This window comes from Nannobrachium achirus, assembly GCF_963921795.1.
Source record: "Nannobrachium achirus genome assembly, chromosome: 1".
In the NCBI taxonomy this organism is placed as follows: Eukaryota; Metazoa; Chordata; class Actinopteri; order Myctophiformes; family Myctophidae; genus Nannobrachium; species Nannobrachium achirus.
In genome coordinates this window covers 56,897,347-57,019,316 of record NC_137810.1, presented here as the reverse complement: position 1 = coordinate 57,019,316, position 121,970 = coordinate 56,897,347, and the positions used below count along the sequence as shown (strand labels likewise).

Sequence of the window (121,970 nt, the reverse complement as noted above, 5' to 3'; positions counted from 1 at the left end):
CTAGATGTATTGAAATTAATGTATTTTTACAGCTGGCCTGAATGGTAGCCTTCTTTACACACACACACACACACACACACACACACACACACGCACACGCACACGCACACACGCACACTGAGAGACACACACACACACACACACACACACACACACACACAGCAACCACAAGCACGCTACGCACAAGTCACGCGCGCGCGCGCACACACACACCCACACACACACACACACACACACACACACACACACGTAGCTTTACCAGACACGTCTGTATCAAATGCTTGGCTGCGGATGTTTTCAAGACAGGGTAGTTTCCCTTCAGTCTAATGAACACTTCCAGGCAGGAATTCCTGAAGTCAGAATTTGCCCATTGTGATTCGACATGTGTTATTTATGCTCCGTGGCTGTCAACAATCAACCTGTTTTTTTTATGTACACCGAAGGATGCGTCATCAACACATCTGGGTCTGGAGTCTGGACAATGGCAGTTTGTATTGCACTGCAGGGCTGTAATCTGTAATAACCGATTAATACACAGTAGTGTAAATAATATATTATCATAATATTGTTAGGGCATAATATGCTTAGGGCAGGTAGAATGGGCTATATTTATTCTATGACTATCTCATCGTCATATAACTTCTCCATTGAGTACTGGTACACCATCTAGTGGTCACACCAGGTTAATGGCATAATGCAGATGGCTGGAATACAGGTCAACTGGGCACTGCTGTGAAGTGGGCTCAGACCTATATGGCTCAGCCTCAGAAAGAGTAATCTCTCAAGAACAGACTTCTATGCAAAGGACCTTTTCTTTGACGATGGCTAGCCAGATTGCTGACAGAGTAACTTCTGGGAACTCAGATTAGGAGAACTGGACACTTTTTGGACAGATTGGTCTCATTGGGGAAATGCAGTTGTCATGGCAATGCAGTAGACTAGTTACAATTACAAAGAAGAACACATGACGACAGTATAGGCCTACTACTACTACAAGGCTAACAACCTAATATTTTGTGTTAGCTGTTAAGTTTGTTTAGTAAAGCATAATAGCTTGCATGATGGCTACATTATTTGTCCAAATATGTATTTTGAGTTGAGAAATAGTGACAATCCTGTGTGTCTTAATTGACAGAATTCTGTCTGTCTCTCTCTCTGTCTGTCTGTCTGTCTGTCTGTCTGTCTGTCTGTCTGTCTGTCTGTCTGTCTGTCTGTCTGATTGATTGAATATGTTTTACTTTATTAGAAGTTTGCATAGAAAAAGCACATCGACAGTTGGAGTAGCCTACAGTTCAGATTCAAGGTCTACTAATATGGGAGGACCTGTCTGTCTGTCTGTCTGTCTGTCTGTCTGTCTGTCTGTCTGTCTGTGATCTTGTGGGAACAGGAACCATTATGAGTCAGCTGTAAATGTTAATAGGCTACACTGAAACATTGCACAACATTCTTCATCATGAGATTTTATAATGTAAACCCGGAAATGAATGATGAGGGAGTGAATGAATGATGAATATAAATGTGTTCTAAAATGTAAAACAGTACACAACCACAGTACACAGTGGGCGTTAAAGGAGTTCACCCCCAAAATGACTTATTTTCTATTGATTACTCACGCCATGGAGACTTGATTTCAATAACATTTTTGAAGCGGTGAAAGCCGCTTCCAATGAGTGGCTTTGTGTGTCCTACGCCCATATATGGTCATTTCAGTCCAGAATGAACAGGTTTTTTCAAAAACTAAATGTGTGTTTAATGTCCATATATGGTCATCTCAGTCCAGAATGAACAGGCTTTTTCAAAAACAAAATGTATGTCACCTCATGTCCATATATGGTCACTCCAGTCCAGAATGAACAGGTTTTTTCTGTCCCGTACGTCCAGAATATCAGTCCAGAATGAATAGGCTTTTTCAAAAAGCAAAATGTGTGTCCGATGTCCATATATGGCCATTTCAGTTCAGAATGAACAGGTTTTATCTGTCCTGTCCCGTCCGTCCGTCCGTCCGTCCGTCCGTCCGTCCATCCGTATGTGTGTAGTGTCCGTCCCGGTCTGATGATTGGATACTTTGAGGATTGGTCAAGCTTCACATGACAATTCGGCCCTCCAGATAAAATCATTAATTCATTCAGAATATAAAGAATGTATAGATCACAGAGTTCATAACTCTAGAACACATAGAATAAAAGTTCACCGCTTCACTAATAGGCTACAGACTTACTGTTTTTTTTTGTTTTTCTTTACATATCTACTGCATAGTACTGTGTTCTATTTGTCTGTCATTCAATGTTATATGAGATACTTCAATGGTTTCCAGTGGAAATAAGCTTAGTCTTTTCATGGATCTCCTTTTAGTAGACCTTGTACCAGTGAACTGTACCGTCATGAAACTGTACCTTTTCCTATGCAAACTTCTAATAAAGTCTTCAATCAATCAATCAATCACTTCGAACCGAGGTTTGATTTTTTGTTTTTTGTCGCATTCCTAAGACAATAATTTGATTACAATAAATTCACCCCCTTTGATTCCGGATGGGGACCCAAATGCATTGAACTCAAGTGTCCATGGCTTGAGTAATAAAAAAATATTTTGGGGGTGAACTACTCCTTTAAGTTCTCCCCAAAATAGTGCCCAATTCTCCCCAGAAATTAAAATAGAGCTCAATTCTCCACAGAAATTAAAATAGTGCCCAATTGACATATGGTTCTCCAACTTCTCCCCCAAAACCCAGGAGGACAAGTTCTTAAAAATCTAAAACGGGCTCTCAATTGCGTTACCTTTTTCTTTTTGTCCATGGGCCCAGATAATATGGTCCCCATCTATCCCCATTCCCATCTCTAGGGTAAACCACGGTGTAAACAAACTCCACATCCCACAAGCCTTAGCAGCAGGATGATGAGGAGGCGTGCGACCGACGACGACGACGTTGTTGACGTGTCAGCTGTAGAAAGTACAGTCAAGATGGCGGCCCAGCAGGGTGATGTTGACGAGCTCTTCGATGTGAAAAATGCTTATTACATTGGCAGTTATCAGCAGTGTATCAACGAGGCTCAGAAGGTTAAGGCAAGTGTTGGACTGCAAAGATTGTCAAAGGTTGTTAGGCTGACTTGCAAATTGTCTTATTATTCTCTAGTTCGTGCTCACGTCAGCTAACATTTTTAGCATCTTGTCACTGACTGGAGTCTGCTGAATGAGTTCATAGATACCCTTTATATACTGTACATTACGACAAAATGTGACATAGCTCTGTTTACACAATTGTATATTATGTTCCTCATTTTCAACTGTTTTTATTATATTTTGACACTTGTTTGGCAATGTAAACGTATGTTTTCTCATGCCAAATAAAGATCCTTTGAATTGAATTGAATTGAGTTCCTTACCAATATTTGTCTTTATAGCCTTCAGCACCAGAGAAGGAGATTGAGAGGGATATGTTCTTGTACAGAGCATACATTGCCCAGGTAAGCACTTGGAAGTAATTATTTCAAATTCGGAGATCAATGGCTTTAGGGCTATATGTCTTATTATATGAATTTGTATAAACTGAACCCAGTCCAAAATTGTGGACTAATTGTGACCTGATGGTGTTATTTATTGCAGAGAAAGTATGCTGTAGTCCTGGATGACATCAAGCCCAGCTCTGCACCTGAACTGCAGGCCGTCCGGATGTTTGCTGAATATCGCTCTAACGAAAGCAAAAGGTCAGAGCCCGTGTTAAATTATCCAAGGCGCTTTACAGAGATTGTGCATTAGATCCACCCATTTACATTCACACACACATTCATACACCGAAGCAAGAGGAAACCATGCAAGGCACCAACCTGCTCACGGGAGCATCTAGTGGGGTTCAGAGTCACTAACCCTAGGGAGCTCGGGATTGAACTGGGAACCTTTCGGGGAACCCTCTGTGTTCTGATGACGGTTTCTCTACCCCTGAGCCACTGACACCTGAGCCACTGTTGCTTGTCTCCAAAATAGGTGGAAAATGATGGAATGTCTGTTTATACTCACACACACACACACACACACACACACACACACACACACACACACACACACACACACACACACACTGCGGCTATTACTATTTAAGACCAGCTTGATGGTAAAAACGGTATACATCAGTTAAATAAGGTTATTTCACCAAATGTAGATTTGTCATATTCTAACAATAGTGTTGTTGTTACAGAATGAAGAAGAATATTTTATTTGTGTTGCATTAATCAAGGTCTGAACTTTCTTGTTATTTTGACCAGTTTCTACAAACAAAATGACACTATTTTAACTTGGGATTTGAGAGAAGTAGTAGTAGTACTTAATGTACTTGTAAGTAGAAGGTAACAAATAAGTTAAAATGAACGGTAATTCAAATTTTACAATAGTTTTTGGGCAAGTGCCTCTGAGACCTTATTGTCAGCCCCTGTTTAATCCTATGGAATTTATGGAATGCATATTTTAATAAATCATATTGATTTGATGCTCACATTAACGGGATGGTTTTTATTTTCACATGCATTGCATAAAATCCATAGGGATAGACCACAGATGGATATCATCAACTTGCGGCAGGCATTGCCCCTATTGAGTGAAAGATTAGCTATTTCAAGAATAAATAAAATAGTTAAGGTAAGGTGTTTTTTATTTTACATTGTAGTTATAGAGGACAATTATAGTGTATTAACGCGTATTTGGCTTGTTAGACAGGGATCCTTTTAAAGCCATTGACATTGCGTTGTATCACGCACATATTGCAAAGTCGGTAAGAGTTAAACTTCTCAATAGCAAGCTGTGTGTGTGTGTGTGTGTGTCCGTCTGTCTGTCTCTTTCTCTCTGTCAGACAGACGCAGACAGACAGTCTGTATTCCTGTCTTTAGTGGCGTTTCCATAAAGCCACTATTTGCGCATTAACGGCTTATTCGCAAAATGTTTTTATGGAAACACTTCAAAATGCGAATAAACTTTCATTATCCGCAAAAAAAGTTATCTGCTTAGAGGAGGAGGATTTTGAGCCTTTATCGAATAAACTAAATGCGCATAAGTGAATGGAAACGGGGCAGACAATAAATGAGAATAGATTATGACGTTCTAGGTCCATTTCCCCTGCCGCTTTACGTCCATGGTATAGCGTTAAACAAACCGGTTGTTTGCTACACACGGAGTGACACGGACTGTGTTTAAATTCCTCCCGTTTTCACCTCAAGCCATCGGTGGCGAACCCTTCCTCATTCCACAGTGTTGCGTGCCTGAAGTGCCCAATCTACAAGCTCACAGCAGCTCGCATCCACGTCTCTGCGCTGCGTTGTGAGCTTGCAGATCGGCCACCTGACCTTCCAGAGGACGCTGAAACTTGCAGGATGAGCACTGTGCAGCGACGCGACCGCGGTTTTCCCAGTGAACCGGTAGCTTTATGTATAGAGAGGAACTCTTGCCAATTTCGTAAGAGACTCGTCGCCAATTGTAATATATTTAAAAGTTATTTGGGGCCATGATGATGATGACTGATAACCCCTTCTTCCCACTACTAGACAGCGACCGAGTCACAGCAGTCAGACGTGCAGACGGTGCAGTGCTCAGGTTCGGTCTGAAAGAAATCAGCCCGATCAACTCTTGCGACCGTCGCTAATTCGAATGACACCCGCAAATGGAAACATGCTAAATTCGCTTTGTCTTAATGCGTATTTCTGATAATTCGCTTCCCTAATTCGAATAAGTTTATGGAAACATGGCTTGTGTCTCTGTCTGTCTGTCGTGTGAGAACTGAGGGTTAAAGTGACAGTTTTATTTTTACCATTTTGACTGACAAAAAAACTAAAACATTTTACAAGTTGAGGGCTGGACTGGTTCAATCAGTTGGAATTTTCTAATGGCTCTGTCAGTAATTTCAAGTGAAAATGTTTTTTCAACAGGCAAACAGCAAAAAACAAATGTTCCTTCAAAAATCTAATATATCCCTTCCCTTGTCATGTCATTAATGGTAAGATAAATGCAAAAATGAAACTGCATGCATTAAAAACTGAAAATGTATTATTAAAGCTCAATTTGCTACTCTACGATCCTCACCAATCACTGCTTTCATATAGTAAAATGAGAAAGTAAATCAAATCCACACATAAGACAAATCCGGGAACATGTACTCTTACTCCCACCGGGCTTGAAAACCCCTGTTTTCAGAGTCCACCTTTTGTTTAGACATTTTTAGGGAGAGGGGTAGCTGAATGTTGACCACAGGTGATACACTTCCGCTGCTGATCAATAGTGAAGATGAAGATGCAGGCTTGTGCTTGCAGGCCCTCGATACATTGTGGGACTTGTAGTACTATGTTGGTGCGTGCAATATACCAGCGGGCCAGTTCTAATAGTAATTACTTATCATCCCGCGGGCCAAAGGTAATTCATTCACGGGCTTGAGCTTGCCATATATGCTGTAGATGTACACCATCCCATCGCTGTATTTTAACATCAGTCATAATGGTGGTACTTTGAGAGACCCATATTTAACTTGGTGCAAAAAGGTTGAGAACCACTGCTCTAAAGTGTTGCAGAGAGATATCAAGATACTCTGAACTGCATTTGGACTTCGCCATTAAACATGTTAAATCCATATCCAAAATGTAAAATGTCTTCTCTTCGTGCTTCATGCCTTGCCTCCCCCATCTTGTGATTGGCTAGCTGCAATTTGGCCAAACCAATCACAAGGTGAAGCATAGAGCGTGAGAAACAACATTTTAAAATATGGATTAAACATGATGGCAGCCCCCGATCAACACACGTTTCCACGGGACCCTGATGCATCTTTATTTCTCTGCAACAATTTAGAGACGTTATATTTGTCAGAGAGACCAGAGAGTGGTACCAGTGGGTGATAAAGAAAGCATTGACTTTTCAAGGACCCCTGGATATCGTCATCCCAAATACAAAAAAGGTATACAGGGGTATACAGGATTCCGAAAGGAGCTAACACTTTTTTTTTTAAATCCGTGCTATTGAGCAAAGAATATTGAACCCATGAAAAGTATACTGCTCAAAGAAATGAAGGAAACAAAATGTTCCCTTAATTTATTTGAATTTATTTGAGTATAATATACTGTAGTACTGCTCAAAGAAAGCTCAAAGAATTAAGGGAACATTTTGTTCCCTTCATTTCTTTGAGCAAACTCAACTTAAGCTGGAAGTTTTTTCATTTCCTGAAAAATGAACATTTTGGAGTTAGCTGGTTTCTGCCCGACAGCAGAGATGTATAATCTATATATTTATTTTGTTTTATTTTTGTTTTATTTTTTTATAAACACATATTTCATTCAACTTGTGTTCAAGTGTTTCAACTGTCATTGTGCTTCAAAATCACCAGCCACGTCAGTCAACATCTTGACTTGATTTACTCTCTTCCCTTCTGTTCTGCTGTGTCCAGGGATGCTATTGTTGCTGATCTCGACAAAATGATGGCAAAGAGTGTGGATGCAGCCAACACAGCCTTTCTGCTCATGGCTGCCTCCATTTATTACCATGAAATGAACACAGATGCTGCTCTCAGGACACTGCACCAGGGAGAGAGTCTGGAGTGGTAAGAATCGATCAATGTTTACAATTTTAAAAGTCAGATTGCATTACAACTCTTCGCCACTTTGAAACTGGCGTTTCTATTCTCGGCTTGTCTTTGTTGGTTAGGATGTTTTGGAAAATGGCAGCTCTACAAGCTCACGATCTGTTGTTGCAACACAATGCAACACAAGTACTAATGCAACACAAGTACTACAACTTGTAGTACTATTCTGCCATGCAACAACATCACACAACAATGTAAATCAGTTAGGAATGAAGTCATGTAAACCAGAGGCATATTTTCAATGCTTAAATTTAACCAAAACTGAAATACCTACAGTTAAAAAGCTTTAAATTTAATTGGAGCCCATTAAATATTTATTCAACCAGATCAATGTGATTAAAAATACATATTTACAGTTCTGCTTACTTACTGATGTTCAGATTCAAAGAATCTGGCATTTGTCTGACAGCACAGTCAATAAATAAAGAGAAGAGACCATATTACTCTTAGCATCCCTCCTTTGGCTTTTAGAATACATTTCACAATTTTATTGATCTCTTAGAGTACAACTTGGCATTACATCGAATGGCCTCAACCTAACTTTTAAACCTATAAAGGTATGTACTGCCTGGGGAATAGTGTCAGGTCATCAGAAAAAGCTCTGCTGTTCTCTGTTCCATAGAATAGATCAGGGTTGGGCAACTTTGATGATGGAGAGAGCTTATATCTCCACACTCAGTCCAGTGGGCCACATTGCATATTGTTAGTCAGGCAAAAACCTCATCTCTAGTAAGAGTTGCAAAAATAGCCGATCTACAAGCTCAAAAGGCGTTGCACTGCGACACCTTTTGAGCTTGCAGATCTGCTATTTTTACAACTTTTGAATTGGGAGCCGCATGTGGCTCCCGGGCCACCAGTTTCCCAATATATGGAGTAGATAGATTAACATAACAACTACAGGGGATTGGGTTGTTTTGCCAGTAGGCAGAGTACACCAATTCTTTACTCAAGTAAAAGTGAAAATACTCATGTAAAACATGCTTTTGAAAAGAAATGACATGAAGTGAAAGGCAATTTCAAAGTCTTTACTCAAGTACTCATGTATAAAAGTAAGTAAGAAAATGCCTTTTCTAATGGAATTTCAAGGGTTGTTGTATATGTGAAGCGTTAATTTTATTGGAATCAAACGATAAAGGAATCTGCTATTTTAAATCACAGTGTTCACTGTTCATGTAGTAGTAGACTATTCAACATTGAGAATTCAAGTTATGTAGATCAAATATAACAATAAGATTTAATTTGACATGAGACTGAGAGCAACAATTTCACAGAGTGTTTGATAATCACCACACAGCTGGTTTTACTAATCACTTCTCTACTGTGTTGCTTCTGTCTTGGTCCCTTTCCATTGTATTTTTTGCAAGGCAAATAAATATACGAAGGGAACATCCACCCTTCCATTTTGTTGTCAGATCCGTGAGGGTTCTTGTTATACGTTTGGCATTGATTACCCGCCTCGATGTAAGACGATTGATGTGGGAAATCAGAGCAGATAATTTATCCAGGATTAACTGTTGTATTTCTGTGTGTATTTATTTTTGCTTTGAAATGTAGTGAGTAAAAGCTTAAAAGTCTAAGGTGAAAGAAATAACTCAAGTACAGATACTTTAATTTTAATTGAAGTACATTAATGAAATAATATATTTTGTAACTGCCAGTAGGCCACCAAAGTTGTGGAATGACCTAACTTCTCATCACCTGTTTTCTTACACTGTCATTGTCTGCTAGGGTTTGTCTAAGCACTTTCTAACATTAAAGGACCAGGTCACCTCTGGGACAACCAGATCTTATTTTATTGTTGTGTGGGACACGATCAACACAATCCTGAGTTATTTTTGTTTTCAATCTGTGTTTTTAGATATTTTAGTATTTCAGCCGATTTCAGCATGATACAACTGGTCATTTGATGCAAAATGCATCAAATGACCAGTTGTAGCATGCTGAAATACTAACATATCTAAAAACACAGATTGAACACAAAAAAAAATCAGGATTACAGTTTACAGTTTACAGTTTAGGCATTTAGCAGACGCTTTTAATCCAAGGCGACTTACAATAAGCAGATACAACATCGCAATAATAAACAAGATAATAGGTCAGTACATTAACAGCAATATAACAATGTAAATGGATATCTATCTAGAGAAAAACACAATATAATCAAGTTCTAAAGAAACCTAACAAACAAATGTTAACTAGCTTCATGTATGGTCATTGATTTTACTGTAGTGCTAAGGGTTTAGGTGGAGTCTGAAAAGGTGAGTCTTCAGTCCACGGCGAAAGGTAGCGAGTGAGTCCGTTGTTCTAAGTGCGACAGGGAGTTTATTCCACAACTTGGGAGCCAAGAGGGCAAACTGTCTCGGACGAGTGGATTTTTGCCCTGGAGTTTTTAGCGAGGGTTCGGTCAGCATCCCTGTGTTGGCTGATCTAAGTGAACGAGTGGGGGTGTAGGGGTTGATCAGCTTTTGGAGGTATGGAGGAGGATTGTGTTGATCGTGTCCCACACAACAATAAAATAAGATCTGGTTGTCCCAGAGGTGACCTGGTCCTTTAAGGACAGTGCTTATATATAAATAAATGTATTACTAATAGATCGTTTAAGGACCATACTGACCCAGGACCTGTACTGTGAATCACAGTAGTTACTGTGGACTTGATCATTTGAACAGTTTTGACATCTTGCTTTCATTAACTAGACTGTAGTACAATAACATTGAGATGTGCATTTAACAATGTTTTGGAAATTACTTGTGTGAAGAAGTATGCCTAATTCTCTAGAAAATATTAATAATCAAGGAATAATCCCTGATCCCTTGTCCATATTTTTCAGCATGGCGATGACCATTCAGGTGTTGCTGAGTCTGGATCGTGTTGACCTGGCAAGGTATGGATTCATTCCAAAATAGGTTTAACAGTAGATGGCATTCTATCATTGTGATATATTTTTTTCTTCAGTGAAACCTTATGTGAAGTTTCCAAGTGGCATATTAATTCATAATATATGCCCTGATGGAGACCTTGTGGTCAAAACATGTTGGCTTTTAACTCTTTTGCCATGCAATAAATCAGTGGTTCTCAACCTGTGGGACCACAACTATTTTGTGGGGTCCCCAGATGATTAGCTTAGTGTGCAACATTGTTTTCTCACACAACAGTAAACAAACCAACATATGGTTTAAGTGTATAGAGGGTTTATGCACATTTCTAAAGTGGCAATTTAAGGACTTTTTAATACCTCTAAAATGACAAATTAAACATTGGCCAAATTGTCAAATATTAGTGTCAGAAATTGTGAAAATAGCCAATCGACATGCTCACAACGCCTCTCAACGCGAGGCTTTGTCTGCTATTTTCACAATAGAACCGTGGTATACAAAATTAAATGCCTCAACTCTTAGTGCTCGTCAGGGTGGGGGTTTCCCAGTTAAAATATGATTATTTTGGGGTTCGTGGCCTGAAAAGGTTGAGAACCACTGCAATAAAGTACCGTGATTTTACGCCCGTCCTCTTTTAACTTTTTTGAGTGCTTGGATTTCTCCTCTTTTGGCATATTAATTCATTGAGTAATATCACAGGACCAGTGGTGTTACTCTTCATCGCAAGCTGCCACTTTGCCTACCCAATCGTCACTCTTATCTTTCTGTAGCCCAATATTGCAGAGTCTGCACTTGCTTAACAAATATGCTTCACCTGCATGAATTTCTGTGTGCTGAGAGCCAACACTCCCTGAGTTAAACATGTTGTCCATTTATCATGATGTGGTTATCCTGTTGACAGGAAGGAGCTGAAGAAGATGCAGGAGCAGGATGAAGATGCTACTCTAACCCAGCTAGCCACGGCCTGGGTCAATATCGCTGTGGTGAGTGGCATCAAATGAATCACCTAAGTGCAATACGCTATAGTGTGTGTAATTTGATGAACAATGATCGAATACAATGTTTCTACTATAATGTTTTAATTTGGCTAATTGCTTAATTAATTTGGCTTATTATATGGCTTTGTTGAATACTCCGTTCTGATGGGTCAAACAAGTAATTCTGCTGTCTGCTATTTCTTGAAAGTAGGCTGCTGAATAACAGACTGGTGTTCTGCCTCTGTTTACGTTGCTATGGAAGCTTATTGATTTAAAGGGATATTTCACTTTAAAAAAAAAAATTTGTTCATTTTATCGTCTAATCAGGCTTTTATGAACACTCTGGACAGTTTTTAATTTGCTTGATTCAATATTTAGATATTTGATGTAAATGCCATCGGTCCACCTTCTCCAGAGCTTCTCCCCATACACACCATTGTAACCATGATAGATTCATTAAAAACACCCATTATTATTTCTGGTGACTCGTACTACCCTTCTAATACATGAGCAGGCCATGTTTTTTCATTTTATTTTTAATAATATTTTATTTTATTACATTTTTTTTTCCATTTTCCCAAAGAATTATTAAAAATAAATGAATAAAGTTATTGAAAAAACACGGCCTGCTCACATATTAGGAGGGTAGTATGAGTCACCAGAAACAATAATGAGTGTTTTTTAAATGAATCTATCGTGGTTAAAATGGAGTTTAAAGTTACAATGTTGGTGTATGGGGAGAGGCCTTGGGCCTGGAGGGCCTGATAACATTTACATCAAATATCTAAATATTGAATCAAGCAAATTAAAAACTGTTCAGGGTGTTCATAAAAGCCTGATTAGATGATAAAAGATGATTTAAAGTGGAATATCCCTTTAAGTACCTTTCTAACGTGCTGGATTATTTAAAGTGATGCGGTCGTTATCGGAAGATTAAACCCCTTCAGGGCAAAGCAGAACTTCCATGTCAGAACGGTACAGATTTCCTGGGTTTATGTTCCATCAATGACCGCCTCACTGTGCATTATCCCTTATATGGGTCACTAAACTATTGAAATGTAATTCTATTCATATTCTGCAGTCAACCTTTTCTCACATTATAGATAGAGGAGTGGCAATGGATAAGGTTTAGATTACAGCAGTCCTCGCCAAGTCCTTGACATTTGCCATTTGTTGTTCCAGGGTGGGGAGAAGTTGCAGGATGCCTACTACATCTTCCAGGAGATGTCAGACAAGTACTCTGCAACTCTGTTGCTTCTCAATGGGCAGGCAGCCTGTTACATGGCTCAGAACAAGTGGGAGGAGGCTGAGGGAGTGCTGCAGGAGGCATTGGACAAGGTTAGACTGCTAATTTGTAACGTGCACTTCCTACATTTGAACAGTAGATGTCGCCACAGGATTAGTTTCTGACAATACAATGCAGTTGATCCATGTAGGGGCAAAGTTGGTCTCTGTCCAGACAGGCAGGAAACTAGTGGTGTGTTGGATGTCACAGAACACTGATCACTGGTTAAATTCTAACAGGATTCTGTGTCTGTGTTTTCACGCTTCTGTTCAGAGTGGAGAGAAGTGTAATGTAAAAGTGTTAATATAGTGATTGCGTCATACCTCATATCCTCCTTGGTTACAACGGGTTTTAGTCTGTAGTTTAAATGTAACATTGTTATAATTAAGCCTTTATACAAGTAATTGTAAATTTGTAACAGAGTGGCAAGAGTGATTTTACTTGTATCATTTCTTATATCTGAACAAACGTTTAGGCTATCCAGCCTTCGGCTGACAAAGACTGGATAGCCGAGACATTTGTTCATTTTAGAGACATGTAAGAAATAATAAAAGTGAACTCACTCTTGCCACTCTTGAGTGCAACCCATTGCTTGTATAAACTATAAATGTTGATCTAAGAGGATATCGCACTAGAGGAGGCGGTGGTAACAAAACGTTTGTTTATAATTCAGCCTTACAATTTTTATTGAAGAGCTCCTTGATATTATTTATTGGTTGTAAAGCACATTGTAACACACATTACTATCATTTCAGTGTGATAACCTAGTGGAATATTAACTTGGAAGTCGCCATGACCAGAGAGATCTCACTGTTATTGTCCATGGAACTTTATCAAAGATGAGATATAGTCAGCCAATGGCACAGATTAGGCTGCACTCACATACTACTTGCGGTCATATAATGCATGTGGTCCCATACTACATACAGTCATGCGTACTACTGTATGTTCAGTCACATACTACAGTATATACAGTCAAATACTACACTACATAGTCTCATACTATATTTAGTCACATAATTGATGCAGTCCCTTAGGACATGCGCATACAGGTCATGTGCTACACACAGTCACATAGTTTACATGCAGTTACACACTGTATTACAGTTACATGCTACATAAAATGATGTACTAGTCATGTGCCACAATAAATGTTTGAGATGTCTGCATTTTAAGTGTTAGGAGCTAGTAACTTTTTTTCTTTTCTTGTACAACGTATCCACTTTTATTTATCCGTTTTTTTCTATGTTTTCCAGTGGTATGTGTGTGGTTAAATCTCCTCCTCTCGCTCCCATCCTTCTATATCTATCCCTCTGCTATTTAGGATAGCAGCCACCCTGAGACGCTGATCAACCTCATAGTGCTGACCCAGCACCTGGCCAAAGCTCCCGAGGTGAGACTTTGCACCTAAAAGCTGTTACCAGGAGACTCATGAGACAGCCGTGAGCGTTTCTACCAGACAAACCCAGCCTTTAGTCGAACTAAAGATTTTAAACTTCATCCATACAAATCCATACTTTCACAGCATAGGTGAAACCCATTGTCAGTTTAATTTGCTTCTGTCGGTGGGATGAAACCAGGGGAATGTGGTCAGGAGCAGTCTAGTTTCCACAGGTCCTCTTGTGGGGGAGAACAGAAATATGAAGGGGTGTAGTTGCTTGTTATATTTTCGCAAGAGCTTTGTTCCCACAGACATACAAGCTTTAAATAAATAACCTCCTCTTAAGTTACATGAAATCCAGCCTGTGGTGCGTACTGCGTAGAGTATCAATCCTGTTGTGTGACCCCTTTAATTAATGCCGATTTGTTGGAGAATACATTTATATTTTGTCCACTCTGTATGTTAGAGTATTAATATAATATAACGTATACAAATTGAGGTGGTTGTATTTGGACTCCCCATTGAGACATTTAGATCCCGTGTCTAGGTTTGACACAATCCTGTTTCTGGTTTGACATATATTTTTACGTGAAGGTCAACATTCTATTTCTCCCCAGAGCAAGCAGGCAGGCTTGCTCTATTAGCTCAGTTGTAAAGAGTACAAATTCAGCACTTAGAAGACTTGTGTTCAAATCCGGAGTACAACAGGAAAGTTATGCATTGCAGCTTTAAGTGTTTTAAGTGTCCTACATCTTTATAATTATCTACAGTTCTGTAATGTTGCTCCTGTTAATGTATGTATGCGCCTACTGTGGAAAATATTGTCATCCTTGAGGGCAAATAATAATCATTTGATGTGTAATTTGCAATTTAGGAGATTAGCTGTTGCTGGTATCGAGAGCAACTTACAGTAGATAAATGCCATAGTGGTGTGAATTAGGTGTAGTTATCCAAGCCATGCTCCAAGAGAATAATAAACTTGGAAGCACATAGGTCATAAGATAAAGGCCCAACTATCTGTTTTACTTGTATTACATATATCTGATACACGGTAATCTTATCCCTTGACTCGGTCATTTAAGATAAGCACAGATTGGTCTATTGGTTGTCCTTCAACTAGGTTGAAACTGTTGCTCTTTATGTTAACATACTATTTAACCTTTTCTTGTCTGGTCCTCTCTGCTCTATGTACGTCTGTTCTCAGGTAACCAATCGGTACCTCTCGCAGTTGAAAGATGCCCACAGAGCCCACCCATTTCTCAAAGACTATTTAGCCAAGGTAATGTGCTGTTGATTGGATCTGGTCATGCAAAGTGGAATCGCATCACGTGGCATTTCAGTTATTCATATTCTCTCTGGTAAAATTATTGTTTTATGTTTCCACATAAAAACGGGTAACGGATTTGAAATACCATTCCAATTCATATCTTAGTATCATCAGTGAACAGTACTAATTAAATATACTTGATTAAATGATGTGATTTATTATTACATAATGCAATGTACCTGCTGTAACTACTATTACTATTATCTTATCTATATTGTACTTGCTGTATTTTATTACTACAAATATTTTAAAACGAATCATAAAAAAGTAGTAAACACTATTGTTAATTGTAAAGATTAGAGGTTACAGTTTCAATGTTTTAAAAAAACCGACGCAACCACCCTAACAAACAGTTGCTCTCATTTGAACTTCTATAACATGTACTTGGGAGGAGATGAGGGGGGAGAGAGAACGTGACAAACATGGGCCATGTTAGTTGGGGTCACCACTCACCAGATGCATTCAATGCTGGTGGACAAGTTCTTGCAACCTTTGTTTTCTTATAAGTTAATAAACCAGCTTGGTTCTCTTTATGGCTGGAAAGCAGCTGTCCTTGGAATGGAGCCATTAAACTTTGACTCTTATAACCCTATTGTGTGTACACACACACACACACACACACACACACACACACACACACACACACACACACAGTCACACACAGAGCATAGTAATTACACAAGACAGTATATGTAAATAAACATTGAAAAGCTAGGTTATATTGAGTCAAACCATGCCGTGCACAGCTGCTCCACTAGTCAAATATTTTCCTTCTGATTATTTGAACCATTTCCTCTTTTCTCTCTGTTTTCATATTCTGCAGGAGAATGAGTTCGACAGACTAACGATGCAGTATGCTCCCACTACCATGGCATAACAGGGCCAACTGTTTTTTGCTTGGATACCCAAACAATGGGCCTCAGTTTTACACCTCGAAGGCCATACACACATACACATTGTATATGTTTTCTGTTCTGTCACTCTGGATCACTGTTAAACTAATTCAATCTCAATTTGAAACTTGGGTTATTTAAACAACTTACACTGTATTTAGCCTCATAATGGTCAACTTCATTGGTCTTTTGTATTTGCATTTATCCTTCTGTTTCCTTTAAGCATTCCTATGATTTGGTAATAAATGCTTGATTACCATGTGGAAGTCCTCTGTGTCTTTGCTTGCGAGTGAAATCTCAATTACTACAGAATACTGTTTGCCCTAAGTTTTAGACAGCGAAATCGAGCCTAACTGAAGAAGAATTCTGAATAACAATTCTATGTACTAAATGTCATGATTCTGTGTGTGTGTGTGTGTGTGTGTGTGTGTGTGTGTGTGTGTGTGTGTGTGTGTGTGTGTGTGTGTGTGTGTGTGTGTGTGTGTGTGTGTGTGTGTGTGTGTGTGTGTGTGTGTGTGTGTGTGTGTGTGTGTGTGTGTACCTAGTAGGCTGTAGGCTATAATGCATACATGGGCAACTTGCGGCCAAGGGCCCCCACCTTCACATAATGCAGGCTGCAGGTTATTGATTGATGTTATTGATTCCAGCTGTTACAATTCCAAACATGCAAACATGACCCGCTTTAATTACTTGGGTCAATATTAGTAGCTTAATGCCTAGTGCCTAGTAGGCTACTTAGGTAATTGTAGTAAATATTTTACATCCAATGTATTTTTACCAAAGTTTAACATACTGTAAGTCTGTATAACTAAATGCATTTGCAATCAAATTTACTTTTCAGTTATTACGTCAGGGACATGCGTTATGTTAAAATATGGAGATAAGGGGTTTCTGTCAACAGCAACAATATGCAATGTGGCCTGCCATTCAGAAGATTGACTTCCATTATTCTAAATGAAGGTGTCACCTAAACCTAACCTTAACCCTAACCTCAGTGGGGTTATTTCTGAATGGAGATGTTTCTAAGTGGGGGTGTTTCTGAATGGAGGTCTGCCCCCTGTGGCCCCCTGGACTAACTACTGGGTGAGTGTGGAAATATAGTGGCCCTCTTCCCATCATCAAAGTTGCCCAATGCCCACCCCTTCTATTTTGTCTGTGTAGTCCATAGTCTGGTCAGCCAGCCTACTGTGCAGTGTGTACTGTCTCTTTAAAAACCATCCTTTTACGCAGCGGTTCAAGAAGAAGATAGCGGGCCAAGCATAATTACGTCACGCGTCTCCGGGCTTTTTCTTTGGTTTCCCATAAACTTCTAAATCAAATGGCTCAGTGGACGGCCGATGGAAGCGGTCCCCCCAACACCACCACGAGACGGAGACCAACGCTATTTTGACTTTTGTGTTTTAGGCAATAGAATTTATTCGGACTGTGCCGTATGGTGTCACGTTCTACAATAGACTCCCATTGAAGTAGCGCGCATTTTCCCCTCTCTCTGTCTGTCACACTGACAGCCCGGCCAGGACACGTTGACCAACACAGCAGCAGCACAGCAGAGGAGGCCGAATATTCACAGGATAATAATTCTCCTTCATCCTTTTTTTTTTCTTCTTTTTTTTTTACAGTACGTTTTTTCCTGCTGTAACGAAAATATTTTCGCCTCATGACCGCGGGTCTGGTAGGAATATAAGGCTTACACGACCACAGGAGAAAACGTTATTGTATAGGCTATCATTAACGACGAATAACGGAACGTAGCGGCACAATACTCGCATGTGCTCGTACTGTAACGTATTGCATGTTACAGCACATGTATGAGCTGGGGACACAAGAAGACTAGGCATCGAATTTAACCGTTTAATAGTGACGCGCGGGAGCGGCGGTTATCGACGTTTGTAACGTGTTGCTGTGCGGTACCATTTCAATTTCATTATTACGTATTATTATCCTCCAAATAAGCTGCTTGCAAATGCTGGTCTGTTCAGTATTGTGTGCTTTTGATTTAGCCAAGCGGCTAACGACGACGCAACGGGGGCCAGTGATGAAGCAGCGTGCGTAGCGGGATATTATGGTGCTCGGAGTTAGAAGATCCAATCATTGATGAGGCCACCGTTAATTGCCATAACGCTCATTAATAGCGGGGCCTAAAAAAACTGTAAATAAATCCTGTATAGGCCTATAGAGGGTTGGATGCGTTCTGGGCGTCATTCGGTTCGTCTTTTATCATCAATTTACTGTATCCTGTATGTTGAAGAATGGGCCCGTCGTGTCTTAATTTAGAAAACAAAGAATTAGGCTACTGGAGACGAGGCTAAGCTGGTTAGCTAAAGCTGGTTTCCGCGTTTTGAGGTTAACAGCCAGTTGGGAGAGATTAGTGACACATACAGTAGTCAGCCCGGGACCGGCTGCCTCCTAGCCTGCCCATCGTCCCTGGCTGTATCCCTGAATCGGGGTCGGTTTTTCCCCCTGTTCCTTTTTTTTTTTTTTTTTTTTTTTTAACTGTGCCGTGCAGCAATGGATAGTCCTATGGGTGACAGCGACAGCATGGGTGACAGCAGCAGCATCAGGGAAGTGGAGCCCATGCCGGGCTATGTGGACCTCATCACCAAAGCGTCCACGGTCATGTACGGTGCCTTGAGAGACTGTAGCGATGCGTGCGGGCTGGAGCTCTCCAAGCGGACTCTAGCTGAGAACGCCAAGATCACCTGGGTGGAGATCGGCCTCTTCTTCTTTTGCGCCTTCCTATGGACTCAAATACGATGCCGACTGACGGAAAGACTGTTCAAGGTAAGAAGTAACAAGTTCAGGTCCCATCACATGATCATCACAGTAGTGTTTCTCAAACTTTCACATTTCAAGGTCTTCCCTTAGATCTGACAGTGTTTACCGGTAACGGGTTTATTTGGTTCCATTTGTACACTGTCAAGAGTTACAAACCTCTTTGGGTCAAGTTAGACCCCTCTAAAGGAACCCACAGAGTCCCTGGAATCCACTATAGGGTTCATTTGGTTCCATAGTCCCTGGAATCCACTTAGGGTTCATTTGGTTCCATTTGTACACTGTCAAGAGTTACAAACCTCTATGGCAGGGGTCTTCAACGTTTTCAGGCCGGGGACCCCCAAACTGATGGGGAGATGGAGCAGGGACCCCCTACCACCTCGTAGGGTGGGGGGGTTGGGGCTACGACATATTTTTTATTTTAAACATGTACAAGTTACAGCGAGCAGGGTGGGCCGTACCACTACCATTTCTAAACATACTACTTATTAACTGAGAAGAACCAATGTCAATAATATCAACAATCTGTCAATTGCAATGAAGATACTGCAGTTAGTTAGCTAGATGCATTAGTATAGGCTGGCCCCAGGGCCCAGGCTACCCTAGAGGAACCCACAGAGTCCCTGGAATCCACTTTGAGAACCACTGCATCCCAGAACATCCAACTAACTGCCCCTCCTCGCTTCCATCATCCGTGCATCCATATCATCAAACCCATTTCCACACCATCACAGATAATTGATGCCCCCTCTTTAACTGGTTGGCCTAATAGCTCTGCTCATTCCTTTACTCTAATTATAGGGCCCTGGTATCAAAGCACTTGAGTGTCAATGCAGCCCTCTGTTGCCTGCTCACACAGACTACGTTTTATTGAAGGCACATGCTTCATATCATATGTCACACTTTTAGAAGAATAAAACAATCCTTTTTTATCCTGGGTCATCTTCTAAGCATGTTGCACAAGACTCAAAAAGGTCCCCCCTCCCCTTATTTCTGTATGATGTCCGGGGACATGCTTTATAAACATATGTCACAGTCAGTTTTAGAAGAAGAAAACAATCTTTGATATCCTGGTGGTCTTCTAAGCATGTTGCACAAGACTCAAAAATGTCTCCCCCTCCCCTTATGATGTCCTGGGAGTCGGGGACATGCTTTATAACATATGTCACAGCTAGTTTTAGAAGAACAAAACAATCTTTTATATCCTGGACATCTAAGCTTTTCGCACAAGACTCAAAAAAGGTCCCCCCTCCCCTTATTTCTGCATGGAATGTGAAAAATACATATTTTAGAGTGAGAGCTGTTACTGTGACAACTGCAAGTGGCAATTAGAATCCAGAATGACAGTGAGATGCATGGTCTGAGACAGTGTGTGCTGCAGAGTACAGAATAAAAACAATAGAGAACGCACGCACACTCACACACACAGCAAAATCCCCAGTGTTATTTTAACTCAGAGTGTAAGAATAGACCCATAAGTATTTCATTGTGTGTGCAGTCTGTGCACATGTGCACACCCTACCACATGTTTGTGTGCATCATGTTTTAACCAAGCTTTGCTCCAATAGTAGGTTTAAGCTATAGTAACTGAGTCATTGGGAAATGGGAATGGATAGCCATTACCCCTGTTCAGATAGACAAACCATGCAATCTGTTAGAAAATATTAACCTGTTGCACAAGGCACACACGCACACGCATAAAACAGGGATATTCTTTCCTGAGGAAATGCATATGGGCCATACACACATCAATTTTGCCCACTTGTTCACAGGTAATATGTGGTGTTGTTGGCGAGCAGCATGGATGCAAGTCTTGTATGGAAAAGAGCCGTGTGAATGTAATGCAAAGTCTTTGTATTTGTGGTGGGTTGGCACAAGTGTTAGTTAATATGTGACAAACATTGTATATTTTATTGCATCCAGAAGTTCACTTCCTGCCCCACATGCACCGTATACTATCATAGTCAACACGTGTACTCTTTTTAATCCACTAGCTGTGATCGAAAGGACTAAAGACAACAAACACTGAGTGAATCAATGATTGTGAGATCAGCTATCATTGTCCTTAAATGCAGTGACAGCACAAAAATGCTATAGTCGGGCAACTTTGGAGCCAGATATTTCCTGGCCGGCGGCACATGCTTGCTTACACAGTTCATCTCAAATTTCCTCATGAGAATATGCTTCTCTTGGTGTCAGTGTGTGAGTGTTTGTAGAGCCGAATCAACACTGTGTAGACCTGAGGACTTTGACCAGGCTAAAGACAATGAAAATCAGATGATTCTGAACTTTTGTCCCATATGGATCTCATTTTGTTTTTCGTCTATGAACCTGCAGCATCAGCATCACCAGCATCAATGGTGCTGGTGGAAATATGTTTAGTGCTGTCAAATGTATTTTTATTTTATTTAATTTTTCATTTTTGCCATCCAGTAGATATACAATAGCTGCTGCTATTTGGCGAATAGTTCACTTTAGGCTGGATCAGAATTGCAGAATAGCTCAGCAGATGAGAAGCCAATTCACCCAAAAACAAAGTTGTGGTGGATGGCCTATACGTAACTGGGCAGCCTAAAATGTAATTGGATATAACAGTGACAGAAACATGCCCAGGGGCAAATCACAACACTCTGAGCCTAATTATTCAGAAAAACCCAGACCACAGAAAAACCACTGAATGATGAAAGTTCTGCTTTTTTTTGGGTAGGTCAGGAAACCTAAAAGGTATGTGAGCACGGTAGGCTAACTAGCAAGGTAATTTGTAGCTCAGCAGTATTTCCCAGTCATCATAACCACACCATATTGCCACCGAATTGTCACCGAAAGTGACACGCTGCATAACATGAAGCATTATTTAAATATCTTGTATTATTTATTTAAATATCTACTGTATCCCTCCTACCTGTTCTTTTTGTAAGGAACCAGTCTGACAAACTGGCAAAGTCAGTCTTTGCATAAAGCCAAGTGATGGGAGCATAGCGTTATTACGACATTTGATTGTTCGACGTCACATTCGTCCGACGCTGGTGAATTCCAACCTGGTGAATGTTAACCTGGTTAATGAATGCTACTATGCCTAAATCTAACCCTAACCCTTACCCTAACCTCAGTAAAACTATGCCATAACCTAACCCTAACCCTAGTCGGATTAATGGGACATCGAAATATCGAGATTTGACCCCAAGTGATTGCATAATGTATGATACGTTTCAGATAATGACTTCACTGTCCCTGTGCACTCTCTCCACGGTATGTGATGTGAGGTCTATCTCTCCCATGTGATTTTGTGCAGTATGATGTGCACTAGGAAGACCATTAAGCAAACACTGTATTTATTGTACTCAGCAAATAAATTACTCTACTGTGCATACTAAAGGGACATAGAAGCTCACCAAACCTCGGGGCTCTGCTTTGAGAGATTGGCTTCTTGCCCAGATCTCCTATTTTATCTTAACCCATCCCGCTCTTTGATGCCTCCTCCACCCTGTTGGAGGTACCCAGTATTGGGGCCTAACTCTAACCAGGCCAGGGGTGTCACAAGGGGGGGGGGAGGAGTGGGACTGAGTTACTAGGGCCCATGGTGGAGGGGCCTTAATTATTTTATACTTTAGCTATTGAAAAATAGCAGATACAGCGTGGCTGTGCACTGCGCTGCGTGCTTGTAGATCTGCTATTTTTGAAAAGTCGTGAAAATGTGTGCAAATCTTTGAATATACCTGTATGTATTTTAAGCGAACATTTGTTACTCAAATTTTGCTTCTGGGGGGTCCCTGGAACTAAATGTTTTGGGATGGGGGTCCGCGGCCAAATACATATCATTTTGGGGGTCCTTCACATGAAAAGGTTTGAGCACCACTGACATAGAAACATAGGTTTTTCACCTTAGAAGGATTTGAAATATTCAAAGACTTGCACACATTTTCACGATTTTTCAATAGTTAAAGCACAAAATAATGCCTAATAATGTGTTCCCGGTCTAAATGGGTTAAAACCCCTCCCCCTATAAAGAACATTCATGGGGGGCCCGCAGTATACCCAGGGCTCAGAATTTGGTGCGACAGCCCTGGCCTCCTCCACCCTGTTGGAGGTACCCACTGAGGCCAGTATTGGGGCCCAACTCTAACATAGCACTCCCCCACAGCCAGCCTAACATGTGGCCTGTGTCTTGTAATTCAACCATTGAGGTGGGTGAGGGGGGGGATTGGGGGAAGTAATTTCTGTGGTAGATGGTCTGACATGAATGTTATAGTAGTATAGTGCAGCTCAGGGCTCCGCGTGTGAAGCCAGATGTGTCCTGAGAATGCAAGGAATGGGGCCTGTTTTTCCCTTTACATATAGTGTGGCAGGCGTGCATGCATGATGTGAGTCCAGGGGCGTCACACCAAACTCTGGGCCCCGGGTACAAGGATTCACTGCGGGGCCCCCCATGAATGTTAACTATTGAAAAATAGCAGATATACAAGCTCACAGCGCGGCACCGAGTGCCGCGCTGCGAGCTTGTAGATCTGCTATTTTTGAAAAATCGTGAAAAATGTGTGCAAGAAACGTATGTTTCTATGTCAGTGGTGCTCAAACGTTTTCATGTCAATGATAATATGTATTTGGCCACAGACCCCCATCTCAAAATATTTCGTTCCAGGGACCCCCCCCCAGAAGCAAAATTTGAGTTACAAATGTTCGCTTAAAAAAATACATATTCAAAGATTTGCACACATTTTCACGACTTTTCAAAAAATAGCTAAAGTTACTAGGGCCCCTCCACCTTGGGCCCTGGTAACTCAGTCCCACTTTCCTACCCCTTGTGACGCCCCTGTGTGAGTCACTGACCCCTATGGAATGGAAAGGAACAGATGGGGCTACAGTATATACAGCATGAGGTATGGATAGTATATATGGGCTGTGAATGTTGAGGGGCACGTCCCCCCCCCCTTTCATGACATGTATGCGGTGTTATGCATGTAATACCACCTATACAGTAGAGTGCTTACATTAGGGATTGGAAGGCGGGTTCAGCGCCAGGTCAGCTGTGCTGTACTAACGCCAGATGATAATGTGAGGTGGGCATTAACGCCGTTTGAATTCGCATGAACAGAACACGCACATATAGCAAAGATAATTGCAAATATTAATTAAATGTAAATCACGCATAAAGCGTTATGTTATTGCTCTTCAGCACTGATTAGATATTCAGTCTGTGTGATGGTGGAAAACACACTACTAGACAGTTGGGGGCGAAATGGCTGAGCTGTGAGCAAATGAAATATGATAATGAATATTAACTTCATATTTTATGGGATCATGGGCATTGTGGTTGAGCTAATACATCGGTGGCCAGTTCTGGTTCAATAGTTAATCAAAAAATAATGAATCGGTAATATTGATGACTGAACGAGGCTACAGGCTCACAGTGGCACAAAAAATAAATGTGTTATTAAAATGAAATGAATCATAACATGGCCATCTCACTTTACCTCATACCTCATCTTATTATTATTGAGCATTGAAAAATAAATTGCATTGAAATTGTACAACTATGATTTATCTTGCCATCACAATGTTGACAGCAATTGCAGAACACATTTTTAACAGCTTCTTACAACCAGGTAAGGTTTTCCCCTCGTGGATCACTGTGACAGATACAGTCAGTATGCAGTGAGTTTTATGAAGGAGGGAGAAAGGTTGATTTGAAGGCAGTCATGACTCATGTGACATGAAGCGTGGTCAAAAAGCGGTGTGTCCCCTGAAAACCGTTATCCTTTTAAGGTTCTCCAGCATAAAGAACTTAACAGTAGTGCAGCCAGTGCAGACCTTTTCTTTTTTATCTTTTAGGACTGTTAGCCACTTACAGTAAAATGCGTCCAGGCCTTTGAGTTGTGGATATTACTGTATATAAAATTCACAAGTCAAAAAGACATCATCACTAGCATCGTTTCATCACAACTGCTATACAGACCACTTTAGGATGGTGATTTTTCTCCATTTTGTTGAACAGATTAATGTTTTATTCACAGTGACGTTACAGTACCTTGCCAGTGATGTATATCACATCTGACATCATACACACGATCCCTTTTATGCCCATATATGGAGATCCCTGTCTGTAGAACCAGCCACACAGATACAGGCTGTCTACCTCCATATATGGGCACTCCCATTTATTTTGAAGTCCTGTTAGATATGGGCTTAATATTGATGACATAAGGGATCTCCATATATGGGCATAAAAGGGATTCTGTTAGTGTGGTTCCCCTGACATCACAGTGACGTCAGAGCGTGATGTCAGAGTGGCAAAGAGCACAGGGACGTCCGTCCGTCCGTCCGAGACATGATGTGCCGTTTCTCATTCTAAACTGCAACCTTTGGTTGCAAGCAATTATATCGTGATTAGGGCTACAAGGTTTTCTTCTTAGCAATTATTCTATGGATTAGCCTACGTATTCGATTAATCAAATAACCGTGAAGCACTTAAAAAACACGCTTAAAGGGACATTTTGTCATTTTAGGTTTTAATTAATGAGTTTTGTTCACCATTTGCTTGATGGTTTCTATTATAAAAGTGTCAGGGCTCGAGGCAAGGTTTTAGCTTCAGTTTGTACATAGAATACTAAAAGATAGATTTAAGTCTCCTAATGGAAACAGAGTGAGAAAGGGAAAAATGGCTTTACTCTCCTATTTGTCAAATGAATAATGTTTAGTGACCAAATTTCAAATAGCAGCTTAGCTTATCTCTTTGATAAAACAGTGTGAATAGAGGTTTCATTCCACCCTGAGTTTCGGGGCAAATCTGTTTTTACATTCAGGAGATTCTCTGCATTCTTTTCTATGCAGATGTGTATATTCGGGCAGAATTCTGCACCTGTGTGTTTTGGGATGTGCTTTGACTGCTTTCATGTGCATATTATGTGTTGCTGTTGCATGCATTAGTCAGCTTAAAGTCTCTGTGATAGTGATAATGAGACTGTCGTTTCCTGCTATGTCATTGCAGTACCTGTGGGGTAGGCTGCGAGCTGCTCATAGAGGATAATGGAGAAGAGAGAGAGAGAGAGAGGGAGCCAGAAAGACAAATGAAGGAGTAGAAAGAGGGGTAGGGATGGGACGATAAGCGATATTATTGTTTATCGCGATAAAGAAACACTCACGATAATCGTATCGTGGAGATTTAATCTATCGTGATTTCGTCCTCCGTCATGCACTGGGATCAATTCACCTTTTTATTTGCCGAGCTGCGTATCCTGTACCACTTAAACCCTCTATAATTGGTGAAAGGTACTTATAATATACGCACTTGATACTTTTTTTCATTCTCTATCAAATGTCTTTGCCAAAAAATAGCCGATCTACAAGGTCACTGTAGATCTGCTATTTTCTGGCAAATGTTCCGCCCCAGGATAATGGATTTTTATCGCGATAATATCGTAAATCGCGATTTCTTTTGCCACAATAATCGTGATATGAAAATGTCATATCGTCCCATCCCTAGCTGAAGGTTTTTTTTTTAAAGGGGAGGCAATTGGGGAGAAACTAAGTCAGAGGAGTCATAACAAAAGAGAGCTAGAGAGGAAGGAAGAGAGGAGAGAAGTGGATACAGGGGTTCAGAGACTGGCTTGGTGCTCAAAGCAGCTGGCTCAGCATTCTGCTGCCATCATTAACTGACTCAAACATACAGCGCTAATACATGACCTGCCTGGTTGCACAAACACACACTACATACAGATGGAGTCATGACTTACTGTACACAATAATAATAATAATATCTTAAATGTATATAGCGCTTTTCTGAGTACCCAAAGGTGCTTTACAAGGGGCAAAAAAAGAACAAAATAAACAACTTTATTAAGGAATTAAAAGACACTAAGACTAAGGAATAAAACAATTAAACATAAGGTAGGTTAGCTGGGGAAAGCAATATGAAAGAGGTGGGGTTGGATGGTGGGGGCATCTCTGAGTGTTTTGGGGAGTGCATTCAAGAGGGTTGGAGCAGCAAAAGCAAAAGCTCTGTCGCCCCAGGTACGTTTTTTTGGTGGACAACGAGGAGGTTTGCGTCACCAGACCTGAGGGAGCGAGAGGGGGCATTGGGTTCAAGGAAATCAAGGAGGTCTGTACATATTGACAGAGAGATATCTACAGAATGTATGTACTGTATGTACAATACATAGTACCGGTATACACACGCACAGGCAGGCAGTCCCACACACACACACACACACACACACACACACACACACACACACACACACACACACACACACACACACACAAATGTGCTTGCAAATGACACTCGCTCTCTTGATTATTTATATCCAACAAGCACACACACACACACACTCACACACACACACACACACACACACACACACACACACACACACACACACACACACACACACACACACACACATTGCCCTTAGGTTCTCTAGCCTTTCAGACCAGTCAGTGGTCTGTGGTCAAACCTTTTCAGCAGAAGTAGTTTATAGCCTCTCGTATAAATTGCTTCTGTGAGACGTGTGTGCGTGTGCGTACGTACGTGTGTGTGTGTGTGTGTGTGTCACCCACACCCACACGGACCCAAATACATATTATGAACACACACAATGACACTCAAAGCAAAGTAAACAGTAGTGCTTGGCAGCTCCTGCAGTGATGGAGGGTTTATCTTCCTAAAGTGAGGCTCTTGTCTTGCTATTGTTCAACTTGTCAAAGCAGCACATGGTTTGACATGGCCAATAACCACCACAGATCACGGCTCAGGTTACACTCCAGGTTACACTCCTGTTGTGTGGTCCATTAGAACCACAATGAAACCTGATCGCACATCAGTGGTTTTAGGGAAAGTGCGTGTCTCTCAGGCATAGGGTTTGAAATTAGCACCAGCCAAGCGTCAAATGCGGGTCGATGTTTCATTTGGCGTGTGATATTTGGAAGCCAACCAACTTTCACCCGACCCAAGAAATCTGCTTTAATTGGTCAGCACTTAACAAAATAACAGCCTCATATCACCATCACCATTGTCACTTGTTTACTTTCTTTTCAAATAAATATATTTGGGGCTTTTCTTATAGTACACAGAGAGAGAGAGAGATGGGGGGTGACACACTGCGAGGGTCGTCTGGCTCAGGAATTGAACCCACATCAGGCTGCATTAGAGCCTATGTGGTATGCACGCCTTAGCCGCTTGGCCAGCGGCACCCCACATCTTTCGTTTCGTTAATTTAATCATTAATTTAGATTCATTTGGACCCTCTCTTTACAATCGGCTTGTGTTTTAGTCACCACCATAAAGTGTTATTATGCAGATGAAATGCATGTAAAAAAGATTTAAATCTTTTGGCTGGGAAAAAACTGGTTTTATCTACCAGAGATAAAGAGCATATTTCGGACCCTGCTCAAAAGATTGCGTGCTCGTGAATTGATCGTCCTGTCATTATTTGTTGCATTGTGTTGTTATGTTGTGTCTGTTGTGTGAGTCCTCTCCTCCCAGCACATTTATGATTATGTTTACTTAATAATGGTGATTATTAATCACAAATCACATTTATTGTGATGATGATTTTTGCTATATACAGTATATATATTAAAGATGTTAATGCCTTAGTTGCTTATTTGCTATCAATCATTGTTCCTTATGTCTTGAACATATTCTGTCACAAGTCACAACCGACCGTGCAAGGTGTTAATGGCTCAGCAGCACGAATACGATTTGTAACAAATACTAATGAGCCTTATACAGCGCACAGGTGAATGAACTTGGTGGCGTGCTAGTCTAGATCTCATGTTATCATCAACACGCCGGTAAGTGTTTGAGTGTTTCATAATCCATCATTTGTCTACTTTCACTGTGCTGGTATGCTATGCATGTATAAACTTTCAGTGAGGCTGAAAAATGGGCGGAGAGGAGGGGAGAGGCAGGATGCGACCTGACACGCACAACACAACGCAAAAAACATAGCTTGTAGTGAATAACACACACATCACAAAAATCTCCATTACAATGTGCGCTTCACTTACTGTTTTTGTCTTTTTTCACGAGGGAGAAACTTGACACTTTTGTTTGAAATTAGGATCGTTTTTTGAAATCTTATGCTTTCTTATGCCTTTATTGGTGCAGTAGGATAGTAGATTGACTGTAAATGGGGAGAGGGATGGGGAGTGACTTGCAGCAAAGGCAATATGTCACACAATATGTCCATATATGGGCATTCCCAGATATGGGCTTAATATTGATGACATGACATCAGGGATCTTGGCTATATTATGGACATTTTGGCTGGTATTCCATTTTCTTTGACAATAAATGAAAGCAGCTGTTGGTCGAATGTTTTGATATCCCTTCCAGTCATTATGTGTCATGTTGTGTTGCGCCGTGTCTCTCCTCTCCTCTCCTCTCCTCTCCTCTCCTCTCCTCTCCTCTCAGCAGACTTTCGAGCCTCGTTGAAAAAACACATCTGCTCTCACATCTGCACCCTTAACCACATGACAAGTTCACTGACCAATAGTTACTGCCCTGACCTGACATGTTTGGGGTTAGCAGTCTTCAACAGCCTCGGGACACTGTGTTTCCTTGCTCCTTCACAGTTCTACACCAGTGGTTCTCAACCTGTGGGTCGGGGGTCCCCAAATTATTTAGTGGGGTCCCAAGAGAATTCATGGGTTGCATTTATAGTCCTACAGCAGCCATGTTTAGGACCAACACAGGTGTTCTGATTGGCGTAGAACGTTAGTTCTATGCCAATCAGACAAATTGAAACACCTGTGCTGGTCCTCAACATGGCCGTTTAAGACTGCAAATGCAACCCATGAATTAACTTAATGTGCAACAGTATTTTCTCTCTTAACCGTATAAACAAACCAGCATGAAGTGTATGGGTATCTAGTATCTACACATTTCTAAAGTGACAATTTAAGGACTTTTTAATACCTCTAAAATGACAAATTAAACATTGGCCAAATTGTTGCGAGGGGTTGTGAGCATGTAGATTGGCTATTTTCACAATAGAACCGTGTTATACAAATGCCTCAACTCATAGTGCTCGTCAGGGTCCCCAGTTGAAATATGATTATTTTGGGGGTCGTGGTTCTGAAAAAGTTGAGAACCACAGTTCTACAACCACCACACCTTCAACGTCCAGGCCTACACACAAAGGAATACAATGGAGCTTTTAATATTCGGCCTATATTAAAAGCTTAATTAATTCTCCATCCCTTTTTCTGGGTAAAGGAAGGCGATAACAAAAGGACAGATCTTTATCACAACTGGACAACGTGTAGTCACAAAACCTCACAGGTGTGTACTTCCTCTCACGAGGAAGGCCAAGTTCAAAGACGGTTCGAGCGAGGGCACCAGAAGTACTAGGGGGTCAACAGATAATGCTGGCTTGGCTAGCAGATATAATTAGCTTTTACGTTGGCATCGCGGAGACAGGCTAACAAGCCTCCAGGGGAGATTTATCTGTAAGTGATCATTATCAGATGTAGTAAGTGATCATTAGCATAGATACTGTTTTAAGTGATGATTATCATAGATATATACACGTAGTACGTGATCATTATCGTAGAATGAGTACATTACTGTGTATGTAAAGTGTTAAATGATGTCCATACGTGGTAGGGTCACAGTGTACAGTAAGTAGGTCAAAGGATTGTTCTGGAGAGACGGACCATACTAAAGTTACTAAAGCTACCAGCTATCAGCTGTGTTGGGAAAGTTCACTTTCTACATGAACTAGTTCAGTTTATAGTTCATAATTCCAATTTTTGAATTAAAAGTTCATGGTTCCAAAAATGAACAATTTTAGTTATTTTTATTTATACTTTTTTTTTTCAATACGTTGCTGCAAGCTATTATCTGTCAAAATGATTTCATCCAATCATTTTTACGAGCCAACGTTGTCAAACGCCAGAATGAACGTGTTCAACAACAACAACGTCATCAAGCGGAAATGAAGAACGTTCCGTTCACGTTCGCCCCCAAAAGATGAAAAATGTCATGGACGATTGTTCATTGAACGCGTTCGTTCAGGCACAACACTGGCTATCAGTGTTATATCCCTGTCAAAGACGCCCCAGTTACAATCCAGAGCCGTGGAATCAGTTCTGTTTAGTTGACTGTGACTCATTGTCAATCTCTTCTGTTCATCCGGAATGCGTTGAGTAGTCTTGACCGCTAAAGGAGGACAGCTGTTGGATCCTATAGAGCTGTCTTTCTCTCTCTCTCGCTCTCTCTTCAGATGGACTAGCTGGACGGTCACTCCACTGATAAAAAACGCATTGTGCTCGTCTCAATTGGCAACTGGCCTTCGTTCAAACGAGGCCATCATGCTCAATGGCAATTTGAGGGAAGAAGATGGTGAGAGGAAACTGTGGCTATGTCCCGTCCCCCCCCAGCTCATGAGCCTGAGGGACCTCATTGTTGTGGCCGTGTGTGTGTGTGTGTGTGTGTGTGTGTGTGTGTGTGTGTGTGTGTGTGTGTGTGTGTGTGTGTGTGTGCGTGTGCGTGTGAGAGAGAGAGAGAGAGAGAGAGAGAGAGGGCACACTTTACAAGCTTTTGAGTGTAAATGACATTCTTCCCCCTTCTCTTGGGTTCGTGTGGGCAAGATCTCAGAGGCATTCTTGAGATGACAACTAATTTACTTCTCTCTGTTTCGCCCTTTCGTTCCCTGTCTACTCTTCCTCTGTCCTTCCCTTCCTCTCTCCCTCTCTCTCTCCCTCTCTCTCTTTGTGTGTCTCTCTCCCTTCCGTTTCTCGTTATGCAATGGAAAAGGCTTACATCCGCATGTGTTTACCAGTGGAAATTTGGTAAATTTGTTTTTTTTTCCTATAATTGCTACCGCTCTGTGATGTTGTCGTCTCCGCCCTTCCTCTCCCTTTTCGTATCCTCTGTAAGTGTACAAATCCTCTTCGTACTCTCTTCCTTTCCCGTGAACCTTTCCTGTTTTCTCTTTTTTGCACACTCTCGTCCCTGTTCTTCCTTTGAGGTATTGGCTAGCGTAGCACTGTGCTTGTTAACTGCTGACATCTGGCATCGGTTACACAAGTTGGTCCAACAACGGCGCTACGCTACAGCCACAGTGTTTGTAAATACAGACCACACGGAACACATACTCACCTGGTATCAGTTTTAAACCCCGCCAGCCAGACTCACGGTTACATCATGGCCGCTGTGAGGTCATAACTCCCTGGAGAGAGGAACCATGTCAGTATGATCAAGGATTACTTATACTGTAGATCAGGGGTCTTCAACGTTTTCAGGCCGAGGACCCTTTAGTTGTGAGAGAGATGAATTAGGGACCCCCCACAACCTTTTGTCATAGATTCCATATAGTGTCATTGTTTGACAGCACAATCGTCAGTGCATTTTGGATTAATGTCAATTTGTGTTTACAGATATTTAACCACTTGAACCATCAATACTTATAAAACTTGACCTTTCACTCTATACTTAGTCTGCTCCTTTTCCCCTCTACACCAAAGCTCTTTGCCGAAAATAGCCGTTCTACAAGCTCACTACAAGCTCACGTGCGTAGATCTGCTATTTTTGGCTAAAGTTCTCCCAATATAGACACTAGGGTTCAAGTGAGAAAAAAAGGTTTCTATCATGCAAAGATTTGGAGGACCCCATGTAGTAACTTTGAGGACCCCCCTAGGGGTCCCGGACCCCCTGTTGAAGACCCCTGCTGTAGATGTAATTCTGTAGTTTTGATATCACAGTTTTGAAGCTACAGCACTGCTGCTGGTTCGCTTGTTTTGTCTTGATTTTTTGTTTTGTTTTGTGGATGTCTGTCCAAGTTCCCAGACATGGTAGGCGAAAGCAGAGTGGACGGACAGATTCAGAAGGAGGCTCAGATAAGGATAAAGATTTTTATTGAAATCTCGCTATTTCTTTTTTTTTATAATAATGTATTTTTGGCTTTCATGCCTTTATCGATAGTATACAGTAGACTGACAGGAAATGGGGAGAGAGAGAGATGGGGAGTGACATGTGGCAAAGGTCGTCTGGATCGGGAATCGAACCGGCGACGACGCAGCAACCATGCCTATGTGGCGGTGCCTATGTGGTATGCGCTCTGACCAGTAGGCCACCGGACGCCTAAATCTCGCTATTTCTACATGTTATTACTTCAACTACGGGAGCATTTCAACAGGTTAGCATTCACCCGCGTTGAAATACTGGGACGTAGAACAAATGTTATGTCGAAATATCGACACGCACCCTTTGAAAGGAGGCAGAGGGGAGCTTGTTTGGTATGGAACAGTGTTGTGTTTACACCGCTGAGCACAAGTTGGCAGAAACTATCTTTTTATGTCGGTCTGTATGCGTCTATCTGTCCTCCCCTGACGTTTAAGATAACCTTAATCCCATCCATTAGTTGTTATTGAGCTTCATTAGGCTGAATGGTATTTCTAAACAGCCATGTAGGTAGGCTGCTACTGTGGATAGAAGCCACATACTGTCTGTCCCCTGAGTTAAGCTTCTACACAGAGGATTTAGGCTATCGGGGCATGGCTGCGAGCATGCGCTCTCTCTCTGTCTCTCTCTCTCTCTCTCTCTCTCTCTCTCTCTCTCTCTCTCTCTCTCTCTCTCTCTCTCTCTCTCTCTCTCTCTCTCTCTCTGTCTTAGTTCATCACCTATAGTGTAATGATAGAATCACTAATCACTAAGCTAGGCTTATATGATCAGTGCGTGGATAATGTGTGTGAACCCATAGAACCCATGTATGTGTTCTTCTAGTCCAGTGGTTCTCAACCTGTGGGTCGGGACCCCCCTCCCCCCCCCCTCCCCCTAATTATTTTGGGGGGGTCCCCAGATGATTAACTTAATGTGTAATTGTTTTCCCACTCAACAGTAAACAAACCAACATAAAGTGTATAGAGGGTATCTGCACATTTCTAAAGTGACAATTTAAGGACTTTTTAATACCTCTAAAATGTCAAATTAAACATTGGCCAAATTGTCAAATATTAGAGGCAGAACTATTTTGTATTTTCACAATAGAACTGTGTTATACAAAATGTAATGCCTCAACTCTTAGTGCTCGTCAGGATGGGGGGGGGGGGGGGGGGGGGGGGTCCCAATATGATTATTTGGGGGGTCATGGCCTGAAAGGGTTGAGAACCACTGTTCTAGTCCACCTTTAACACACACACACACACACACACACACACACACACACACACACACACACACACACATACACACACACACGCAAACCGCGTTTCCCAGGGAGGCCAATGCCATGCTTGTTGCATTATGAATGATAACCATATGCCTCTTGCACAGAAGACAGTTTGGATTCAACTGAGAGCAGCTTGTGTGAACAGATAAAGAATCAAGGAACACTGCTGTGTTTTCCTTTTGGCTGAAGACTGATTGATCTCTCCCTCTATCACACAATCTCTCTCTGCTATTCTCTGTCTTTCTGTTCCTTTCTCACTCTCTACACCAGGGTTCCCCAAATAGTTTTCCCCAAGGTCCGAATTATGTCTAGGGTACCAAGCCGAGGGCCACAACATTGCAGGGGGCGACGGTGGCGTTTCCACTACTCCAGCGACAGTTCAGATAATTATCGTCACTCTCGGGCAGAAACCTCGTATCTCCAAGTTTCAAATGTGTATGTTTTTTGGTAAAGCAAAGCCCTGCTTCATCATACAAGATCGTCACACAAAACTAGTGAAAATAGCAGATCTACAAGCACACAACGCCTCGCATCGCGAGTGCTTGTAGATCGGCTGTTTTCACTAGTTTAGTATATTTTTTAGATGATAAATACAAAACGAAAGGTTTTGGACATTCAAGGTTCCACCCGATAACGACGATATACTAGTGTTGTTGCTGCTCTTATACCACCATTATTACTGGGGTTGGTGTGGGCCAGACAGTAGCCCCCCGCGGGCCGCAAATGGCCCACGGGCCGCCTATTGGGGAACCCTGCTCTACACAGTGTGTTCCTTTCCCTCTCCTTTCGGTCTCAAATGCATAGCAGGGGTTGACATTTTGACACTAAGGTCTCAGAGGCACTTGCCCGTTGGGCAAGTACAGGTCATCTTCTACTTGCCCACGAAAGTAAATCGTCCATTATAAAATGATCGCAAAGATTTGAATTACCGCTCAATTTAACATTTTCTTTACTTTCTGGGCTGTGCGAAAATGTCATACCTCAATAACTCCAAGTCCAAATACCAAAAACCTACATAGCTATGATTGAATATGTCTATGGTTTCACACTTGTTATTTTAAGTGTAGCAACAGTAAAAACAGCACATTATAGGTAAACAGTGCTTTTATTTTACATTCCACAGACCAGAAAAAAGAGCTGGCCATGTTCAGGTGTTTAGACAGATATCTTGTGTTGTGTTCATAGACGTTTGTGTCCCCTCTCAAATGAGCACTTGCCCGGTCGGGCAACCTGAAAGCAAACTTCACCTGCCCAAAGGTTTTATTTACTTACCTGCCAGGGGCAGGTGGGCAAGCCTTAGTGTCAATTCCTGCGTAGTAGTGTTATTTTCATGATAGTCATGATCAGGCCTAGAATTTCGTCATTTTAGGGGCAAGGCCACTTGGCCTTTAGTGTTGTCAAATTTTTTAGGGCACAAAGGCCAAGTGCCAGGGCAGGAAGGCCATCAATTAAAACAGTGATTTTAAGTCCACGCCTCGACGGTCATAATTAATTTTGCTTAAAGATTAAGTACAAACAAAAACTGTTGACATTTTAGACTAGTTTTAGTCATCATGACAATTATTTTACCCCTTTATTTACCCCTTAATTGGACAAAGATTGCCATGTAATCATAATTATTTCACACATTTCCTCTCATCCTTTTGATGAAAAAAAAAAAACTATTTTAGGAATACAGCACAAAACAACACAGAACACCTGTCCTGGTTATATAACCAATGTCTATTCAACCAACTGATCTCAGTACATTACAGTAGTACAGTACAGTACAGTACAGTACAGTACAGTAAGACAATACCAGCTAGTAGACAATGAGACAATGTCCAGTTCATCCAACTGAACCCACAACCCAGTAGCCACAGCCTAACATTACTAAACAACACTTGCAGAAGTTTACCGCGCGCGCGCGCGCACGCACACACACACACGCGCAAACAAACGCGTGCACGTGCATACACGTGAGCGTCGCGTGCAAACAAGCGGGCTAGTCATTTGAGTTTGTGTTTGTTGTTGCTACACGCTAGGCTAACAGTAGACCAACATGGATTTAACATTTTTGTATGGATTCGTTTTTTTGTCTAATGCTAGAGTTCAGGTACGTGTACACAGCCGTTCACTCACATTCTCACTCTGTCTCCACACGTCTGGGCGGGGGGATTATTTCCATCACATCATCAGCTGGCCTGGTTCCCTGTTCTAGCTTTATTATTCCTTTATTTTGTCGCATGTTGGACGTATGGCTTGATATAGTTTTGTAACTTTTACTGCTGTGAGCCATTCAACTCACACACTCTCTCTCTCTCTCTCTCTCTCTCTCTCTCTCTCTCTCTCTCTCTGCGCTGCTGCTCTGCCACTAGAGATGGGATTTATGGCTCTTTGAAGTGAGCCGGATCTCTGGGATCCGTTCATTTCAAAGAGCCGTTCAAAAGACTGGCTCATTCTAGTCACTAGTTGTAGTTACTTTGTAGATTTTGATTATAATTATCACTTCAACCCTGTATACATTTATTTCGGACATAATGTACATAGGCCTACCTTCCATTTGAAAATAGCCGATCTACAAGCTGTGAGCTGCTTGTAGATCTGCTATTTTCAAATGTTTTTTCCCCCTACATTTTATCCATTGGAAAAATGTTGAAATGGGACATTTTGCATAATGAGTAGGCCTACTTTCTAGCTACTATCAGTACTTTAACTACATTTTGATACCAATACTTTGATATTTTTACTCAAGTAGCCTACATTTTTTATTCCAAACTTCAACTTGTGGCAGAGAGTATTTATACATTGTTGTACTTTTCCCACCACTGTTGTTCATTAGAAAGGAACGGCTCCCTATACTGTGAACCAGATCCCATCGTTCATATCAAAGAGCCGTTCAAAAGACTCGATTCGTTCGCGAACGTCCCGCCTCTATCTGCCGCTGCATGTCAGAAAGCAGCAGGTGTTTGAACATAATGCGCATCACAGGACATATTTCGTACTCTCTTTGTTCGTGAACTAAAATGAAGACAGATTTTAGCCCAGTCTTTATTTTGTAGTTCTACATTTTCGTCTCCTCTTTATCCCTCAATGAAATTGTGAACTGCTGTGGGCGCTGGGCACTGCATGGGGCACCACGGCCACTGTGGCCGTTTGAGCATGTCATTTTTCGAGGGGCACACGGCCAAAGAGAGGGGCAACGACGGCCATGGCCGCCGTGGCCGCCGTGAAATTCCTGCCCTGGTCATGATGCTTAAACACAAGCCATATGACCACAGATCACAAGCTGTGTGTTCTGTGTTGCCTTCGGCTAACTAGAGCTAACCACAAATGGCTCATTATTTCACGCGGGGCGATTCCTATAGGGTCTATCATAATCAGCAGTACATCATGATGTATGTTCAACATTTAAGGCTGTGCATGTACAGTAAATGGGAAAGTATGGAAAATGGTTTATGCTTTTCTAAGTGTATGAATGATTACAGTAATAATTTGTGTTTGCTACGAGTCCTCTTTACTGCTGACAACAGTATTGCCTCTGCTGTGGTTACTATCACATAGCCTTGGCGCCAAAATGAAACATGAGCTTGCAGATTTGGCTACATGAGCTTTCAGATCCCCAGGCTACAGTAACTATCATCGTCCTGACCTTTTTAATGTTGTGTTTCCGTTTGCATAATGATAGAAAACGTGAATGAGGCGACATAGGCCCGATCAAATGACCCAGCTGCTGTAGTAGACCTTTGGCTATAGCTCGTGAGTACAGTAGCTATTGTATAGCCATAGCCTTGGGCTGTTATGCCATCACGCCATGTAATGTATGATGGAGTTTGACATCCAGTCAGTTAAAAGCTTCTGATATGACAGACCAAGGCTAAATGTTCTACAAAGGAAACATACCATCCATTAGTGCACCATATAGTCTTAAATACAGTAAATAAAATATAGTAGTCTTAAATACAGTAAATAAAACAGAAAAGTTGTATTCTTGTTTCTCTGAAGCACCACATTGTTGTACTCTCACTCTACTTACAGTATGTGTTCTCATCCAACTAGGGATGGGACTGTCACAGGGCAGCCTTGCCCGTGCCCTATATACATATATCAAAACCCTGATGAAGACTGGCAACAGTCGAAACGTTGGTTAAATAAATTATTTGCATCGTGGCTGAAGAGCTGTGCGGCCTCTTTCTTCTCATTCAGTGTTATCTGCGTGGTCAGCACCTCACTCACTTAGGTGTGCGCTCCTCCTTATGTGCTTTCGTTCCCTATATACACACACATACACCTGACTGTTTTCCATATCATACATATTTGCCAGTTGTCTCTCCTGCACGGCTGGTGGCAATCCCCTTGATTGGGAAGGTGCCAAGTGCTGTGGAGGAGAGGGGTGTTCATTATTTGTATTTTGTATTTATTTATTAGCACATAGTTGAAATACAATTAACAATACATTTTTGTGACAATATTGTGCAGGAGAAGTTAAGAAGCCTGGTGGCTTATGAAGAACTTCCCCTAATTATAAAATCAGACATAAGTATACATATTATAAAAAATAAAAATAAAACATCATACAATAATACGTACAATAAACATGCTAAGTATAGTTTACATACAATGGAGTACTTGCATATATACAACAAACTCTACCTACAGACCTGTACACATATAATCAACATATCTACTACTTTTTAGCAATGAGCATTCTTTTGTAGTTGTCTTTAAAGACTGGTAATGAAGATTCTTTTATCCTTGGATCGGCGGCATTCCATAGATTAGCACCTCTATATCTTATTGCAAACTGCCTGAGGGAAGTACGACAATAAGGTACACGAAGGTCCTTTGATTGTCGTGTGACATATGAATGAATTCAGAATTGAATGAAAAGAAGCTATTAAACCCATTTGGTAGATTGTGTTGATCATAAATACATTTATACACAAATATACATATCTGTAAAGAATTAACCTCGGACACAGACAGAATGTTTAGTTTCTTGAAGAGAGGAGCAGATGGTTCCAATCGATCAGAGAATGTTGCCAGTCTAACAAATCTTTTCTGAAGTAAAATTATTTTTTGAAGATGTGAAGGATGAGTACTAGCCCAGATCATATTACAATAAGATATATACGGAAAAATCAAACTATAATAAAGAATTAAAAAACAACTTCTATTCATCAATGAACATACCTTCCTTATTATACCTACTGACTTCATTGCTTTTTTACAAACATGATCAATGTGTTTTTTCCAGTTGAGTTTATCATCAACTATAATCCCTAAAAACTTTGTTGAAGTTACTTGATTGATTTCTGTGCCATTGATGAAGAGTTTTGCTTCTGTTTTTGAATAAGTCTTACCTTTATTACAAAATAAAATAAAATTAGATTTTTCTATATTTAACGATAACTTATTAGTCTAGAACCAATATGAGACACAAGATAAACCATAATTTGCTTCCCTAATCAATGATGACAAATTCTCATGTGACATAATGAGATTTGTGTCATCGGCAAATAAGATTGAGAATAATGTAGGAGATACCCAAGCAAAATCATTTATATATATCAAAAATAAAAGAGGGCCTAATAGAGCCCTGGGGAACCCCGCAGACTAGCTTTGCCCTATCGGAGTCAGTACCATTTATGGATACAAACTGTTCTCTATTATATAAATAATCACTGAGCCATTTGATCACATCACCAGCAAAACCATACCTCTGCAGCTTGGATACAAGAATGTTATGGTCCACGGTATCAAAAGCTTTGGATAAGTCCAAAAATATACCAATTGAAAATTTCTTATTGTCTAGTGCATTTGTAATTTTATCAATAAGCTGCAATAGAGCCATATACGTAGAATGTTTTTGTCTAAAACCATACTGATGTTCATATAATATATTATTGTCATTAAGATGTTTCAATATTCTGGTATAAATCAACTTCTCCAATAGTTTAGATATAGATGGTAATATAGAAATTGGTCTATAGTTGGAAAATAAGGATGAATCACCAGATTTAAACAGAGGTATAACTTTTGCCACTTTCAAATCACCTGGAACAACACCTGTCCTAAGAGAAAGTGAAAACACGTGGTTCAATGGCTCAATGATTGAAGGCAGTATCTCTTTAACCAGATGTTATCATACCCTGCAGCTGAGTTTTTTAATTTTAAAATAATATCCTGTATTTCTTCAGAGGTAGGTGGTTCAAATACAGACATGGACGGGTACTGACCCTGAATCTTTTCAAGTGGACAGTTGCTTGTGCTCTTAATCTTTCTAGCCAAGGAAATTCCAATGTTTACAAAATAATCATTAAACCCATTTGCAATCTCTGATGAGTTAGAGTATGTTCGACCTCCATCCACAAAAGTAGCTGGAAATGAAACATGCTGTCTTTTTTTATTAAGTAATTGATTTATAATATTCCATGTAGATTTTATGTTATTGGCAGCTTCTTTAAATTTATCACAGTAGTATTTCTTCTTTGCCACTCGAAGCAAGTATGTAAATTTATTTTTAAATTTTTTGTAAACATCTGAATTTAAAGGAGTTGGGTGAGTCAAAAACTTTTTGTATAATTTGTTTTTCTTCTTTGCGGATTTCAGCAAGCCAGAAGTAAACCATGGTTTACTTTCCTTTTTGACTGAGATTCTTTTATTATAGCTAATGAAAGGAAAGCATTTTTCAAATGAGGAATTAAATATTTGTGAAAAAGTTTGATATGCCAATTCTGCATCATTATGATTATACACAGCATCCCATGGAACATCATTAATACAACTCCTAAAACGAGCAATGTTACCTCTGCTTATTATGATTTATGTGTTCGTGTACTTTATTTAACTGTCGTTAATATGAAGTTCGCCCAAGTGCTTATGGTAACATATTGTAGAAATGTTTAGGTTACTACCGGTATTATGCAAGGGGTAATTGATGTCATTAATATGGAAGTATTAGGAAGTAAGTTATTGGCTAATTGGTGCTGTGTTCTGTAGGAGGGTCCACTCTCTATTTAAGGGAGGCTGCAGGCACAGGTTAGTCAGTTGGATGTGGGCATGTATACCTGAGGGAGAGATATGGGGCCTTGCAGCGATCAAGGTATAACCCCTCTTAGCCTGTTGGTTTTGTTGGTGTCACGCAGTCCCAAGTCTTACGTCATCCATCCATGCAACTCCGACATACGTTGACAGAGAAAGGAAAAAGGAAACAAACTTCTCCGATTGGATTTTCCAAAACAGATCCCATCACCCCTCGAATTGAACCCCAACCCTGTTTTAAAGAGAAAAAGTAAGAGCTTAAACACAACTTGCTAGTGTTTTTAATGGGTAAAACAGATTCTTTTTAAACAAAGTAGCTGGTTAAAGTACAGAACCATCGATGGTTCGGTGATTCGGAGGTTCGGTTTTTATTAATTCAATTAAAATTCGAGAATTTGGTGGTCCATTTGGAAAAACACCCATGAAGTTCGAATCCTTAAAACAGGGTTAGATTACAATAAATAATCGTGATGTGAATCTCGTCATATCGTCCCATCCCTACTATACTCACAGTATGTGTTCTCATCCAACACTTGTACGTAGCTCTGGATACAAGCGTTAGTTTGTTTATTATTATTATTGCCATCTTGGCCAGGTCTCCCCTGACACCACTCCTTTCAGCGTGTGCACGCCGGCATGTGCATATTAGCCCTAATCCTGTCTCTGAGGACGGCTTCCTTTAATGTGATGCTCCAGGCATCAATTAGAGCGGGATGTGCGATAGCCTGCTAATAGCCACCTATACACCCTGTACCAGGGACGTGCAGAGAATGTTAGAGAGGCAGGGGCTGACATTTATAAAAAGGGCCTTTTGGTGGATATATCGAAAATAGCAGACCTCCAAGCTCACAAAGCGTCGCAGGTCGGCTATTTTCAGTGCTTGATACCACACTGAACTAAGCATAATCAAGTCATTACTGGAGATGTGGCATAACGGCATGGATTTCTACACCGAGAGGGCAATTCTTTCAACAAGATGCTGCCTTTGAGTTCAGGAGAGTTTGGACAAGGCAATTCTCTTGAATGCTGCCTTCAGCTATGGCATGGAAAGAGGGCATTTGCATTTCTTTTAGTATAGTAAAGAAACTGCATTCATGGTCTGGAGAGGGCATTTTTTTAACAGACGGATAAAAGGGCAGGGGCTCAAGCCCCCTTAGATGTCTATGCCCTGTACCATAGGTGCACCTGCTCAGTCGACACACAAAAACACATGCTCACGCATGCACACACACACTCATGTAAATATTGTCATACCACCGGAGGTGCACATGCAGTACACTACACAGACAGACACACACACTCAACGTAGTAGTATGATGATTATATTGTTGTGGCGCCACTTTGTCATAATATTTGCTGCTGTTACTGGGGAGATGTGTGGGCCTATTTCTCTTACTTTGTGTGTGTGTCAAATGTGCCTGCATCTGCCCTTGGTGTGTGTGTGTGTGTGTGTGTGTGTGTGTGTGTGTGTGTGTGTGTGTGTGTGTGTGTGTGTGTGTGTGCGTGTGCGTGCGCGTGCGCGCGTGTGTGTGCACACGCGTGCGTGTGTGTGTGTGAGCGTGTGCGTGTGCGTGTGTGTGTGTGTGTGTGCACACGCGTGCGTGCATGTGTGTGTGTGAGAGAGAGAGAGAGAGACTGTCTGTGTTGTGTGTGTTGTCTCCTTGTGTCTGACAATATTCCCTGCAGCTTTGGCTAAGTGTGTGTTGCTCCACTAAGTCATGCACACACACACACACACACACACACACACACACACACACGCACGCACGCACGCACGCACGCACACACACAGGCCTTTTGTCCTTTTCCTCGGTCGGTCACTTAGAAATGAACAGCTCACTCATCTCTCCCAGGGCTTGTGTCGCTCACAGCCTCACAGCTGTCTGTCTGTCTGTCTGTCTGTCTGTCTGTCTGTCTGTCTGTCTGTCTGTCACCCCGCTCAGAACCCAGTGGCAGCCAGGGTGACAGCCACGGGGGCCTGAAAATATACGGGGAATAAAAAGGAGAAAGAAAAAACAGCATTACACAGCACGTCGTGACTCGTGAGCCATGAGGGCCACAGCTGTGACTCAGACTGCCTTGATTTGAGGTGTGTGTGCCTGCGTGTGTGTGTGTGCGTGTTGGGAGGACAGCAGGACAACAAAGAGGTACTGTGTCCACCTCTGCGTCTGACTCATAGGACATGCTTCATTATACTACATGACAGCTGTCCCCATGCATCTGCAACCGGAGAGAGGAAGGTTTAGCGTGCAGGAGAGGAGAGAGCGGGAGTGATTCTCCTTGGTGAGAGAGAGGACAGATCATGAGAGGATACTGTACTTGTTGGATAAACAAAAGACTCCCGAGCAGCAGAGAATGTGTGAAAACTAAGGGCAGGTCAGTGTATTTGTGAATAATTGGCGTTTGAATTTACGGAGATATGCAGTCAAATTTACCATACTGTACAGCAGGGTTCCCCAATTAGTTTTCCCCAAGGGCCGAATTATGTCTAGGGTACCAAGCCGAGGGCCACAACATTGCAGGGGGCGATGGTGGCGTTCCCGCTACTCCAGCGGCGACAGTTCAGATATCGTTGTCGGGTGACAATCTTGTATGTCCAAAACCATTCGTTTTGCATTTATCATTTAAAAAATGATTTAAACTAGTGAAAATAGCCGATCTACAAGCACACAACGCCTCGCACCGCGAGGCGTTGTGTGCTTGTAGATCTGCTGTTTTCACTACTTTTGTGCGACGGCCTTGTATTATTTGCGAAAGAACGTACAAATTTGGAGATACGAGATTTCCACCTGACAACGACGATATACTAGTGTTGTTGCTGCTCTTATACCACCATTATTACTGGGGTTGGTGTGGGCCAGACAGTAGCTCCCCGCGGGCCGCAAATGGCCCGCGGGCCGCCTATTGGGGAACCCTGCTGTACAGTATATACTTTGTAAATGGTCTGGAATTCTATAGCAGCACACCAACCTGCTAATCGGGAGCAGTTCAGTGTGTTGCTCAAGGACAATTGGACACCGAGCCAAGAGGAGCCTAGGACAGAACCGGGAAGCTTCTGGCTCGCAGACAGCCGCTTCACCTTCAGAGCTTTACCTGCTAGCAGCACCAGATGACTTTATGAGTATAATTATTGCAGTGTTCTGTTCTGTGCAGGATAGGTTCAGCCTAACCCAACCATGATACTCCAAAGAGATTAACAAAGCCCAAAATAAACTGCTGTTTGTACCTAATGTCCCAGTAAAGGAGGGAGCGAGGAGGGGAAACTATTAGCAGCATTCAAAGGTGAGACTCAGTAGGTGAGACAAAGGCCAGGGCTCTTCAACGTTTTCAGGCCAAGGACCCCTTAGTTGAGAGTCAGATGAAGCAGGGACCCCCACAACCTTTTCGTAGATTCCATATAGTTTCATCTTTTGACAGCACAATCATCAGTGTATTTTGGAATCATGTCAATTTGTGTTTTCAGATATTTAACCACTTGAACCGTCAATACTTGACCTTTCACTAGTCTGTACTTCGTCTGCTAAGGGCTCTTTTTCCCCTCTGCACCAAAGCTCTTTGCCAAGAGTCCCCCGAATATGGACGCTATAGTGGTTCAAGTGGTTAAAATAAAACCCCCGGACCCCCTGTTGAAGACCCCTGCTATAGACCAGAGGGAACGAAAGCGAAAGAGAAACAGACAGACAGACAGACAGACCAACAGACAATCAGACAGACAGAGGGTCGTAGTGAATAGGCCCACACATAAGCTTGACTCACTGGCCTCGCTTCATTTGTTTATATAACATGCCAGCAGCACCCATTCAACCTCTTTCCTCTCCTCCTCTCTCATCCCTCGCTTCCAGCGGCGTCGGAGGGGATGAAACTGAGACATGGTGAGAGAGTCTGGGTGGTGTGTGTGTGCGTGCATGTGTGTGCGCGTGCGTGCCGTGGTGGGTGGTGGACGAGGCAGCCGCGGGGTACAGCTGGTGGTGGTTGAGCATAGAAAGAGAGGGAAGGAGGGCTGTTTGAGAAGAGGGAGAAGGGAGTGAAAGAGAGAGAGAGAGAGAGAGAGAGTGCTTTAGCCACACTGCTGGATCCTTGGCAGCTGCCATCTCGTGCACGGTTGCTACGGGAACCGCTTAATTCATTGTGAAGACTCTCTCTGACTCTCTCTCTCCCCGCACTCTGTCTCATGCCCCCTCGCCCCTCATTTCTCCCTCGCTTTCTCCTCTTGCTATGCTCTGTTTGGCCTATAGAATCCAATAAGTCTATACTAGCAGAGGTCTTCAACGTTTTCAGGCCGAGGGCCCCTTAGCTGAGAGAGATGAAGCAGGGACCCAGCCAGATTCCATATGGTTTCATCGTTTGACAGTACCATCATCAGTGTATTTTGGATTCATGTCAATTTGTGTTTTCAGATATGTAACCACTTGAACCGTCAATACTTAATAAACTTGACCTGTCACTATGTACTTAGTGTGCTCTTTTTTCCCCTCTACACCAAACCTCTTTGCCGAAAATAGCCGATCTACATGCCCACAACGCCTTGCAGCGCGAGGCGTTGTGAGCTTGTAGATCTGCTATTTTTGGCTAAAGTTCTCAGAATATGGACATTAGCTTAATATAAAAAAGGAGAAAAAAGGTTTCTATCGCACAAAGATTTGAAGGACCCCCTGTAGTAACTCTGAGGACCCTCTGGGGTTCCCGGACCCCCTGTTGAAGACCCCTGGTCTATAGCTAAGATTTGTCATAGAGGTGCGGCAGTGGCTCAGGGGTTGAGTTGCCGTCTTAGAACACGGAATGTCCCCGAAGGGTTCCCAGTTCGATCCCGGGCTCCCCCAGAGTTAGTGTCGAAGAGTCCTTGAGCAAGACTCTGAACCCCTAGTTGCTCTCGGTGAGCAGGTTGGTTTCCTCCGCCATCGGTGTATGAATGTGTGTGTGAATGTGTGTGTGAATGGGTGGAATGTTATGCACAATCTCTGTAAAGCGCCTTGGATAAAGGCGACATACAAACGCACCATTTTCCATTTATAGAGAGAAAGAGGTGGAGTGAGAAGAGGCGGGAGAGAGAATGAGAGACGGATTAGACAGAGGGAGATGGGGGGCGCCAGGTAGGGAGAGAGGGCGAGAGAGGTACCGAGATAAAGGGAGAAAAAGAGAGAGAGAGGAGGGTACGGAGACAGAAAGAATGGGGGTATTGAGTGGTCGCAGCATTCAATACACGGTGGAGTGTAATCCAAGACCTTGTCACCTGCATGACAGAGGACCACTGGGTTATCTCACCGCCCTTGACCCACAGTGTCCCACGTTCCGCTGGTCCATTCATTCATTTGACCAATACTATATCGTCGTTGTCGGGTGGAAACCTTGTATGTCCAAAACCTTCCCCTTTTCGATATTCTAAAAACGATTTAAAGTTGTGAGAATAGCCGATCTACAAGCGCACATGCTTGTATATTGGCTATTTTCACTAGTTTTGTCTTTTGTGCAATGGTCTTGTGTGATGAAGCAGGGCTTTACTTTACGAAAAAAGTTTGAAACTTGGAGATACGAGGTTTCTGCCCGACAGTGACGATATGTTATTCTGTACAGTCACATGTTGTCTTTAACACAGTGCTACTTGACAAAACAGCACGCTGTAGGAACTAGGAATGCATACAATCTCTGGCTATATCACATTTATTTGTATACAGTGTACTACTGTATACTGTAACCCAATGTTTTGACACTCTTACATTCGGGGGTCAGTAAAATCAGTAAAATGTGCATACTGAGAAGGCTGGATGAAATGTTGGCATGCCATTGTTGTTGATAAAACGCTGAACTTTGAACTGCCGTTGAAATCCCGTCTCTCACCAAGTCTCGCGGTACTTCTGTTCTCAATGCAAGTGAATGGGACCCATAAGTACCACGAGACTTGGCGAGAGACAGCGGTGTGACACAGTCTGTGCTAGGTGGTTATTACAGTGTGACAGTAGGGTGATACAGCCGCGTGATACAATGGATTCTGGGTGACAGTACAGGTTTTGAAAAATCTTGAACATTTGTGCAAGTCTTTGAATATTTTTGACACGATTCTATAAATGTCTTCTAAATCCTTCTAAGGTTTTTTGAAAAACCTATATGTTTTTCTATGTCAGTGGTGCTCAAGCTTTTTCACGTGAAGGTGCCCCAAAATTATGTGTATTTGGTCACGGACCCCCATCTCAAAATATTTAGTTCCAGGGACCCCCCCAGAAGCAAAATTTGAGTTACAAATGTTCCCTTAAAAATACATATATTCAAAGATTTGCATACATTTTCACAACTTAAAAAAAATAGCAGAACTACAAGCTCGCAGCGCAGCACTCGGTGCCGCGCTGTGAGCTTGTATATCTGCTATTTTATAGCTAAAAGTATAAAATATATAGCTAATAGCGTATAAAATAATTATTGGGCCCTAGTAACTCAGTCCCACTTTTCCCCCCCTTGTGACTCCCCTGGTGACCAGCGGTCATCACCATGCTGGCTAAAATGAATTTTGCCATGGACATACTAGCCCTAAATTTTTTACAACACTCAGAGTTACAGGTCTGTAACTCTGAGAGTTGTACAAAATGGAACCAAATCCATTTGGTTCCATTTGTACACCCTCAAGAGTTATGGGAGTCCTTGAAAATTAAAACGTTTAAGAACCCTACAGTACCAGTGGACTCTCAATGTGTCATAAATATTCTGAAGTAAGTGGGTCAGTAATTGGGTCTTATGATCAACATACAGTAAGAACATTATGATGGTGTGTAAAAACAAAATCATCAATTTGCCTCGGAACAAGGCCAAGTCTTTGCCACTTTGTACGGACACATTGATGACCCCTGACTGTGACACATTAGTGCTGTCCCCGAAGCCATTTATTACAGGGTTCAAACGTTTTTGAAAGAACCTTCGAACCCTTGTTTATTTATGTATTTGGGGCGGGTGATGTTGTGCCATTATGATGCCAGTGTAGGGTTGCGGCAGCGTATCTGTCACATGCCCAGCGTAGCAAAGATGTAGAGGTATCTGAGGGATTGTGGAGAGTTGGAGTGCCCATCGAGCGGATCTTTATGCCCATATGGTGTTCCATGTTGGAGTGCCCGTTGGGCAGATCTTTATGCCCATATATGGTGTTCCATGTTGGAGTGCCCGTTGGGCAGATCTTTATGCCCATATATGGTGTTCCATGTTGGAGTGCCCGTTGGGCAGATCTTTATGCCCATATATGGTGTTCCATGTTGGAGTGCCCGTTGGGAAGATCTTTATGCCCATATATGGTGTTCCGTGTCAATGCCAGTCTGTGATGTCAGTACTATGACTTCAGAGTACATAGTGTTTTCCGTGTCCAGGCCAGTCTGTGAAGCTACTAGAAGCTGGGCCGCCCTTCGGGCGGCCCAGCGTCTAGTCGGCGACCTGGCCAACTCGGAACAATGTAAATAGGGAATGAATGCCCCGCCCTTTAATGCAAACCCCATTATACCTGTTTTCATAGGACCCGTTTTGACCATCTGTCTGCCTGTGTCCATTTATGCCCATATATGGAGGTATCTGTATCTGTCTGTCTGTCGGCGTCCATTTTATGTCCATATATGGAGATCACTGCAGTTATAGTTCTGGGTCCATTTTATGCCCATATATGCCCATATATGGAGATATCTGTCTATCTGCGTCCATTTTATGCCCATATATGGAGATCTCTGTATCTGTCTGTGTCCCTTTTATGCCCGTATATGGAGATCTTTGTGATTCTGCGTCCATTGTATGCCCATATATGCCATATATGGAGATATCTGTTTATCTGCGTCCATTTTATGCCCATATATGAGATCTCTGTCGCTTTTTCAAACAGATGGTCAAAACGGGTCCTATGACAACAGGTATAATGGGGTTAGCATTAAAGGGGGAACCGGCACTGTGTCTGCAACACAGTCGGAGGCACAGACAGATACAGAGATCTCCATAATGGGAATAAAGGGACACAGACAAACAGATGGAGGAGGAGACAAACTTAATGCAAACCCCATTATACCTGTTGTCATAGGACCCGTTCTGTTTGCCTGTGTCCATTTATGCCCATATATGGAGATATCTGTATCTGTCTGTCTGCGTCCACTTTATGCCCATATATGGAGATCTTTGACCATCTGTTTGCCTGTGTCCATTTATGCCCATATATGGAGATATCTGTATCTGTCTGTCTGCATCCATTTTATGCCCATATATGGAGATCTATGCAGACACAGTGCCAGTTCCGGAAAATCCTGATGTCAGACATCAGAATCCGAACCTTTCGTGCTGGTTCCAGAAAATCGTGTATCGGTCGGGTCGAGGCCGAGCACTGCACTACCTGCTGCGGTGCAACCCCATGAATGCCCCACCCTTTAATGCAAACCCCAATATACCTGTTGTCATAGGACCCGTTTTGACCATCTGTTTGTCTTTGTCCACGTATGCCCATATATGAATATCTCTGCACACACAGTACCGGTTGCGGAAAACTCTGATGTCAGACATCAGCTCCGCATACGGGCATTCATTTTATTCCCATATATGGAGAACGCGCGTGCCGGTGGGACGAACGGTTCTCGAGATACGCGGATTACATACATACATACACACTCACAGAGATGTTTTGTTGACTCATGTACGTACGTGATGTCAGAGCCTTTTATGAAGTGTTGTCACCTGTGTCCATTTATGCCCATATATGGAGATATCTGTATCTGTCTGTCTGCGTCCATTTTTCTTTGACCATCTGTTTGCCTCTGTCCATTTATGTCCATATATGGAGATATCTGTATCTGTCTGTCTGCAATCCATTTTATGCCCATATATGGGGGCATTCATTTTATGCCCATATATGGAGAACGCGCGTGCCCGTGGGACGAACGGTTCTCGAGATACGCGGATTACATACATACATACACACACACTCACAGAGATTTTTTGTTGACTCATGTGGCGTACGTGATGTCAGAGCCTTTTATGAAGTGATGTCACAATGAGTCAGAGCTTTCGCCGATTTCCTCCGGAACAGCCTGATGTCAACAATCAACCCCGCATAAGGAGATTCCGAACGTTTCGCGCCGGTTCGGGAAAACCGCGCGTCGGGTCGGGTCGAGACCCGGCACTGCACTCCGTGCCGCGGCGGGGAACGCGCGTGCCGAATCTGAAGCCGGTGGGACGAACGGTTCTCAAGATACGCGGATTACAGACACACACACAGACAGACAGACAGACAGACACGCAGAGACTTCTCGCATTTATAGATAGATGGCGTCAGAGTATGACGTCAGAGTACTGCAGACAGACGGCAGACAAGCATTTGCTAAATGAATAGTTAGATAGATTTGGCCTATCTCTGTGGATCAGCTCTGTGATGACAGGCCATGTTTCTTAGTCGTCATTTGTTAATGTTCACCACTATGTTGCTGCCCTGTCGTTAGATGCTAAGATAACTAGCATAGTATAAAGTTCAGTTATTCCACCTCTGTACTCCTTCCACTGAATCTGCCAACCTCTCCAGGATAGGCTACGGTATATATCCTCAACATTAAACTTTAACTTGTGTCGATCGTCCTGCAGTTAGAAGAGTTGAGACATTACATTTTGTTTAAGCTGTTCTAGCAGATCTACAAGCTCAGATCTTGTAGATCTGCCTCTAATATTTGACAATTTGGCCATGTTTAATTCGTCATTTTAGAGGTATAACAAAGTCCTTAAATTGTCGCTTTATAAATGTGCAGATACCCTCTATACACTTAAACTGTATGTTGGTTTGTTTACTGTTGAGTGAGAAAACAATGTTGCACATTAAGCTAATCATCTGGGGACCCATGCAGCAGCAAAATAATTTGGGGACCCCCCTGGGGGTCCTGACCCACAGGTTGAGAACCACTGGGCTAGAGAAGTGCAGAATGAGGAGACATGCGAGAGTCACGAGCCAGGAAATAAAGACATAAAATTAATACGCCAACATACATTCTGACCTTTTAAGTCAATGTAACAAACAAACCTTTGGATCTCCGGACGTTTTTGGGGCCTGCCCTAGTTGATGTTGGGTGATATAATACAGTGTGTTATACATAGTGCAGTGTGACTGGGGTGATAAAGCAGTGTGACACATAGTGTGGGTGTTGGGTGAGAGAAAGCATAGCACTGTTGCCTATATTAGCTTAGTGACATTCAACATTTTACATTCTGCATACTAAAGCTGACATTTGACACTCAACTCAAACACAACAGCGGCTTATTCATTGTAGGCCAGTTAATACATCATGCTTCATGGTAAAGCATAATGTTCATCGGGAGCAGGTTAGGGGTTCAGTGTCTTTTGCTCGAGGACACTTCAACACACTACCTAGGACATACATGGGCAACTGGCGGCCGGGGGGCCACATGCGGCCCCCACCTTCACATAATGCGGCCCGCAGGTTAATACCGGAATACTGAATATATTACTGCTGGAGCTGGGGAAAGGACTGGAAACAGCGTCCCAGTTCCAGCTTCCCAGACGGCTGCTCTACCTCCTGAGCCACTGCCCCATTATCGGTATAGAAACGCAGACCATTTAATAAGGAACAGCTCTCACTCCGTCTTCCTCTCTCTCTCTCTCTCTCCTGCTCTCTTTCTCTATACCTCACCGCCTGTTGAGGGAAAGCTCGGGGGCAAATCGAATTCTGCCGGAGGCCCCGAAAGGCTCGGGCCGGCTCAGGAGACGGAGTGCGGCGTTATAGGCGCGAGAAAGGCTGGCGGCGTCAGAGGACATTGCAGCAGTAGCAGCAGCAGCAGTGCAGAAGCTGTACAGCGTAATAGTGATTAATGAATAAGATATGGGCTGCAGAGCCGAGACCGGTGTGTTTGTAGAAGCCTATCCCTCGGCCGTGTGTGTGTATGTGTGTGTTTGCACGTGCGAGCGAGCGTGTGTTTTGCATGCTCGTCCGCGGTGCGGGGGGTGATGATGATAAACCCATATGACCCATAGTCATAGTGTCTTCATAGTGACGGCCCGGCCAGGGACCACGTGAGGACTGGGTGCTGTGGGCGGGGAGAGGAGAGGAGAGGAGAGGGGATGCACTGTGCTGACAGCTGCCCTCTATAAATAAATGTTGCAGGCAGGGGGGGAGACACTGGGGAGAGAGAGAGAGAGACGGAACAAGGAAGCAGGGTAGAGCGACATCATGAAGTAGGAATGAAGGAGGGCGGGAGGGAGGGAGGGCTGCATAGTGAGAGATGGAGAGGAACAGTGAGTGGCCCGGGAGAACAAGTCACGATAAACTGGTGGGATGGAGGAGGACGATAGGGTTGATTGTGTGAGCGAGAGAGCTAGGCCTACATGTACAGTAGTGTGTGTGTGAGAGAGAGAGAGAGGTATGCAGTGTGGTTTCTGCCACGCTCCCCACTCATGACTCACTAGACATACTGTATGTCATCATGGCCCTGGCCAATCGGCGTGCCCGGTGTGGGGTCAGGTGACGTGACGAAGCATGCCACCTCTCGGAATGCGTTGCCTCCACAAAGGATATCATGTGTTTTGTCCCTCTGTCTCACTTTCTCTCCTCTTTATTTATTCATATTTATTGCTTTTTTCCCCTTTCTTTTCTTATGTGACCGTGTACACTTTGTACAGTGTTAAACATAATGTTACCATTTTGATGTACAATACCAGTTAGCTTAAATACCGTAGCTCAGTTTGATCTGCAGTGCCTTTGGCAGGTCTATTATCTTCTTACTCAGTCAGCTTCCTCCCTCTTGTTCTCGTTGTGTCCGTGTCTCATGCTGACTCAATGAAGTTCCTGCTAGAGAGCCACAAAACAAACAGAGACAAGCAGTTAATATGTCGAAGAAAGAGAGAGAAAGAATATTGGAGAAAATACCGTTGTTTGAAGCCGACAATTACGGCAGCTTTGGTAATAGGTTGTACTAACTAGATTGTATTCCACCGTGAATTGGTTCAAACATCAATCATGTATGAACAAATGCGTATACGTTTATTTGCAATACGCTGGAGGTATCCTCTGAACTTGGCCCCTGCCTTGCACTGCAGGCCGTTAGCCCCGGCGACAAGTGATTGAGGTGTATCAGTGAAACAGGTTCCTTTCACTTTCCTGTCTCCAGTTACATACCTTACCTGTGGTCCAGCACTGTGCATGGGGAGAGAGAGAGAGAGAGAGAGAGAGAGAGAGCGAGAGAGAGAGAGAGAGAGAGAGAGAGAGAGAGAGAGAGTGTGTGTGTGTGTGTGTGTGTGTGTGTGTGTGTGTGTGTGTGTGTGTGTGTGTGTGTGTGTGTGTGTGTGTGTGTGTGTGTGTGTGTGTGTGTGTGTGTGTGTGCGCGCGCGTGCGTGCGTGTGTGCGTGCTATGAGCCTTCTCCTCTGTCAAGAGGTAAGCTAAGGAGCCAGGGTTTAGTTTCTCTATCTTGGCACAGTCTGCACTGATCACCTGTCTGCATACGTACCTGACTGTGGTACAGTGCCTACCTGCATGTCTGTCTGTCTGTCTGTCTGTCTGTCTGTCTGTCTGTCTGCATGTCTGTCTGTCTGTCTGCATGTCTGTCTGCATGTCTGTCTGCATGTCTGTCTGTCTGTCTCCAATAGTTTGTCCTTCCATATGTTTGGAAGCTTATCTGCGCTGTCGGGGGGGGGGGGAACCTTGTAAGATTTACAAAAGTTTGCTTTAAAAATATATACTATATTTAAAGATTTACACAAATTTTCATGATTTTTCAAAAATTGCAGATCTACCAGCTCACAGTGCACTGCGAGCTTGTAGACCTGCAAATTTTTTTTACAGTTAGAGCATAAAATAATGGTTAAAGTGGTGAAAATCTAACGTAACAAATATTTTCAAATAGCCTAGGTATAAAAATAGGGCTGAAGTTTTATAATATAATCATCATGTATATCTGCAAAGTAACTAGTAACTAAAGTTTTCAAATACTGTAATTGTAGTGGAGTAAAAGTACAATATTTGGATCTGAGATGTAGTGGATAGTACTTAAATAAATCTTCTTCGTTATTTTACACCACTGATTACTATTCTACAGAGAGTTGGTCACAGCTTATCAAATGAAGTGTTTGTTGTTCTAGTGTCTGTTAATCTCTGTCCGCCTGCATTATGTGTAGTCAACAGTATGTGTGCTTTGGAGAGACTGGAGAGTGTATGGGAACCTTGGAAATACACATGTCAAGTCAATTTGACATGTCAGGCTCTAAAATGTGTCACCTGAAATTCTCAATGCAGCACAAGCACAACCTGCACTGCAGCGAGGGATTCTATAGGAGGCAACAAACGAATAAATGAAGCTTTATTCTTAGATATGTGATGTCTGCTCTCTGTCTTTCACAAATGCTCTGTCTTTCAAATTTAACTCGGCGGGTTTATTATTACTTTCACAGGGACACGTGACGTTGAGTATGTACAACTGGGCCGTTCATTAGTAGCACTCACGCCGGATGCTGTCATTGCAAATTCATGCATGTTTCGGGCCTAAAAATATAAAAGTAATTGTGTAATTTGGAGGTGTTGCTGGATGGGCCATATAACCAGCGGGTTCACCATGTGCACACTCGAGCACATGTACACACACACACACACACACACACACACACACACACACACACACACACACACACACACACACACACACACACACACACATACAGTTCATCACACACATCAGCTCACATAGGAAGCTTCTCTCTGACTTCCTCTATTTCTGCTTGTATAGCAAACTTTTCATAGTCACAGGCAGAATTGCACAAGACACGTTTCCGCGAGAAGTCACATGCTGCCTAGTAGCCGAGTGTGTATTGTGTGTACTTGATTTTAGAATGAAAATATTCAGTTATTTTGTTAAACGGTGTGTAAATCTTCTTCATTCATATCATTTCTCAAATTTGGAAATCCCCCAGATGTCTGGCAGTTGGCAGCCTTATCCGTCAATAATTGGCAACATGCTGTGTAAATACCTACATAGTGATTGTTCATTTTACACCCTCTCACAAAGCTCTTGTAGACAAAGTGACTTTGAGCATCACTGTACCAGGTACAGTATCTGATACTGCCTGGGGACCTTTGGTGTGCCCCTGAGAAGGGTCAAGTGTGCCCCTTGAAACTGCTTGAAAGCCAGTATTGTATTTATCATTTTAAAACTGATTTAAACTAGTGAAAACAGACGTCTACAAGCATCGACATCTACAAGCACACAACGCCTCGCGGTGCGAGGCGTTGTGTGCTTGTAGATCTGCTGTTTTTACTACTGTTGTGCGACAGCCTTGTATGATGAAGCAGGGCTTTACCTTGCGAAGAAACTTACAAATTTGAAACTTGGAGATTTCTTCCCGACAGTGACGACACACCCCCGTATTATGTTGGCGTGCCCATGGATTCTTGGGACATGAAAAGTGTGCCCATGCAGAAAAAAGGTTGAGAAACACTGCAGTATCACACGTCACATGTGGTTTAATACACCGCTAGTATTTTACAAAACTGTGTCAACAGATGGTCCCAGTGGTTAAAGCTGTGTACACCTCACAGACTTCATCTGTCACTCCTGTCTACCGTGTCTGCCTCTTGGGTCTGATATACTATCCCAATAATCATAAAACACCATGCACATGTTTTCCGCCAGTGTTTCTGTCTCTGTCTGTGGCAGGGACGTGCAGAGAATGTTAGAGAGAAAGGGGTTGACATTTCTAAAAGGGCCCTTTGGTGAAAATACAGAAAATAGCAGACCTCCAAGCTCACAACGCGTCGCAGTGCAACACGTTGTGAGCTTGGAGGTCGGCTATTTTCAATGCTTGATTTCTACACAGAGAGGGCAATTCATTCAACATAAGATGCTGCGTTCTAGTTCAGGAGAGTTTGGACAAGGCAATTCTCTTGAATGTTGCCATCAGGTATGGCAGGGAAAGGGCAGCATTTTCATAAACTGCATTCATGGTCTAGAGAGGGCATTTCTTACAGACAGATAAAAAGGCAGGGGCTCAAGCCCCCTTTGATGTCTATGTCTATTGTGTGCACGTGCCTGGTCTGTGGATATCCCTGGGCTCTCTGTCTGACTTTGAATCTCCCTCTTGTCGTCTGCAGCCTCTAGCACGGTGGTGCAACCTCCAGCCCAAAGATGCCGCCAAGATGCCAGAGAGTGCGTGGAAGCTGGTCTTCTACACCATGTCCTGGTCCTACAGCACCTACCTGCTCTTCTTCACCTCCTACAATTTCTTCTATGACCCCCCTTCCGTCTTCTATGGTGAGAGCGAGACACGTCATTTGAGGCGTCATTTGATATGTACAAGTGGCAGGCATTGCCAATAAGGCTTGCCCGCCTGCCCCCGGCAGGTAAATAAAACCTTCGGGGCAGGTGAAGTTTGCTTTCAGGTTGCCCGAACCGGGCAAGTGCTCATTTGAGAGGGGACGCAACAGCCTATAAACACAACACCAGATATCTGTCTAAACACCTGAACGTGGCCAGCGCGCTCTGTCTTCTGGTCTGTGGAATGTAACAAGTGTGAAACCATAGACATATTCAATCATAGCTATATGGATTTGGAGCTATTGAGGTATGACATTTTTTTATCGCACAGCCCATGAAAGTTAAAAGAAAATCAGTGTTACATTGAGCGGTAATTAAAATCTACCAATCATTTTATAATGGACAATTTACTTTTCAGGCAAGTGGACATGACCTTCGGGCAAGTAGTAGTGCCTCTGAGACCTTAGTGTCAACCCCTGAGTGGAGCACTTTCGTTCAGCATTTTGCTTAAGTCAAAATTTAAATTAAAGTAGGATTTCACATACTGAGACAGTCCTCAGTCACATGAAAAAGGGATCATCAGCTGTCATTGACAAAACAAAACAAATATCATGGTCCATAATATTAGACGTGTATTTAGTGCCAACTAAATAAAGTGTCCATTTGCACTGTGGTTAAGGTAGCCACAAGGTAGATGAGGAGAGAAAGTATTTATAATGGAATCTTAACAGTTAAGGCTGCCAATGCTCTTTTCCCACACATGCTTTGTGTTGTAAAAATGTTGTTGGCGAGCTTTGATTATTCAAAACAGAAGTCTCATTTGTGTTTTGTGTGATTTGCATTGCTCTTATTTCATGGGAGCGCCTTAAAACGCATCCACTGGTAAAGGCACATCTATTTGGAATGTATTTATGTCAGATGAATTAGATGAGGATTTGAGGTAAACGAAGGGAGAGGGGCAAAGAGGATGAAGGAGATGGGGGGAGGGGGTGAAGGTTGTAGGTATGAATAGGCATTAGGGATGGGACGATAAGCGATATTATCGTTTATCGTGATAAAAAACCACGATAATCGTATCGCGGAGATTTAATTTATCGTGATATCGTCCTCCGTCATGCACTGGGATCAATTCACCTTTTATTTGCCGAGCTGCATATCCGGTACCACTTAAACCCTCTATTATTCGTAAAAGGTACTTATAATATACGTACTTGATACAAGTCTTTTTTTCACTCTCTATTAAATGTCTTTGCCAAAAAATAGCCGATCTACAAGCTCACAACGCGTAGCGTTGCGACACGCTGTGAGCTTGTAGATCTGCTATTTTTTGGCAAACGTTCCGCCCCAGGATAATGGATGTTGGGGACATTTTGTGATAATATCGTAAATCGTGATTTCTTTGGTCACAATAATCGGGATATGAAATTGTCATATTGTCCCATCCCTAATAGGCACATAGGGAAGTAGGGAGGAGGGGGATGTAAGGATGAGTGGATGTTGGGATAAAAGGATGAATGGATGTAAGGATGAGGTAGAAGAAGAGATGAAGGGGTGTGTGGTTGAGGGGAGGGGGTGGAGCACTTGTGAATCCAGAAGCAGGTGAGGGTTGGTGGTTCCAATGAACCAAGAATGAAACATGAGTATTTGGTAGGGGTGTAGCGATACATTTTAACAACGATACGATACGCATCACGATACATGGTTAACGATACGATACATGAACGATATTGGTTCATTCATGCGATACGATACGATTCGATTCAATGATTTAAAATCGATATAGTAACTATTTAGCAAAGAAATTAAATCTGTGTAAAACATGTAAAATATCTATTATTATGGAAGTAAACACTGTGATTGTCTAGCAAATACATGGACATTATATTTCAACAAATATGGACAAACCCACCTTGACATGAACACAGAGATTACATACATTTATCGATAGACCAAGATAGCTATATGGAATGGAAAGGTAATCTTTTTCATTTTCCATCTTAAAATTGCACAAATACTTAGTTTCCATACAATCAATTATTTGCATTGCAAAATGATTCAATACCGATTACCGCATTTTAAAGCGATACGATACGATACAAAGCCAAAACGGTACGATATTTTGCTTTTGCAAACGATATAGTAGAATGATCATTGCAAATTAAAACCGATTTTTCGATTCAGTTACTATATCGTTACACCCCTAGTATTTGACTTTGGGGTCCAATCGGTCATAGAGCTGTGACGAGGAGTGAACCTGCAGCTATAGTTGACAGGCATTCAGAAGTGTGTTACAGTACTGTAGCGTACGCCTACTCAGTTTGGCTCACAACAACATTTGAAAGTTAATCGGCTGCAAAACGAAAGGAGTGTGGACACTCTGACAGTTAAATAAACACTGAGGATTTATCTCTGTAGTAATGTGGGAGAGACCAGTGGTTCTCAAAGTGGGCTTCTTTATATAAAAAATACAAAAATATGGATTCACTGTTTGCTATAATCATATATGCTTATTTATATACTGTAGAGAATCATGTATGTTCAGAAAGAATCCCCAGAATATGTATTCAAATCATGTTTATAAATATAATTATGTATTATTATTGGTGATGCTCCTGCTCACCATGTGGGGCTAATAACCTACTTACTGTACCTACATTGTGTACATAAAGATATCGTTTCCCGTTTCCTGTTTATACTGAAGAAGACCAAAGAGGGTTGAAACATCTATCTGTGCTGCTTTGGTGTCATCAATACATTTGGAGCTATCAAAAGTGAGTTGCTGCGAGCCCCCCCTTTTCTGTTCCTAGTAGCACTGCTTTGGCAGTTTTGGCTCAGCACCAAACAACAGAGGATGTGCGTTATCTATTTTTTTAAATTTCAATCTCAAAGTGGGGCTGCCATGGTGCGCTAGGGGGGCCAATTGGAAAGGAAAGGGAAATAGTATCAATTCATAAGACAGTTTACCCACATTCAACCGTGGTGTCTCTCCTTTGGGCATGTCATTATTGTCCAAACTATTTTTGCAATAGGTGTCCTGCAGCCAGAGGCTATGGATATTTGGAGGTCCTTGACATAGAAACCCCTGGGATAGATATGGGATATGTAATTTAGGTCCTCTACAATGGCTCCCTATCTCTCTCAGGCTGGTAGTCCTAAGCCACTGATGATTTCTAATAGCCTCTTGTTTCTGTTGCATCAGGCCTGGAGGTGTGTGAGGGCTTCGATCCAGGCCCCGGTCCCCTCTGAGAGGCGCTAACGCAATCCTATAGCTGACAACTGGGCTTCATCTTTAAAAGCCACATCACTCCTAATAGCCTGTCAGCCCGAGATGTGTACAGGAACAACTTAATGTGACTGGACACTCTCACTCAGAGAGAGGCTCAGAGGAGAGAGAGGGAGGGAGAGAGGCAGAGTGAGAGGACTAGAGTGTGTGTGTGTTTGTGTGTGTGTGTGTGTGTGTGTGTGTGTGTGTGTGTGTGTGTGTGTGTGTGTGTGTGTGTGTGTGTGTGTGTGTGTGTGTGTGTGTGTGTGTGTGTGTGTGTCTAGCTATACTTATGGGGACTAAAAGCATGTTCACACACTCACATGCAGGGGACACAGTCACATGTGGGGACAAAATTGTAGGTCCCCATAACGGAAAGGGTTAGGGTAAGGCCACAGGAAATGAATGGAAGTCAATATAATGTCCCCAAAAGTGATGCATTCCTATCTGGTGTGTGTGTGTGTGTGTGTGTGTGTGTGTGTGTGTGTGTGTGTGTGTGTGTGTGTGTGTGTGTGTGTGTGTGTGTGTGTGTGTGTGTGTGTGTGTGTGTGTGTGTGTGTGTGTGTGTGTGTGTGTGTGTGTGTGTGAGAGAGAGAGAGCGACAGAGAGATATATAGATGGATCTGAGCCACCAGATAGGGGAGGGTGGCAAGATTAAGAGAAATGGAAGTGAGCAGCAGAATCATAGGAGGAGTGGGAAGAGAGTGGACAGAGTTATAAACCGTAGTGAGAAAAGAGTGCATAGTAGAGGAGAGATAAGAGAGGTAGTGGCTTCGCCGCTACGATGCAGGTATAGCGGCCTCTCTTTCAATGTTTAATGACGGAAGGTCCGATCAATAAACATCGCACAAGGTCCGAATGTAACCCCATCCTACTGGAGAGACAAAAGTTACTCTAGTGGCCAAGGAGGAACTTTCCGTCGGTCCGTCTGTCCATCTGATAAGGTTTACGGGACTGAGCTTTTCCCCAGGCAACCAGCAGAGTCATTTGGTCTCTCTGCCAGAAGGGCCTTAGCAGCGTTCTTTAATCCTCAGGAGAGGAGAGAACCTGATATGCACCCTCCTCCTCGGCCAGCCCAACTGGCCCTTCACATCTGCTATTCCCCCCGGAAGTCACTGTATATAGCTGTGTCTGGTCATGTTTGTGTGTGTGACTGTTTGTGTGTGTGTGTGTGTGTGTGTGTATGTGTGTGTGTGTGTGTGTGTGTGTGTGCGTGCGTGCGTGCGTGCGTGCGTGCGTGCGTGTGTGTTGCAGCCATTCCGATGTACTTGTTTATGAGTTCTAGGAAAGTGTCTACGACCTGTGTGGGGGGCGGCGTATCTATATGTATTTGTCTGGTGTATATTCATTACTCTCCTACCTTTCCTATGCAGCAAGGTCATAATCTCTATAGCAGGGGTTCCCAAACATTTTTGTCTCAGGGCACCCCACGATTTTTTTTTAACCCGAGGCACCCCTACATTATAATTTTCACTTCCAGCACCTTATATTTATAGTATATCGTCATTGTCGGGTGGAAACCGTGTATGTCCAAAACCGTTCGTTTTGTATTTATCATCTATAAAATGTACTAAACTAGTGAAAACAGCAGATCTACAAGCACACAACGCCTCGCATCGCGAGGCGTTGTGTGTGCTTGTAGATCGGCTATTTTCACTAGTTTTGTGCGACAGTCTTCTATGGTGAAGCAGGGCTTTACTTTACCAAAAGACGTACACATTTGAAACTTGGAGATACGAGGTTTCTGCCCGACAGTGGCACTCCAGGGTGCCCCGTCACCCACTTTGAAAACTCCTGCTCTATAGATTACCCAGAAACAATAACAATCCCAGTAGTTCCTTCCTAAAAACCTGTTGTAATCTACAGCATGTCATTGATTTCACTGTGTGGCGTATTACTGGGATCTCTGTTTGTGTCAGTCACACCGAATGCCAGTGTTGGAAGAAGAGCTGGAAATAAGTAAAAATACTCTGCTCAGGAGAATAAAAGAATACATATTAAACATTGTTTTCTGCTGTGTTGCTTTTCGATGTGTACGGCTGTACGCTGTATAATCTTATCGAGGTATCTAAAGAGCACAAAGCACGTTTCTGAACTAGCTAGTGTCGCGAGACTGTCCACCATTTCCTCTCTGGAAACAAAGGTCTCAATCTTTCATAAATCGTGTTTGTTCATGCGCTGGTCCTGCCGGCTCCATTCACTACCATGTACTGGTATCTCATCACACTTCTGGTGCGAGTTCGCCACCCATGAGCGTTATGGCACATCCCCGGCTTGCAGCACATCCCTTCCTTTCATTAGCTTCCTTGTAGGAAACACAGAAGGCTTTTTTCTTATTTCCACACAACAGCTCTAAGGTATATGGTTCAATTAAAAAAGATTAGTGGTATTCCCCTTTAAGGCTCTTGTACAAGGCATATAGCAGTAGAGATGAACAGCTTGTCTCTCCCCATCTTGAGGCTGCATCAGTCTCCAGTCAACAATTACATGTATCTGTTTGAGTTTCACACAGCACAAATTCTGTGTCAAAATTTGCCAAATCTTAGGAGTGCCTACCATTAAACCAGGGGTCTTCAACAGGGGGTCCGGGACCCCTAGGGGGTCCTCAGAGTTACTACAGGGGGTCCTCCAAATCTTCCAATCCTTTTTATATTAACAACTTGAACCCTATAGTGTCCATAGTCTTGAGAACTGTAGCCAAAAATAGCAGATCTGCAAGCTCACAACGCCTCGCGCTGCGAGGCGTTGTGAGCTTGTAGATCGGCTATTTTCGGCAAAGAGGTTTGGTGTAGAGGGGGAAAAGAGCAAACTAAGTACAGAGTAAAAGGTCAAGTTTATTAAGTATTGACGGTTCAAGTGGTTAAATATCTAAAAACACAAATTGACATGAATAAAAAATACACTGATGATTGTGCTGTCAAATGATGAAACTAAATGGAATCTTTGAAAAGGTTGTGGGGGTCCCTGCTTCATCTCTCTCTCAACTAAGGGGTCCTTGGCCTGAAAACGTTAAAGACCCCTGCATTAAACCATAGCATCTCTGTTTTGAGTCTGACATCAGGTTTGCCTGATGTCAGATCCCTCACTCTCCCTGCCTTGGCTTTCCTGTCATTCTTCTCTGTACTCTAAATAAAAAGCATCAAATGCCAAAAAACATCTCTCGTTCCTCCACTTCTCCTCCCCTCCGTGACTGAATTCATTTTCATGAGATGAGAGTAGCTTGCTTAGGGACCTCAGCTTTCCCCCTGGTCACTTCTTTTTGACATGAAAAGCTCTTTCATATCATGGCCCTAATGCAGGGGTTTTCAAAGTGGGTGACGGGGCACCTTGGGGTGCCGCGGCGGCAGTCCAGGGGTGCCGCGACATCATTTGATAATATTTGGAATTTATTTGGACACTTGAAAAAATATTTAGTATCATTTTAAACTTGAAGTAATTTTCAGTTCTAACCAAAATGGCTATTATCTCAACGTTTTCCTCACAACATAATCACTAAAATATCGTCACTGTAGGGCAGAAACCTTATATCTCCAAGTTTCAAATGTGTATGTCTTTTGGTAAAGCAAAGCCCTGCTTCATCATACAAGACTGTCGCACAAAACTAGTGAAAACAGCCGATCTACAAGCACACAACGCCTCGCGATGCGAGGCGTTGTGTGCTTGTAGATCTGCTGTTTTCACTAGTTTAGTACATTTTTTAGATGATAAATAGAAATCGAAAGGTTTTGGACATACAAGGTTTCCACCCGACAACGACGATATGCTATAAATATAAGGTGCTGGGAGTGAAAATTATAATGTAAGGGTGCCTCAGATTAAAAAAAATATTCATGGGGTGCCCTGAGACAAAAAGGTTTGGGAACCCCTGCCCTAATGTCCACGCGTCTCCTTCCCTTGTCCCCTACAGACTGGAAGAGCGGTATGTCCGTACCCACAGACATCGCCATAGCCTACCTGATCCAGGGCAGCTTCTATGGTCACTCCATCTATGCCACAGTCTACATGGACTCTTGGAGAAAAGACTCCACCGTCATGGTGGTGCACCACGTCATCACTCTGGCACTAATCAGCTTCTCCTATGCCTTCAGGTATGGTCTGTTTGATGTTCTGGCCAGGGGCGTCACAAGGGGGGGGGAAGTGGGACTGAGTTACTATAGGGCCCAAGTTGGAGGGGCCTTAATTATTTTGTGCTTTAGCTATTGAAAAATATCAGATCTACAAGCTCACAGCGCGACACCGAGTGCCACGCTGTCGTGAAAATCTGTGCAAATCTTTGAATATATTTCTTTTTTAAGCGAACATTTGTAACTGAAATTTTACTTCTGGGGGGGGTCCCTGGAACTTAATATTTTGAGATGGGGTCCGTGGCCAAATACCGTACATATCATTTTCACATGAAAAAGTCTGAGCACCACTGACACAGAAACATTTGAAGGATTTGAAATATTCAAAGACACATTTTCACAATTTTTCAAAAATAGCAGATCTACAAGCTTGCATCGCGGCACTCAGTGCCGTGCTGTGAGCTTGTATATCTTCTATTTTTCAATAGTCAAAGCACAAAATAACGCGTAATAATGCGTTCCCAGTCTAAATGGGTTAAACCCCCTCCCCCTATGATGAACATTCAAGGGGGGCCCGCAGTGAATCCTTGTACCCAGGGCAGAGAATTTGGTGCGACACCCCTGGTTCTGGCATTGAGATAAATGTACCTTATTTTCACACTTGTGGCTTTTAGATGAGTGAAATGGATTTTGAATGGGTTTCATGACAGCTACAAATAACATCGCACATCTTTCACTGCAATGCCCAATGGGAAAATAATAGACAAATGCCTAAATTGGAGTTGTTAGGTTGCCACCTGACTGCAATGTGCCTAATGTGTACTTAGGGAAAGCAGCATATCGTCGTTGTCGGGTGGAAACCTTGTATGTCCAAGACCGTTCGTTTTGTATATATCATTTTAAAAATGAACTAAACTAGTGAAAATAGCAGATCTACAAGCACACAACGCCTCGCACCGCGAGGCGTTGTGTGCTTGTGGATCGGCTGTTTTCACTACTTTTGTGCGACAGCCTTGGATGATGAAGCAGGGCTTTACTTGGTGAAAAAACGTACAAACTTGAAACTTGGAGATACAAGGTTTCTTCCCGACAGTGACAATATGGTTAATTTGGTTAAATCATTACAGCATAATGCAAATTGATGGATGCAATTACAGCCATCTGCTTTTGTGCAAAGAAGGGCAATTCATGGAGAATGTGCGATACCGAACCAAAGGTATCCAGCAAGACTGAACAGGAAACCTGATAAGGCGGTGATGTGAACCGCTCCAGTGTTCAAGGTTGCTATAATCAAATAAGCCCGAAATGCACAGCAACCGACAGGAAATGGACTGAGACGAGTTTTTCTTTGTCATTCAGGAATCTAAACCTGCGAGCGAAAGTTATGACTGTCTTTGAAAAATAGTGTTGTGATAGCGAATCCCCTGTTGTGATCCTAAAAGCTCTCCTCTATTAAGGTAGCGGCCGTTCATTCAGTTGAATTACTCATCTGTAAGCGAGCATGAGCTCAGAGAGCACAAGAGGCACCAAGGCAGCATCACATGGCATGTTCTAAAGTTTATTTAGCAACATGCAGAGAACATGTACCTGTTGCACAAACCTCATGATGTGACCACAAGATAGCATGTGAGTCATAGCTGATACAGAAGCAGGCAAGATAGGATTGGAATAGGAATAGATAGAAACCAAGATGATAACAGATGCGGTTACTAACTACATGCTTAGGCTTACAGTAGAAAACGCCAACACAGATACTGGGATGTGGGCCGAGCCACAGCCATCTTACAACACATCAGGACATTGACCTTATCATCTTTTGCTGACCACATAATTTTAGAACATTTCCGGTATTTAGTGCTGTGTTCTTCTGTATCTATCACTTCTCTAATACCAATGCTTCAATATTAGGTCCATACGTTATTTAGGAAGGTCACTGAGCATTAACAGTGTTTGGTGGATGACCCTTGGCATCTACTGTGCCTAATGACACCCATGTAGGCGGTGTGTACTTACTTATTTACTTACTTACCTACGCCTATTACCCCTTTCCGGGGCTTAGGCCGCCAACAAGAGTTCTCCAATTGGTCCAGTTGGTCCTGAGCCAACATCTCAAGCTGTGTGGCCCATGTTCTTGGCATCTGCCTCCAGGTGTTTCGTGGCGGTGTGTACCATCCTACAAAAAAGGATGAGCATTTCAAACTCTCCTGTAGCCCGGAGTTATGCAGGAACTCAGTTTCCCATTATGCTCATAGAGACTTTTAAAATTACATACTGTATAAAAGTCAGTTTCCCCCAAAATATCACATATGCCCTTTGTACTCCAAGCCCTCGAAACGAGCAATGCAAACTTCCCCATTTACATTTACTCCATTAGTGAAGTGTGTATGTGATTGGTTGAGAATAAATAGAAGCATCTAGAGCTCAGCAACTGCGATGAGTTTTCTGGCGGAACTTGCTCTGCAATGGGTAAGAAAGAATGTCCACTGTTGTTATTTTTCTCCGTTTACAAAACGTCTATAATATAATTGACATGTATCTCTCCTCAGATATCACAACGTCGGTGTTCTTGTATTGTTCCTGCATGACATCAACGACATCCAGCTGGAGTTCAGCAAGCTCAACATCTACCTGAAGTCCAGAGGAGGAGGCTACTACCTCCTCAATGACATCCTGTCCAACATGGGCTCTGTTAGCTTCAGCATCACCTGGTGAGCATCTCTCATTCTCTCTCTGTTAGCTTCAGCATCACCTGGTGAGCATCTCTCATTCTCTCTCTGTTAGCTTCAGCATCACCTGGTGAGCAGCTCTCATTCTCTCTTGCCAACCTCACGCTAAGCCTGTCACAACTCACAATTATTACATTTGTCTAAACGCAATTCATTTAAAAAATAGTGGAAATAGCAGATCTACAAGCCACACCGTTGTGAGCTTGTAGATCGGCTATTTCCACTATCAATGTTCTTTTTACAGTATTAAGTTGTCAAATATGTCAGACATTTCTTCGTATATTTAGGTTATGTGTCACATCTGCCATGTGCAACTTCAAAACCTAAAAGCCAAAAAGAAATGTAATTGTCAACAACAAAACACAATTAAATCGTTAATCGCAATCATTTGAGTGACAATTAATTGTCAAAATGTCATAATCGTGACAGCCCTACTTCATGCTTTGTTTCCCCTTCTGTCTCAAAATGTTCTCCTCTTTCCTTTGGGCCCTATTTTAAAGTGTTAGTTCAGATGTTTTGGCATAAAGCTGTAGGAAATACTTGCCACTTAACATAGTGGTTGCAAAGTGGTTTCTGTTGAATATGAAGTAGTTCCAATGGGGTGGGGGCCATTTGGCGTGGCCCACTCATTAAAAATAGATGAATCCACAAAACTAGCGTCATTTGTATTGTTGACCCTATTTCTACCGTATAGCGCTAGCCTCGTTCTGGTCAGCTGACTGCAGAGCACCTTGTTTTGGGGGCGTACGCTGCAGCGGCGTAGTGATACTGGACACAAAGAATAGTACCATGATGTGACAGAGGGGTCAAAGTTGAACGAAGCTAGCGCTATACGGTAGAAATAGGTCAACAATACAAACGACACTAGTTTTGTGGATTAATCTATTTTTAATGAGTGGGCCACGGGCCCCGCCAAATCACCGGAACTACTTTATATTCATCAGAAACTGACCAGAACTCTGACCACGGGACTCTGGCAATCATTTAAAACCTTTGCAACCACTACTGTATATTAATGGCAAGTATTTCCTACAGCTTTATATAAAGAAATCTGAACTAACACAACAACAGGGGAACTGTGCGCTAGCGCCACTGCGCATGGTGTCAAGTTGCGCAACGGTCCTATCTAGAAGACGCAAAAATGTGGGACGCAAAAACCTCATCCAGCCCCGTTTGCTGACTGTGACTGGTAAACTCTCTCCCTTGCTGCTGATGAACTGCCATGTGATGTGTGGCATTGAGTGCTTGACCACTTCTCCATTTCTCTCTATCAGACACACTCCTTGCCTCTTTCACTCTGTCTCTGTCATTGTCTCAGTACAATACGTCTCTCTGTCTTACTCTTTATTTCCAACACCGCTCTGAAGTCTCAGTGAAGACAAGCTAAGATTTATACCAAAACGTTTAAGCCTGCCTCTCTCTCTCTCTCTCTCTCCCTCTCTCTCTCTCTCTCTCTCTCTCTCTCTCTCCCTCCCTCCCTCTCTCTCTCTCTCTCTCTCTCTCTCTCTCTCTCCTCTCTCTCTCTCTCTCTCTCTCCCTCTCTCTCTCTCTCTCCCTGCCAGGTTCTGGTTCCGTCTCTACTGGTTTCCATTGAAGGTGCTTTATGCCACCTGTGTGTCCAGCCTCCAGTCTGTCCCCAACATCCCCTTCTACTTCTTCTTCAACGCCCTGCTCCTGGCCCTGCTTCTAATGAACATCTATTGGTTCCTGGTGAGGAGGACACACGCGCGCACGCATGCACACACTAGGGATGGGACGATGATGAGCGATATTATCGTTTATCGTGATAAAAAACACTCGCGATAATCGTATCGTGGAGATTTAATTTATCGTGATATCGTACTCCGTCTTGCACTGGGATCAATTCACCTTGTATTTGCCGAGCTGCATATCCCAGGTACCACTTAAACCTTCTATAATTTGTAAAAGGTGCTTATAATATACGTACTTGATAGTCTTTTTTTCACTCTCTATCAAATGTCTTTGCCAAAAAATAGGCCATCTACAAGCTGCTTGTAGATCTGCAATTTTTTGGCAAATGTTCCGCCCCAGGATAATGGATTTTGATTATCGCGATAATATTGTAAATCGCGATTTCTTTTGTGAAAATAATCGTGTCCCCATCCCTAGCACACACACACGCGCACACACGCACGCACGCACGCACACACACACACACACACACACACACACACACACACACACACACACACACACACACACACACACACACACACACACACACACATGCAGTATATCTATTTTTTACATATATATATATTTTTTTCCTTTTTATTCTCCCAATTTTCACAGAAAGGTATGACATAAATGTCATCAAATAACGTTGGACAAACTAGAATGGCATAAATTAAAGGCACACAATGACAATACAAAGAAAACGAAAACGGAAATGAAAGAGGAAGGAAGGGCAAGCAGCACACGACAATGACCAAGTAATTATAGTTACACATACAGTCAAACATTCATAAAAAGTGCTCAACACACATGGGCACATCAGAATGAATGCAAGTTGTAAGAGTACAACCGGGGCTTTCCAATCCAATGAATCACTTCCTTTATGAATCAGAGTACTAGATACATTCTTGGGCAAGTAATCTATCAGGGGCTGCCATATATTTATGAACCTCTGTTTCCTTTTTTAGATTTGTTTTGGGGCTTTTCATGCTATTATTTGATAGGAAAGTAGACTCGACCCTCTCTTTCCACTGGAAGTACTCTATACACAGTACTATGTTGGTAAACAGCACTCTGCATTAGACTGGCTGGACTTTTAAACTAAATGATCAATCAGAAACCGTTTTGCAATGGCGTAAAGTACTAAGTACATTCACTGAAGTACTGCACTTAAGTACAATTTTGAGTATTTATACTTTACTTAGTATTTCTAATTTCCATTCTTTTACTTCCACTCCACTACGTCTCAGAGGGAAAATATAGTACTTTTACTCCACTACAATTATTTGAAAACATTAGTTACCAGTTACTTTGTAGATTTTGATTATTACAAAAAGTACATTAATCCACTTCAGCCCTACAGTATGTACATTTCGGCCATTTGAAAACAGCTGATCCACAAAAAGAATGATGCATTTGAAAACATGAAATGGGACATTCTGCACAATGGCTACTTTTACTTTAGGTACTTTAAGTACATGTTGATGCCAATACTTTTGTACTTTTACTCAAGTACATTTTGAATTCCAGACTTTTTACTTGTAACAGAGTATTTCTACAATGAAACGTGTGAGTACGTTTTTACGTTCTACCGCTGCCGTTTTGATCGTCACAGTTTGATTCCACAAATGCTGGCCTGAAAAATAATCTCCTCTCCTCTCCTCTCTCCTCTCTCCTCTCCTCTCCTCTCCTCTCCTCTCCTCTCCCTCCTCCCCTCCCCTCCCCTCCCCCTCTCCTCTCCTCTCCTCTCCTCTCCTCTCCTCTCCTCCTCTCCTCGCCTCTCCTCTCCTCTCTCTTCCCTCTCCTCTCCTCCCTCTCCTCCCCTCCCCTCTCCTCCCCTCTCCTCCCTCTCCTGTAGTTCATAGTGTTGTTCGTGGTGAAGGTCCTGAAGATGAAGGAGGTGAATGATGTGAGGGAGTATGAGGAGGAGCCCTCCAAGGCAGCAGCAGGTCTGCTCAAACGGCCTCAGCCGGAAGACAACAATGATGCAGGTCATCAGAACTCCATCCATGGGTGAGTCCATTAATAACCACACTGCTGTAGAGTCTCTTTAGAATGTGCACAAGGCCACAGATTAACACAGGACATGCATGACAGAATGTCTAAAGCTGGGTTCAAACCTGAAGCTATTTCTTCTATTCTAGTTGCTTCTATCGCTTCACTTTGGTCACGCAGGTCCGCGTTGGTAAAAAAACAAAATGTCCTGTTGGAATCAAGGCGAAACACCCGGAAAAAAGGGAGTCCCCAACTCCAAACACCAAAAACATGTCCATGTCTCCGGACAACATCAACGCTGATTGGCTGTCAGGACGCGATGGGTGGAGTGGGGGTGAAGCGAAGGTCGATTCAGTTGGATTTTTCCAAGTGGGGGCGAAGATACCGAGGCGACCGTTCGCGCTGTGAAACAAGCAATTATGATCAAACCAATGGATTATGTTTTGGGTTGAATCAAATTAGGTAGTCTACAAGAGTAGTGTCACGGAGGGACTTTTACCGTGACCGTGGCTGCGTGGCGGGGAAACCGTGAGACTCGATCGGTGAGAGAAAAAATCCATGCTTTTTACATTGTGTTTTCGGTGGAGAAGTCTCGTTGTAAACAGTCTGCCTTCCCTTCACTACCAAAAGAATCGCCCCGTTTTCAGCTTGACTCGTTATCATTCTGAATCAATTAAAGTTACATTGTGTGATTAAACGTGAGTAAGTCTAACTCCGAGGCAAAGCACTGTGTGTGAAGCGAAAGTTTAAACAGCAGCTGGAGGTTTATTCTTTGCTGTATGATGGTGTCGCTAAACATGCACCCTTAATCTACAAGCCCACAACGTATTGGATCAGCGACGCATTGTGGACTTGTAGATCAGCTCACTTTTGCAGCGGCGAATGGAGACTTCTGCCTCGCGAGACCAGCCGCCTTTTAACGTTACATGCGCCCAGAATCTCGCGAGAAGTGCGGCAGATTTGTTTTAATTAAATATAAATTAATTCGAAGCTACATTTTTTCTATCGAATCTTCTTTTATTGTTAACATTCAAGCGAATATTCGAATATAGAATATTCTTTCACAGCTCTAGACGGCATACCTTCGTCATGGTCAATAACTACACTTTATACGGCGGAGCTGCTGAGCCCCGTCGGTAGGTAATTTGTATCCCAATCAATGGTGTGATTAACCCATCCGGTAGCTTGGTATCTCAGCTACTGCACCATTCAATGGTCTGACCTGACGAATTCCCATTCAGTGCTTTGATCTCATTCGAATGGGGTGGGTCATCACTATGTCCGTACATGGACAAATTGGTCTTGTCCGTGGCAAATTTTAGATTTTATTTTTACCATTATAATGTTCTTATTTTGATCATAAGACCCAATTACTGAATGTCAAGTCTCCAGGTTTTCTTCAGAATATGTACAGTATGACACTTATTTACTATGACACTATGGCACATTAGGAGTCCAACAGTGGTTTTAAAATGTTTTATTTTCAAGGACCCCCTTAACTCTGGGAGTGTACAAATACGGGTCCATTGGTTCCATTTGTACCCTCTCAGAGTTACAGGCCTGTTATGGTCATTCAGGGCTAGCTCTTTATGTGTAACTGGTAATATTATTGTCCAATAATTTTGTATGTCCGTGACAAAAAAAAAAAAATTGGCAAAAATGTCCACCACAAGCCAGCATGGCGATGACCCCTGGGCACACAGGATGTTGATTTTGATTTCCGTTAAAACCATTCAGTGATCACTTGCTGTCCGACTCAAAATGGAGACATGGTCATTCTGTCTTTATGGCACAAATTGTCGTCAAAAGTTACATGCATATTCTTTTCTGGATTTCCTGTTATCAGCTACAGGTAGGTACTAGATAAAACATCATAATAAAGTAGGGGCAATGGCATAGCCAATGCACCATTTGGCACCATGAGTGTGATTATCATTACCATTATCCCCCATTTATAGTTCCAAAGGTGCCATCATATCACCATTCCCCTATAGTTTGTGTGTAGGCGAGTACCCACAGAGTCCAGCCAATGCTGCTGCCGTAAGCTTTAAACCAGAACTATGCCCAGAACATGCCAACCCAAGTAAAACTAAGTTCACTTGACTAGTGATTAGTGTCTTTATCTTTAACTTCAGGAATCACAAAACTAGGACATTTTCACACATTCTCCCACATGCTGACAGCAGAGTAAGCTTGTATCTATCTATAAATGCGAGAAGTCTCTGCGTGTGTGTTTGTAATCCGCGTATCTCGAGAACCGTTCGTCCCACCGGCTTCAGATTCGGCACGTGCGCTCCCCGCCGCGGCACGGAGTGCAGTGCCGGGCCTCGACCCGACCCGACGCGCGGTTTTCCCTAACCGGCGCGAAACGTTCGGAATCTCCTTATGCGGGGCTGATTGTTGACATCAGGCTGTTCCGGAGGAAATCGGCGCAAAATCGGTCATTGTGACATCACTGCAGTGCCGGGCGCAAGCGCTGACTCATTGTGACATCACTGCAGTGCCGGGCCTTGCCTCGACCCGACAGATATCTCCGTATATGGGCATAAGACTGAGAACTCCATATATGGGCATATGGGCAGATACAGAGATCTCCATACAGTATATGGGCATATATAGACAGATATCTCCGTATATAGGCATAAAAGGGACACAGACTGATACAGAGATCTCCATATGGGCATATGGGCAGATACAGGGGCCTAGACCCGACAGATATCTCCGTATACTGAGAACTCCATATATGGGCATCTTGCCTCGACCCGACAGATATCTCCGTATATGGGCATAAGACTGAGAACTCCATATATGGGCATATGGGCAGATACAGAGATCTCCATACAGTATATGGGCATATATAGACAGATATCTCCGTATATCTATCTATAAATGCGAGAAGTCTCTGCGTGTGTGTCTGTAATCCGCGTATCTCGAGAACCGTTCGTCCCACCGGCTTCAGATTCGGCACGCGCGTTCCCCGCCGCTGCACGGAGTGCAGTGCCGGGCCTCGACCCGACCCGACGCACGGTTTTCCCGAACCGGTGCGAAACGTTCGGAATCTCCTTATGCGGGCTGATTGTTGACATCAGGCTTTTCCGGAGGAAATCAGCGCAAGCGCTGACTCATTGTGACATCACTTCATAAAAGGCTCTGACATCACGTACGCCACATGAGTCAACAAAAAATGGACGCATAGTGCAGTGCTCGGCCTCGACCCGACCCGATACACGATTTTCTGGAACCAGCACGAAAGGTTCGGATTCTGATGTCTGACATCAGCATTTTCCGGAACTGGCACTGTGTCTGCATAGATCTCCATATATGGGCATAAAATGGAAGCAGACAGACAGATACATATATCTCCATATATGGACATAAATGGACACAGGCAAACAGATGGTCAAAGATCTCCATATATGGGCATAAAGTGGACGCAGACAGGCAGATACAGATATCTCCATATATGGGTATAAATGGACACAGGCAAACAGATGGTCAAAACGGGTCCTATGACAACAGGTATAATGGGGTTTGCATTAACCCATTCAGGCCGGGTACACATTTTAGTGTATGGGAGGGGCTTACAGTACATGTACAGTATCTAGCAACATATTTGTTTTTGTAGGCTAATTTCTGATTTGGGCCTAACTATAGGTTGGCCTAAATGGGTTAAAGGGGGAAACGGCTCTGTGTCTGCAACACAGTCGGAGGCACAGACAGATACTCCATATATGGGCATAAATGGACACAGGCAAACAGATGGTCAAAACGGGTCCTATGACAACAGGTATAATGGGGTTTGCATTATGGGCATAAAGTGGACGCAGACAGACAGATACAGATATCTCCATATATGGGCATAAATGGACACAGGCAAACAGATGGTCAAAACGGGTCCTATGACAACAGGTATAATGGGGTTTGCATTAACCCATTTAGGCCTAACCTATAGTTAGGCCCAAATCAGAAATTAGCCTACAAAAACAAATATGTTGCTACATACTGTACATGTACTGTAAGCCCCTCCCATACACTAAAATGTGTACCCGGCCTGAATGGGTTAAATTAAAGGGGGAAACGGCACTGTGTCTGCAACACAGTCGGAGGCACAGACAGATACTCCATATATGGGCATAAATGGACACAGGCAAACAGATGGTCAAAACGGGTCCTATGACAACAGGTATAATGGGGTTTGCATTAAAGGGGGAACCAGCACATGTGTCTGCAACACAGTCGGAGGCACAGACAGATACAGAGATCTCCATAATGGGGATAAAAGGGACACAGACAGACAGATACAGAGATCTCCATATATGGGCATAAAATGGACCCAGAACTATATCTGCAGTGATCTCCATATATGGACATAAAATGGACGCCGACAGACAGACAGATACAGATATCTCCATATATGGGCATAAATGGACACAGATGGTCAAAACGGGTCCTATGACAACAGTATAATGGGATTTGCATTAAAGGGCGGGGCATTCATTCCCTATTTACATCGTTCCCGAGTTGGCCAGGTCGCCGACTAGACGCTGGGCCGCCCGAAGGGCGGCCCAGCTTCTAGTAAATATGAATTAGGTATTACATGCATATCTATTATGTTTTAATTGACCAAATAACATCAATCAATCATCTATGGGTGTTTCTTTATCTATGGAGCTACCTATTCCCTCAGTGTGGCTAACTTGTATCATGTTCTACTGATTATCATGCATGGTAGCCATCGTTTCTTTTAAACTAAAGTAACTAAAGTTCATTATATCCATCCCCCAAGTCACTAAAACGTTTTGGCACGTAATCTTTGACTCTGGTCTGACAAACCAACACACAACAAAACACACAAACACAGGCACACACACACACACATGCACGGCGTCGCACGAGCGCACGTGCACACACACACACACACACACACACACACACACACACACGCACACACACACGCACACACGCACATACGCACACACGCACACACTCACACACACGAGGCAGAAGGAGCAGCTCTGCCATGGGGATTATTGTGTAAGTTGTCCAGATAGGTAGATAGGATCAAAGAGCCCATGTCCATATGGAGATGTGATTATAGTGTTAACCTCCCCCACTTCTTATCTTCCTGGCCTTGAGCTCTGATGATAGTCTCTGTGCCTGCTAACGCCACACATCTGCTAATCACCAACCAACATGCATTCTGTCCAGAGGAAGGCTTGTGCCCAGACACACCAGCCATGTGTGTCAGCGGATAGAAACGTGCCGTAAAGCTCTAATTTATACAGTGACGTCTTACAGTGTCGCTCTCGGAAAATAATAGATTCCAACGCATACGACAAAGTAATAATGCTCAGCCAAGAGCAAACCTGAAGGTTAAGGCCGAACACATTAGTTTTGCATTGAAGGTATAATACAGTAATGCTTTGCTGTTAGTGAAGTGATGTCCTTTCTTGCGTGGGTAATGTTGTGAGTGCTGTCATTTCCTTGTGGTACATAGATTTTTCCAAGTCAATCCTCATGAATTCTTCATGTGCTTTGCTCTGTCACTCACACGCTAACCCTCGTTGCTTTTCTATGACTTTCTATGCCTATCGATTCATCCTTTCCTCTACTTTGGCTTTCCTCTATTCGCTCAATTCCCTTCCTTCTCCATCCGTGCGCCGGTCACTCATTCACACTCATTGCGGTTTTCCCTCTAGGGCTGTCACGATTATGACATTTTACTTACTTACTTATCCTCTTCGTCCCGGTTGGGACATAAGGCCGCAATCATACACTGCCACTGAACCCTGTCTCGTGCTTTGGCCTGTGCTTCGTCCCACGAGAGACCCATTTGACATTTTACATGCCGATCATTTGTCACTCAAATAATTGCGATTAACGTTAATTGTGTTTTTGTCGTTGACAATTACATTTCTGTTGGGCTTGTAGGCTTTGAAGTTGCACATGGCAGATATGACACATAACCTAAATATACAAAGAAATACTGACATATTTGACAACTTTATACCTAAAAAAGAACATTGATAGTGGAAATAGCCGATCTACAAGCTCAATCGCGACACGTTGTGAGCTTGTAGATCTGCTATTTCCACTATTTTTGAAAAATGTTTGAAATTATAAACATTGTTCAACATGGAAACGATTATGACGATTATGTCACAATAATTGTGATTAGACGATTATGTAATCATTGTGACAGGCCTGTTTCCCTCATGTTTTTTACCTCTTCTCTCTCTCTCTCTCTGCTGCAGGAAGCACGTGCAGAATGGCCTCACCAAGGAGAAACATCTATAATGACCTCCCCGTCGCCACCGCCTGGCACTTGAGTACAAATACAAGCAAGAGGAGGAGGAGGCTCATCTGGTGTGGCTCGCGCTCAAAACCTGGCTGAGAGCAGAGCTCCACGAAAACAGATTAAAAAAAGGACGAAAAATAATTTTAGGACGCAATCTTTTTAGTTTTGTCTCATTCGGTTTGATTCTTTTTTCTGTCATCATTGTTTTTTTTTGTTTTTTTTATAGCACTGTGAATGTTATTTCAGGTGACCTTACAGTCTTATTGTTAGCACCGTCACACCATGGTAGATCACTTAGAGAGGTGAGACGGAGCGGGGAGTTGGTCACGTGCAGACCAGAGTCATGTACAGCTCTGCAGGGTGTGTAGATACTCTCTGCGCTCATAATCATCATCCTCATGGTCATCACAATCATCATCATGGCGGCCCTGGACAACACGTACAGGGGCTAAAGTGCTCATCCAGTCTTGACCAGTCTATGACCCCCATGCTGGAGGGGTGAGCAAAGTTCAAAGTTCTCTCTCTCTCTCTCTCTCTCTCTGTCCTGACTCCAACAGGACTGATTGACCACCAGTGTTTGTGTAACACAACCGACCACGCGACATTTTTATTTTATTTCCGTTGCTTTCCTCCTCATCCTCCTTGACTCCAGATGGGAGGTTTCGAAGACCCCGGCCGTAAAAGAAAGGGAAGGTGTTTGCACCCGTGCATCATTCACACAAAAAAAACAGCTCTGCCGTGGTCTCTCGCTCTCTCTCTCTGGTGTCGTCTGACCAACTCAACTCGTATTGATTTTCCATATCATCGCACAGGTGGATGGCTGCGAGCCACGGAGCGACCCCCCCAGCGTGTCCGGGGTGGGGTGGACGGCTGCCCCTGTGCTCTGATCGCGCTGACAGATTAGTCTTTTGTAATGTGAAGGACATAAAGTGCATTGCTGGTCATTTCATGATGGGAAACATTTCACATTTTTGTTTAATTTCAGCTCGTTTTTTCTTTTCCTTCCAAAGATGTTTTTTTGTTTTCTTTTTCTTCTCTCTCGTGACGGAATAGGCGATGGAAATATTAACTTTTACTGCGATTTAACAATTTTATGTTTTTTTTTGGTGTCTTTGTCTAACGTCTGTTGAAGCACTGATATGAAGGCATTACAAGCTGATTGCTGGTTTAATGATGACAGTTTGATTGATTGATTGGGTTTCGGTATCATCCTCATGATTTCTTATTTTTTTTATATGAATGTGAATAATATCCAAAACAATTAGTGGGTGGTGGTGGTGGCAGCCGGGTTCACAGTACAATTGGCCATGGATTTATATAGAGATAATAAAAAAAAACTAAACAATGAAGTTTGATTTAAAAAAAAAGATAAGAAAAGAAAAAAAGACATATGCACACATTATGGTATTGTGGAATGCATGGCATTGGAATGGTTTTTGGAAATACGCAATGAAGTTGTTTTAAAAAAAAAAGAAACGACAAAGAAGAAAAACTACTATCGATGTAATCTTAACCTCTTTATCAATGTGCATAACTTTCCTTCAAAGTGAACTCACCTGAAGCTGCAGAGATAACTGGACACATGCCGTGTTTGTGCGTGCGTGCGCGCGCGCACACTTCCAAAAATGAACCTGCCTCCTCTGACCTTGGTGTGTGAGCAGGGTTCGATTTGCTGGGGGAATACAGGGGACATCCGTGCCTCTGCTTTTGATACTGACATCCCTATTTTGGGCAAATTGTCATAATATAATACAACATTTTTATTATTCAATTCAAGCGAATACTGTGGCAGATCTGCGAGCTCACAATGTGTCACGATCGATGTGTGAGCGTGTAGATCTGCTATTTTCACTAATTGCCATATGAATAATATAGGGGTACAGTGGCGCCATGTCACACCGAACTTTGATTCTGCTTATGCGATGGATTCTTGCAATGCTTTTCAATGGGAATGGAGCGGTTTGTTGCCATTGGCAGATTTCAAAAAAAAAAAAAACATTCCCATTGAAAAGCATTGGCAGAATCAACGTTAAGTAAATGGTTAAGAAGATGTCCCTCTGTTTGTTTTCTATACAAATGGAACCCTGCGAGGCATGGTCTCTGTGTGTGAGTGAATGTACTGTACTGTAGGCCTATGCTGCAGCTCGATCTGCAGGAGTCCCCATTTGTTGAAGAAAACCATGAAATATGAATAAGGGTTGTATCCGTCCTCTATACCTTCTCGATCAAATTCAACTTCTTGTTTTGATGAACGGCATGCTTGTTCTGCTGGAGTAAGGCCACAGACGTTGTTATTGTCTTCAGCAGATGATGCGTCCCAAACTGTCCAGTACACATGGTCTCGTCTTCCACGTCCCCTCAAGGCCTGCTGACTGGCTAGGAGAACTCTGTAAACATGGTTAGCGGTCTGTGGGGGAGATTACAAACTAGCTCATGATTTTATTTACATTCAACATCATCTTCGCTGCTGATCTTACCTTTTTTCATCCTCGTCGATGAGTTTTTGGAATTGCTGCTGTTTTCGCTCTGAGAACACTGTTTGCATATTCCAATCATTACGTGTGTCCCTTTTGTTCTGCTGTGTAGGGGTTGGTGGAGACGATAGGGTTGTTTTTATGGATCACAGTTGTCTGGGTTTTAGTCCTAAACCTGTTCCCCCCTTTTTCATCGCTCTCATTCCGATTTTACTTGATAAGAAAGAAGCTAATGTTCAGGTTATGTGGGGGTACTGTGGACCCTATACATATGTTATGTGTGTGCAGTACCACATCGTGCTATGTTTTATTAATGTTCTATACTATAATTTATTTAGACAGATTCTATATCATCCAAAGGCATCAAATAGCTTTTTTTTTTCCAGAGCCATTGCTTTCTGATTTTAACCTCTATATGTGGAAGGAGGAAAGCCAACGTTTGCTGCATGTCATTCTAATGTGGATGACCTGCCTGTTCAGTTCATCTCCTCTACCTCCACCCTGAAGATTTATCTCCTGTGAAACTAGTTTATCAATGTTTTCACCTTTACTAGTTGCTAAACTCTCTATACCAGTGGTTCTCAAAGTGGATTCCAGGGACTCTGTGGGTTCCTTTAGGGGGGTAGTATGTAAGAGTCAGAGTATGTAACTCAGAGTCAGTGTACAAATGGAACCAAATGAACCCGTTAGGGTTCATTTGGTTCCATTTGTACACTGTCAGAGTTGTACACTGTGAGAGTTAAGGTAAGACCTTGAAATTTGAAAGTTTGAAACACTGCTCTTTTCTTTTCTTTTCTTTTCTTTTCTATGTTATTGCCGAATGGGTTTTCCGATTAGTTGCTATAACTGGTAATTCCAATGGGGGGCAGAGTTTGCTGTAAACCCACAACTATGATCTCAGTTTAGGTAGAATTGGTTCCTGTGGTTCACCGTGGCCTGGTGAGCTATCCGCTGTACTGTCTCTACAAAAGGCTTCTAAGTGTTCTTTCCCTCCACCTCTGCCCGGCTCTCTCCCAGTCTGTCTACAGACAGCACTATGACTGACAATGTGAATCAAGGATAAAACCACTTCTGAAATCTGTTTCATTCAATGATTCTGACCCCCTTGAAGAAGAAAAAAAGAAAGAAAGAAATACAATTTGTGTTATAAAGGGAAAAAAATATTAAAGAGTATTTATAGCCGCCTAGTTTCCTTTCAGTGCAGAATTGGCATGTCTTTCTTAAGCATTCAATACAATGTTGGCTTAGAGTTCAGTTCATCCTGGGTTAAGGGTAGATGCTACTAGGGATGGGACGATATAAAGATGTCATATCACGATTATTCGCGATTTACGATATTATCGCGATAATCAAAATCTATTATCCTGGGGCGGAACATTTGCCAAAAAATTGCAGATCTACGATCGGGTATTTTTTGGCAAAGATATTTGATAGAGTGGGAAAAAAAGACTATCGAGTACGCATGTTATAAGTACATTTTACCAATTATAGAGGGTTTAAGTGGTACCGGATGATCCCAGTGCATGACGGAGGGTGATATCACGATAAATTAAATCTCCACGATACGATTATCACGAGTGTTTTTTTATCACGATAAACGATAATATCGCTTAATCATCCCATCCCTGGATGCTGCTTGAGAAACATTTGGCAGATGAAGCTCTCATTATGACAATGCATTTACATGTTGGGTTTTGGGCGACGTATTGATGCTTTTAGAATGTCTGTGCCAACTTCATTCACAAACCCATGTGTTTCTGGGACCCTGGTGATGACGAGGAAGAGGTTGTAGTGAATATGAGGGGCAAGTTGTTGCTCCGCAGGTATTTCTTACAAATTGCACTGTAATTTATTACTATTATTTTTATTGTTCATTATTAAATAGGCTAAAGAAGTAGTAGACGTAGAGAATCTGTGGGAATTTTTATGACTTTCTTTTGAGGGGACAAAATCATGATGTGATGTCAATCTCTGTTCAAAAGTGTATTTTCAGAATACATGTTTTATTTGGACCAACGATACACTGTAAGGTCTATCTATCTACCCCCCCTCCCCCCACCCCGTTTAGTTTCAATTTGACCAGATTCTGAATCTGACCACTTGATAAGACAGGTACTTAACTCTTTTATAATAATTTTAATAACTCCATTGAACCAGTGTTATTGTATAATTCCCCCCCCCCCATAAAATAAACATTTCAAATTAAGGAAAAAAAGGAATGGGTGATGCAGATTTCTTTTGAACAAATCATTTTATTTTCAGTGACCGATGTAATTTTCAATGCAAGGATTGCGTATGTATGATGTGGTGGGAAAAGAAAAATGCTAAGACAGACAAACGAATGTCCTAGAAAGAAGAACAGTTTCAAATCAATTCAGTGCATACTAGACAAGCATCGTCTGCTTAAATAAATTAATATTCATAGATATTTACCACAATTAAATTAACCAATTCTTTTCAGTTTCCACTGTTCAGAGGGGGACATCAGTCATGCTGCGATAAAGGAACACACACCAGAAAACAAACATCACTCGCTCTTCGCCAAAGGCAGGGCAAAGACTTGATCAAGGCCACATTGCAGTATGCATGCTGTACCGGCACACTCCTTTCCCATCAACACCGATGCCCTGAACCCCTATATATATCGTCGTTGTCGGGTGGAAACCTCGTATCTCCAAGTTTCAAATTTGTACGTTCTTTCGCAAAGTAAAGCCCTGCTTCATCATACAAGGCTGTGACACAAAAGTAGTGAAAACAGCAGATCTACAAGCACACAACGCCTCGCGGTGCGAGGCGTTGTGTGCTTGTAGATCGGCTGTTTTCACTAGTTAAAATCATTTTTAAAATGATAAATGCAAAACGAACGGTCTTGGACATACAAGGTTTCCACCCGACAACGACGAGATATATATATATATATCTGTTGACCTCCAAGGGCCCATACTTCCACCTATACCAAATCTCTTCACTGAAAAGAGCTGATCGAACAAGCTCACGTCTATTTGTTGTTGTTCAGCCTTCGAGGCATGCCCAGAATCAGAATGCTAGGGTACACTACACGCCATTAAAATGGGAATTCTACCAAAGAAATGTGCCATAATGGTATGTTTTACATTTTTATTTAAAACCAACACAATTGTGCATCGTGGCTGATGTAGCGATTTATTGTATATACCAGTGTTTCTCAAACTTTTACATTTCAAGGTCTCCCCTTAACTCTGACAGTATACAATATGGAACGGGTCCATTTGGTTTCATTTGTACACTATCAGAGTTATAGACTTGTATGGGTCAATTTAGAACCCCACAAAGGCCCTAGAATCCACTTTGAGAAACACTGGTATATACTGGACTGCATACTGCAACGTAGACTTGACGAGTTGCTAATAACAAGGGTCACATTGATCACAGCGCTTGTCTTTCTGAAGGTCTATTGATAAGAGTTGATTCCGTAACGTGTTGATGTGGCACTCTGTCATGTGTTGCTGCACACATACAGATATGGTCAAGGACCAATTGTGGAATGTGACCTTTTGACCACACTTGCATGCAGTTGGTTTTACTTGAGCGTCAATCAACCACCTTTGGTTCCAGAAGATTACTGTGAAGATTGCAGATAGTGGATTTCAAATGGATAACTTTCTGTGAATTCACCCTCCAAAAAAAGGTTACAATTAAAAACTAGACAAAATGTCACACACACACACACACACACACACACACACGTGGCAACAGTAGAGATAAAAGTGACAACTGAAAAAAAGAAAAGGCAGACAAAACGATCAACGTGACATCCGTTTGTAGGGCAGGAAATGAGCCTTTTTGTCTTGAGCGTCACTGGCTGGTAAATTGCAAACTTCAATTTTTATGAGTCATACCAAGATTGTAATAATGCAGGTTCTCCAAAAGATGGTTTGTTACTGTCAAAGTGGGTAATAAAGTAGACCAACTTCGTGACCACAACCACAATTTACACAAATGCATTCATTCATGGCAGCTAGTGTTCATTTCCTCCCTTAACCTATTTTAGTTTCTAAAACTCTAATCGTTGTACCCGAATGAGTACAAGGAGGATTCACAGATAGAGCAGCAAGACATTCGTTTCAGGTCTTGCTAATTTCACTAAAAAAGGCAATGGCATATACAGTATTGTATTTCACATTTAATTTTAGACAAGCCATCCTTCACGTAAACAATTATTCAGTTAGAGAAGAACATTTTAAGTCAACCGGGCTGGCTAATAGAACTCTAATATACCATATAATCTGAGATAGATAGATAACGTATGTATATAAACACACACACACACATATTTATTCATTCCAGAGTAATTCCTGTACAGTCAAGTCTTCCTCCTAGCTGCCTTTGAAGACCCCTCCACACTAGTTTGGCAGAATAAACACTTTGAGAGGGAGGCAGAGTGATCAGTGGGTACAGTAATGGGGTCGGCCCTCCCAACCAGCTTTAAACAGTGTAAATCCCAGAGCCTTGGATACTGTAGGTTTTAGCTACATCAGTGGTTCTCAACCTTTTCAGGCCGCGACCCCCAAAATAATCATATTTGAACTGACAAGCATTAAGAGTTGAGGCATTACATTTAGTATATCACGGTTCTATTGCGAAAATAGCAGATCTACATGCTCACAACACCTTGCGTGAGGCGTCGTGAGCATGTAGATCGGCTATTTTCACAATTTCTGCCTCTAATATTTGACAATTTGGCCAATGTTAAATTTTTCATTTCAGAAGTATTAAAAAGTCTTTAAATTGTCACTTATAAATGTGCTATACACTTAAACTTCATGTTGGTTTGTTTACTGTTGACTGAGAAAACTATGTTACACATTAAGTTAATCATCTGGTCCCGACCCACAGGTTGAGAACCACTGAGCTACATGGAACACCAAATAATCTCTGACAAAAAAATAAAATAAACATCTACCACCTGGGCTTGGTTAGACCAGTGGTTGTCAAAGTGGGGGGTCCAGGGACCCCTACGGGTTCCTTGAGAGGCTTCCATATGGACCCTTACAGGTCTGTGAGAGTGTACAAATGGAACCTTGGTTTCATTTGTACACCGAAATATAAATTAAAGTTAAGTTTGAGAACCACTGGTCTGGCTTAGAACCATCCTCTACTCAATGATCCACAGATTAGACTGGACATAAATAAAATAACAGGCAGCTGTGGGGTTGGATTTGTGATGAATGATGATGACCGGTGAAATGTTTGTTCATGGGGACAGAACACATACTGTAGGAACAAATCCCAACTATTTTTGGCCACCGAGACCAAAGGATGACTAAAAGTTGGCAGCAAGAAAGGATCTGACATCAGTTTTCTTCGGGGGTTGAGGCGCGCAGTGGGGGGGTGGGCATAATAGTCGTATGGAAAACTTCACAAATAGAGCTGCTTGGTCCAGCCCTTGTTGTGTTCTTATTGGCTAGTGTTTGTTGATGACTTGAAGAAAAGGGGTGGAGTCCGGATGAGAAGAGGAAATGGCTGGAGCTTTTAGTGAGTCTTTGTTTTGGGCTGGGTGATTCTGCGCACAATACTGTAGAGGACTCCAAAGTTCTGGAAGAGACAAGAGGCAACATAACCAATTAGCCAATTGTAATATAGCAGTGGTTTTCAACCAGTGGTCCTTGAGGGGGTTCCAGGTGGTCCCCAGCTAAATGATGGGAGAGCTGGCAACCAAATGGACCCTTGTAGATTTTATTTTTGGGGCTTTCTTTTTACCTAACATTTTTTGGGGGGCTTTTCTGCCTTCGATAGTAGACAGGAAACAGGGAGAGAGACATGGGCTGTGTCCCAAATCAGAAACTCGTCCCCTACTCCCTATATGGGGATCCAGATGTAGTGGACTACAGTAGTGTTTCTCAACCACTGTGCCTGGGGACCTTTGGTGTGCCGCTGAGAAACTGCTTGAAAGCCAGTATTGTATTTATCATTTTAAAAATGATTTTAACTAGTGAAAACATCCGATCTACAAGCACACAACGCCTCGCGGTGCGAGGCGTTGTGTGCTTGTAGATCTGCTGTTTTCACTACTGTTGTGCGACAGCCTTGTATGATGAAGCAGGGCTTTACTTTGCGAAGAAACGTACAAATTTGAAACTTGGGGAGATGCAAGGTTTCTTCCCGACAGTGACGATATTTACACCCCCGTATTATGTTGGTGTGCCCATGGATTCTTGGGACATGAAAAGTGTGCCCATGCAGAAAAAAAGGTTGAGAAACACTGGACTATAGTAGTGAACTCATCAGCACATTTCGGACACTACTCGGGTCGCCATCCAATTGCGTCATCGCTGTCACACAGTTAAAACGCCAAAGCTCAGAGTGCTGGCTTTTGGAGCAATAAATAATTAACTCCCCAATGAATGTGGATTGTAAATAACATACCAACACTGAAGCAGTGTTACTGTATTATGAGAAATAGGACTATATAATTATGATGTTTTTATTTATCGCAATTCAATAAAACGATGTTATATAAATAGAATGTTTTATTTTATGAATTCATGGATGAATGAATGAATATGTTTGTGCCACAATTCATTTGTCTCACATGCAGACATGTACACCTATGTCTGTGATAAAATTATTATTATTCTCGCAAATGTTATTCTCATGATTATTAATAAATAAATATTCGTACCGCAACTCATTCATAGCCTATACTGCCATGCGCTGTTGTGAAACAATGAGATTAGTTGCAAATTAATAAAATATACACACTACACAAATACAGTTAAGGCATATTTATATTTCATTTGTCTCGACATCCTTAGCCCCGAGACGCGCTCGAGGCTGTGGAAGGTTAGGAAGAAAAGAGAGATCGAAAAACAAAAGCCACCAGCGTCTATTTTTGTATATTCTCTTCATAGCCAACTTTTGAGCTTTTTTCATACTTTATTCTCTGGTGACAAGGCTGTGGACATTTGCACGTGTTGTTTTCTTTAGCCGGTGGTTCTGCTACTCCGTTGCGTTTGCTCAGCAACTGGTGGTTAGCTGCGTCGCCTCCTGCCCAGAAAAGTGCCTGCAATGTGCGTGTGCTCAAAGCGCGAGACAGCGGCCGCGGTGCATTGTGGGGTAGCTGCGCTCGAATAGTGACCATCGACTGTAACCTACAAATCCAGATGCATCGTGGGATATTTGAGTAACCCTAACCACTATATTAGGGTACAACAATGCCCACTATACATTTGGACACTAATTCAAAACAGGGGCTGATTTCGGACGCAGCCGGGGAGTGACATGCAGCAAAGGTCGTCAGGATCGGGATTCGAATCCGCGACACGCTGTCAGGCATCAGAGCCTATGTGGTATGCACCAGGACCGCTAGGCAGCCCAGGCGCCTAGCCCCCACCTCAATAATGGACCTTGATATGAAAAACCACTTTAATATAGGATAGCAGTATTACACTCCAGGTTGTGCTATATACGTATATATAGATGATGATGAAACCTGTGACATTACAGAGAAGATGAAAAAGGAACACTTGTACTTGACCCACCTGAATGGCCACATACATCACTCCTAAGTAGGCTGCGATACAGACAGCCAGCAGGAGGTCAAAGATGGCAGGCTTCACTCTGATGTGAGATAACCAAAACAAGAAAAAACACCTCAGGTAAAACAAACTAAAGCTCAGAGGAGCGATATCTCTCAGAAGATTTTTGTACATTAATGCCAATTAACTTTGTCATAATAGCGTCACAAAAGTAGATAAAAATAGCCGATCTACAAGCAAAACTACACTGTGGGCTTGTAGATCTGCTATTTTCTTTTGCTACTTTTGGATTTGAATCCTGAAAAGTAGCAGCTTTGGAACAGCCAACGAAACGCAGCCAATTATCCCTTACCTATAAGCATTCATAGTCTGTTTGAGCTGGTCTCTTACCTATAAGCATTCATAGTCTGTTTGAGCTGCTCTCTTACCTATAAGCATTCATAGTCTGTTTGAGCTGGTCTCTTACCTATGGCATTCATAGTCTGTTTGAGCAGGTCTCTTACCTATAAGCATTCATAGTCTGTTTGAGCTGGTCTCTTACCTATAAGCATTCATAGTCTGTTTGAGCTGGTCTCTTACCTATAAGCATTCATAGTCTGTTTGAGCTGGTCTCTTACCTATAAGCATTCATAGTCTGTTTGAGCTACCTATAAGCATTCATAGTCTGTTTGAGCTGGTCTCTTACCTATAAGCATTCATAGTCCGTTTGAGCTGGTCTCTTACCTATAAGCATTCATAGTCCGTTTGAGCTGGTCTCTTACCTATAAGCATTCATAGTCTGTTTGAGCTGGTCTCTTACCTATAAGCATTCATAGTCTGTTTGAGCTACCTATAAGCATTCATAGTCTGTTTGAGCTGGTCTCTTACCTATAAGCATTCATAGTCCGTTTGAGCTGGTCTCTTACCTATAAGCATTCATAGTCTGTTTGAGCTGGTCGTAGAAGACAAACTCTGGGTCCCTGAGGAGGAGAGAACGGAAGCAGCCGTCAGAGCAGTCTAAAACACACCACTGCATTACTGCGTCTCTGGACAACCATCTGGAATTATTTTTAATGCATTTCTGGGCTCTAGCATCTCAGCATTCATTTGGGAGTGATTGGGGTTGATGCATCATTATTGCTACCATAGCCTATCAGGTAGACCAGTGGTTCTCAACCTGGGGGTCCCCAAATTATTTTGCGGGGTCCCCAGATGGGTTACACATCTCCAGAAGATTGACTTCCATTAATCTAAATGGAGGTGTCACCTGAACCTTACCTTAACCCTAACCTCAGTGGGGGTGTTTCTGAATGGAGGTCTGCCCCCCCCCCCACCACCTTTTTTAATACCTCTAAAATGAAAAATTAAACATTGGCCAAATAGTCAAATATTAGAGGCAGAAATTGTGAAAATAGCCGATCTAAATGCTCATAACACAGCGTTGTGAGCATGTAGATCGGCTATTTTCACAATCGGACGTTTTAAACAAAATGTAATGCCTCAACTCTTCCAACTTCAAGTAGTGCTCGTCAGGGCGGGGCTCCCCAGTTCAAATATGAGTAATTTGGGGGTCGCGGCCTGAAAAGGTTGAGAAACACTGAGATAGACGACCACGAACTTGTTTCTCTTGTCCATGTTATAAAAATCTCTGTGAAGAAATGACGACTTGCAATGTCACAATGTCAAACCTGTAACCAGATATTTAGCAACTATTATGTTCACATTTTAAAAGGGTACAACGTAGGTATGTAGGTTTTGGCCACTGACAAAAAAAAACCTGTTCACCCAACTTTACCTTTTGTCAGCTTTGACATAGTGCCTCTTAACGTCCTTGAGGTAGCGTCCTAGGTGGTACTCTAGAGTGGACACCACGCTGCTGTCCTTGTCCACCAGTTGGGCGGCTCTGGGCTGGGCCGTCAGCCAGTCCACCACTGATGATAGGTGTTCCTCTTGTACTTGCTACAGCCATCATCAGACACAAGAAATAAAGACACAGACAAACAAATGAGAACAGTCACAAATTAGCATGAGGTACATTAGAACAGTGATTCTCAACTTTTTCAGGTCGCCCCCAAAAATAATCATATTTTAACTGTTTTTCAAAAACGGGAAATTCTCGGGACTATCGGGCCTGGCAGGGAAGGACATTAGCATATTCTCGGGACTATCGGGCCTAGCAGGGAATGGGTTAATAGTCCACATCGGAAGAGAGAATTTCCAGTACTAGCCATGTGTGAGTGGGTCATCATTAACAGAAAACTATGCCTCAACTATAGCAACAAATCTCAACAACACCGGCAGACTTTGCAGACGTGCCTGAAGGAAAAGTTTGATTGAGTTTAGGAGCTCACCATTTGTTCAGTGAAGATCTGCAGATCCCCTGGGGCACCCTGTGCAGACAGGCAGAACACAAGAGTAATTCACACAGACTAGGTATAGGAAGAACTTAGGAATTCATTACAGATGTAACAGAAAGTCAAGGAACTGGAATTACTTTTATTTCACAGAGAGAGAGCGAGAGAAAGAGAGGTTGTACCTTCTCAGTGAGGTTGTAGATGACTCTAGCCAGGGCTTCTGCCACCACTTTTGTGTTCCTGCTCAGCTTCTTCAAGTCAACATGAGGCCTGCAAACACAAAGACCATAAGGCCACACATACCGTTAGACCTGTGGACAAACACAACTGAACAGAAGAGAAGGCAGTCAGAAAGCCAGCCACGGTCAGAAGCCGGGGAGGGGAGAATGATTACCGAGCTCCCATATTTAAATAACCTGGAAAGGTACAGACAGAGAGTCACAACCTGCAAACAACTCGGTGAAATTGACAGCCTCAAACACACACACAAAGCCTGCCAGGGAAACAAACAACACTGAACAGCCAGGCTTCCATGTCACACAAAACAGATACATGGTTCTCTAATACAGACTTTGAAAGTTGAAGGTCTCCCCTTAACTTTGACAGTGTACAAATGGAACCAAATGGACCCGAACAGGTCCATTTGGTTCCATTTGTATACTGTTAAAGTTACAGACTTTTAAGGGTCAATTTAGACCCCCATAAAGAAACCTAGAGAGTCCTTGAAATCCACTTTGAGAACCACTGCTCTAATACACTCACAGACAGACAGCTATGACAGCAGCTGGTTCCAAGTGTACAAAAGGGATTGATTTGGATGGTGGCGACAACAAGACAAGGGTTTGGGATAGGTGGGGTGGCCATTAAGGTCGGACACACTTAACGACCAATTACAACAATCCACGACGACAACGAACAACAAGATGGAAATGGGTGACTGGGAGAGTGTTTTCTGCTGGTGTTTCAGTCCAAGCGTATCAATGGGTGCGTTCGGAAATGCGCACCGGGTGTGGTTAGGGTTAGGGGTAGGAGTTAGGGTTAGGTTTAGGCATAGTTTTACTGAGGTTAAGGTTAGGGTTAGGCATAGTTTTACTGTGGTTAGGGTTAGGATTAGGGTTAGGTTTAGGCACTCACTACACTGAGCACACACCCAGTGCGCATTTCCGAACGCACCCTTTGATACACTCGGACTGAAACACCAGCAGAAAACACTCTCCCAATGGTGACTAGTATGATGGACACGTGTTGTTGTTTTTTTTAGTCGTTTTTCTTTTTTTTTTGGCGGTCCTTAGACTCGCAGTAATGAACCCACCCAGCAGGGGGCTCTCCCGCTCCGTGGCGAGAGGAGAGGGACACTGACCGCACGTCCATGATGCTGGAGCGCTGGGCCAGGCGGTGCGAGGGCAGGTGGGACAGGGTGAAGGCCGGCAGGCGGCGGATGCCGAAGCGCTCGTGCTCCCAGGCCAGCGTGTCGTCGGCCAGGTTGATCTTCTTGTGGACCATGGAGAACTTCACCTCCGGGTAGTGGCTGTCCACCACCTGGGAGAAAGCAATCACATGTATAGAAGGAGGAAGTTTACCTCTGTGAAGTCATTACACCAAATCATGTTAATCCATTTGGAACGGGAACGCATTATTTTATGCTGTCATTATTGAAAAATAGCAGATATACAAGCTCACAGCGTGGCACCGAGTGCACTGCGAGCTTGTAGATTTGCTATTTTTGAAAAATCATTAAAATTCTTTGAATATTTTGACCCGAAGCGTCTTCTAAATCCTTCGAAGGTTTTTGATGTTTCTATGTCAGTGGTGCTCAAACTCTTTCATGTCAAGGACCCCCAAAATGATGTATTTGGTCACAGAGCCCCATCTCAAAATATTTAGTTCCAGGGACGCCCCAGAGGCAAAATTTGAGTTGCAAATGTCCGCTTAAAAAATACATATATTCAAAGATTTGCACACGACTTTTAAGCACGGCACTCAGTGCCGCGCTGTGAGCTTGTATATCTGAAGTATAAAATAATTCCACACCTAAATGGGTCAAGCATGGCAGATTATAGATACGATCGTCCCCCATTGACACACAGCATCATGTCTCCTGGTTCTTACCGTCTCCAGCTCCTTGAGCAGGGCATACTGAGGGGTTCCCTCCTTGGGAGGTTTGGACACATGGAGGTGCAGAGAATCGTCGTTCCCCAGAGTGTCCAGGCACAACACAAACGCCACGTTGTCCTGCAGCAGGCTGGAGTCTGGAGCAGGAGATAAAAGACACAATGATGATGGGAGCAAATAGGGAAAAAAATGCATGAAGCGTGAAAAGCAGAGAAGAGGCATTGTGTGTGTTCTATATAGAAGACCAGCTGAGCCCTGCGTGAATATAGAGCTCAATGAGGCCGGGATTTAACACCGGTTATGCCAATCAAGTTTGCAACCATTTGAACGGTATTTTTACCTTTAAACGTGGCCATGTGCGTGTCCATCCTGCACAGATCTTGCACAACGCGTGTGCACACCGTTCGCGAATGCATGTAAATCCAGGCTGCGGTTCTCCATTTAGCCGCAGCAGTGTTTACAATGTAAGCAAACAGTAATATAAAGCCCCGTTTTCATAGAGCAAAACTTCTGGAAGTTTTTTCCAAAATTACGGCAATTTTGAAATTCACGCCATGTGAAAACGGCCACCTATTTTGTGTGCCGGAAGTTTTGGTGCCCCAAACGTGACGTGAAAATACCTAGTAATTTTCGCTGAAAGTACCGTGACAATACACATTTCCCTCCAGTGAAAACGCATGCCGCGAATTTGCCGTTTTTTTTACAACCAGGTGCATGAAAGGAGCCAGTTAACAGTTTAAAACATTGTATCTGGGATTGAAAACGACCTGAATGTAAAGGAATATATAGAAATAAAGTAGGTCTACAGCTTCACCTTGTATAGGAGATTAATTATTTAGGCTAGAATCGCATTGACAAACACAGCAGAAGTCTCTTTCTTTCTCTGGTCATCCATCGTTTATGGTGCCGCGTGAAGAAAAAAAAAAACACAGCTAATAATCTACAAGCCCACAAGTGCAACACGTTGCATCATGCAGCGATCCTTTCTGAACCTTATGTGTTTTTGCATGAAGAATATGTCTTGTAACTTGTTAAATCCATTTGAAGGGTTCAGGAACCGTTCAGGCCGGGTGAGAGAGAAAAAGAAAGACAGAAGCGAAGACTCAAAGCACCCGTTACGGCTGCTCAACAAGCAGTGAGACTGTATGGCGTGTTGCCATGCCTGCTACTTATAAGCGACTATGGGCTTGATTTCCGTAAAGTTGCTTATATATAATTTGATCGTTTCTGGTTGCGTTTTATTTGTTGTAAGCTTCTAGATCACTTTTCAAGTAGCTGATGCGGCGATGCGTTTAGTTTTAAAGTGCTCTTGTGGCCTCGATAATATCACTTTTTGGGCTTATTTTCGTACACCTGGTTGCTTATTTCTCTCGCAAAGTCTGGCAACACGGACTTATACCGTGACAATGGTTTTAGTGAAAACAATGTATTTTATGGCAATGCCTGCATTTTTGCTCATGTGAAAACACCCAAAAAACAAAACTCCCGGCAGGTTGAAAATTATTATGCTAATTATTTTGCAGGAAAAATTCCGGAACTGTAGTGAAAACATGCCTTAAGAAACAGACTATAGAGAAACGGCTCGCTCCGGACGGTTCCGGGTTACCGGCCTAATCCAGAAGTATAACAAACTGGGCACCACTGGGCCGCGAGACGGCAAACCGTTTTTGGATTGTTTCATAATCACAAATAAGAATACAAAAAGGCGTAAAAGCCGTTTTTGGTAACTGACGCCATTGCTAAAAAATAAGACATTTTTGGCAGTTAAAGTGTTTAAGTGGTTAAAATGTTAACCCATTTAGGCCTGGAATTATTTTATACGCCAAACAAGCTCTTGTAGATCTTTCACAACTTTGAAAAGTTGTGAAAATGTGTGCAAATCTTTGAATATATGTATATGTATATGTAACATTTGTATCTAAAATTTTGCTCCTGGGGGTCCCTGGAACGAAATATATTGAGATGGGGGTCTGTGGCCAAATACATATCATTTTGGGGGTCCTTCACATGAAAAAGGTTTGAGCACCACTGACATAGAAACATAGGTTAGAAGGATTTAGAAGACACTTATACAGTAGAATAGAATCGGATCAAAATATTCAAAGACCTTGCTCAAATTTCCACAATTTTTCTAAAATAGCAGATCTACAAGCTCGCAGCGGCACTGATGCTTGTATATCTACTATTTTTTAATAGTTAAAGAATGAAATAATGCGTAATGAAATAATGCGTAATGAAAGAATGCGTAATATAATAATACGTTCCCGGTCTAAATGTGTGCAGCTGACAAGCAGCAGCAGTACCTGTGTGGTCCAGGTTGTCCTCCAACCAGCGCTTGGTGCCCTGGTAGTTGAACTTCCCTCCTCCGGACACAAAGAACAGCAGGTTGAACCTGGAACACACAGAGACACATTATGAGACAGTGAGACACATCTACTGGAACACACATGGACACATTATGAGACACATGTAGAGCAGTGGTTCTCAACCTGTGGGTCGGGATCACCAGGGGGGGGTCCCCAGATGATTAACTTGATGTGCAGCATTGTTTTCTCTCTCAACAGTAAACAATACCTCTAAAATGACAAATTAAACATTGGCCAAATCGTCAAATATTAGAGGCAGAAAATGTGAAAATAGCCAATCTACATGTTCACAACGGCATGTAGATCGGCTATTTTCACAATAGAACCGTATTATGCAAAATGTAATGCCTCAACTCTTAGTGCTCGTCAGGGTGGGTGGTCCCCAGTTAAAATATGATTATTTTGGAGATCGCGGCCTGAAAAGGTTGAGAACCACTGATCTAGAGTAAAGGATCATCCACACCAAGGATGATCACTATAAATGTATCCTTTTAAAAAGTATTCTCACTCAAGTGGATGGTGGACTCCTCATCACATCACAACTAGAACTAGAACGACAACAGTGGCCAACGATATCGCTAGGATCACCTTCAGAAGGATTTGATGAGTGATAGAAGCACCATGTGTACAGGGTGACACATTCAACATGGCAGTCAGACTCATCATTGAGGGGTTCAAAAAATAATATTATGGATATTACATAATACTGCGTCAAGTCCAGGGATACCAGGCAATTTGCAGGGCAAAAAGAGAAACGTAAATCGTTCATGATCATTTGAGTCAACTCTTAATTAGGGATGGAACGATATGAACATTTCACATCACGATTATTGTGTCAAAAGAAAAAACAATCCATTATCCTGGGGGCGGAACATTTGCCGCTATTTTTTGGCAACATCTGATAGAGAGTGAAAAAAAGACTGTATCAAGTAAGTATATTATAAGTACCTTTTACCAATTATAGAGGGTTTAAATGGTACCGGATATGCAGCTCGGCAAATAAAAGGTGAATTGATCCAAGTGCATGACGGAGGAAGCCATCATGATAAATTAAATCTCCACGATACGATTATCGTGAATGTTATTTATCACGATAAACGATAATATCGCTTATCGTCCCATCCCTACTTTTAATCATTAAGCATGTGGATCTCAAACCAAAAGCCATACAGGGCATGCTAGGTCACACACACGAGTCATCTGTACAACTCTTTCAGCTGCCACTTGCAATAGTTAAAAGAACTGTTTCCATCCAGCTAAGTAGGTTACAATGTAAACAAAAAAGCATCTGTCCCACATTATTGACCACTGTAAGTGGAAGTCAATGCAGTTCCTGTCAGCAGAGTGCAATGCATGGTTAATGAAGCTCCGTGAAAGGGTTTGGATGCTGTCCATAACGACTACAGGGTAGCATAGATAGACTTCATCTTTGCAGTGTGTGTGTGTGTAGATAGAACCCCCAGAATTAGGGCTGTCACGATATGACATTTTACATGACGATTAATTGTCACTCAAATAATTGGCGATTAACGATTTAATTGCGTATTTGTCGTTGATAATTACATTTCTGTTTGGCTTTTAGGCTTTGAAGTTGCATATGGTAGATATGACACATAACCTAAATATACAAATACATTACTGACATATTTGACAACTTACTACTTAAAAAATAACATTGATAGTGGAAATAGCCGATCTACAAGCTCACAACGCGTCGCAATGCGACGCGTTGTGAGCTTGTAGATCTGCTATTTCCACTATTTCTGAAATTTTTCAACATTCACGATTATGACAAAATAATTGCGATAATGTCAAATAATCACGATTAGACGATTATGTAATAATTGTGACAGCCCTACCCAGAATTGGCATATTCTCTTCTTTTTAGAAATATTTTCAAGCTTCAATGAACAGATTGATGTGTGCACAACTGCCGAGTTCAAGTGAATCTAAAGTGGCATTCCACATCACATCCAGCAGAGGGCTCTGGTGTACAGTGATCATAGTTATGGAGAACATAGCCGACAGGGTAGAAACCTTATCTACATATTTCAGCTGAGGTTTTTTGTTAAGTAATGCCCTACTACTTCATCATACTACTGTGTCACACAAAAATAGCAAAAATTGCATATCTACAAGCTTACAACAATGCATCACATTGCAACTTGCAAGTGCACGTTATGAGCTTGTAGATTTGCCATTTTTCTTAATAAACGTGAAAGTAGTTAAAGGAGCTATAGTCAACTTTTTCATTGTAGGGCCGACACTTTGTTTACATCCTAGTCTATAGACTAGAATGTAAACAAAGTGTCGGTCTGACAATGGCCAAAATGATTTTATCATCATTATTTTACGCTTTTTGTGGTCATTTTTGAATAGAAACACATATATGAAGCTTATTTTTTTATAAAATATTTTAAAAAGTTGACTATAGCTCCTTTAAGTCTGTCTGTTTTATAAATATGGAACCAATGAAAGAGGATTCACAAGAGCGTGTTAATAACAGATAATTGGATCACAGAGATGTATTTATTTATTTACATTCATTATCTGAAATGTAACAGTTTTGGACATTCAAGGTTTCCATCCGACAGCAACAATAGACTAGCGATGATGTTTGGCATCTTAACAACTTAAACCTTAATACTTCAATAGTCTCCAAGGGATCCATACTGACGGTCTGACCCCTCCTTTTTTTCCATACAGTGTAGAGGGGGAAAAAGAGAGGGATGATTGCAGGCTAATGGGCAGAGATGTGGGTGTACAGCAGAAATAAAAGTCTTTCTCGACCATGATTAGTCACCACAAATAAATCAATCCTTGTTTACTACTCACCCAGCATGTGTTCTCTTATACGTGTATAGTCTAGAGAAGAGACGAGCCAGCTCCAGCAACATGGACACTCCACTGCCATTAGAGTCTGCTCCATAGGAAAGCCACTGGAGAGGACAACATAATGCATTCATATTGCAATCTCATGCCTCCACCACAAAGTAATGGGATATTTAGCTCTGGTCCATAGCATTAGAAGGAGTTCTCCTTAACGCCATGTCAGTAATGATCTGGTGTGACCGCAGCTCTCGTCTGTTGTAAAAAATAAAAAAATACAGTTTCGCTACTCACCAAAACTTAGTGGGAACACACTGAGCACCCCACCTCAAGTCTAAAATACACTTTTTGGCCAGAAAAGAAAATATTTCAACTGAAGGTGAAAATCTGGTCAATGGACATTTCTATTGACAAGATCTGTAGGGGTGCTGTCTGCTGTGTGGAGTAGCAAAAGATTTCGATGAAATATTTTCTTCTTTTCTGGCCAAAAGGCGTATCCTTCTAACTCCTTCTAACGCTATGGACCAGAGCTATGGGATATTGTGAGACATAATGGTAAATTATGTATAAATTAAAATTGGGACAACATTCTGGTTTAACCAACTCTCTCAGGCTACATCAGGTCTACAAGATCTTGTTCAACTGGGATTTTCTTTTTTTATTTGGGGTGAAGGCTTTCCTGAAATGTCATAATAAACATCATTGTAGTCTCACGTAAATTAAAAAGACCACTATTTGTATACCAACTAAATATATATTTTTGTCTGTACAAGTTACTCAAATATTTATAACTTTTCATCTTCAAATAAACATTAGTTGGGAAAACAACCCTGAAAGGGACCATTTGACAAACTCCTCCAACTAGTGGGCTAGTTAAGTATCTCTTCAGTTAGAATATTCCTAGACGAGACGTTTCCAAAGCCAAAAGACGTACCGGAGCCACACCAAAGGAGTCATAGTGAGCCACCAGGACAATGGTGGGCAGGTCCTCCCCACCAACCCCAGCCAGACGACCCTGAGAGAAGAAAGGGAACATTTGTAAGTTAAATATTTGTTACTGGGGGGTCCCTGGAACAACATATTTTGAGATGGGGGGGGGGGGGGGGTCCGCAGGCAAAGACATGTAATTTTGAGGGTCCTTGACATGAAAAGGTTTGAGAAGTACTGATTTAGAAGGAGGATTTAGAAGACATTTCTAGAATCGGGTCAAAATATTCAAAGACTAGCATACATTTTCAGGATTTTTCAAAAATTGCAGCTCTACAAGCTCGCAGCGCGGCAATCGGTGCCGCGCTGTGAGCTTGTATATCTGCTATTTCTCAATAGTTAAAGCATAAAATAATGGTTAAAGTAATAATGCGTAATAATGAAGACCCTACAGCAGAGAAGGTTGATTCTATCCCACGACCATAATAGACAGCGAACCTCTTCAATTATTTTTAAGCATCCTGCGCGATAGAATCACATTTACACTGCATCTAAAGACTCCACCTTTTGCACAAAAATCGTGCATTTTTACCCCAATGTTCCTAGCAGCTTCTCCTGAAGCTATTGTATTTGCACGATGCACACTTTGTAGAAAAGTAATGTGTGGGTTTAGTATGCAAATCTTTCCCCAGAGGTACTGCCACGCAATTTTCGTCAGCAAAGTATCAGGTTACAGGGACCGAGAGAGAGAGACAGAGAGAGAGAGAGAGAGAGAGAGATGAGGGGAGGGGGGAGCAGCTAGCTAACAGCGTGCAGCAACGGACGCGAGCGAGCGAGAGAAAGAGAGAGAGAGGAGGGGAGAGGGGAGCTGCTAACAGCGTGCCGTGGAGGGACGCGACAGAGAGAAGAGAGAGAGAAATGAGGGGAGGGGATGGAGCAGCTAAGCGTTAACACAGCAGACCTCTCTATGAGCAGTACAATATCTAGAACAATATCTTCATTGTTGGTGTCAAAACATGAGGAACACATGCGTTCAGGTACGTCCCCGAACACAGACCAACAAAAGTAACAAGTAAAAGTACTCCAGCCCAGCCTTCTTCACAATGATCAAAGAAAAAGTCGCCAATTCAACAAGTAAAAGTACTCCAGCCTTCTTCACAATGATCAATGGACAATGATCGCCAGCAATAAGGATTGGAAGAAGTGTTGTTTTCTACAGTCACAGCTGCCGTTGGATCCACTTTCATGAAGCAATGTTTTGGTGTGTTGACTCAAAGCCGTGAAAAGGAAACATGTCAGACAGACGCAAGGTTTATATGCTGTTGCACACGCACGCGTGCGTGCACACACAGCGCGTATGGTACGAGTCCATTTGGTACCAGAGTGAAGTTTTTCGCGGAATAGGACTGCACCATGCTAAAAAGTAAAAGATATCCCTGCCGTCTCTCTCTCTCTCCCTGTCTCTCTTTGTCGATGTCAAGCTGTGTTTGTGTGTGTGTGTGTGTGTGTGTGTGTGTGTGTGTGTGTGTGTGTGTGTGTGTGTGCGTGCGTGCGTGTGCGTGCGAACGTACTGGGCTGTTACACCGCAAATGTTGACCTATAGAATCTGGTGACAATGATTGCGTTCACTGCATATAATATAAACAGACGTTAATAAAGTATTGGTGAGGCGATGACGTGGTGTAGGCCTATACTGTTCTCTCCAACCCCCCTCCTCCCTCCCATCCTCCCTCCATCCTCCCCCCATCGGTAAAAAAAAAAAAAATGTGTAGGAAAGATTTGAGTGACTGTGAAAGAACTTTCTCCCAATGTAAGATTAAGACATCATACTTTATATAAACCCTATTATATTAAGCCTAAACGGTTCTGCCGCTGTGTAGAACTGTTTTTAACAGTTTTTTACTTTAAAAGTAGGACCCCCAAAGGAGGACCATACAGATGTATTTAGATGTATTTCCTTTTGATTTTAAATCACATTTCATTTGTACATTTCCTTCATAAATACAGGGAAATACATATACATTTCACCCCTTTAAGACAGTTTGTCAGTTGCTTGATTCAGATTTAGATATTTGATATTAATTGTATTAGACACACCCCTTACAACACATTGTTACTTCAAACAACTTCACACTTTGGAAACAAATGCCTATTTAACATTGATGGCAACAACATTGGTTACCTGTCCACTGGACCTGTATTCGTCTGCATGGATTACATTGCATATATATATATATACAGTGTGTATATATATACATTTGTTTAAATCTCTGTGGCAAAAAATAGCGGTCGACAGAGATCTCCATATATGGACAAATCAATTTGATTGCTGGTATACGGCGAGGGCCCCCGGAGGGGGCCCGAGCTCTAGATTTGAGGGCCCCCGAAGGGGGCCCGAAATTCTAGTAGCTTGAATTGGTATCCCTGGGTAAAGTAAATGCTCAGTAAAGAGCGTGCCGTTACTGCACTACAACACTAGATGGTGCACTTTGCTTTATGCACAAAAAAAAGGCACCAGTAATAGTATATAGCTTTCATTAAGGTCTCGGGACAGGACTAAGATGCAGTCTTTGAAGACACAAAAACGCATTACGGTTTCTATTAAGCATTTGTACACACAAATATATGTATCTATGTTTGGAAAATATTCCATACGCCTTGCCTTCGTGCACTACTTGTTCTTGGTGGTTCATTTACATATCCATGCAATACAGTTAAGAAATTAGACTTTGGATTGATTAGAAAACTCGTAACAGAATTAATTTAGTTAGGGTTCACCAGACATTCAATTTTAATTCAATTACCGTGCCCTCTGTTCTAAGTCAAGCATGTGGCGCATGAGACCAAGCAGTAAATGAAGTCGAGAAGAATAGAGAGCTTACTGCGGTGACTTAAGCCATTTAGGCCAAGAATTATTGAATGCTTTAACTATTGAAAAATAGCAGATATACAAGCTCGCAGCGCGGCACTCGTCGCTATTTTTTTTAAATCAAGATTTTTTTTCGCAAGTCTTTGAATATATCTATTTAAAAGCGAACATTTGTAACTCAAATATTTGCTTCTGGGTGGTCCCTGGAACAACATATTTTGAGATGGGGGTCCGCGGCAAAAGACCTGTAATTTTGGAGGTCCTTGACATAAAAATGTTTGAGAACCACTGATTTAGAAGAAGGATTTAGAAGTCGGGTCAAAGATATTCAAAGACTTGCCCACATTTTCACGATAAAAAAAAAATAGCAGATCTACAAGCTCACAGCGCTGTGAGCTTGCATATCTGCTATTTTTCAATAGTTAAAGCATAGAATAATGGTTAAAGTGGTTAAAATCTAACGCGACTCAGGCGCTTTCCAGGTATTTGAGACTTAAGCCTAAACTTATGGGACCATGTAGACCATTAAAAACCTTTACTAGGCAATGTTCTGGTTCTACAGTCAAGAGTAACCGCCTGTGCCCCCCAGGCCTCAGAGGAAATCCTCTGTCTGTCTCCTATAATCCCCCGCAGTATGACTAAAACCCATTTATTCCCCCTGGGTTTAACACCCTGCTTAGGTCAACACACACATTTTCAGCAGACACCTCAGTAGTTCTGTTTGATTTTATTCTCTCTAAAATATTTGGCAAAATACTTGGCACCCTGTGAGTACTTTAGTCCAGTAAAATAATGTTTTCTCAAGGTTATGGCATTTAGATTAATTTCAGATTGCATGCTCCGGAGGATGTGGGATTCTCACCTCCAGGCTGGTAATGGCCCAGTCACTGACAGCTTTGCTCTGAGCTCCGCTGGTCACCATCTGAAAGCCGTTGGCTGTGGCCGTATGAATCAGCACTAGAAAAAAAGGCAGAACAAATTCATCTTAAAACATCTTTACATGTTATGTGGAAGTAAATTACGTTATCATTTGCCAGTGCCCTAGTGCTTCTTCTTACTGTAATCCTCACAAATATACTGTCCTCTATATACTGTAATAATAAGTGTATGTACACATAAACACAACCCTTTTCTTCCACCCGTGTCTCACTCTCAGTATCTTCTGTGTTACGCTTCGCCCCGTCTGTGACGCACGCGGAACTGCTTCACCCCTAGTCACGCTTCACAGCCTGGACGACAGCCGTGGTGGAAAATAACGCTCGGGGATCATTTGTGATTCTGTGCCTATCGGTACATACTGTAACTTGAACGGCACCGAGTCGGCTCTAGCAGCCTTCAAAACGTTCTGCACGGCGACTGGCTTGCCTGACGGCTCGCTTGGCGCAGCCTCGTATTGCTCAAGCCCGCCAGAGACGTAACTGTTTTCTGCCTAGTGGCGGAAAAAATTACCTCTGGGAACTCAGATTGTTTTCTGCCTAACTAGCTACCGTTGTAGTCTGTTCTCACCAAACGGCCGATGAATAAAAAGTGCAATGAGTGGGATTCGATCCTGAGGTGCAGGGATCGACGAGCTAATGTTAACGCCAAGGTGCCATCTGTAATAGGAGGGGTTTTGGGAGTTATTTAAAATGGTCCGCTCACGTGAGAGGTAGTTCCGCGCGCGTCCTTGCCCCCCACCCCCCCCCCCTCCGCTGCCGAGACCCAGGAGGAAACGAGTACACGCCACATAAATATGTGAAAATGGTTTCACTTCTCGTCGCCACCCACAGAGCGCTAGCGGCTCTATGCTTTATGCAGAGTAGACAAAAAAGTTCCCACAGAACCCCACAGAATGACTGGTGTATTTGGTAGGATGCCATTACTGTACTGTTGAGACCGCTGTCTCCAATGCAACAATATCGGTGTACAACATCTGTGATGTTTACCCACATATGGATTCTGTCATCGGTTGCCAAGGCCCTGCTTGGCTTTACTAATTAACATACATTTATGCCCATATATGGAGATCCCCGTCCCAATGTCATCAATATTAACTCAGTGAATGCCACCCTTTATTCAAAATCTACAAAACTGGTGCCAGCCATTTTGCTTAATTTTGCCTTTTTATGGGGGCCAAAATCATATTTTGTACTTAAATTACATATATAAATCTATGCTTCTATCGAAAGCCACACTACCCCTCTTACAAAGGAAAACATGTATATTTATATATATATATCCTATCATTAGATTTGGGCTTCAATAGAACATGTGTAAGATGTCTTGATCATCATCATATGTGTGTGCTGTGATGGGCCCTATGTGCAATCTGGAGTGCAATACCATTTGAAAACCACCAGAGGGTGGTCTCCTACTATCTGATCAACTAACAGAAGAAGGAAGAAGACGTCCATCTTTTTTTTGGTTTGGGCCTGTTGTTTACATTTTGGCCAGGCCTTTTAGCTAGCATGCTAACACACTTCGGAACCCTGGCGATCGCGATCAAGGATAGGTAGAGAAGAATGGATGGCACCGCTGGAATCCTGAGAATTTTCTGCGTTTTTTGAGTACTTATAGTTCGTCAGGGATGCACGGGAAAGTGTATAAACGAACGTTTTAGATAACATTTAAACGGCCGGAACCAATCTTCGGCTATACCGATTTTCCGCCGGACTGTGTTACACTGGTGCTACAGTCAAATCGGCCGTATCGCTCAGGTCACGGAGGCATATGGCCAACTTCTAGAGCGATTTTTTTGAAATTACAATTATGAAAAAATGATAAAACTTTTGATTAATTAAAAAGACGTAAAAGACGTTTATGGCACCGAGGTCCAAAGACGTATAAGACGTTTATGGCGTTCAGTGAGTTAAGGACATATCTGGGAATGCCCATATTTGGTAATGCCCATATATGGGCATGTTTTGACATAACATTGTTGATTATCATGCAGGGGTCTCCATATACTGTATGGGTAAATGTTCAAAAATAGTGGAAATAGCAGATCTACATCGCGACGCGTTGTGAGCTTGTAGATCGGCTATTTCCACTATCAATGTTATTTTTTAAGCATAAAGTTGTCTAATTTGTCAGTTATTTCTTTTTTTTTTTATATCTGTTTATTGCAATTTTCAGTTTACAGGCATATCTACAATAGAAAATGTTTACAAAATATACAGATACAACAAAATACAAATACAATCATCACCTTCAAATAAAGACGGACAAAGACAACCATACAAGAATTAAAATAACAATAAAATAAAAGCAACAAAACACACAACGAACCAGTGTCAGTCATTTCTTTCTATAATTAGGTTTCATATCTAGCATGTGCAAAGTCAAAGCCTACAAGCCAAACGGAAATGTAATTGTCAACGACAAAAACTCAATTAAATCGTTGATGGCAATTATTTCAGTGACAATTAATCGTCATGTAAAATTTCAAAATCGTGACAGCCCTAGGCTCAGGTCTTAATGGGTTTTAAACTTTTAAATAAAGGTCCATGTGTCCTTCCTTACCCTCGGCTGCAGAGGACGAGTCCTGGGAGGAGGAGGAGGTCAGGGTCTGGCTGTAGATGGACAGCAGCTCATCGTCCTCCATGGCAAAGTAGACCGGGACGATGGTCTCTGTGGACAACATCTCTGGCTCCAGCTCCATGAACTGCTGTGGAGGAACAACACAGGAGGGTAGTATGACAACTAATACACAATGATTATCCCAGATAGGGATGGGACAATATGAACATTTCATATCACGATTATTGTGACCCAAGAAATCGTGATGATATTATCGCGAAAATCTAAATATACCCAACATCCATTATCCTGGGGCGGAACATTTGCCAAAAAATAGCAGATCTACAAGCTCACAAAGACATTTGATAGAGTGAAAAAAAAAAAAGACTATCAAGTATATATATATTATAAGTACCTTTTACCAATTATAGAGGGTTTAAGTGGTACCGGATATGCAGCTCGGCAAATAAAAGGTGAATTGATCCCAGACAAATCTCCAAGATACGATTACCGTGAGTGTTTTTTATCACGATAAACGATCATATCGCTTATCGTCCCATCCCTAATCACAGCAAATCCTTTTCAATCATTAAAGATGTATGACATGAATGGTAGTGCACCATTTAATCATACAAGATTAGTATAAGACAAATATTAGACAAATGGGTCTTTCGGTTCCTTTGCATCATGTTGTGCTAGTATCAATGAGTCCATTGTGACTCTGAAACAATTTCCTTTGAATTGTTTGTACTTGGCAAACGTAAGGGATAGTGACACCAATAAAAAGGAATGAAAACATTAAAAAAAAATCACTTTGCCTCTTGGAACCCTACAAGTCTGGTTTTGCCTGTTCTTGTTTTGAGTGGGGCACAGCTGATGAGAGATAGCATCCGTGGCTTAATTAGAGTTTGTACATAAATCACTGTGCGAAAGTAGAGAAAAGCTCAAAGCATGTTTTTGACAGCGCAGGAGAGAACTCCTGCATTATAAAACATTTTTACAAAGAATGGTAAGCTAGTTAAATGTACCAGTCACATTTCTTCCATAATTCCAGGCGCTATGCGTAACTTTTTTTTGCGTCGTATCATCTTCCCCACACGCAACTGCTTTGCGCTCAAAATGTTGTATTTAAACAGCGCTGTGAGCTGACCATGAACATGGAAGTGTGGTTGATCTTAAAATGCGGTGTGGTGTATCGCTATCTTCCCCACAGACTTTGCGCTTGCAATTAAGACAACCCCTCAAGCTCGTATTTTGCGCTTGAAAACACAAAGCGCAAGGGTTTGGTTGCACACAAGAGCTCGTGCCTCTGCAGGCACTCACATAATGCACATACAAAATGTGGCATCAGTTGAGCTCTCACCTACACACAGCCTTGGCAGCACATCACCCCCACCCCGTGAACCGCTGGCTTCCTGTTCATTTCCGCATCTGCTACAAACTCCTTCTCACCTACAAATGTCTCAACACCCTGGCTCGACGGTACCTCTCAGGCCTCCTCCAAAAACCTACTCTGTCACGGAACCTGCGGTCCACAGACCCAAACAAGCAAGCGAACCTTTGGGGAAGTGTAGCAGTTCACTTCACCATGCTCCAACACTGGACTCTTTTAAGCCTGCCTTGAAAAGACTCCTATTCTCTCAGGCTTATGGCAAATAGTTGTTTGTTTGTTCATTGTTGTATGTAAAGCGTCCTTGGGTTCATGAAAGGCACTAGATAAATTCAAGCTATTATTATTGAGCGGTGCTGCTAACCGCTCCCACGTCTGTCTGGCTGTGTGTGTATGTCCGTCCCTATGTCATGACATTTTTGTATCTAGTTCATATAGCTTAATGAAATTAACTCATAAAAAGGCGCCGCTCACTTCAAACTGGGTGTGATTTTATTGTAATGGTTTAGTCACGTACGCAATGTGCTAAGAACAAAATTGGCCGGTGCGCGCGTCATGAATCCAACTGTAATTTGAGTGCGGCCCAATGTGTGAGTAGTGGTTGTTCTGTGGGTGGTAACTCAATATAACTTCAAGTCATATTCTCTGCAGCGTACTAGGACTATACTTTGGTATGCTAGAGGGTCATTTAGGAGGCGATTACCTGCACTATGTCCTGAGGCATAGCAGACATGTTCTTGGGCAGGATGATGACCACAGCGCCCGCTGACTGGCGCAGGGCTTTCTGGTACTTGTCATAGGAGAAGTCTGCCAGCCGCATGATCACACAGCGGCGACTTAGCACCTCTGCCTCCACAGAACGGGCCTCTGTGTTCAGTATGGCATTCCTGGTTCCTAGAGACAGACATCAGAAATATTAAATAGATCTATTTGCAAACATAATGTCTTAAGCGGTAGAGTTGCCGTCTAAGAACACGGAGGGTTCCCAGTTCGATCCCGGGCTCCCCCAGAATAGTGTCGAAGAGTCCTTGAGCAAGACTCTGAACCTCTAGTTGCTCCCGGTGAGCAGGTTGGTGCCTTGCATGGTTCCCTCTGCCATTGGTGTGTATGATTGTGTGTGTGAATGGGTGAATGTAATGCGCATGTAATGCGCAATCTCTGTAAAAGCACCTTGAATAAAGGCGCTATATAAATGCACCATTTACCAAGTCAACTAATAGCATTTTGAGAGACCAGTCAGCCCATATACATTAAAGAGACCATCTACTTATGTTCAGATTGGACTGAACTCCAATGATAAATGCCAAGCATAATGCATGGCATCAAGTAAGGGCAGGGTTGGGGTTTGAATGCTATACAAAATGCTATTAGATGCCCTTCATTCTCGTTCATAAATGAGATCCAATAACCCACTGAGAAGAGATTTATGAGTTTAGTGTTGCTAGTTGCTAGTGCTACCACCGCTGACCAGAAATAAATCTCACACACTGTTATCAATAAGGGATTAGTCAGGAATGAGATTGATTAAAAGGTGAATGGTTTGGTTCTGTCAATGCAAAGAGGTAGCTCTGGTCCATAGCACTAGGACAAGGGTCTTTAACAGGGGGTCCTCAGAGTTACTACAGGGGGTCCTCCAAATCTTTGTGTAATAGGAAACTATTTTTTTCTCCTTTTTTATATTAACCATTGAACCCTAGCATCCATATTCTGAGAACTTTAGACAAAAATAGCAGCTCTACAAGATTTGCCATTAGATCGATTCGCTATTAGATCTGCTTGCTATTTTTGGCAAAGGATTGGTGTAGAGGGGGAAAAGAGCAGTCCAAGTACAGAGTGAAAGGTCAAGTTTAGTAAGTATTGACGGTTCAAGTGGTTAAATAATCCAAAACACACTGACGATTGTGCTGTCACACAATGAAACTACTGTATATGGAATCTAATAAAAGGTTGTGGGGGTCCCTGCTTCATCTCTCTAGTTTCAACTAAGGGGTCCTTGGCCTGAAAACGTTGAAGACCCTGCACTAGGACAGTGGTTCTCAACTGTTTCCAGGGACTCTGTGGGTTGCTTTAGGAGGGTCTAAAATGGACCCATACAAGTCTGTAACTCTGACAGTGTACAAATGGAACCCACCCTGACGGGTTCATTTGGTTCCATTTGTACACTGTCAGAGTTAAGGGGGGACCTTGACATTTGAGAAACACTGGACCAGAGCTATCAATGAGGAACATGACTGCTACTACAGTAGTAGGACAGAAAGCATTGGCTAGCCAAGCTAAAACAGCTAGCTAGCTGTCATTGGGACAGCTATACTACAACATGCCATGGTGAATAGCAATGGCAGGCATGTTGTATGACGCCGCATAGCGATGCACTGTGAGCGTCTAGAGCTGCTATTCTTTCGGCTAGCGACAGCCACTCACCGTAGGCTTGCCCCTGCAGGTCGTACTGCTGCATGCGGTACACGGTGAACTCATGTGCGGCTTCGACAGGGAGCGGCGCCGACACCAGGATCAGCACCGCTGGGATGAACACTATGAACGTGAGCGGAAAGGACGACTTGAACATGTTGTCGAACATCTCGCTCGCCTCCTCGAACATGTTGGCGGTTGTTTAACGGCGCGACAAACCCTATAGGAAACGTGTTTTTTGTGTAAGATGTTCTATATTACAACCAGGAAGGAAGGAAGTGACAGCAGGATGGTTAGCTACTGTCGCTAGCAGCAGCCCGAAACCAAAGAAACCACACGCAACAACACTGCCTGGCGTTTCCCAACGGGTCTGAGCTGCTTGTATCTATTCTGCATCTAGCTTAAGGCAAGAATATTTGCTTCTGGGGCTGGAACAAAATAGTTTGGGATGGGGGTCCGCGGCCAAATACACATCATTTTGGGGGTCCTTGACATGACAAAGTTTGAGAACCACTGAGTCTAAAGCCTAACAGTTTTCTGAAAAAACTTATGTTGCTATATCAGTGATTCTCAAACTTTCTCATGTCAAGGGGGACCCCCAAAATGATATGTATTTAGTCGCGGACCCCCATCTCAAAATATTTTGTTCCAGGGAACCGGCACCAGAACGGGCCAGAACCAAATTTGAGTTAAAATGTTCACTCTAAATGTGGGTCTTAAGCTAGATGCATCTAGTTTAGGGCCTCAGACCCGTTGGCAAACGCCAGGTCGCGGCTATGGCACCAACTGACAAACGGCTTTTGATCAGGCAGATGACTTGGTTACCTCAGCTTGCAACAGATCGCCAATGCGGGCTTATTTATCGATATGTAGTATTGAAGTGTTTGGGACACGCGCATGTAATGTAAACTCAGTGAAGGGCTTTGTTTAATTTCCTTTCATTTTCTTTCGTTTGGTTAAATGATGACCCCTTTAAAATATTAAAAACTGAATTAATACAATGGAATTATCTCCTATGTGTGTGGTCCTTCAGGAGCTAGCTGGGACTTCTATGTACTGGCATTCTGGCAGTGCATTTCCAACAGCAGATGGCGCTGTAGACCAGATAATACCACCACACCGTGGAGAAGGTAAGAAAGGTATGTATTACACATCTGACATCTCACACAGCCAAGGACCCCCAAATTGATATATATCCTGGCTGCGGACCCCCATCTGAAAATGTTTTGTGCCAGAGACCCTCAGAAGAGTAGACTGGGAGCCAGGCTACCAGAAGAGAAGATTTGTGTTAAAAATGCTAAATTATTCAAACACTTTCAAGATTTTTCGAAAATGTTCAAAAATAGCAGATGTGCAGGCTCGCAGCGTGGCACAAAGTGTCAGTGACGTGCTGTGAGCTTGCTATTTTTTTAATAGACAATGTATGAAATAGGGTTAAAGGACTTAAAGGAGTAGTTTGCCCCCAAAATGACTTTTTTTCTATTGATTACTCATGCCATGGAGGCTTAAAGGAGTGGTTCTCCCCCAAAATGACTTTTTTTCTATTGATTACTCACACCATGGAGACTTGAGTTCAATAATATCTTTTGTTTGTTGTCGCATTCCTAAGACAATAAATTGATTTCAATAAAATTACCCCTATTGATTCCGAATGGGGACCTGAATGCATTTGGGTCCTCATCCGGAATCAATGGGGATATATTTACTATAATACATTTTTTGTCTTTGGAATGCGACAAATACAAAAATATCTTATTGAACTCAAGTCTCCGTGGCGTGAGTAATCAATAGCAAACAAGTCATTTTGGGGGTGAACTACTCCTTTAAGTTCAATAATGTTTTTAGTTTTTTGTCGCAGGTTAGGACAACATTTTGATTTCAATAAATGTATCCCCAATCCCTATTGATTCCGGATGGGGACCAAAATGCATTTGGGTCCCCTTCTGTAATCAATGTGGGCAAATTTACTATAATAACATTTTTGTCTTAGGAATGTGACAAATACAAAACATATTGAACCCAAGTCTCCATGGCATGAGTAATCAATAGGGAAAAAAAGTCATTTTGGGGGGTGAACTACACCTTTAAGATCACTTTAACACATTTAGCTGGGGACCCCCTGAAACCCCGGACCCCTCTTTGAGAACCAATGGTCTACTCTACACACATTAGTAAGCACCAGAAAAATCTTCAGATCCTAGTTCAAGTTGATGTACAACTGATATAAATTGTTGCTTTATGTTGAAGTTGCTGAAAGCAAAAGAAGTGTTGTACTTGTATCCATCTATCCGTCTGTCATTCAATGTTATATGAGATACTTCAATGGTTTCCCATGGAAATAAGCTTAGTCTTTTCTAGGATCTCCTTTTAGTTGACCTTGTACCAGTGACTGTACCGTCATGAAACTGTACCTTTTTCTATGCAAACTTCTAATAAAGTCTTCAATCAATCAATTAAATATCACACTATTGTTAATACAGACAGTATTAGGGTACCACCACCTCAGAAATGTTCCAACTCTGCTCTAAATCTGAGGAAAGACCACGTTTAGAGGGAGCTGATATCAGGGGTGTCGCACCAAATTCTGGGCCCTGGGTACAAGGATTCACTGTGGGGCCACGTGCTTTAACTATTGAAAAATAGCAGGCGAGCTTGTAGATCTGCTATTTTTGAAAAATCTTTGAATATTTCAAATCCTTCTAAGGTTTTTAGAAAAATCTATGTTTCGATGTCAGTGGCCAAAATGGTATGTATTTGGCCACAGACCCCCATCTCAAAATATTTAGTTCCAGGGACCCCCCAGAAGCAAAATTTGAGTTACAAATGTTCGCTTAAAAAAAGATTTGCACACATTTTCACAACTTTTCAAAAATAGCAGATCTACAAGCTCGCACCGAGGCACTCGGTGCCGCGCTGTGAGCTTGTATATCTGCTATTTTTCAATAGTTAAAGTATAAAATAATCAAGGCCCCTCCACCACCTTGGGCCCTAGTAACTCAGTCCCACTTTCCTACCTCTTGTGACGCCCCTGGCTGATATTATATCCAGTGGTGTAAAGTAAGCACATTTACTTAAATAATGTACAATGTACAATATTGAGGAATGTGTACTTTACTTCTACTCCACTACATCTCGGATGCAAATATAGTATACTTTTACTCCACTATATTTATTTGAAAACTTTAGTTTCTAGTGACTTTGCAGATATAAATTATAATATTATAAAACATACATGAACCACTTCATGTATGTAGAGTATATCTACATTGCAGTATTGGTACTTTTACTTAAGTAAAGAACGCAAGTAGGCCTACTTTTTCCACCACTGATCGTATCATTTCTCTCTCTCTCTCTCTCTCTCTCTCTCTTTCTCTCTCTCTCTCTCTCTTTGATTGATTGATTGATTGAAGGCTTTATTAGAAGTTTGCATAGGAAAATGTACAGATTCATGACGGTACAGTTCACTGGTACAAGGTCTACTAAAAGGAGAGCCATGAAAAGACTAAGCTTATTTCAACAGGAAACCATTTAAGTATCTCATATAACATTGAATCTCTCTCTCTCTCTCTTCTCTCTCTCTCCCCTCTCTCTCTCTCTCTCTCTCTCTCTCTCTCTCTCTCTCTCTCTCTCTCGCTCTCTCTCTCTCTCTTTCTCTCTCTCTCTCTCTCTCTCTCTCTCTCTCTCTGCCCCCAGCTCTCTCTCCCCTCTGTGGGCTGCTGGGCTAAGTGGCAGATTAATGCTGATATGATGTCCTGCCATCCAGTGTAATGGGCCTTGGCGTCATTATTTCCGTTGTGTGAGTAATCCTTGCCCGGGCCTATGAGAGAGCAAGAGGCAAACAAAGGGAGAAAAACCAATTAGGTGTGACCACACAAACTAATGATTTTGCATTATTGGGTAGTTATCAATTGGAGATATTCTCAGACACAGCCTGGTATTTGCTAATGTTGGAGATGTTCTTCAACAGCCAACAAAAACGTATCTCTGGAAAACATTGTGTTGTGATTATATCAATGGCAAGATGAAAAAAAAGCCAATAACACATTAGTAGGAAATTAATGTTTTGTTTGTACAATCTTGGATTGCACTGCATCACTCATCATGTCACAGTCAAACTCAAATGAAAGAAGCAGCATCACACGCTGTGCAAAAATCTAATTTTAGGGCAAGCTTTCAGTCAAAGAAAGCTTGCGGTTTTGAGTGATGTTGCGAGGCGTTGTGAGCATGTAGATCATCTATTTTCACAATTTCTGTCTCTAATATTTGACAATTTGGCCAATGTTTAATTTGCCATTTTAGAGGTATTAAAAGGTCCTTAAATATGGTAGTCACTTTAGAAAAGTGCAGATACCCTCAATACACTTAAACTTCACGTTGGTTTGTTTACTGTTGAGTGAGAAAACAATGTTGCACGTTAATCATCTGGGGACCCCCCAAAAGTATTACCTACAGGTTGAGAACCACTGACCTAAGGTGTGTTAATTGGTGAGCTGTCACTTTGCCGATCGAGGCTAATTCAAATGTCAGAAACATCCTATTATCAGCGGACCATTGATTGATTGATTATTTTATTAGGCACAACAAATTTACACACAAGTACAGTGGACACATGAAAAAAAAAATGCAGCACAGCACTGGTACAGCTAAAAGCATTCTGTCCAATAGGAACATCCCCTTTAACAGTCTTGATTCCATTGGAAGTCCTTGGCACTCAATTTATAGAACATGGCAATAATAACAAGGCAATATTCGTTGCATTTGATAAAAATAAATAATTCACTATGTGTTCAGAGCAGGGGAAAAAAGGGGAGGGTGATTGGGGGGGGGGGGGGGGGGCTCACTTCTCGCCTGTCTTTAGGGAGAAAGTGATGACTACCTACGCCTCTGACCTCCTGAAAGATGAATTTTCAGGGCCGTTTTGAAAGAGGCCAGCAAGTTATAGTCAAGGAATTCCACACTTCAGTGGCTGAATTTCCCCATGTTTGTACCATGGGTTTGTATTATTAAATCGTTATTTGCACTCCCCCTGGTGTTGTAGCTGTGGGTGTCCCTTACTTTTTGGAGGTGTTTGGTCAAATATGCGGGCACTGTGGGGGTTGATGGTAGATTTGCATTGAGTATTTTGAAAGTCAGTCCCATTTTCAATTGTTTAACCCTATCTACTACACTGAGCCATGAGCCATCCTAGGCTCGCAAAAAGAGTGGGGGAAATATGGGTCATGGGCCCCAGGTCGAGAAGTAGGCGAATCAATTTGTTTTGGGAAGTTTGGAGCTTTGTCTTGAGTGGCATTTTGATGTGTACCAGGAGGTCCAGGCATAGTCGTAATGGGGCTGAATGATGGCCCCAGGAAGAGTCCCGAGGGCCCTTTTGTTGACAAAAGAGGACATTCTACCCAGGAATCTCGTTCTTTGATTAACTTTTTTGATCACTGATGTTGCCATGCTATCCCCAGACAGGTATTTATCAAGAATACAGGCCAAATAGGTCACATCTCTTCCTTGCTAGACATTTCTGTGTCATCAACTTTGATCTTGAAATCGTTTATATTTATCTCCTTTAGGGAATGTCTGGACCCAAAAAGAATAGATTCAGTTTTACCGAGATGTAGTGACAGTTTGTTGTCGGTAAGCCAAGTACGAATTTTGGTGACTTCTGAGCTAAGGGCTTCCTCAACCTGCAATTTGTTCTCACCTGAAATCAGGAGAGCTGAGTCGTCAGCGAACAGTACCATGTGGCACAGTTGGCTCAATAATGAGAAGACAAGGCCTTGTGCAAAATACGTCATAACACATTATTGTATGACAGGGAATGTCCATGCACGTACATTACAGTAAACAGTGCGCTATTCAAAAACTGATGCACACTTACTTGCCTTTACACACACGCGCACACACACACACACACACGCACGCACGCACGCACGCACGCACGCACGCACGCACGCACGCACACACACACACACACACACACGACACACACACACACAATGTGCGGGCTGTTCACTGTGTCCCCGTTTCTTTCCACTGCTCCTGGGAATGTTCTGAATCAGTCCAGCCTTTGCCCCTGACCCCAGACCACAGAAAAACACTTCCTCTGTGTGGCCACACAAAAGATTCAGTCAGTGTGTGTGTGGGTAAGTACCATGGATTAACAGGAGATTAGCTAGCTCGCAGTAAAGTAAGCAATTTGTAGTGTAACCGTCTCTGTGTCCCCCCCTCTCTATCTTTCTTGCTCTCTCTCTCATTCTCGGAGGATGCTGTCATTTTCTCTCCGCACTGGCAGGTTGCTCAACCGCCGAGCACGTCGGGGTCCTTAAAGGATACCACTGGTTCTCTTTCATGTTTTGGTTCCGTAAACGTAATCCATCACTGTCAAAATGCAGATGCACTGTAAAGTCCAGAGTCTCCTTACACTCTAAAGTGCTCATTTTACACTTTCAGAGTAAAATGAACACAGAAATGTACAGTTTATTAGAGTCCCGACTCCCGTTCAGTGAATTAAGCTATTTGTTTATAGACATAATATACAGGTACACGTAGAATAGTCATCTCCTGTATTGGAACTTTATATTACAGCATTGTGGAATAAGACCACACATATCTGGGGCAGCATATTTTCATGCTTTCACCGTCGTAAAAATGTACAGTTTATTATATAAAGTAATGATACAAAGCAATGTTAAAATGGAAAATAAATATTGAACTGTGTTAGAGTTCACATGCTGTCAGACGATTTGCCATATAATGTGAAGTCATAGAGATGCACAGACGCCTAGAAAACAATTCAGCGGTCAGGGGCACTCATTTGGAGCGGTATAGTATAGTTCCTGCCCACCACCGCTTAGACTATGGGGTTTAATTCTCTCACATAAATGTAGGTGTTAGCAGTGATAGGGACTACACAAGTGCAGGAAAATTTGGGAATTGGTATAACAACGCAATTTGGATTAAAGGATAAAAATAGAATCTGCAGTCAGCCAAGATGTTATGTATGCGGAAGAGTGACGGGGTGTGTGCTGGGATTGCAATGGGTACAGCATACTAGGAACATTCACAAAAGGTCTGAGCACTAAAATACATTATTACGTTATTGTCTTTGCTACTGTATCTACACTAAGAAATTAGTTCAGCCGTCATTTTCATTAGGCCACTAGAAATGAGATGAAGAGAAGAACAGCGTATGATGGTGAGCTGCAGTCAGCGAGACAGGGAGCCTATTTGGATGGAGCAACAGTCAGATAATGGATGACGAGGTCTCTTGGAGCCAGCCGTTCCATTAGGTTTTGTTAATGTGGTCAGAGGAGGTTGGCGCGGCTCATCCGCCTTCATATCCACTTTCAGAGCAGCTCACTCATATGTCCCGTGGACTGGCCATATCTCTCTGTCTCTCTCTTCCCTCTCTCTCTCTCTCTCTCCTGCTCACTCCATCTATCTTTCTGTCTATTCTTTCTCCTTCTTCTTCCATGTCTATTTCATTCTCCCTGCCTATTTTTAAACTCTTCTTTTACAGCATTTTCCTATACTTCTTTGTCTCACTTGTGGCCTCTTTCACTCACTCAGATGTCTTTTCTTCATCCTTTTTGAGCGGTGGTCACACCGTCTCCTATACATGGCCGTGTGTGTGGGTCTGTCTGTCTGTCTGTCTGTCTGTCTGTCTGTCTGTCTGTCTGTATGTAGCCTGCAAATACCTTTTCTGACCACACATGTTAAGGGAGGGGCGCTGTTGTTCAGGCCAGGCCAGGCCAGGCACACTCACACTCACACTCACACACGCACGCACGCACGCACTCACTCACACACACACACACACGCGCGCAGCCTCCACCGCTCAGTTCACACAAGTGTGATTTTTTTTCCTCCATGATTCCTGAGAACCCCAGCGAGGGGATCAACCCAAGTTGATCAATTTTGTGCTGGCTATATGTTTAATTTATTGTAGTTTACTTTAGTATCATCATACGCTACCATCAGCATTGATGAGTAAAGACAATAGCTCTTCATGCCTGCAGGCCTCACACTTTTGCAATACAGACTGTTGGCCAACTGGATTCACCTCGTCATCTCCATGTGCAGAATGTGAATGTTCTTTTCCCCCCACAGCTGTTGTATTTCTGTCATTCTTTTTGAAGTTTCACAAATGTTCTGTTTTCTCAGAAGCCTATTTCATTGAAAGAGAATGTCTGAAATCTCATATCAAACATGAAGCATGAGCAATGAGGTTGTGAAATGGAGAGTTGCATGATGTGCCACGATAGGGAATGTACAACGTAGAGTGAAAGGAACATAAAGAAATGAATGGAGACCCAGGGTTGTAAGGTCAAAGGATGTGATGTGGTAATCTGCTGTGCAATATGATAGGAAAGGATGTTCACTATAATGTTCCCTGAACTTCTCTGAAAGGAAACCACTGTTCTGGACATAGCTGTATAGATTAGATGGTTACACATTACACCCCGCCACTCCGACATGTCTCCTTTCCGACATGTCTCCATTCTGATACTAACCCTATCTCTAACCCTTACCCTAAACGTAACCTCTATGGAAGTGTCGCCACTCCGACAATAAGAAGTCAATTTCGGAGTGGCGACATGTTGGAATGGAGAGCGACACCCGATTAGATAGGTCATAATTATGTGTCATTCTTTCATGTTTTCATGTTCATGCAATCCATTACAGAAACCTTAGGTACTACTATTTTTTGTTGTGTCTTTTTCAACTGTTCTCGACACTTTATGTATATTTTTTAACTTAGTTGCTCTGTATGGTTGATTCTCCTGTATTGTTGATTCTTCTTTCTTGTTGTTTTTGTCGCTCGGCAGTACACAACAGTCCTTTTTCTTTTTCTTACCTTCCTGTAACTTGTAACTACTGTCTGGGTGACTGAATTTCCCCCTTGGGATAATAAAGGTATCTATCAATCTATCACCTATTTTGCAAGTTAAGATACCATAAAACAGGGGTCTTCAACATTTTCAGGCCAAGGACCCCTTAGTTGAGAGAGAGATGAAGCAGGGACCGCCACAACCTTCTCATAGATTTCATTTAGTATCATCGTTTGACAGCACAATCATCAGTGTATTTAAGATTCATGTCAATTTGTGTTTTTAGATATTTAACCACTTGAACCGTCAATACTTAGTAAACTTGACCTTTCACTCTGTACTTGTTTTGCTCTTTTTCCCCTCTACACCAAACCTCTTTGCCAATAATAGCCGGTCTACAATCGCAGCACGAGGCGTTGTGAGCTTGTAGATCTGCTATTTTTGGCTAAAGTTCTCAGAATATGGACACTAGGGTGCAAGTGGTTAATATAAAAAAGGAGAAAAAAGATTTGGAGGACCCCCTATAGTAACTCTGAGGACCCCCTAGAGGTCCCGGACCCCCTGTTGAAGACCCTTGCCATAAAACCAATGACCTAAACAAACACACCACAGAGACCCACACAGATTCATATACTGCATTTTTCTTGGTGACATGGAAGCACAGCATTGCTATGAATGGAAATGCCCATTCTACACATTTCGTCTGATGTCCCACTGGCTTCTGGCGTGTTCTCCTCTCTCTGATAGAGTTTCTCTGTCTACTCTGTGTATCTGCCATGGTCAGTGGGGTGACATGAGGCATATCCTGATTACAGAAATGTACCATTTCTAGAATACCTACTGAGTTTATTACTTGTACACCCTGACCTTCTTATCTGTCTAAAGCGACATTCTCACCGGGTTATAACTATAACGATATATCGGCGTTCACATCAATTATGTTAGCGTTGTCGTTGTGGTGTGGACGCTACCATCCACTTGAGTTGAGAACGATTAAAACAATATCTTTATCGTGCCTGGTGGGAATGATGCTTTGGCCAGGTATCAAAACATTCAACAATAAGAGTGCAACTAGAAATACCCTTTGGCTGCTCCTCATTGGCTAAGGGCCCTGCCTTTGTACTGTTGGTCATTCTTTTGAGGAGAATAACCTTGGTCTATAAAGTTTTGGTATAACATACTGATATAACATACTGGTCTCGAGCCCACGTGTTGATGTTATTTATATCAGGTCGCACTTGTTGGTGGTGATGTCACCAAGAACGCTGTTCCTCATTGGCTAAGGGCCTTTGTCGGTCATTTTTTTTGGAGAATAAACTTGACATATAAAGATTCGGTATAACATACTGGTTTCGCCTTTCAGCGAGCCCACAATTAATTACTGTAGGATTTCTGACCTGCTAAGATTAAACTACTATATATGAACTACTATATTATTCAGCTAGCAGGTTATGTGTTCTGTGAGCCTGTGAAGGAGACTTTAATGTGGAATTGTGTACGAATACATCCTCCATCCAATCCCAAAGTTATGTTTACAGTTTGAACCGACACCTCTCCATTGACCTTCCTCTAGCTCTCCTAATGTCTCTCCGTCGCCGCCCTCCCCCCCTGCCCCCCCCCCCCCCCCCCCCCCCCTCCGAGTGACCCTGATTTCTCCCGGACAGAGAAGGCCTTGCATTCCACGCCTGTGTGCCTCCCTGTCATGTTTTCATCCGCCTGGCTAGTAGATCACAATGGGCGCCTGTGCCTGAGAGCCTGCTCTGACCTTCTCCCTCACCCAGCCACGCTCGCTCACTCTCTCTCTCTCTCCCTCGGAGTTGAGCGGGAAACTGCCTTCTCTCTGCTGACAGCCTAATAAATACAAAAACAAATTGCGGCAGGTTAGAAGAATGCGGCGTGGGCCAGCTAGCTGTTAATGTAATGAACTTGGCTTCGTGGAAATACGAGGCAATTAAACTCCCACGGTGCCTCCCTCCAGACCAGACAGGCAGACGGGTGGCTAGTGGGGGCAGGGGAGCAGGGGTGTCGCACCGAATTCTGGGCCCTGGGTACAAGGATTCACTACGGGGCCCCCCATAAATGTTCTTCATAGGGGAACTGGGAACGCATTATTACGCATTATTTTTGTGCTTTAACTATTGAAAAATAGCAGATATACAAGCCCACGGCACGGCACAGAGTGCTGCGCTGCGAGCTTGTAGATCTGCTATTTTTGACAAATGTGTGTACATTTTTGACCCAATTCTATAAATGTCTTCTAAATCCTTCTAAGGTTTTTTGAAAAACCTATGTTTCTATGTCAGGGGTGCTCACACTTTTTCATGTAAACTTTTTCAAAATGATATATATTTGGCCGCGGACCCCCATCTCAAAATATTTAGTTCCAGGGACCCCCAGAAGCAAAAATGTAGTTACAAATGTTCGCTTAAAAAAATACATATATTCAAAGATTTGCACACATTTTCCCGACTTTTCAAAAATAGCAGATCTATATAGCTTGTAGATCTGCTATTTTTCAATAGCTAAAGTATAAAATAATTAAGGCCCCCTCCACCTTGGGCCCTAATAACTCTGTCCCACTTCCCCCCCCTTGTGACGCCCCTGGGGGGGAGGGAGAGAGAGAGGGACAGAGAGAGCGAGAGGAAAAGGAGAGAGAAGACTATAAGAGAGAGAGAGAGAGAGAGAGAGAGGAGGGGGTAGACAGAGAGAGAATGGAGCCATTTAGCAGGCCCACAGGAGTAGGAAGTGTGCTGACTGTGATCGAGCTTAAACACCAATTAGTCATGAGGCCACCTTGTCCTGAGGTCATGTCCGCCCTGGAGGAGTGCTGTCCAACCATCGCTCACCCGCCTACTGTTTGTTTTGGTTGTTTGCCGGGCCTGATTGGGCTGATTACTGACTGATAGTCGGCCAAAGTGTGGACCATGCAGGTTTAGGCCACTGAGACGTAGGGATGGGACGATACGCGATATTATCGTTTATCGTGATAAAAAAACATTTACGATAATCGTATGGTGGAAAAGTAACTTATCGTGATATCGTCCTCCGTCATGCACTGGGATCAATTCACCTTTTATTTTCCGGAGCTGCATATCCGGTACCACTTAAACCCTCTATGGTAAAGGGTACTTATAATATACGTACTTGATACATTCTTTTTTTCACTCTCTATCAAATGTCTTTGCCAAAACATAGCCGATCTGCAAGCTCACAACGCGTTGTGTTGCGACGCGACGCGTTGTGAGCTTGTAGATCTGCTATATTTTGGCAATGTTCCACCCCAGGATAATGGATTTAGATTATCGCGATAATATCGTAAATCACGATGTCTTTTGTCACAATAATCGTGATATGAAAATGTCATATCGTCCCATCCCTACTGAGACGATGATGGGAAGAATGATGTCAAAGCATAGAGCCGAATCCAGAAGCTTATGTTTATTAGAAGATTCAAACATATTTAGTGTTCTACGCTTTTTTTTTAAATGCAATTGCTGTCATAGTATTGGATGCATACACTTCAGAGACATACCCTCTTATCAACACATCTGAAATAGTTTGTCATCTAAAAACCCTCTGTGATGGAGGTGAAATATAATGATGCATTATTACGTTGTAGACATATGCAGGATGGTCCGTGTACACTATTTATACAGTAATCCCCATGTTTCTCAATAAAACCTCAACACAGATGGACCCCTATCGAGTTCCCCCTCATAACAGACCCCACAGACATCGGCAGGGGTGTCGCACCAAATTCTGGGCCCTGGGTACAAGGATTCACTGTGGGGCCCCCCATGAATGTTAGCTATTGAAAAATAGCAGATATACAAGCTCACAGCGCAGCACCGAGTGCCGCGCTGCGAGCTTGTAGATCTGCTATTTTTGAAAAAAAAAAAATGTGAGAATGTGTGCAAGAAACCTATGTTTCCATGTCAGTGGTGCTCAAACTTTTTATGTCAAGGACCCCCAAGATGATATGTATTTGATCACGGACCGCCATCTCAAAATATTTAGTTCCAGGGACACATTTTCACGACTTTTCAAAAATAGCAGATCTACAAGCTAGCGTGCCGCGCTGTGAGCTTGTATATCTATCTGCTATTTTTCAATAGCTAAAGTTACTAGGGCCCCTCCACCTTGGGCCCTAGTAACTCAGTCCCACTCCCCCCCCCCCCTTGTGACGCCCCTGGACATCGGACCCCCGGCCGTCGCCGTCACAGAGCCCAAAACCAGGAGATCCAAGTCAAAAAGCTGTGATGCTGATCTGCTCCAATCAGCGAGGCCTGATCCCGGGGCTTTAGTCACATCTGGTGTGTAATTGGTCAGGATGCTGGAAGGATGAGGCCAAGGGTTGAAGTGACGGTGAGAGGCTTCGCTGTGTCCCATCCATCCTGTCAACTGAGCAGGGACGTGCAGAGAATGTTAGAGAGGCAGGTGCTGAAATTTCTAAAATAGCCTTTTGGTAAAAATATTGAAAATAGACAACCTCCAAGCTCGTCGTGAGCTTGGACGTCGTCTATTTTCGGTACTTGATACCACACTGAACTAAGCATAATCAAGTACTGGAGGTGTGTCGTATGCCGTACGGCATGGATTTCTACACAGAGAGGGCAATTCTTGGCATGGCATGGGAAGAGGGCATTTGCATTAATTACATTCACAATCACCATAGAAAAACTGCATTCATGGTCCGGAGAGGGCACCTTTTACAGACGGATAAAATGGCAGGGGCTCAAGCCCCCTTTGATGTCTATGTGTGCACGTGCCTGCTCAAAACGGAGGTCCCTGGTGGTGTGACAATAACCCACCACAACAGTTTCCATTGTTGTTGATGAGGTACTATTAACACAATGGAAGCCAAGGTTTCTAACATTTCTAGCTGTTGCTGGTGCCGCCGTTCACTTACGCTTTATTTTGAAGAGCCTCGGAAGCTTCGTGCGTGTGCATGTGAGTGTCCGCTGACGATTGAGGAAGATAATCCATTTGTTTACAAACGCTCGCGAAACTAAAATCCAAACCGGGTAAACCGGTAAAGTGTCGCTGTGAAAACAATTAGATCTCTGCTTCCCTGTCGTTCTTTGCACCTTATTCAGAGATAAAGCCCTTTTTATGTTTCAGCATAGAGTGGAAGTGTATGCAGCCTAGACGCTCCATTTTGTTTCTGTGCGAGCCACGTTATGATGTATGGACCAGGGTCTTTCACAGGGAACACAACATGCGCGCAGCTTTACGCTGCACAGTTAACCCCTTGTCTCGTTTCTCAACGAGACAACTTAGTTTTGGCACAGCGACCTCCAGTGGCCTTATCTCGTTACTGAACGAGTTTGGCCCCATGGGTGTTAAAATACTGGCGTAAAGTAACTCAGTACATTTACTCAAGTACTGTACTTAAGTACAGTTTTGAGCTACTTTCACTTTACTGGAGTATTTCCAATTTTCAGTACTTTTACTTCTACTCCACTACACCTCAGAGGCAAATATTGTAGTGTTTACTCCAATACAATTATTTGAAAACATATATAGTTACTACAGTAGTTACTTTGTAGATTTTGATTATTATTACAAAACATACAGTAAACACTTCAACCCTATACCTATACATTTATGCCATTTGAAAATAGCCGATCTACAAGCTCAAGCTTGTAGAGCTGCTACTTTCAAAGGATTTTTATACATTATATACATTCGAAAACTTGTGAAACAAGATATTCTGCATAATGAGTACTTTCATCTTTTGGTACTTTAAGTACATTTTGATAGCAATAATGTTGTACTTTTACTCTAGTACAATGTTAATTCCAGACTTTTACTGAACAGTAACAGAGTATT

The 121,970-nt window shown here is 42.4% G+C and overlaps 3 protein-coding genes across 5 annotated transcripts; 2 read left to right on the top strand and 1 right to left on the bottom strand.

Annotated features, from left to right (window-relative positions):
* Window positions 1-2,940: 2,940 nt before the first annotated feature.
* cope (COPI coat complex subunit epsilon) lies at window positions 2,941-16,604 on the top strand. Its single transcript, XM_080725424.1, has 10 exons — window positions 2,941-3,061; window positions 3,400-3,462; window positions 3,602-3,702; window positions 7,410-7,562; window positions 10,435-10,488; window positions 11,382-11,463; window positions 12,640-12,795; window positions 14,067-14,135; window positions 15,328-15,402; window positions 16,274-16,604. Exons 1-10 carry the CDS (start codon window positions 2,960-2,962, stop codon window positions 16,325-16,327), a joined length of 909 nt encoding a protein of 302 aa, XP_080581550.1. The 5' UTR covers window positions 2,941-2,959; the 3' UTR covers window positions 16,328-16,604.
* Window positions 16,605-18,851: 2,247 nt separating this feature from the next.
* cers1 (ceramide synthase 1) lies at window positions 18,852-76,591 on the top strand (the record flags this gene model as incomplete). The annotated part of the gene is made up of 7 exons (XM_080730318.1): window positions 18,852-19,124; window positions 56,390-56,549; window positions 63,722-63,902; window positions 66,425-66,586; window positions 68,167-68,314; window positions 70,158-70,312; window positions 76,549-76,591. 7 exons carry the CDS (start codon window positions 18,852-18,854, stop codon window positions 76,589-76,591), a joined length of 1,122 nt encoding a protein of 373 aa, XP_080586444.1.
* Window positions 76,592-81,957: 5,366 nt separating this feature from the next.
* ncln (nicalin) lies at window positions 81,958-107,644 on the bottom strand. Of its 3 annotated transcripts, none has more exons than XM_080723273.1 (15): window positions 107,329-107,644; window positions 105,611-105,801; window positions 103,521-103,665; window positions 100,882-100,976; window positions 97,158-97,238; window positions 96,230-96,333; window positions 93,332-93,420; window positions 91,026-91,165; window positions 90,229-90,455; window positions 89,099-89,186; window positions 88,914-88,952; window positions 88,358-88,521; window positions 87,489-87,542; window positions 86,587-86,665; window positions 81,958-84,640 (listed from the first exon to the last, which is right to left on the bottom strand). In XM_080723273.1, the coding sequence occupies exons 1-15, from the start codon at window positions 107,504-107,506 to the stop codon at window positions 84,578-84,580; spliced, it is 1,737 nt and encodes a 578-aa protein (XP_080579399.1). In that variant the 5' UTR covers window positions 107,507-107,644; the 3' UTR covers window positions 81,958-84,577. The 3 variants fall into 3 exon arrangements, with proteins under 3 accessions (XP_080579399.1, XP_080579401.1, XP_080579400.1); XM_080723275.1 differs by having other exon boundaries at window positions 90,277-90,455; XM_080723274.1 differs by having other exon boundaries at window positions 103,521-103,662.
* Between the last annotated feature and the right edge of the window lie 14,326 nt (window positions 107,645-121,970).

Coding starts and splice junctions, on each gene's coding strand:
- cope (XM_080725424.1), top strand. CDS start 2,960: ATGGCGGCCCAGCAGGGTGATGTTGACGAGCTCTTCGATGTGAAAAAT. Junction 3,062..3,399: donor ACGAGGCTCAGAAGGTTAAG/GCAAGTGTTGGA, acceptor TTGTCTTTATAG/CCTTCAGCACCAGAGAAGGA. Junction 12,796..14,066: donor TGCAGGAGGCATTGGACAAG/GTTAGACTGCTA, acceptor TCTGCTATTTAG/GATAGCAGCCACCCTGAGAC.
- ncln (XM_080723273.1), bottom strand. CDS start 107,506: ATGTTCGAGGAGGCGAGCGAGATGTTCGACAACATGTTCAAGTCGTCC. Junction 100,977..103,520: donor CTCGTCCTCTGCAGCCGAGG/GTAAGGAAGGAC, acceptor CTTTTTTTCTAG/TGCTGATTCATACGGCCACA. Junction 88,953..89,098: donor TCTACAACCTCACTGAGAAG/GTACAACCTCTC, acceptor CTGTCTGCACAG/GGTGCCCCAGGGGATCTGCA.